The sequence below is a fragment of the Dromiciops gliroides genome, chromosome 2, assembly GCF_019393635.1.
Source record: "Dromiciops gliroides isolate mDroGli1 chromosome 2, mDroGli1.pri, whole genome shotgun sequence".
Taxonomy (NCBI): domain Eukaryota; kingdom Metazoa; phylum Chordata; class Mammalia; order Microbiotheria; family Microbiotheriidae; genus Dromiciops; species Dromiciops gliroides.
Window position 1 is genome coordinate 192,926,106 of NC_057862.1, and position 144,179 is coordinate 193,070,284.

The window sequence follows — 144,179 nt, forward strand, 5'->3', positions numbered from 1 at the left end:
GTGGGGCAATGAGGGTTAAGTGACTTGCCCAAGGTCACACAGCTAGTGTCAAGTGTCTGAGGTTGGATTTGAACTCAGGTCCTCCTGAATCCAGGGCTGGTGCTTTACCCATTCATTTCATCATTTCTTAGGACATAATTACATTGCATCATAATAATATAGCAGTTTGTTTAGCCTTCCCCCAATAGTAGGATTTGGGGCTACTATGAAAAAAGCTGCTATACTTTTCTACATATCGCTCCTTTTCTTCTTTCTTTGATTTCTTTGGTATATGCTTTGACCATTTATCTATTGGGGAATGACTATTGTGCATGTATGTGTGTACGTGTATGTATGTATAAAATCATGTCCTGTGCCTTGTACCTTCCCCACCCTGCCCCCAAATTTTTACCTCCCTTTTGTTTACTTTCTTTCTCCATTAGAGAGCAGAGTAGTGTGTGTGTGTATATATACAAAATATATACAATGTAATTTTTGGGGTGTGGTGAAAATACTATCACCTTTGAGGATCAGTAAAGACCTCACATGGAAAGCGGTGCTTTGGATTAATATTGAAGGAAACAAGGAATTCTAAGAGATGGGAAGAGTATGTTCCAGGCATGGGAAATTGTTATTGTTGGTCAGTCATATCCAACTCTTTGTCACCCCATGGATAAGTGCATGTTTTTTTGTTCTGTTTTTTTGCGGGGCAATGAGGGTTAAGTGACTTGCTCAGGGTCATACAGCTAGTAAGTGTCAAGTTTCTGAGGCTAGGTTTGAACTCAGGTCTTCCTGAATCCAGGGCCAGTGCTTTATCCAAGGTACCACATAGCTTCCCCAAGTACAGAGTTTTCTTGACAAAGATACTGAAGTGGTTTCCAATTCCTTCTCCACTGTGTCCCCATTTTACAAATGTAGTACTAAGGCAAAGAGAGGTTAAGTGACTTGCCCAGGGTCACACAGCTAGTAAGTATGTGAACTCAGGTCCTCCTAAAGGTGCTCTAGGCACTGTGCTACCTAGCCACCCCATGGGGATGGTCATTATAAATGCAGAGAAAGAGCAGGTGGAACATTATGTTTGAGGAATAACAAGAAAGTAAGTTTATGACTAGGCTGTAAAGGACTTTAAAAGTCAGGAGGAGTTAATATTTGATCTTAGAGGCCATAGAGAATCATTAGAATCTATTGAGCAGAGGAGTGACATGCTTATGCCTCTGCTTGAGGACAAATCTCTTTGTCAGCAATTTTGAGGAGAGGGGAGACTTAATGGAGACCAATAAGAGGCTATTGCAATAGTCTAGGCAAGATGTGATAAAAGCTTGAACTAGGGTGGTGGCCATGTGAGCAGAGAGAAAAGGACAGCTTCTAGGAGACAGGAATGACAAGATTTGATAACTGAGTGGATTCGAGGGTTGTTGTTCAGTTGTTTTCTGTCATGTCTGATCCTTTATTTGGGGTTTTCTTGGCAAAGATAGTGAAGTGGTTTGCCATTCCTTCTCCAGCTGATCCAGTGGATCCATTTTGTCAGGCAGAGAGAGATTAAGTGACTTGCCCAGGGTCACACAGAAAGGGAGCTTCTGAGGCTGGATTTGAACTCAGGTGTTCCTGACTCCAGGCTCAGTGCTCTAACCAATGAACCACCAGCTACCTCAAGGATACAAGGGTAAGAGAGTAGTAAAAACTCAAGGATGCCTCTGCAGCTGCAAACCTGAGTCACAGGAAGGATCCTGGTTCCCTTGACAGAAATAAAAAAGTTCAGACAAGTGATGAAGGGAAAAAATAAATTCAGTTTTGGGCATGTTGAGTTTAAGAAACATAGAGTACATCTGCTTTGAAATGTCTGATCTATAGATGGTGATTTGGTTCTAGGGCTCAGGAGAGAGACCAGGACTACAAGGCAATCGGGTGGCCAACAGATAGAATGCTAGACTTGGAATCAGGAAAACTCAAGTTCAAAGACTGCTTCAGATGCTATGTGACCCTGGGCAAGTCAATTAACCTTTGCCTGACTCAGTTGCCTCATCTGTAAAATGGTAATAATAATAGTTTCTTTTTCAAAAAGCTGGGACAATTGATTTTTGTCCTGCACAGTTTTCATATTTGATTTCCTGAAATATAGCTCTGAAAAACAGGCTTTCAAGAAATCTATTGTGTTTTCAGTTTTTTTTTTTTTGTGAGGCAATTGGGGTTAAGTGACTTGCCCAGGGTCACACAGCTAGTAAGTGTTAAGTGTCTGAGGCTGGATTCGAACTTAGGTACTTAGGTACTCCTGAATCCAGGGCCGGTGCTCTATCCACTGCGCCATCTAGCTGCCCCTATTGTGTTTTAAATGAAGCTACTTGACCATGCCTTTAAACCCAAATCATTCTGGCTTTCACTGAATGGTCATCCATAGCATCCTGGGCCATCATTAGTCATCTTGACCTTTGTCTTGCCACTAAACTCAGATGACTCTGGAGGAGAGAACAAGGCTGATGACTTTGCACAACTCTGCCTCGCTCAAATCCGATTCACCCATGAATCAAGATATAACCTTCATGATGCCATTGGTCCTCTTCAAGAATGAAGGATGAACAACAACAACAATAATAGCACCTAACTCCTAGGATTGTTGTGAGGATCAAATAAGATAAAATGTGTAAAAGAGCTTCCCAAACTTTAAAGCATTGTATAAATGCTAATTATGATTATTATATAGATCTGGGAGTCATGTACATAGAAATTACAATCCAACCCTTTACAATCCTACGGCCAGGATATGCAGGATACACTGCAACAGGGAAAGAGTTGGGGAGACCTGTTAGGAAGCTATTGTAGTAATCCAGGTATGAGGTATCGAGGATGTGACATTTATGTTTTCAGACAGTGAGAGTAGAATAACCAAATACACTTATTAGACCATCAGTTTAATTCAGTATTAAATCAACTAACGAACTGATACTCTCATATGATACAATATGTATATAAATCTCATTATATAAGCTTCAAGGTAATTGAGGATTCTGTTGTTTTCACCTTCAACAAATAAAGGCCCCATAATTTGGCTCATTCTTCAATAATTTAAGCAGATTATGTTTACATGATAAACAGTAGTAATCACGACCTGATGGTGAATGGGAAAGAGAGAGGTAGAATTGGAGGACAAGCCAAAGTCAAGTGTTCTAAGAATATACTTTCAGTTAACCTTAGCCTCTGGATCCCAAGAACACCCGTTCTGTGAAGTCAATGGCATTCCATGAACTTGGCTCAGAATTCTCTACTGCAAGGCTCTCACAGCTTACAGCCTTGTCCTAACTGTTCTTGGGGGAGGGAAGGGGTCTTTACCATAGTTTCTAAGCTATATCCCTGAGCAGTGCTATTCCCGAATAATCAGCAATCCAAACATGTCTTGAACTTTGACTAGCATTTGCTAAGACGTGAATTCCAGGAACCCTTGAGTACTTGATAAAACAACATTTCATGTAATCAAGAGTCCATTATAATTCTGAGTGGTCAGTAGTGAACTAAAATCTGGTCACCTGCTTGGCTACGTCATTGGAGATGCCAAGATGTCTTCATTGTACACACATCGTCATTATCCTGACCGATAAAAATGACCATAATAATACAAATTTAAATTTTTTTCTGGAGAAATTTAAAACTGCTTTATAGACCCCCCCACACTTTTGCCGTGGGACATCCATGCAGATGAGCGAAAGAGAAGAAGCTGAAGTCATTATCTGTACTTTATAGAGGAGGAATGACCTTTTAGTCCCGTTTTCATTTTACAGCTAGAGAGGTTAACCCATGGTGGCACAAATAAGTGATAAAACTAGGATTTGAGCCCAGATCTTCTGATTCTATTAATCTTTTGTTTTTCCTACATATCAAGTTTCCTCTCAGTTAAAGCAAGCTCTGGTTCTGGGTTTTCCCTCCTGTCACAGCCTTGGTCTTCTCAGATAATGGCATGCTTGAGCCTGTGGAAATGGTTCTTCATTTCAGCGAGTTATTCAGAAAGAGGGTTTAAAATATTTTTTTAAACTAAGGAAAACTCCAATAGTTTCATCCTGGGTATGAAAACCCAATGTCCCTCTCATTTATTATTTTCTGCCTCTCCTCTTCCTTCCCATCTTTCCCTCTCCCTAGTATACATAGCAGATACATATGCAAGTCAGGTTCACTGTGTCCTTTTCTCAGTGAGAAAGGGCATCATCTACCAACTAATCAGTTGGCATTGGACTCTGATGCAATGGTGGAAGAGACAGAAACAATGTCTGTGAGGGTCACCATGTTTATGATGAGCACATTTTCTTTAACCGCTTCTTCCTTTCCAGGGCTAGGCGTAAGCCCTGAAGGATCATGTCAGCATTATTCAGGATGTTGTACTCAGAGAGGTTCACCATCCGATCAAAAGCAGACTCTGTGTAAGTTATCTCTTTAGTGGCATAGGGAGTATTGTGGCTGTAGATATCAACATTTCCATCTTCCATCTCATCGGGGCTACGTTCCACACCTAAGGGAAGAACAAAGGGAGCCTCAAGTCACTCTCGAAATTCTGCTGACCTCTGACCTATGTCCCTCTTAAGGATTGGGAACATTCAAATGACGGCAGAGCATTTGGAATCAATCTTTCCAAATTAGGAGCAACCCAATCAAGGAAAGAGTTTGGTTTATAACATTTCTTGGACTGTAGTCTGACCCTTCCACACTGGTTCCTGCTCCCCTTGCAGGTTCTCTTTGGAATTCCCAGGATGATGATAAGAGTTAGTTAGCATTTAGAGTTTGCAAAAGACTATATGTTATCTCCTTTGGTCCTTGCAATAACTGTGGAAGGTGGGTTTAATTGTCAATTCCATTTTATAGATGAAATAACAGAGATATAGAAAGGTTAAGTGAATTATGTATAGTCACAGAGATAGTAAGTCTGAGGCAGGATTGAAATTCAGGACTTCTTGGCTCCCTGTCTAGCACTCTGTCATCTAACTGCCTTACACGTTCAGCAAAGCTGTAATAACCATTCTAGGACAAGGCAACAGAACAGCAACTCTGGGACACATGGACACTTTTGCTGGGAAGGACTTGCCTGTGGAGAGGGGTTGCTACTAGGCCAAAGAGGAGCTTACCTGGGGTGTGACTCTACTTGTCAGTAGGGGGTAGGAAGAAGTACCAAACTTCCTATTTTACTTTATTCTCAAAATTATATTCATTAAGAAAGTTAACCAGCAAACTTCCTGTTTTAGCTAATTATTCTTGCTAACCAGGTGCTAAGCTTAGTTGTTTCTGTGCTGTGGATCAAATACTATGAATGCCCCCTACATTCTAATACCTTGGATCAAAGCCCTGGTTGTACTGGTTAAAAACTCTGGTGTGTGGCTTTTATAGTCAGCATGGTGCGTCCATTTTCTAACCAAAGAACTATGTTATCTCAGAGGTTCCTGCAGCCCTGATAAGAAGACTTTATATTTCTAGGGCTCTCATTCAAAGGGTCATCAGTGTCCTTGGGACCAAGCCTGGGGTGATTCTGAAACAGAGTGACTTACCTGGGGCTTTATACTTTTTGAAAGAACCATTTATGAGTGGAAAGAAAAGCACCACTGGGGCATCTGGGTCATCATCATCAGGTGCCAACAGGTAACACTCCTTTAGGTCCTCCTCCTTTTCTTCTTTCACGTCATATTTGGGGAAGGGAATATTCTGCACTTGGCAATACTCACAAGTCTGTTTTAGGGGCTAAAGAAAAGATCACAGGAGAAAATATCTTAAAAAGGATTGGGCTCATCTGAATGGATGCTTGCTTCTCAGAATCCCTAGTTTCTTTCTTTTAGAGGCAATCAGGGTTAAATGACTTGCCCAGGATCACCCAGCTAGTATCTGAGACTGGATTTGAACTCAGGTCCTCCTGATTCCAGTGCTGGTGCTCTATCCACTGCACCACCTAACTGACCTGAGTCTCTAGTTTCTTACAAGGTTTGTTCAAGTACCACTCCTTCTCTAGGAAGCTTTTCCTGATCTTCCTCCATGCCTCCAATGCCTTCTTTCCCTTCCCCCTCCAATTATCTTGTATCTCTTTTATATATGCCTATATAATATACATTTTAGGCCACATGGAGTAGTACACAGAGAGCTGGTCTCAAAGCCAGGAAGACCTGGGTTCAGAGTCCTGCCTCTGACACAGAGTGGTTATATGACTTCAGGCAAATCACTTAACCTCTCAATGTTTTGGACAACACCGTAACACTATAAATTGTAGAGAAAATGCCAGCCGGCATTGGCAGAGGGTGTTTCCTTTCCAAGGAGGAATTCCTTCTACCAATAAAACCACCACTCCAATCCTTATTGCCTATCCTATGTACACGTTATCTCCCCTGGCAAGGCTATAAGCTCCTTGAGGGTGGAACAAGGGAAGGGAAGGGAAGAAGCATTTATTAAGCACTTAATATATGCCTGGAACAGTACCAAGTGCTTTACAAATATTATATCATTTGATCTTCACAAAAATTCTGTGAGGTCAGTGCTATTATTTACTCCATTTTACAGCTGAGGAAACTGAAGCAGATTGCAGCTGAGCAGCAGTTAGGTGGCATAGAAGATAGAGCACCGAAACTGGAATCAGGAAGACCTGAGTTCAAATCCATCTTCAGACACTTACTAGCTGGGTAACTCAGGGAAAATCACTTAATCTTTCTCAGTCTCAGTTTCCTCATACAAACCTTTAAAGTGCTAGGTGCTAGGAATACAAAGACAACAGTAAAAGGTTACATATCCCTATATACCCAGGGCTGCCTACAAATTTCTTGGGTGATAAGGGGTCATGAGTGGAAAAAGTTTAAGAAGCCCTGCCCTACACCACTACCCCTATCCTCTTAGAGCCTGAGTTTCCTTCTCTATAAAAATGAGAATCACAATATCTGTAGTAATGAACTCATGGGTTTATTATGAGGATTAAATTTGATAATGTACATAAAGTGCTTTAGAAACCTCAAAACACTACATTGATGTCAACTATAATTAGTTAATCGATTATCATTCTATAGGTTTCTTATTTTTCTTATTATTTCTTATTTAAAAAAAAATTTTTTGTGGGGCAATGAGGATTAAGTGACTTGCCCAGGGTCACACAGCTAGTAAGTGTCAAATGTCTGAGGCCAGATTTGAACCCAGGTCCTCCTGAATCCAGGGTTGGTGCTTTATCTACTGTGCCACCTAGCTTCCCCCTATAGATTTCTTAATAAGCATTTATTAAGCATTATTAGGAAAAGCATTGGTTAGAGATTCTGAGAAGCTGGATTCAAATCTCACTTCTGATGCTCACTTCCTGTGTGACCTCAAGTTACTTAAGTTCTCTGAACTTCACTTTCCTCATTGGTAAAATGTGGGTGTTTGACTGGATGACCTCTGAGATCCCTTCCAACTCTAGTTCTATGACCATGATTCTTTTTTTTTCCAGGGCTATGAGGGTTAAGTGACTTGCCCAAGGTCACAGAGCTAGTAAGTGTCAAGTGTCTGAGGCTAGATTTGAACTCAAGTCCTTCTGAATCCAGGGTTGGTGCTTTATCTACTGTGCCACCTAGCTGCCCCCTATAGATTGCATTTATTAAGCAATATTAGGAAAAGCATTGGTTAGAGATTCAGAGAAGCTGGATTCAAATCTCACTTCTGATGCTCACTTCCTGTGTGACCTCAAGTTACTTAAGTTCTCTGAACTTCACTTTCCTCATTGGTAAAATGTGGGGGTTTGACTGGATGACCGCTGAGATCCCTTCCAATTCTAGTTCTATGACCATATGATTCTTTTTTTTTGAGGGCTATGAGGGTTAAGTGACTTGCCCAAGGTCACACAGCTAGTAAGTGTCAGGTGTCTGAGGCTAGATTTGAACTCAAGTCCTTCTGAATCCAGGGCTGGTGCTTTATCCACTGAACCACCTAGCTGCCCCAACCATATGATTCTTGAGGGTAGGGTCTGTGCCTTATTCATCTTGGTATCTTCACTAGTACCTAACACTAGGAAATTCTCCCCTTTTTTTGTGGGGCAATGAGGGTTAAGTGACTTGCCCATGGTCACACAGCTGGTAAGTGTCAAGTGTTTGAGGCCACACTTGAACTCAGGTCCTCCTGAATCCAGGACTGGTGCTTTATCCACTGCACCACCTAGCTGCCCCGGGGGAAATCCTTAATAAATATTGGTATATAATAGATTTGTAGTTTTATGTGCAATCATATTTTTATTATACTATGTTATGGAAATGCTTATATTATTCTATAAATTAAAAATAAAATAAAAATGTGAAAAAATATTGGTTGAATAAATGAAAAGTAAAAATCAAAGTAAACCTGAAACCTATACCATACTTTGTATAAGCTTTTCTCCCTTTTCCTTTTAAAATGAAGACTCTGTGGTGCCCTTAAAGGGTATAAAATTTTACAATTAAGATCAGCTTTTTCCTAATTATTAATTCCCCTCCTTTTGCATAATGCAGCAGGCTCAAATCAGTGTCTAGGATAAGAGTCTAGTAATGGAGTTGATTAAAACCCTAGTCCAGATGTTTAGATGAATGGGATTGCCAGCTGGATGCCTCCTTAGTCATTGGGATGGCTGATCTCATGTTATTCGGGGAAAACAACAAAGCTGCCTCTCTTGGACCAGGATTCCAGAGATCATTATGTTCTCCCAGCTCAGAGCTCTGTGTTCTCCCCTCTCCCAGGTGGCAAAAGAAAGAAACAGATAGATAGATGAATTAAAAAGAAAGAAAGAAATGACATGGCCCAGTGAATCAATTTCAGAAGAGAATCCAAAACTCTTGGCTCAGACCAAGGATTGGGTGTGATTCCGTACAGGCAGAATTTGTTTTAGGCTGACCCGATTAGAGTACAAAAATAGAGCACCTTCTCTTCTGGTCTTGAGGAGTTGCTTGGGGGAATTTGATTTAAACTCTCTAGGCCTCATTTTCCTCATTTTAAAAGGAGGCATTGGAATGTATGGACAATCTCTGAGGTTCCCAATAGCTCTAAATCTGTGGGACCTATGGCTTGAGGTTCAAGTTAGACTCTGACACTTCCTACCTGTGAGATTGTTTGCAAGTCCTTCATCTCTTAGAGTCATAGTTCCCTCATCTATTTTGTTGTTCAGTGATTTTCTACTCTTTTTGATCCCATATGGGGTTTTCTTGGCAAAGCTACTGGTGTGGTTTACCATTTCCTTCTCCAGTGGATTAAAACAAACAGAGGTTAAGTGACTCGCCCAAGATCATACAGCTAGCAAGTGTCTGAGGTCAGATTTGAACTCAGGTTTTCTTGACTCGGGGTCCTGTGCTCTATCCTGACTACCTCCTCATCTATAAAATGGAGTCAAATGGATCATACATAGTCTTCTTTTACTATTTATTTATTTATTTTGGTGAGACAATTGGGGTTAAGTGGACTTGCCCAGGGTCACACAGCTAGTAAGTGTCAAGGTGTGTGAGGCCAGATTTGAACTTAGTTCCTCCCTGAGTCCAGGGCCTGTGCTTTATCCACTGCACCACCTAGCTGCCCCATATATAGTCTTCTAGCTGGAAAGGACCTTAAAGGTCACATGGCCCAATCCTTTCACTTGAATGACTGTTAGGTGATTTGTTCAAGGTACCACAGGTGCAGGCAAGTATCAGAGGAGAGATTTGAACCTAGGGGCCCTCCAACTCCAGAATCAGGATTCTTTCCATAGCACACATATAGTGCCTATCTCACAGGGTTGTGAGGAAAGCCCTTTGGAAACTTTAAACATGAGAGGAGAATGAGTTCTTGTTGATAGGGTCAAAGATTTACAGTTGAGAGGGACTTAAGTCATCTCCAGCCAGTTCGCCATTTTACAGATAGGAAACTGAGCACAAGGGACTTAAGTAACTTGCTGAGGGTCACACAACCATGACATTTCTTCCCCTCTAAGATACAGGATATTTCAGGTACCTGGGAAATTCTCAAAATAAAAAAAAGTCACATCTTAATAGAAAGTTTATTTTTGTTTCTGTTTTACTTGCTCAAGAAGAGTCAGAAAGACTCGGATGCCGTGACTCCAAATTAGCCCTCCTTCCACTTCATCACACTGTTGCTATTAATTATTTCCCACTCACTTGCCTTTATCTGGGAACCTGCACAATAATTGAGATGTATGATGATATCAGCTTTCCTCTCCGGTCTTAGAGGGGTGGGTAACTGGAGTGACGAAGAATGCCAGTATCCAGCAGGCAGATAGTTTCACAGACTGCGTCAGACGGGTTTGGGAAACAGTCCAAGGCACTGTGTCTGAAAGCCCAGCCCTTTCATTATTAATATCCCCTGCTAACTGTAATCACTCTGCGCCTTTAAGACAACAGGGAATAGCAAGAGGCACTAAGTGGGGGACTGGCGGCTGTCTGATCCTTTACAGCATGGTTTCTTTTGCCAAAGAGCCACTGAAACAGCAAGATAACCCAGGTAGTCCCTTAAATATTCTCTTGTCCTGCCATTCACTTCACCAATGTAGAATGTAGTCTCTTAGCAATGCTGAGCTCCCTTTCCGCCGGGGGGTCATTGAAAGATCACGTTCTCTTAGGGATTTTAGTTGATCTTGCATAGTATGGGCAGAGAAAAAATCAGTTATAGCGTCCCATCAGATCTCAGTGAAAGGGAAGGGCTCAACAAAGTCCTAACACATTTATGGAGCTGCTCTGGCTCAGGACCAAGCATGTGGCTGTACACCCTGCTTCAATAAGTACTTGATGATTGAAATTATTGCGACAGGCTCACAAACCTATTAGGATGCAGCAGAAGTAAGAAGATGGTGAAAATAGAAAGTTATACAAAAGGGTTTGGTTTCTTTTTTTTCTTTTTTTCCAATGAGATGGGGTGGGAGGGCAAGGTGGGGAAAACAGGGAATATGAAAGAAATTAAGAAAGAAAAGAAAAAAAGAAGGAAGGGAAGAGAAAGAGAGAGAGGGGGAGGGGGAGGGAGTGGAAGAAGGAAGGAAGGAGAGAATGAGTAGGAAAGAAAGAATGGAGAAAAGAAAGAGAGAAAGAGATGAAAGAAAGAGAAGGAAAGAAAGAAAAGTAGATCTTTGAGGATTTCTTTTTTCTTTTTCCCAATGGAGAGAAAAGAATCAAAAGACATCTAGAAAGAAGACTATACAGGCAGGATAGCTTAGGTTGGTCTTATATACTTTATTCTTTTTTTTTTTTTTTTGGCAGGGCAATAAGGGTAAAGTGACTTGCCCAGGGTCACACAGCTAGTAAGTGTTAAGTGTTTGAGGTCTGATTTGAACTCAGGTCCTCCTGAATCCAGGGCTGGTGCTTTATCTACTGCGCCACCTAGCTGCCCCCCTTGTCTTATATACTTTAAAAAGAAAATCAAGCTATCTATCATAGAGATGTACATTTTCACGGACAATATTTTTAAAATAATGTGTGTGTGTGTGTGAGAACAACAATGCCAATTCTGTTTGATATTCAGAATAAAAATAAAAAGTAATTAATTAAAAAAATAATCACACTCAGAGTCTTGGTCCTCCTCTCTATCATCAAGTATTTTCAAAATGGCTCTTATAGTGTCTACAAGGGCAATGCTAAAGCACCAGGATACAAAGAAGGCAAAAACATGATCCTTGTCTTCAGGGAGCTTAAACTCTAATGGAAGAGAGGACAATGTATAAACAGCTATGTGATACAAGTATAATACACTGTACATAGAGAGGACCTCTCAGAGGAAAGGCCTTGGGGCTGGGGAGGGGTGGGATGGGGAGAGGAAGGAGGCAGGAAAGGGGCGCTGTCAGAAGGTGAGATTTGATCTGAGTCTTGAAGGGAAGCCAAGGAAGCCAGGATGAGGAAATGAGGAGAGTACTCACAATTTAGGTTATTGCTGCTTTGTATTCATACCCTCAAAGATCATAATCTACAGTTGGAAAGGACCTCAGAATTCAATCTCTCTTTTACAGATGAGGAAACTGGAAGGGGCCAAGGAAATGAAGTGACTTAACCAAGATCACACAGGTATTAATTGTCAATAAAACACTGGCTTGGAATCAGTAAGACCTGAGTCAAATCTGGCCTCAGACATTGCTGGCTGTGTGACCCTGAGCAAGTCACTTAAACGCTATTTGCCTCAGTTTCCTTGGATGTGAAATGAGGATAATAGTAGTACCTGCATAGAAAGGGTAAGTATCAACTGAGATAATGTTTTGTGAAAAGTGTTTTAGTACCTGGCACATAGTAGGTGTTATATAATTTTGTTCCTTCACCTTTCTTTCTCACTTGACCTAGGTCACACAGGGTAGTAATTGGTCAGATCTGGATCAAAACTGTAAGGACTTAGAAAGCAGGGTCTTTTAATCTCTCTCTGGCCAGCACATAGTAGGGACTTTATAAATGCTTGTGATCGTTTGACTACTTGATTGATTGCTTTTGGAGCCCACCACTATTCTTGTTTGTTTGTTTGTTTTGCAGGGCAACGAGGGTTAAGTGACTTGCCCAGGGTCACACAGCTAGTAAGTGTCAAGTGCTGAACCTGGATTTGAACTCAGGTCCTCCTGAATCCAGGGCTGGTGCTTTATCCACTGTGCCACCTAGCTGCCCCCTATAGCCCACCACTATTCTTGATACTGCTGAACTGAGGAGCAAGGAGAGAAATTTTACAGTCCACACAAAACAAAATAAAATACTTGTAGGCCAAGCAAATTTGGGGACGTTTTGTCCCCTACAAAGCAAATTAAAAAGCCACTTGCACTTCTCCAAAATGGATACAGGCAAAAATGGGGATGTCTCAGAACCAGACTCACCTCTCCAGGTAGAGAACTGGCTATTTTTGCAGGTAGTCTGTGTGAAGCTGCAATCCCTGGAGGAAGTTGTGGAACTGAGATACAAAGGCTCGGTATGGTGAGGATATCCCGTAGGGTATTGGATAGCTTTGTCGCTGGTGTCACCACTGTTGTCTCCAAGACGTTTGCATCACACTTGGGGATTTCAGGCAATAAAGGCTCATCTTCTGGAAGAAAAAAGGGGAGATGGAGCAAGATGAGGAATTTCTCCACATAATGAGTTGGACTTGATGATGTCATTTGGCAACGATGCCACCCAGCACTGGGGAAGGTTGGAATTCCATGGTTGGATGGTACTTTTTCTTACAAATATTTAAGCCCTTCACTGTCTTGCTCCAGCCTACTTTGCCAGACTTATTACACGTGGCTCCTCTTCCCCATGCCTTCAGTCTAGTCCAAATGGTCTTGCTGTCCCTCACAACTAACATTCCACCTCTTGCCATCACACCTCTAGACTATGTTTCCCCTGTCCCAGAATGCATTATCTCCTCATCTCTGCCTCTTGGGGATTCCAAGGTTTTGGCAGTGCGAAACTTAAGCACCTGATCTCTCCCCCTACCCCAATCTCTCTCTCTCCCTCTTTCTCGCTCTCTTTCTCTCTCTGTCTCTCTCTGTCTCTGTATCTCCCTTTCTCTCTCTCTCTCCTCTTCTTTCTTCTTTCCCTCTTCCCCAATCTCCCTCCCTTTCTCCTTTCTTCCTTCTCCCTCTCTCCTGTCTCTATCTCTCTTTGTATTTACACACACAGACACACACACACACACACACACAGACACACACACACAATTTAAGTATTTTTGTATGTACCAGGGCATTGGAGATATAAAGACAAAAAAGGAAACAGGCCCTGCCCTTGGGAGCTTTCAGTCTATCAAGAAGAAAAATACATACCAAAAAAAAAAAAAGTAAATAAATATTGTATATTTTGGTAATTTTATACACCCCCCCCACATATATACATATACATATCATTTGTATCCCCAATATCTGACAATAGGTACATTGCAAAAATTCTTAAATAGTAGGTCAATAATTCAAATAAACATTTATTATTTGCCTACTAAGTGCCAGGCACTATGATAAGGTCTGGTACTTAATAAATCTTGATTGGTTTATTAATTAGGTGGCACAGTGGATAGAACACTACACATCAGGAAGATCTGAGTTCAATCTTGATCAGACACTTAGCTAGCTGTGTAACTTGGCCAAGTCACTTGACCTCAGTCTGCTTAGGTTTCCTCAACTGTAAAAATGGGGACAATAATAGCACCTACTTCCCAGGATTGCTGTTGGCTGGAGAAATATACTTAAGTTGTGTGTTTACCTATATATTGGGCAGCTAGGTGGTACAGTGGATAGAGTGTTGGGCTTCCTGAGTTCAAATCTGGCCTCAGACACCTAACTCTGTGCCCTGAATAAGGGCGCTTACCCTGTTTACCTCAGTTTCCTCATCAGTAAAGAATGAAGGAAATGGCAAAGCACTCCAGTATCTTTGGCAAGAAAACCCCAAATGGGGTCATGGAGAGCCAGACATGAATGAATGAATGATTGACCGAACAACATATTCTAATAAATACAAGGTAATTTGGGGGAAGACGATTTCATGGAAGTGCTTGAATTTAGCACTATGAATCCCAAAAGGGAGAGATGAGAAGATTTGATGTGAGATTACAGTTGCAAAGAGCTTCAGAGAGCCAGTAAGTGATTGTATGTGTGTGTGCATGTAAATGCTAGTTATTATTATTGATTGCCAAAAAAACCCCACCCCTATCTTTCACTCAAGTAACTTAGATTCTATACTTCAGGCTTCAGGTAGAAAAAACCCAAGGGTAACAGCATTAGGGACAGACATAGATAGTATAAAGAAGAGATCAAGGGACCACGAATGGACAGGAGAGATCAAAGGAAGATAGAGAGGCTCAAAGAAAAGAGATTCTAAAAGAGAGGTTCATGCATTCCTTTGGGTGCGTATAAGGCAGTGACAGTGAGTGCTCTGTAGCCACAGGCATTCAGAAGTTGAAGGTGGTGGAGGTCTGATACACAGCCAAGATGAATAGGACAGAGGAGAGGAGAATGGCAAGTGTAGAGAACTGGAATTTTCCTCAGTTAGTTTCAATGCCCTTAGCACAGTGCCTGGACTATAGTAGGCACTTAATAAAGACAATATAACTAACTACAGAATTTCAGGGACCTTGGATTGCACTCACAACTACCACCTCAGCCCCCACTAAATTGTGCTCCTGCTTTCTTCTCAGCCTCCTCTTTTGGATATTATTACTTTCTCAGACCATTCGGCTTTTCAATGAGCAAGCCTGGGCCACTGACTTTGGCTTTTCCTTAATGCATCACTAACTGTCTGACTTTTCCAGTTTACAAACCTGTGCTCGTGGCTGTTGACTTCTGCCTTGCCCCATGCCACAATCCTGCCCCACCCTTACCCTGTGGCAAAGGTTCCTTTGGAATGTCCCTGCTCCCTGCTCCTCCCTTCCCCCTCAGCTGAAAGACTAGCTGCACCCAATCAAAACCCTTGTAGTTCCAATCCAGGCCCTACCTAGGCCGGACTATGGTGGGACCAAGGTATAACAGAAAGAGTACCCAGGTACTTGCTCTTCTCCAGACGTGCCATTCCCATCTCAGAATCACAGAATTTTAGAGCAGAAGAGATCTCCATGGCCAGATTCCATAGCCAGACCTCCTGGCAGATCTCCATAGCCGTCTCCAAATAATTCCCACAGGTACCCAAACAAGGGGTCAACTTGTCTGCTTGAATAGCTCCAGTGTGGGAGAAGCCACTGCATCAAAGGCTTCCCCTTCCATTTTGGGATGGCTCCAATTATGGGGTAGGTTTTTACCTTACATCAAGCCTACATCTGCCTCTTTGTAGATTTCATCTTTGCTTCTGTTTATATAATCTGGGGGCCAGGAAGTACAAGGCTCATCTCCTCTACAAGACAACCTTTGAAATACTCAGGTCCTAGCTATACGTGTGCCCATTGGCTTTCATTTTTCTTGTTGTTTTTTTCTTTCAATCATTAACAAGTATTTATTCCATGCTGGATATGGTGCTAAGCCCTGGCTATACCAAGAAAGGCAAAGACAGTCCCGGCCCTCAAGGAGTTCACATCTAGTGGGAGAAACAACATGTAAAGAAATAGGTTCTTTTCATCTTTTAAAATTTCATGTTACAGGTGCAGAGGCTAGGTGGTGCAGTGGATAGAGCACCAGCCCTAGATTCAGGAGGACCAAATTCAGGAGTTCAATCTGGGCCTCAGACACATGACACTTACTAGCTATGTGACCCTAGGTAAGTCACTTAACCCTCATTGCCCCCACACAAAAAAATCATGTTACTGAGCTTTCACTTCACAAGTGAATATTAACATAGCCAGTTTCTTCAATTTGTCCTCAGAAGGCTATCACCTCAAGGCTCTTTTTTACCATTCTGGTTGCCTTCCTTTGTCCTTTCTAATTGTATTCCCATGGGTATACTGGTAGATGTTTAACAACCAGCTCTGAAAACTCAGGACACACTTTTAAGTTTAAATGCATATTAGCATTTTCTCAACACTTTCTTTTTTTTTCTTTCTCCAACACTTGCTTTTTTTTATAGGGCGATGAGGGTTAAGTGACTTGCCTAGGTCACACAGCTAGTAAGTGTCAAGTGTCTGAGGCTGGATTTGAACTCAGGTCCTCCTGAATCTAGGGCTGGTTACTCTATCCACTGCACCACCTAGCTGCCCCTCCAAACACTTTCTTAGTCTAGGGCAATCAACAACAATAAATTCAGTGATGCTTTTTGAGCTGTAAATGCTCACATTGATTTAATAATCAGCTGGCCAGAATGAGCTGGCTCCAGAACATCCTGTAAAACCCTTTAAGAAATGTAGTGCTCAGAACTGATTACAATACTACAGATGTAGTCTAACTAGGGCACAGTACAGCGGGGTGGTTACCTCTTATGGAAACTGTCTTTTATTTATTTATTTATTTTTGTTTTGCAGGACAATGGGGGTTAAGTGACTTGCCCAGGGTCACACAGCTAGTAAATGTTCAAGTGTCTGAGGTCGGATTTGAACTCAGGTACTCCTGAATCCAGGGCCGGTGCTTTATCCACTGCACCACCTAGCCGCCCCCGAGAACTGTCTTTCTTACACAGAAAACAGTTATTTGGCTGCCATCTTACACTGTTGACTCATATTGAGTTTGCGGGTCCACTAAATCACCCAGATCTTTCTGTGCAAACTATCTTGCCATGCCACTTCCTTCTCTCCTCTTCCAACTTTACTTGCAGAATATAATTTTTTTTTTTGGTTTTTGGTGGGGGCAATGGGGGTTAAGTGACTTGCTCAGGGTCACACAGCTAATAGTGTCAAGTGTCTGAGGACAAATTTGAACTCAGGTCCTTCTGAATCCAGGGCCAGTGCTTTATCCACTGTGCCACCTAGCTGCCCCCAGAATATAATTTTTTGAACTGAAATGTAAACTTGACATTTATTCTATTTCAATTCCATCTCTAGATTTAGCCCAGTGCCACAGAGATCTTGTCCTGGATCTTGATAGTCATCCAGTAAGTGATATAGCAACCTATCTTTCCTAGCTTTGTGTACCTGGAATTCAATAAGCATGTTATCTAGATCTTATTCACATCATTGATTAAAATGTTAAACCCAGAGATACATAGGCAAAATGGGAGAGGAAGGAAAAGTTTACCTGTCAGATCTATGGAAAAGGGAAGAATGTATGATCAAACAAAAGGTAGGAGAACATTATGAAATGCAAAATGGATAATTTGTGATTATTACAAAGTTATTTAATTTGGAATATTTTTTATTAGGGATTTTCCTGTTTTCCCAGATTTTAGCCATAAAGTACATTTTTTTGGCAGGGCAGATGAGGGTTAAGTGACTTGCCCAGGGTCACACAGCTAATATACAATTTCTTTTTAGTAAAATAACTTGAATCTGGATGCAATTTACAAAAGTATAACTCAAAATCAATGCAACCAAGATTAGAAGGAAAGCCAGAGTAGGCAGCTAGGTGGTACAGTGAATGGAGCACCAGCCCTCAATTCAGGAGAACCTGAGTTCAAATAAATCCAGGTCTTCAGACACTTGACACTTACTAGCTGTGTGACCCTGGGCAAGTCACTTAATCTCATTTGCCCTGCAAAACGAACAACAAACAAACAAAAAGAAGGAAAGAAGAAGCTGGGGAACAATTTTTACAGCTAGTGTTTCTGATAAAGGCTTGTTTCTCAAATATATAGAGAACTGAGTCAAATTTATGAAGAATGTAAGTAATTGGGGGTAGCTAGGTGGCACAGTGGATAAAGCATGGGCCCTGGATTCAGGAGGGACCTGAGTTCAAATCTAGGCTCAGACACTTAACACTTACTAGCTATGTGACCCTGGGCAAGTCACCTTAACTCCAATTGCCTCACTAAAAAAACCAAAACAAACAAAAAACAACCTAAGTTACCATGTTACACCTATCATATTGATCAATATGACAAAAAAAGGAAAATGATAAAGGTGGGAAATGATATTTGTGGAAAACTGAACACTAATGCACTGTTAGAGGAGTTGTGGAAGGATCCAACCATTCTGGAGAGTAATTGGAACTATGCCCAAAAGGGCTATAAAACTGTGCATACTCTTTGATCCAGCAATATCACTGGTAGGTTTATATCCCAAAGACATCCCCAAAAAGATAAAAAGACCCTATTTGTACAAAATATTTATAGCAGTTCTTTTTGTGTTCACTAAGATTGGGAAACTGAGGGGTATGCCCATCAATTGGAGAATGGTTAAACAAGCTGTGATATATAAGTTGTGATGGAATACTACTATTGTGCTATAAGAAATGTGGCAGCAGATTTCAGAAAAACATGGGGATACTTACAACGAATTGATGCTGAGTGAAGTAAGCAGAACCAGAGAAACATTATACACAATAACAGCAACATGATAGCATCATGACCAACTATGATATATGATAGACTTAGCTTTTCTCAGCAATACAATGACCTAAGTCCAAAAGACTAGTAATGGAAATGCTATTCACATGTAGAGAAAGAACTATGGGGTCTGAATGAAGAGTGAAGCACACTATTTTTACTTTTTGTTTTTTGTTTCTCTTAGTTTTCTTTCCCCTCTTGTTCTGATTCCTTTCACAACATGACTAATGTGGAAATTTGTTTAACCTGATTGTATGTCTAACCTTTTTCAGGTTGCTTGCTGGCTTGGGGAGGGGGGAAGGAAGGGAGAAAAATTTGGAATGCAAAAATCTTACCAGAGTGAATGTTGAAAACTATCTTTATATGTAATTGGGAAAAAATACTGTTAAGTGAAAAGAATGTGAAACCCAAGGCTAAGGATTGATGCCCAGAGTCTTCTAGTGGAGACATCTTTCCAAGCAGACACCAAACCTTTAATGATCATTGTTTGAATCTGGCCATTAAACCAATTCCAAATCTATCTAATTATGCTATTGTCTAACCCACATCTCTCCATCTTTTTCCTGCTCTGCTAAATCTAGGTAAATTTAATACTTAAAATACTTAAAAAATTAAAATAAAATAAAATCTAGGTAAGATGTATCTATAGCATTTCCCTCATCTAATATCCTGGCAACCAGTCCCTCATGCTCCCTCTTCATTTCTTCCTCTGAGAATCCCCAGCATTCTTAGGTGGCTTAGCACAAGTGCTACCTCCTCCATGAAGCCTCTCCTGATCTTTCTCGGTTGCTAGTGCCTTCCCCAAGAAATTACTTTGTATTTAATCTGTATCTATTTTGTTTTGATTTGCCTGCATATAGGTTATTGCCCTCTACCCCAGTAGAATGTAAGCTAGCTTATAATCAGTGATCAATAAATGCTTGTTGAATGAATGAATAAATGAAGCTAGAATTCAAACCCATGTCTTCCAACTTCAAATTCAGTGTTCTTTCTATCACCACAGTACAGCAAAGCTGCTTCATACCATACTTGCTGGCCTCATCCCCCTTTTCCCCCTTTCCCTCACTCCAAAGCAATCATCCCTCCCCCCCATTCCAGTCAAGTCATTCTCCTCACTATTCCTATATAAACTCCTCTTGTCCCAGTTCTGTTGCCCCAAACTGGCCCCTCAGAGAGCAGTCTTGCAGTTTAGGCATGTGGTTAGTACATAAATCCCCCCCCCATACCTCCCGCAAGGAGAAGCCAAGAGGTTACCCACCAATATCATGCATTTTTTCTCTTGTCCACCTGTGGAAAAATTCCTCTGAATTGTGGGATAGATTCCAGGCATCAAGCATGTTCAGGGAGAAGATGCTGCTCCACAGACCTGGGGGTAGAAGAGGCAATAGTGAGCTTCTAAGTAAACAAAGGGTCCTTCCAGTGGTTCAAATCTGGCCTCAGTTAATTACCAGCTATGTGCCTGGCCAAGTCACTTAAATCCTATCTGCCTCAGTTTCCTCAGTTGTAAAATGGGGATAATAACACCATCTACCTCACAAGGTTGTTGTGAAAATCAAATGAGATGATTTTTGTAAAGTACTTAGCACAACGACTTGCATATTGTCGCATTGTCAGTGCTTAATACATATTTGTATCTCCCTTCCCTCCTTCCTTCTTTCCTTCCCTCCCTCCCTCCTTCCTTCCTTCCTTCCTTCCTTCCTTCCTTCCTTCCTTCCTTCCTTCCTTCCTTCCTTCCTTCCTTCCTTCCTTCCTTCCTTCCTTCCTTCCCTCCCTCCTTCTTTCCCTCCTTCCTTCTTTCTTTCCTTCCTTCCTTCCTTCCCCCATTCCCTCCTTCCTTCCTTCCTCCTTCCCTCCCTCCCTTCTTTTCTTCCTTCCCCAATAGCTCCCAGAACTATTGTCTAAATCCATTAAATTCTCCAGAGGAGAGGGGAAGGCAGAGGCAGAGGAAAGAGGAAGGCCTGATCCCTGTTAAATAGGAAAGAGGAAAATAAAGCAAGATACTGACTCCCCCACCCCCCACACCTTCCACATAGCCTGGCTTCTACATAAGGAGAGAGATTGATGTTTCAAATTCAGTTCTGCCACTTGCTGAAAGTGTATCTTTGGATAAGAGTAACTTAATTTCCATAGGCCTCGGTTTCCTCACTTATATACAAACATTCTGGTCAGCATGAGACCGCTCTGATTTCCCTAAAAATTAAATGAGGGAATTAAACTAGATGATTTTGAAGGTCATTTTTTTTTGCTCTAAACTATAATACTATAATTATTTGATCCTTTCTGTTAAAATTCACCAGGCATTTATTATATACCTACAACATATGGAACCATTGAAGGAACAAAAATGTGAAGCAACTGACTATCATTCAAACACAAAATTTACTCAGATTTCTTTCACATAAACCCAAGACTAGAGAATCATAGATTCAGAGCGAGAAGATGGGACCTTATGGTCAATGAGCTCAAGCAGAAGTATGATGGTAAATGTTTAACAATTGGCTCTGTGAGGAAAAAATATTTGCAGAATACACTTTGAAGTTTAATCTGTATTATCAATATTATCTCCATTATGTTAAGTCTATAAAATCAACAAAACAGCAAATCAAGTCCTTATCTATAACATTCGCTGATTTCTGAGGTGCAAATGTTCACACTGAAAATTTAGCAATGGGTTGGTTAAAGCTGGCTCCAGCGCATCCCTGGGTTGAGTTGTTGTTCAGTCATGTCCAACTCTTGGGGTTTTTTGGGCAACATTTGGGGTTTTTTTGGCAAAGATACTGAAATGGTTTTCCATTTCCTTTTCCAGCTCATTTTACAGATGAGGAAACTAAGGCAAGAGGGTTAAGAGACTTGCTCAGGGTCATATACCTAGTGAAAGTCTGAGGTCACATTTGAACTCAGCTCTTTCTGACTCAAGGCCTGCTGCTCTATCCATTAGGCCACCCAGATGCCCTGAGCCAAACCCTATCATTTATCAACAAGAAAACTGCAACCCAAGTTGATGATGTGACCTAATGGAACTTCTAGGGTGGCTACAGGCATAGAATCACAGATTTAGAGCTATAAAGAACCTCATAGGTCATCCAGCTCAACCCTTTTATTTTACAGATGTGGAAAAGCCCAGAGAGGTTAACCAAGGTCACACAGATACTAAGTCGGAGGTTGGATTTGAACCCAAGTCTGCTAACTCCACAGCCAGCACATAATCTTTCCCCTGGCGCTAAAGCCTTCAGCCTTCTACCAGCAAATAGACTTCCCAGGATAAAAAGTCACCTAGCAAGTAGCATAGCCGAGACTCTGGGATCCTCTTCATCAATCGTCCCATGTAGAACTCAGAGCCAAAATATTCCGTGGGGACAAAGGCTCCGTATTTCTGGAATCCCACTTCATAGGGCGTGAACTCCACCCATTCTGTGTACAAAACAGCAAAAGAAAGAGTGAAGACCCATTTCCGTTCAGGGGGCCCAAAGGACAGTTTTAAATTAGGACTATTGAGAATGCAATGGTGTTAAGAAGAGGAACTAACTGTAGCACAGCCCTCTTCCCTCTCTCTGAGTCAGGGGTTCTTTTTGTTGTTGTTGTTTTTGTTTTGTTTTGTGGGGGTTTTTTGTTGGTTTTTTGTTTTTGTTTGTTTTTGTGAGTCAGGGGTTCTTAATCTTTCTTGTGGAACACTCTCCCTCCTCACCTCCACCTCTGGCCTTCCCTGGCTTCCTTCAAGTCCCATCTAAAAATCTCACCCTTTACAAGAATCCTTTCTCCATCTCCCTTAATTCTAATACCTTCCCTCAAATTGGTTATCACCAGTTTATCCCTTCTATATCTTGTTTCTTCATGCTTCTTTGCATGCCTTCTCTCCCATTAGACTGTGGGCTCCTTGAGAACCGTCTTTTTATTTTCTTTGCATCCCCAACACGTAGCACAGTGTCTGGCACATAGTAGGCACTTAATAAATGTTTATTCATTGCCTGACTACTGACTTTGTCAGTCTGCTGAAGCATATTGACTTCTTCTCAGAACTGTATTTTAAATGCATAAATTTTTATTTATATTTTCTATCCATTTTTCTTTCTGTCCTTCCTTCCTTCCTTCCTTCCTCCCTCCTTCCCTTCATCCCTTCTTTTTTGGAAGCAATCAGGGTTAAGTAAATTGCCTAGATTCACACAGTTAGTGTCTGAGGCTACATTTTATTTACATTTCCAAAGAAAATCAATTATATTAAAATACAGGTATCAAATATTAAGGAAAAATTTGCAATAAAATAATATGCCTATTTTAGGGTTCAATAAATAATTTCAGGGGCAGCTAGGTGGTGCAGTGAATAAAGCACTGGCCCTGGATTCAGGAGGACCTGAGTTCAAATCTGGCCTCAGACACTCAACACTTACTAGCTGTGTGACCCAGGGCAAGTCACTTAACCCTCATTGTCCCGCAACCCCCCCCCCAAAAAAAAAACCCTGCAAAAATACATAATTTCAAAGTAGCAATCAGCACAAATGCTATTTTGAGATATCTGTAACAGCTGTAATGCAATATGAAAATATCTATGATTTCTAATGGTGCCAAAGATGGGGATAATAATAGCACCAGCCTTACAGGGTTGTTATGAGGATCAAATGAGATAATACACAAACATTATCTAAAGTCCTGCCCCCTAGACAATAAAGAATGCACAGCCTCAGACACTTGCAAGCTGTGTGACACTCACTGGGCAAGTCACTTAACCCCGACTGTTTCCAAAAAAAGAATGTATAGAATACTTTCCCTTGGTGCTACATAAATGCTAGCTTTTGTTACCATTGAAGTCACAGGTACTGCTAATACCACTGTTACTCTGTTGCTTACATTGTTTATTAAAATATAAATTCCAGTTAGAGGTTAGTGAGAATAAAAATGTAATTCTTTTCTCATACAAGTTCAGATTCCCCCCCTTCCAGCCCCTGAAATTTATCCAGGGTCCCCCCCCCCCCCCCCAGGTTCAGAACCCCTGCCTTAAGGAGACACTCTCTAGAGTATGGGGAAGAATGAAGAAATTGCAATTCCAATATTAGACAGAAGGGGGCAGTATCTTCCCAAAAACAGAAGATGACACAGAACCTTGGCAGTCTGTTTTGGGCTCCATGTCAGTGACACCAAAGACAATAAGCAGAATATGTCAGAGAAAATTCCTCCCCGACTTCTAAGACGACTAAAAATGGAAAATCTGATTCTCTCTAGGAATCTGCAAAGGGAAGAGTTCAGCCCCTAGACAGTAAAGAATATATAGAATTCCTTCCTTTTGCCGAAGTTGCATTTTTCTTGTTCTGTGTCATTCAAAGCTGGGAAAGTGATAGATGATTCTGGTAAGTCAGAGGAGTCACGAGATGCATGGGGACAGCAAATTAACATGTTAAATCAATTAAGCATTGAGGATATAAAGGAAGATCATAGATCTAGAGCGGACAGAGGTCATTCAGGCCAACCTTCTCACCTCCTCTATTTTACAGATCAAGAAACTGAGGCCCAGGAAAGTTGTCTTTTACTCAATCCTTGTTATGGAGATAAGAAAGATGGTGGTGGGGTCTTGAGGGGATGTTGGGGCAGGGGCAGGGAAAGCATTGGCAATCTCAGATTGGCTCCACCAGATTGAAGTCTGTTAACTAACTGTCCAAAGGATGTCGGAATTACCTCTGAAATCCTGGTTGCTTACATCATCCTTCACATTGATGGTGAGGTAGATTGGGAGGGGATTCTGACCCCGACACACAGCCTCTTTCTGCCATGACAACTTCCCTTCGTATCTCTGTTTGGCAAAAAGAAGGAATTAAAGGAGAAGCGATTGGTGTGTTTGGAGCAAGGGTGAGGGGATCAGGGAGAAATCTTCTGTGGAATAAGGCTCCATGGAGGGAAAGACCACAGGACATAACCCCATGAGGGGAGAGACAGAAACCCTGGGATGTCCCAAGGCTGCTGGTGGTTCACAGGATTAGACTTAGAGGTGAAAATTACTTTCAAGGCTGTCAGATCTGATACCTTCATTTGACATATGAGGAAACTGAGGCATGGAGAGAGAGAGAGGCTAAAGGACTCACCCAGGATCACAGAGCCAGGAAGTTTCTAGAGAGTCTGATTTCAGGACAGGCAGTGCAGGCTATTATGATGGGGATGCAGGGTGGGAGTGAGTTATGGGAGGATCTCAAGGACAAGGAGCTCAGTTTTTAGATGTCCAGAAACTTGAGGCAAAGTCCTGATTGTTTCATGCTAGACTTGGGTTCTGCACACTCTCTAGGGGCTGGCACTGAATCAGTTCAGTTGCAAAAGCAGGACAGACTCCCAGCAGTTTTTCCTCCCATGGGCACAACAAAACTATTTGTGATATCATCCCTTATTCTCTGTGAGGAAAGCCTGCCTAGTAGTCAATTTTATTTGGGAATGTGCTAGAGGGACAGCTAGGTGGTATATTGCACCAGCTCTGGAATCAGGAAGACTCATTTCATGAGTTCAAATCTGGCCACAGACACTTACTAGCTGTGTGACCCTGGGCAAGTCACTTAACCCTGATTACCTCCAAAACAAATAAAATAAGTAGATTTAGAGATGTTCTTTAGATGGACAATGTGGGAACTAGTTTTATATAGACTATACAATGATGTGATGATATATTGAGGGATTAATTTTTCATTTTAAAATAAAATAAAAATTTTCATTCATTAAGAAAAAGAAATGTTCTTTCTTAACAACTAGGCATATAGGTGGTGCAGTGGATAGAACATTGGGCATGGAGTCAGGAAGATCTGAATTCAAATCTGGTCTCAGATACTTATGAGTTGAGTAACCCCGAACAAGTCTTACTCACTCTCACACACACACACACACACACACACACTGTTCACTTATATGCTTCTTTAATAGTTGTGTGACACTGAGTAGTTCACTTATCCTTTCTAAGCCTCAGTTTTCTTATCTGTACAACAGGGTACCTACTTCACAGGGTGGTTGTCAGGATCAAATCAGATAATATATATAAAGTATTTTGCAAACCATAACAACCATATCAATATTAGCTGTTACTATATAAGCATATATAGAATAACTATAAAGAGAACAAATACAAATATATACAAAGTAGTTAGATTTAAGGAACCCTGGGAGGCAGGGCACCAGCCATTGAGGAAATTGGGAAAGGCTTCATGCAGAAGAAGATGCTCATACAATCAAAGGTATTGAGTATCCCAAGAGAAACAAAGGACCTACCTCATCCCCCAAAAAGGACTCGATCAACAAACCCCACAGGTCTGTGAAGGTAACTTTGTAACCTTCTTGACTCCTTTGCTTCAGTTCCTGCTGGTAGTAACTGAGTTCTTCGGGATAAAGCGAAGGGATCTTGTTTTTGACAGCGTGTCTTCGAGCCTCCTGGATGGCCTTCTCCAGGTTTTTGGAGGACCAGTCAGCATCTTTGTATAAGTTGGACATGGTCCTAGGAAGAGGCATCCATGTGTTACGGGGCATCCAGAGCACAAGTGGGTTTGCCCTCTAAGCAGGGCAGAGAGTTAGCTCATAGGCTTACCAGGGACCATCTAATCCAATTTTGTTTTTACAGATGAGGAAAATGAGACCAAGGAAGGAGATGAGATTTGCCCAAGGTAGAAGGTCTGGCATCCTAATTCAAATCCCCTGAGTCCAAATGAATGAACCCAAATGCTTCCACTTCCTAAGTGGCACAGGAACAATTGTATCCCAGCCCAGCTCCACGAGAAGTAGGCTGGGTGAGGGCTGTCAGGGACAAGGGGATGAGGACTGCTAATTTTGTAGGCTGGTAAAAGTCTCTATAGCTGGAAGGTGTTTTAGTTTTAGTTTTAGATTTTTTCTGAGTGGATAGAGCACCAGCCCTGGAGTCAGGAGAACTTGAGTTCAAATTTGACCTCAGATACCTACTAGCTGTGTGACCCTGGGCAAGTCATTTAACCCCAATTGCCTCCCGCCCAAAAAAGATAGGGGGAAGTGGCAGTGACTTTAGTCACAGTGCTATAGGAGTCAGGATTTGGGGCCTCTGTATCAGTCACACCCACTCGTGGGAAAGAAGAGCAGCATGGTATTGTGGAAAGATCATTGGCTCTGAAGCAGGTCTGGGTTCAAATCCCACCTGTCATTTACTACATATGTGACCTTAGGCAAATTGCTTTATCTCTCTGGGGTTTCCTTATCTATAAATTGAGCTTCCCACTCTATATCTGTGGTTCTAAGGACCACAGTCACTACTGCAAGTCCTGTCTGTGTGTGGCAGCAGCAGATTGGGATTTCCAAGTGAACAGCAGGGAACAGTAGATGTCTGGAGCCCCTGCACTCCTGGCACCTGGGCAGAGGCACTGTGGAGACAAAGGAGTATGGGGGTGGAAGGGAGAGCAATGATCAGAGCATGAGTAGCTGGTCATGGCTTAGTTTTCTGGCCTCAGTCAACATGATACAATTAGGGGAGGGGGTGGTGGTGAATGCATTTCTCCAGCATGACATCTAAAAGTGATGTCATAACACTGATTCATACCACTTTGCAATCCCCTTATGCACTTGGAATATTCCATTTTGGATGATAATATATTGTGCATATGCATATACTGTCCACACACAACAGCTGTTTTGTTTTGTTTTGTTTTGGTGAGGCAATTGGGGTTAAGTGACTTGCCCAGGGTCACACAGCTTGTAAGTGTTAAGTGTCTGAGGTTGGACTTGAACTCAGGTCCTCCTGAATCCAGGGCCGGTGCTCTATCCACTGTGCCACCTAGCTGCCCCTGTTTTTGTTTTTTTAAACTTTGTATTTTCTTCAGGGCTTACATGCATGTAAGCAAATTACCCTTGTTGCTGCTGCTTTTGTTTTGCTCAGACCTATAGAGAGCTCCCTGGCAAGTAAACTCCTTCTTCCAATGTGAATCAATGACTGTTCTGTAACTTACAGAGCTGCCTGAAGCATTGAGAGGTTGCCCAGTATCCACAGATATGACTTAAACTTGGGTCAGTCTAACTCAGAAGGCAGCATCACTCTACCGTTCCACACCATCTCTGTATTGCCCATGAGATCATAGGGTCATAGAATTAAAACAGAAAAGGATCTTAGAGGTCATAGAGTCAACCCCCCTGATTTTATAGATGAGGAAACTGAGGCACAGGGAAGGTGAGTGACTTCCCCAGGGTGACACAGCAAGGAAGTATCTGAAGCAGGATTTGATGTTTGTTAAATGTTCCATGGCTTGGCATCAGTGATTTTAGAAATCAATTCAGTCACTGCCGTAGACCCAACAGAAGGAAGTGGAAACAGCCTTAACTTTCATTAACTTTAAGTTAATGTCTTAACTTTGGGGGCCAAGCCAAGGGGCTTCCTCCCTCTCCTTTCAAGGTCAAACACTCTAAGATTCTAAGCTAGTCAGGGATTCCTGGGACCTCACCAAGTAGCACCTGACAGTCCTGTGATGTAGCTGGTACAGTTCAGGATGTTCATCTTCTGAAGTCCCAACAGGTGTCCATACATGGAGGTCATAGATCTCAGGCCACCCCCTGTGGCCATGATTGCCACCTGTGGCACCTGATGAACACAGAGGCAGAGAGTTAGGGAGAAAGAGGCTGGGCAACAGGGCTCTAGAGGAAAGGCTAGAGCAGAGGATACTTGACCATGTAGAGAAAGTAGAATGGATAGAATAGAGATGGGCTGGACAGGAGAGTTGGAAGAAAAAGGCTAGATTATAGGAGGGAGTCTAGAAAGCTGAGAAACCAACAATTAGATTTAACAAAAAAACAAAAGAAAGATCTACATTTCTATCTCTCCACCTCTCTCTCTATATCCATCCAATTCTCTCTTCCTCTCTGTCTCCCTCCCTCCCTTTCCCTTCCCCCTCCCCCTCTCTCTGTCTCCTATCAGGATCACAGATGTCATAGCTAGGAGCTACTTTAGAGGTCATCAATCCATCCCTCTAATTTTTAGAGGAAGAAACTGAGGCACAGAGAGATTAAGTGACTTGCTCAGGGACATACAGTTATTAAGTTACATCCACCTGGATTTGGATTCCAGGTGCCTGCTTACCCAAACCAACTAGAATGTGGAGAAAGATGTCAGGTCAGTGGCTTAATCTGAACCTCAGAAGGTCTGGGCAAAACCAGAGTCCAGGGGAAAGACCACTCTGTACCCTGACCTTAGCACTTCTTGGAGAGGAAGGGCCCTGGTTAATGGAACCACAGAATTTGAGAGCTGAAAGGGGTTTTAGGGAGCAACTATCCCAATTTCTTTATTATCAAAATGAAAAACAACTGCCCCAACAAAATGAAACTGATGCCCAGAAGTGAAATCCCTCGCCCAAGGTCATAAGGGTGACCTGGGCTCTTAGAGTGGGAAGCTTGAAAAATATTCTATATGACAGATCTTTGATCTCTGAGGAAGGATTTGATTTCTGGAAATGGCCATAAGTCATGTGGAGCCAACACTAGTGAACAAGGTGAGTGATCAAGCTGGACTATGCAGCTTTGGAGCATGGGAAAGAAAGGTTCTTGGGTTGGCAAGTTTAAGTTAACAAATATTCCTTAAAGGTAGAAGGTGGGGGGGCAGCTAGGTGGTGCACCTTGGATTCAGGAGGACCTGAGTTCAAATCCGGCCTCAGACACTTGACACTAGCTGTGTGACCCTGGGAAAGTCACTTAACCTTCACTGCTCCACCAAAAAAACAAACAAACAGATAGAAAGGAGGGGAAGGGCTGTTCTTTCCAAAGCCTACCTCTTTCATAGAGCCTCCTCCAGGGGAGGGGCTTGTTGAACTTCCATCTACTATCAGTCTCCCTCCCAATTTCAGCATCCTTCAGGAAAGCAATCTATCTACTACAGAGATCATTTGGCAGCTGGGAGGCATAGTGGATAAAGTGCTGATTTTGGAATCAGAAAAACCTGAGTTCAAATCAATCCTGCCTTTACACCTAATAACTATGTGACCTTGGGCAAGTCACTTAACATTTCAACCTCCGTTTCCTCTTCTCTAAAGTGTGGATAATAGAATCTACCTCACAGGGTTGCTTTGCTGTAAGAATCAAATGAGATAACATATATAATATGCTTTGAAAACCTTAAATTATTAAGATAAGTGTTAACTTATTATCATTGGGGCAGCTAGGTGGAGCAGTGGACAGAGTGCTGGCCCTAGACTCAGGAAGAGAGTTAAAATCTGGCTTCAGACACTTACTAGCTGTGTGACCCTGGGCAAGTCACTTAACCCTGTTTGCCTCAGTTCCTCATCTATAAAATGAGCTGGAGAAGGAAACGGCAAACCACTCCAGTATCTTTGCCAAGAAACCCCCAAAGGGAATTACAAAGAGTTGCATGTGACTGAAAATGACAACAATAACAAAAATTATTATCATCATCATCACCATAATTATTGCTACCTCTTTTGGAGGTAGAGTCTCTAAGGATTGGCTCTAGCCCCTAGGAGGGGCAAACTTTAGACAATGCTAAGGCTAAATTACAAAAGGGGGGGAAGCCCTTCAAACTCATAGAAGAACCCTTATTTTCCACTTTCTCTGCAGCTGATTCTACCATATTTCTCAGGGGATTGGAAGAAAGGGACCCTGGGAAGGAGGGACAAAGAACCATCTCTTAAATTGTTGGGTTCTTGTTGTCATGATCCTAAGATACGTTGTTGTTCTTTGTCCTTCTTTCTCAAAGAGGACATGACAGGTGCCATGACCTGCATCGAATTGGATTTAAGTGAGGGAGGGCTGTGCAAAGTCATCAGCCCCACTTTCTCCTCTGGAGACCTCTGGGTCCAGTGGCAAGATATATATCAGGACAACTAGAGATGGCCCAGGATGTTTAAGGCAATTGGGTTTAAGTGACTTCCTCAGAGTCACCTTGCGAGTAAGTGTCTGAGGTGAGATTTGAATTCAGGTCCTCCCAACTTCAGGGCCAGTGCTCTATCCACTGTACCACCTAGCTGCCCTGCTAGGATTTATGAACAGTGCTTGATAGAGACCCTTAAAGAAGGAAGGTTCTACTGGTCAGTGGGTTGTGGGAAGGAACTCCTTTTGTATTACAGAACTGAAGGTGGGGAGATCTTATCTTTCGCACCTAGCTGGGGGGGGGGGGAAGGACACAGGACACTATCAAACACCTTAGAATGGATATCCTAGATATCCTCATCACCCTAGAGGGATAGCTGAGCTATAAAGGCAGCCCATAGGTGGACACAACAGATAGGAGACATAGTGGGCACAGGTAGAGACAATGAATGGGAGCTGGTGGTACAGTAACAAGAATTCCAACAGTGGAATTCTCCAAAGGGAAGGTGAAGGGCATGAAAGACAGAGAGAGCACCCAACCCAAGGTTTAGAACCTAGCCCCGAGCATATTTTAACCTCCTTAAGTCCCAAGCCAAATGACCTCATCGCCTTGTAGATCCTCTTCCAGTTGCAACACCTGCTTCAGGGCTTCTGCTACGATCACCTTCCGCTTCTGCAGGAACTCCTGTTCCTCTGAACAGAGACTGTAACCCAGCCTCACATTCAACTCATCAGGGCTGTGGTGGGAGAGAAGATGCTTGTCACCCACAATGCATCAGAGCCATTACCTCCATATGCTCAAGTGACAATTCCCATTCTTGCCATTCCTCAGCTTGAGTGAAAAAGTTGGTGCCTTAAGAAGGACACTGGATTTGGGAGCAGAGAACCTGGATTTGAATCCTGCCTTTGAAATTTACTACCTGTTTGGCTTTGAGTAAGTTGCTTCACCCCTCTGGGCTTCAGGGGGATAGACCAAATGACTCTTGGACTATTGTAATAGCTTCGTAATTGGTCTCCCTGACTTCAGTGTCTCCCTTTTCCAAACTATTCTCCAAACCATAGCTTGCAGAATATTTCTTTTTTTAAAAAATATTTTTGTGCAAACATTTATTTTTTTTAAATTTTGAGTTGCAAATTCTCTCCCTCCCTTCCTCCTCTCTCTCTTCCTTGAGAAGACAACCAATTCGATATAGGCTATATGTGTGCAGTCATGTAAAGTACATTTTCATATTAGACATTTGTGAAAGAAACCCCCCCCCCAAAAAAAAACCAAGAAAAATTTAAAAAGTAAAAAGAAAATGTATGCTTCAATCTGCATTCAGACTCTATTGGTTCTTTCTCTAGAGATGGAAAGTATTTTTTATCATGATTCTTTTAGAATTGTCTTAGATAACTGTATTTCTGAGAATAGTTAAGTCTTTCACAGTTGATCATTATACAATATTGTTACTGAGTACAATGTTCTCCTGGTTCTGCTCACTTCACTTTGCATCAGTTCATGTCTTTCCAGTTTTTCCAGTCTTTCCAGGTTTTTCCAGAATATTTATTTATTTATTTATTTATTTTTGCGGGGCAATGGGGGTTAAGTGACTTGCCCAGGGTCACACAGCTAGTAAGTATTAAGTGTCTGAGGCCGGATTTGAACTCAGGTACTCCTGACTCCAGGGTCGGTGCTCTATCCACTGCACCACCTAGCTGCCCCCAGAATATTTCTTAAAGCACAAATCTGACTACATGACTACCCTGATCAAAAACCATCTCCCATTTGGCCCCAAGATAAAATGCAGACTCTTGGTTGGCTTTTAAAGCCTTTCACTGTTGGCCTCCAGCCTGCCTTTCCAGGTTTAGCGTGTATTATTTTCCTTCATATACTTGAGGTGCCAGCAAACCTGTTATATCAGTTGATCTTCATACATGGCATTTTATCTCCTATCTTCATGCCATTGCTAGACTGTCTTCTATCTCTAAAATGTATGCCTTTTCCACCTCCACCTTATAAAAATCCCTATCTTCTTTCAAGGCTCAGTTCAAGTGCCAACCCCTATATGAATTCTATTCTTATCTTCCAAGTACTTTGTATTTGTATTTCATATGGTTTTCCCCCAATAGAATATATCTCCTTGACTATTTCATCTATGTCTTGTATACCTGGAGCCTAGCACAGGACCTGACACATAGCAGGCATTTAAGAAATTGTTATCAAATGAATGAATGAAAGGTCTCAGTCTGAATCCTGTGGTTTCTTTCCTACATGCCTTGAGCAAACAAGGTCCAGGATACTTCATATAAATATCCCAGGACAAAGGTCTCATCCTCTTATTTTCAACATAGCATCTCTAATGATTCTATTATTTTTACTCCAGTGTTTAATTTTAAAATTTATAATGATTCTCTATATCTATTGCATGAAACTCAGACTTCTCAACCTAGTACTCAAGATCCTCCAGAACTGGGCCCCATGAGTCATTTTTCTCCAACCTTATCTTCTACTGCTCTCAATGAAAACCTTGTGTTCCAGTTAGGCAAGTCCCTTTGTTGTCTATAGGACACATCAAACTCATTCTCACTGCTGTGATTATTCTTTTTTTTTTTTTGGTGGGGCAATGAGGGTTAAGTGACTTACCCAGGGTCACACAGCTAGTAAGTGTCAAGTGTCTGAGACCAGATTTAAACTCAGGTCCTCCTGAATCGAGTGCCGGTGCTTTATCCAATCCAGGACTGGTGCTTTATCCCAGTCTATTCTTTCCAATATGGAAGGCCCTTCCTCCATCTTTCCTAATCTTTTCCATCCTTTAAGGCCATAATTGAGTGCCTTGATTTCCCTTAGCTACTCCAGTGCACACTGATCTCTCCCTTGGCTGAACTACTTTAGCACAGGATCAGTACTATACAGTTCGATATTTTATTATTGACTACCATATATTGTTCCTTAATCATTTTGTAACTCTTGGTTATAGATGCTTATCATTTTGTAACTCTAAGTTATAAGATCTGTAAGATCCTGGAAAGCAGGAACAGTGACTTAGAATTTCACAGAAACATATAATATTAGAGCTTCTGTAAGGTACCTTAATTTATCTAGTCCTTTTTACCACCTTGGCACTGTCAAATGGCTCATCCAAAATGGTCATGATTTTTTCAGTAGAAATAACAGTAAAGACGCTGCAATACCATTTGCTTTGATGTTGTTCTCTAAAGATCATAAGGCCTTTCCATCTGACTTGTAGCTGAAACCTTCTACCTGTATTACAATGTGAGCTCTTTGAGGGACTTTCTTGTACCTCTATATGTATTCCTAGTCCTTTGCATCTAATAAGCCCTTAATACAAGCATTTTCATTTCCTTCCTTCACTCCTTCCCTCTTTACTCACCCAGCAATAATGTCTCCATAACTTAATTTGCTTTTTTTTTTTTTTTTTTGGTATGTGACAGGGGTATGATTGGAGGCAACTTGAGCATTTATATCTAGGAAATCAGAAAATGCTACAAATCAGGATTTGATTGATTGTTTTGTTGATTGCCTAGACTTAAGAAAGTGATGGAGAAAATGTTAATAATACAGATTAAACTTAAAAGTGTTTTGTGTGGATATTTTTTCTTGGAAAGCTAGTTGTTAAATATTTACCTGCGCATCCCCAAGTACATCACTGGTATTACTAATACTACTTCATTCCTTCATTCATCTTCTCATTTTGACCCTATAACAATATTCTCCATAACTTAACTTTTTTTGTCTTATTACTACCTTATTTGGTTTTGGTTTTGTTTTGTTTTGTTTTTTCAGGGCAAGGAAGGTTAAGTGACTTGCCCAGGGTCACACAGTTAGTGTCAAGTGTCTGAGGCTGTTATCACCACCTTATCCAAGAACCTACAATGGCTTCCTATGGCCAATCTAATCAAGTTCAAATTCCTCAGTGTGGTAGTCATTTTATAGATATGGAAACTGAGACCTGGAGAGAAGAGATAACCAAAATCGTAAGGCTAGCTAGTCATGGTTAAGAGTAGAACCTAGGTTTCTTGAATTCCAGTTCAATATTCTATCAACCATATTTCTATTTCCTATTTCTCTCTCATGGTGCCCACAACAGGGTTGGGTACACGGTAGGTGCTCAACAAGTATTTGCTGACTTCACTTGCTACATGCATATAAGATATGCTCTGTCACTGTCTGGGAAATTTCAGACATTGGAGAAAGCCCTGTCCTTAACTAGGAGCTCCTCTTGAACTTTACCCCTCAAAGTATGGAAAGGGCAGTGGGAGTGTGGTTGAATGTTTTCCATGGAAAGTTCCCACTTCCAATTCTCAGTTTTGTTTTGTTTTGTTTTGTTTTTTGCAGGCAATGGGGGTTAAGTGACTTGCCCAGGGTCACGCAACTAGTAAGTGTCAAGTGTCTGAGGCCAGATTTGAACTCAGGTACTCCTGAATCCAGGGCCGGTGCTTTAACCACTGCACCATCTAGCTGCCCCCCACTTCCAATTCTCAATGCCATTTCCCTTTCTTTTTCCTGTGTCTCTGCCATTCCCTTGGACTCCTCAACATATTCAATAGAGCCTAGATCCCCCAAGAAGCTGGAGAAGAAGGAATGGTGTAAATAGCAGTTCCAAGGTATGGAAAACAGTGGGGACATTAAAAGAATGGGAAGGGGGGCAGCTAGATGGTGCAGTGGATAAAGCACTGGCCCTGGATTCAAATCTGACCCCAGACACTTAACACTTACTAGCTGTGTGACCCTGGGCAAGTCACTTAACCCCAATTGCCTCACCAAAAAAAAAAAAAAGAATGGGAAGGGAAGACAGACAGAACTATAAGGATGTGGAAGGTACATTACCAGTCTTTGGCTGTCATATGTAAATCACAGTTTTCATTCTGAGAACCAAGAAAGGGGAGAATCTTGTCAATGTGATATTTCAGACCAAAATAGCCCCCACCAAAGGCTTACACTCTCACTCATCAATGCTCATTGATCTCCATCCCCATTAGCTCAAATCATCACCTGCATCCCCACATACCCTCACACTCAACTTTCCTTACATTCTATTCTCTGTGCATGGTTTTCCTATTCAGCCTTTCAGTACCTCTTTCCCCACTGTACTGTTGCCCTCATATATCACCAAACAACTCCTTAGATGCTATCTTGCCTCTCACATATACAACTTCTGTATTTTCCTGTTAGATAAATGCCCACTGCATCCTGAAACAATGTTGTCCAGACCTTTCAGCTGAGCATTGCACAGGCAGCTGCCACAATCTGGTCATTAGATAAACGCTAATTCCTTTACTCCCTTTCCACATCAGCTCTTGCCACCGGCTCTCCGACTCAAGTAAGCCTGGCTAGGGAGCCCAGGTAATTCTTCCCTGATTCTAAATACTCACCATAGGTACTGTCAACTCTTGTTCATCTGGGACGCAGTCCAGGGACACACAGACAGAATGGTTTCCTTTATGGGCACCACAGCAGCAGGAAAACTAAGAGAGAAGTTTCTTTAAAGGGGAGAGTGAGGCTTCTCCTATAGGCTAGGTACCCATTCTCCCACATTCCCCAATGGAACTATGCCTGGGAGCTGGTTACACCCTGAAGCTTCCCATGCCCACAGATGGATATAAACATTAAGTGCTTCCTACCCGGTTCCTGGGCACTTCCACATGCATTTGAGGCTGAAAGTTTTTGGTGTAGTGGAAGAAGGCAAGATCTGGACACTTGTTGCTGGAGTTGTAGCAGGGTGAGATGCACTGGGTGTTTTCATAGGATTCATTCACTGTCACAGTGAACTGTTTCTCTATGAATAGAATGCAAAAGGTCATAGAATTTGAGGGTTGGAAGGGACCTTATTGCTCTATACTGCAACCTCTATCTGAAAAGGAATCTCTACTACAACGAATTCAATAAGTGGTCATCCATATAATAATACTCATATAATATCTATCTATTCAACCATCTACCAATCCATCATTCATCTATCCATCTATCCATCTATCCATCCATCCATCCATCTAATTTCTGTTTGAAGACCACTAGTAAGGGGAACTGATTACATCTTAGGTACTCTATTCCATTTAGGGCTAGTTCTAAGGTCACTTGGTGGCACAGTGGCTTGGTTAGGATGACCTAACTTCAAATCTCACCTCAGATGCTCATTAATTGTGTTTCTTTTCTTTTCTTTTTTTTTTTGGGGGGGCAGGGCAATGAGGGTTAAGTGACTTGTCCAGGGTCACACAGCTAGTAAGTGTCAAGTGTCTGAGGTCAGATTTGAACTCAGGTCCTCCTGAATCCAGGGCCGGTGCTTTATCCACTGTGCCACCTAGCTGCCCCCAGTTGTGTTTCTTTAAACTCAGTATCATCATCTGTAAAATAAGGTCCCTTCCAACTCTAAATCTATGATCCAATAATTATTAGGAGATTTTTCCTGACATGAGGATAAATATTTCTTTGTGACTTCCTCCTATTGTTCTTGGTTCTGGCCTTTAGGATGGAACAGAACATGTTTAACCCTTCTTTAATAAGACAGCCCTTCAAATACTTAAGTGTTATAATTTCCTTCTTCCTCCCTCCTCTGCTCTCCTTATTTGTCTTCAGGTTAATCATCTCTAATTCTTTCAAGTAATCCATATATGATAGGGACTCCATGCCCTTTACCAATATAGCTTTCCTTCTTTGGATATGCTACAGTTTGTTGGAGGTCTTCCTTAACTGTGCTGCCCAGAATGAAACACAGTATTTTAGATGTGGTCTGACCAAGGCAGAGTACAGCCAAATGATCACTTCCTTATCCAGCCCAAGATTAGCATTTTTGATTGCCACATAACACAAATGACTCATATTATGCTTGTAGTCCATTAAAACCCCTAGATCTTTTTCAGACCATTTACTACCTAGCTATGTCTACCCAGTCTAATGCTTGTGGAATCAATTTTTTGAACCCATGTGGAAAAATTTTACATTTATCTCTGTTGAATTTCATCTTGTTAGATTCAGAAAAGGCTCGAGCTCAGGCATTGGCAAACTACAGCCCACATGCCAAAATGAGCTCATCATCTGTTTTTGTATGGCTTGCGGGCCAAGAATGTTTTTTCACATTTAGGATTTTAAAATATAAAAAGCATCCCTAGGTTGTGGGCCATACAAAAACAAATTTGGTGGTCAGTTGAATTTGGCCCACTGGCCTGTAATTTGCTGATACCTGCTTGACAGTTAAGGTCTTTTTGGATCCCAACTCTGTCATCCAATCCCTCCTAGCTTTGTGTCATTTTCAAATTTGATAGGCATGCCATTTCTACCTTTATTCAAATTCATTGATAAAAATGAAGAACAGATCCCTGGAGGATTCTACTGGCCATCTCCTGCCAAACTGACATAGTTAACACTTAATACAGTTATCCCTTCCACATCACAACTTTCCCCATCACAGCTTCAATATATTGAGAGTCAACATAAGAAATTAAATGGAAATTTGGGGGGAGTTTTGCGGATGCCTCATATGACACATGAAGACCAGTGGATGACATAGAGCCTATGACAAATACTTGACCCAAATTTTACAATAAGGTACTGTAAATATTCCGTAATAGAAAGAAAAAGAAAAAAATTCAGAATTCTTCTCTGGTAAGATGCTGAGTCCAGGTCCTCTGGGGAAAGGCTAGACAGAGAATACCTGTGAGCAGAGTGCAGGGGACAGGAGAAGAACTGAGAAGGGAAGGGGCTATCAGATTTGACCTGAAGCCAAAAGGGGGATGGGGCAGCTAGATGGTGCAATGGTAAAGCACCGGTCCTGGATTCAGGAGGACCTGAGTTCAAATCTGTCCTCAGACACTTGACACTTATTAGCTGTGTGACCCTGGGCAAGTCGCTTAACCCTCATTGCCCCACCAAACCAAACCAAACCAAACCCACCCCAACCCCCCCAAAAAACAAAAACAAAAGAGGGGATACCTGGGATCCATACAGAAACAGACTGCTCTTTTGAGGATCAAATTGGGAGGAGATTAGAGGGAAGGGAGAAGAAATAAAGGAAATATGATAGCCTTGTCACGAAGAAGGAAAGATGAGGATGCCTCCAGGGAGAGTTGAAAAAATGAACCTCCCTCCCTTCTTTGCAGAGGTGCAAGAAGATGGGTGTGGAATACTGCATGCACTCTCAGATGTGGTTAGTGCCTTGGTTTAATTTTGCTGAACTCTTCCTCCTCTCCCCTTTCTCTTTTTTTAAAATTCTTTGTCACGTGGGATGACTCACTGGGTAAGGGAGGAGTATATTCAGAAATGAAGTGATGTAAAAGCAAAAGATATAAATTTCTTTTAAAAAGAAAATTAAGGGTAAATTAGCAAGGAGAACATGGAATTAGAAGGCTGGGAATTTGAGAAGAGAACTTTGTCAGGGTCACAGGATTTTAGAATTGGAAAGCATATTACAGAACAGTTTGTCTAACCCCTTCATCTTACAAATGAGGAAATTAAGATCTTCAGAGGAGAAGCCACTTGCCCATGGTTATGCAGATAGTGATGGAGGAGGCCAATAGGGTTAACAAATAACCTATCAACTGTAGCTAAAGGGGGTTAACATAAACTGAGGCTTGAGTCCTTATCAATAGTACCTAAAAGGGTTAATAGAGAAACAAAGGTTTGTGTTCTTACAGTAACCAAGAGGGTTTGTCCCTATCAACCCTCACCATCAACAGAGATTGTAACTAGGGACCATTAACCATTAATATTGTTAACGGCTAAAATTCTAGCTAGACTGTCTAAAATCTAATGAGTGGTCGCCAATAAATTATAAGCTTTAGCAAGAGTTAGACTTTAAAGAATTTATTAAGGAGAATAAGAATTTGGTAAAGAGAGAGAGAAAGGCCTACATTCATCTATCTATTAAAGGGAGAGCACATTCTCACTCCCTTCTCCACCAGCGTCCTCAGGAAAGAGAGAGAAACAGAGCGCCCGGCTCCCCCTTCCTCCTCCCACCAGCAAACGTCACTTCCCGATGCCAAAGAAAAGACACATGGTCTTGCCCTCAAAGACCTTCCTTTCATGGCGGAACTTTTCTACAGTAAGTCTCCAGCAGGTGGCGTCATTCCAATCGTTACAATATCCATTAATATTACTAAATGTCAGGACACCTAGAAACCAGATCCTAAGTAAAGAGATATCAAAAACACAGAGATCCTCTGGGTCTGACGAGTTTAAGCATGTCTTTAGGAGCATGTGTAGAGAGGACCAAACGTGTCCTTAGGTTGACCTCATGATGTTTAAACCCCCAAAATACACCTCCAGGGAAAAAGGTACATACTTTGGAGGTTGTCTTAGGACCCCAAGAAGTCCAAATTAGGATAAGACCTCCCATGTACCTCCTTAAGGAGGAGATTAAGATAATGAGGGAAAAACCTACTTTTTCTCACTACAAAAATAACCATTTTCATCTCCCTATTCTAGACACCTCCCTGGTGCTCTCCCTGTGGTCACTCACAGTATTTCAATAAAACTTGGGAAACTGAATCACTGAGTCTTGTAATTCTTTGGGACACCTCATGATCAATCTGATTAATTAAATCCACTCCCCGCCCCATCAGCTCTAACTAAGACCCAAACTCTAAAAAGGGTTAACAGATAACCTAAGATTCATTCAATTAAATCCATCCCTACATCAATAGTAAATAGCAGAAGTAGAATTAGAATTTTATTAATGTTTTATAAATTGCTATTGATTTCTTTTGTTCTTTTACATCACGAAAATTTCTCTCAGTATTCCTCTCCTCCCAACTCCCAGAGAACCATCTCATATAACAATATGTATATATGTGTGTGTATATATATACACATATATACATATACACACATACATACACATACACATACATACATATACACACATACTCATATGTTATGGGCCTGGGCTACTTCAGAAGTTTTCTCAGGGAAATCCAGGAACTTTCTCCTTGAAACTAAACCAAAGGGGCAGCTAGGTGGTGCAGTGGATAGAGTACCAGCCCTGGATTCAGGAGGAACTGGGTTCAAATCCGGCCTCAGATCCTTGACACTTACTAGCTGTGTGACCCTGGGCTAGTCACTTAACCCCAATTGCCTCACCAAAAAAAAAAAGAAACTAACCCAAAGGACAGACATACCTAAAGAGATAAGCAGCATAGGTTCTGGACTGAGATAATTCTAAGACCACCACCCTTCGTTCCAATCTCTCCCACCCCTTGAGGAGATAATCCTATTAGGCATGGCAGCTATGCCAAGGAGACTGAGGTAACTCCAGAAATCAGAACAACATCCCCTCACCAGACTGCTTCCAACCCACCTCCCACTAAGGGACATTTCACCCTCACTCGGATGATCACCCCATATGCCCTATAAAAGAGTTTTCCCCTGTCTGGTGGGGGAGGAGAAACTTCTAAACTTTCCTCCCAGCCAGGTTCTCTTGTATTGAATAAAACTGTTCTTTTATCTCTAATGAGGATGTGTGTGAGCGTGTAATTCTTTTTTTTTTTTTTTTTGGCAGGGCAATGAGGGTTAAGTGATTTGCCCAGGGTCACACAGCTAGTAGGTGCCAAGTGTCTGAGGACAGATTTGAACTCAGGTCCTCCTGAATCCAGGGCCGGTGCTTTATCCACTGCACCACCTAGCTGCCCCAGAGAATATAATTCTTTACAGAGGAATTCCTAAGGACCCACCACCATTTCCTCTTAACACTAGACTTGACTGGACCTTTCAGATAAATGAATGCTTGAGATGGCTTTCCCACATCCCACCCTACCCCACTTTTGCCCATCAAAGGAAATAAAAGTCTCTTACTTTTTTGATTCTTCTTCTGTTTTTTATGCTCCACATGGACTTCCAAGCAGGAAAATTGTCTAGACTGTAACAGAGGAAGTCCCTGTAAAAATCTCTGTAGCACAGTCTATCCCCGACTGCCCCTGGCCCTAGGAGAGGGCCTTGACAGAAGGGAAAAGGGGTCAAAGTGACAGGGCGTGGGGGGTGGGGGTGGGGAAGGGGCCAAATGGGTCACAGAAAAGACTAAGGGGCAGGGTGAAAATGGATCCACAAGTCATGACTTTATCCCAATCTGGAGAACAAGGCCTGGTTCCCAGGCCTTTCCTTGGCTAGGGAGGAAATGGGTAGCTATTTATAGCTGGGCTCCTATGCAAACAAACAAGACTTGGAGGGGGGTGGGGGTGGGGGGTGGGGAGAGAGGAGAAGCATGAGAAGGTGGCCGAGGCAGATTGGATCACATTACAATGATCCTAGGGCCTCTTTGGAATCTTCCTGATGCCCTAGAATGCTGTTATTGAATACATTTGCTTGTAACACGTGGACCTGGAGCTTAAGCTTGTAAATCTCTGTCTGCTCCTGGAGATTTGGGCTGAAGAGAATTTAAGTTGCAGCATATGAGGGGTTGGTAAAAAGAGGTCATTACTAGGGAAACAAAAGATCTCCATGATTATTATTATTACCAAGGGAGCAAATAGGCTTGGTAGGCATACATCCCTAGGGAAGGGTGTTCCCTTTGTGGGAAACTAGTTGAGGGTAGGACTGGGCTTGGTTATGCTCCTCTGGAGTGGCTGAAGGACCCTAAAGGGGCTAAGTCTAAAACACTAATGAAATAACCAGCAAGTGGTATCATGTGTCTCCCCTAAGTGTGCATCCCCAACACCCCAACCATCTACCTCATTTCTTCACACTTCCAACCTGTCCCATAAAAATCCCACTGTGGAAGCTGCAGTGGGTGTGATTTTTCACTGGGGTCAGTGGGGTCCAACTTGTGCAGTTTCCTCTCTTGCAGCCCCATTCCCTTTCAGGGCTGTAGGAACTTGCCCAGCTAGAATTGTTCAGGGAGGAATAGTTACCACTAGTACGCCATTGGTGAGGAGGCTTTCAGGTGGAGTGGGACTGAAAAATAAGATTAAATCCCTCAGTTAGTTATCGTTTCTTGCAGAAGCACCCCCTTACCCAGTCAGGCCAGCGGTTTCTCTGAAGGAGCCCCAGGAGCCCAGATCTTGGCTAGGATTTCTGCAGTGACCACAATACCTTACCCACGCCCAGCCCCAGCTTTCTGGTGTGTCAGCCTAAGGACTACCATTGATGCACTGATTCAATGAGTCATTCATTTGTAAACCCAACTTCAGTAGTGCCTCCCACTGAGACTAAAGGATATTCTTATAGTATATTTCAGGGGGAAGAAAATCTTGGGAGCAGGGCAATTTAACTATCATTCTATGAAGTTTAACTGTCATTTCATGGTGGGAGAGAGACTGTGTGAAGTACCAAGAGAAACAAACTAAGAGGACTTAGGTCCTGAGAAACTGGGTGAATTAATGATCATGGAGAAAGACTGGAGCTACTTCCTGAGAGAATAGAGTTTGATTCTTATGTTATAGAGAAGGTATGCTAAAGAAAATCATTGAGAGACTTTGTTATACAGAGAGAGTTGAACAGTGGGACTATCTTTCTAGAGTTGAGAAGCCAGCAGTTACAGGTGATGACTAGAGGTGACTTGCTATAATCTTTCTCATTGTGATATATTGTTGAAATATTTAAATATATCTTTGTATTATTTGTCATAGCGTTAATAAATTAACAATTTATATAGATAACATTGACATGTCATATATATTATGTTACATATATAAATTAACTCTATAGCTTATAACACTGATATAATAATAAGAACTAACATTTATATAGTGCTTACTATGTGCTAAGCCCTTTACAATGATTTCATTTGATCCTCACAGCAACTCTTGAAGGAAGGCACCATTATTATCTTCATTTTACAGCTGAGGAAACTGAGGCAAACATTAAGTGTTTTCTGAGGCAAACATTAAGATTAAGTGACTAGCCCAGGCTCACAAAACTATTAAGTGTCTGAGGTCAGATCTGAACTCAAGTCTTCCTAACTCCAGACCTGGTGCTCTATCCGTTGTACCACCTGATGTTCATTTAAGCCTATGAGACAAGGGAATTTGATATTGAGAGAGAAATGAGTGAAAGCTTATGGGAAAAGTTTATTTAAAAATCTGGGGTGGGAGCTCAGAGCTAATTGATTACTGAGATTGTGTATTTATCTTAATTTATGAGGAAATATCAATATCTTGATTGCCCTAGAACTCAAGATAAGAATTCATAAGGAGATGAGTCAGTAGCAACTTAAGAGAGGTATGATCATCTCATCTTGGCTACCTATGAGGTGGCAGGATGGGGGATCATTCCTAAAACCCTGCTAGACATTAATTTATTTATTCAACATATCTATTGAACATACTTATGATGTCAAGACATTGTTTTTGGTATTTATATGTAGACTTGTAGGAGCCCAGACTTGGGAAGCAACCATTCTGGAGTGATATGGGAGCTCACTCACCTCTCCTCCAGTAAGAATTCCACTTCTAGTTCTTCCATGCCCTACCAAGAGAAAAGGAAAGAAGGAAATCAGCTCTGAGTTATGACCTTGTTCACTTGATATTTTCTTGCCCCAGAGAAGCCCTTGAAAGCACAGATACTGTTGACATTTTTCTTTTTTCTTTTTTTTTTCACGTGGGGCAATGGGGGTTAAGTGACTTGCCCAAGATCATACAGCTGGTACGTGTCAAGTGTCTGAGGCCTGATTTGAACTCAGGTCCTCCTGAATCCAGGGCTGGTTCCTTATCCACTGTACCACTTAGCATCTCCCAGATCCTATTGACTTTTTTTTTTGGTGAGGCAGTTGGAGTTAAGTGACTCGCCCAGGGTCACACAGCTAGTAAGTGTTAAGTGTCTGAGGCCAGATTTGAACTCAGGTCCTCCTGACTTCAGGGCTGGTGCTCTATCCACTGCATCATCTAGCTGCCCCACTCCTATTGACTTTTTTTTTTTTTTTGGTAAGGCAATGGGGGTTAAGTGACTTGCCCAGGGTCACATAGCTAGTAAGTGTCAAGTGTCTGAGGCCGGATTTGAACTCAGGTATTCCTGAATACAGGACCAGTGCTTTATCCACTGTGCCACCTAGCTGCCCTCTTCCTATTGGCTTTTTATTTTTTAATTAAAAACAAATTTTTTTTACAAGGCAATGAGGGTTAAGTGACTTTACCCAGGGTCACACAGCTAGTAAGTGTTAAGTGTCTGAGGCCAGATTTGAACTCAGGTCCTCCTGAATCCAGGGCCGGTGCTTTATCCACTGCACCACCTAGCTGCCCCTCCTATTGACTTTTAAGGAACCCACATGCCTCTACCCTCTTTACAAGGGGTATTATTGCTGTTGGTGAAATATAGAACACTGATTGTGAATATTGTAAGACCTTGGAGTCCATCCGTTTCATTTTATAGATGAAGAAGCTATCTCAGAAAGGTGAAGTTCTTTGCTTGAGGCCCCAAAGGAAGGCAGAGACCATAGATTTATAGCTGGAAGGGATTTTAGAAATTACTTAGTCTAGTCTCCTAATTTTACCAATGAGAAAATTGATTCCCAGAGAAGTTAAGGTCACATAGGTCACATATCATAGATTTAGAGGTAGAAAAAACATTAGGAAGCACCTTGTTTGGCCTCTCCATTTCAAAAACCTAGTGAAATGAAGTACTTGCCCACAGTGCTACAAGTAGTAAGTATCAGAGCCAGAATTCAAAACTAAGTTCTTTAACTTTAAATCAAGTGATTTTGAGGCCTCTTTTTCTTACACATAATCAACCCCAAGACTTTTCTTTACCTGTGATGTCCCCACCGGTTATTGACATATACCAGTCATTGATCCTGACAGGTACACCAATATTCATGTCTGACATCTGGTCTTAGAACACATGAAGCTGAGTAAGGTTATATCATTTCACCTTTGTAGGACAGTTTCTTCATCTATAAAATGAAGGGAATAATCTCTAAGATTCTTGGGATGAGGGTCCAAAACACACACTTGGGTCCAAAAAAAAAAATCACCTTCACAAGTACGAGATGTTTGGGGAAAGGCTAGACAGTTTGATGTATTTAGAGCTCAATATGAGTGCACAATGGCAGTTGAAAATGCTAATGAGATCATAGGTTGCATTAAGAGAGACATAGTTTCCAGGATGAGGGAGGTGATTGTCCTGATCTACTTTTTCTTGGTCAGACCACCTGAGCATGGAATCTATCTAGAGGCCAACTCAATAATTGGCAAGTCCCTGTATGGAGTTTCTATAATGAGAAGGCCCAACCCACACTTACTTTCTTACCCTTACTTTTCTTCATTCCTTATCTTACTCTCCACTTCAGGTTCATTTTGCTATGCTCAGCCTCCACAATGATTACTGGTTCATGGGGGTGTCCTCCTTCCTCCCCATCCCCTTTCGGCATCCCTTTCTGCTTTGTTTTCCCCTATTAATAGGTTAAAGTTCTCATGTGCATCAGTAGCCAGTACTGATGTGAACTGTGAGTGACCACTACACTTCCAGTCTGGGCAAGGTAGGGGATCCAGTCTCAAAATAAAAAATAGTAAGCCAAGAACATGGTAGATTAGCCAGGTCTCTCTCCTACCATGTCTCTCCCTGTTGATTTAGATATACTGTATAAGTCTGTTCTATTAGAGCTTTGATTTAGTGGCATTGTGTCTGCTCAACCTGTCTGAGGATCCGGCTGAGTGAGTTCAAGGTGGGATAGGCTGCTCACCTCCTGAAACAGGCACTATCTGGGTAAATTTGGGTAAGTTACTTAACCTCTCTGGGTCTCAGTTTCCTCATCTGTAAAAATGAAAGAGTTGGTCCAGATGACCTCTAAGGTCCCTTCCAACACTGTGTCTGTCATCCCATGAAGGACCTACTATGTGCCAATGTACTGAGCACCTTTACCCACCTCAGGGTTGAGTGGAAATTTCACATGGGTCCTCTTTCGGAAGCAGAGCTTGCTGAGATCATAGAGGATGGTCAAGAGGTGATCATCTGGGGTAAGTGAGTCCTCATCACAGACATTTAGTTCAAGCACATTCTGGGGAGAGAGAAGAGGAGGGATAACAGGAAAAGAGATCCTGGAATGACCAGAACTTCATTGCCACAATTCTTTTTTGTTGTTGTTGTTTTTTTTGTTTTGTTTTGTTTTTTTTTAGTGAGGCAATTGGGGTTAAGTGACTTGCCCAGGGTCACACAGCTAGTAAGTGTTAAGTGTCTGAGGCCAGATTTGAACTCAGGTACTCCTGACTCCAGGGCCAGTGCTCTATCCACTGCGCCATCTAGCTGCCCCTGCCACAATTCTTGGAAGAGAGAATGAGTATGACCAAAGAATGGCCCCAGGAAGGATAGAGAGCTGACAGGGACTTTAGAGACCATCAAATCTAACCTCTATCATGAGGGGTAGCAGAAAAGGTGTGAGAGGCAGGTGTGAGACACAGTGTGGCACAGTGGAAAGAGTGGAGAATCTGGAACCAGAAAACCTGGGTCTGAATCTCTATTCTACCACATACCCAAGAATCCTTGAAAAAACCATCCCTCCTCCATAAAATGAGGGGATTGAATTACAGAGTCTCCTTGAGTTCTTTCTAGCTCTCTAAATGACATTTTTGAGTCAGAGAACTCAGATTCATTTCCTGGCTCAGCTATTCCCTGTGTGACTTTGGGTGAGTGACTTAACTTCTCTGGGCCTTAGTTTCCGTATTTGTAAAATGAGGGGAGTTGAACTAGATAACCTCTAAGGTCCCTTACAGATGAGGAAACTGAGGCATAGAGAAGCTAACTGACCCAAGGTTACACAAGTAATAAATGGTAGAGTCAAGATTTTCTACTGTATTACATTACTGCTAGGAGAGGACACAAGGATTTATGGGTGAGAATGGGCGTGGGTGGTTGGCACAGAGGTCCCTCTTGAGATAGAAGAGCTAAAGTTATTAAATGGAGAAATACCTCCTCCATCTTCTTATCAGTCCCTTGGGGCCCAGTTACTCATCTCCTCCAGGACTTCCCACTCAGAGGCTGCCTGCACCTTGGATGTCAGGCATTGCCAGACCATTCAGAGGAGGTGGGGCTGAGAACACAGAGCTCCCATGATATTTGCTTATGATATCACCTTAAGCCTATCCTATTTCAAAGGACCACTTCCTCTGGAAGATAGTGGGATGTGGGAGGATTGGCATGGGAAGGACAGTCAGTCAAGATGTCCACCCAGGGAAGGAATGTAACAGGTTTCATGGCCCCAGGATCTAGGTACAACCCCTTCATGAGGAGGCCCAGAGTAGGCGAAAAGTGGTCTTGGTGCTGAGAGGGTAGGGGTGGGGGTGGGGGAGAGAGAGAGAGACAGAGAGAGACAGAGAGACAGAGACAGAGAGAGACAGAGACAGAGACAGAGAGAGAAGGGTTTCCAGGAAACTTTATACCCACTGAATTTGATGGGTTTTGAAACTCCCTTGACTTACTACCCCTTAGGACTGCGTTGATGAGATTATGGTGTACAATGTTACAAGTTGAACACCTGTCTTAAATAGTTCTATGTCTGAAGCCTGTCCTATTTCTTTTTATTTTGTCTTATTTTTATTATAAGTTCCAAATTTTCTCCATTTCTCCATTCCTCCCCCACCCATTGAGAAGAAAAGAAATAGGATATCTTTTATAAGAATCGTGGGAACTGAGTGAACCACACTGGCTCCATCTTGTGACTCAGTTCTGGAGCTAGCTCAGTTCCCTTTTCTATTCAATTATGGGTCTAGTCCAAGTCTTGTAAGAAAACTTAATCAGCTATGGAAATTGTGGGAAAACTACTGTGTTATTTGAACCTAGCCCCGCATAGTTGGGAAACTGGACCACCTCTACCTGTTTCTTAGAGACCCTTAACTAAGGACCTAGGTTATGCTGACCAGAAACCCAGTCAGATTCAAAAATTGATGCAAAGTGTTTTCTCACAATTATACATCTCAAGCAACCCATCTGTCCTATTTGAAAACTGGCCCGTACTGGTCGATCAGTTATTGTTTTTGGGGGACATCTCTTTTTTTTTCTGATTTCAAGGAACTTCACCTGTCCCCCTCCCAAGTCAGAAAGGCCCTAATCTTTCATCCAGTTAGAAATCAGATTACCTAATCTTATATCCTGTTTTATATCATATTTATTATTTTAATGCATAAAAATCTCTCTCGCTGTATTTGGGGACTGGTACAAAGCTGAGAGGAGTGCTGGTACTGATTTGATATGAAACTAGCATTTATTGCTTAATAAATTGATATGCTCAGAAGCCTGAACCTTTGTTTTCTCAGTTATTTCAGATTTCACCCATCCCAATATGAAGTTATGCAAAACATATTTCCACATTAGTTATGTCCCCTTGCTGCCCCAAAGCAAGAAAAATAAAGAGAAAAAAATTGCTTTAATCTGCACACTGAGTCCATCAGTTTTTTATCTGAGGGTGGATAGCATTGTTCTCCTACTTCTGCTCACTTTACTTTGCATCAGTTCATATCAGTCGTCCCAGGTCTTTCTGAAACCTCCCCTTTCACCATTTCTTTCTTTCCTCCTTTCTTTCTTTCTTTCCTTCTTTCTTCCTCCTTTCTTTCTTTCCATTTCTTTCTTTCTTTCTCTCTCTTTTTTTAAAGTGATAAACATTTTTATTTATAGTTTTGGGTTTCAATTTTTATCTCTCCTTCCCTCCCTTCCCTCCCCTTCCCTGACACAGTAAGCAATCAGATATAGGTTATACATGGACGATTATGTAAAACATTACCATATTAGTTATTTTATAAGAAACCTTGAATAAAAGAAAAAATGAAAGTAAAAAATAGCATGCTTCAGTCTGTGTTCCATCAATATCAGTTCTTTGGAGGTGGACAATATGCTTCATCATTAGTCCTCTGGGATTGTCTTGGATTATTGTGTTGCTAAGAATAGTTAAATCATTCAAAGTTCTTCATCAAACAATACTGCTGTCTCTGTGCACAATGTTCTCTTGGTTCTGTTCACTTAACTAATATATCATTTCATACAAGTCTTTCCAGGTCTTTCTGAAGTCCTGTTGCTTGTCATTTTTTATAGCACAATAATATTCCATCACCATCATATAGCACAGCTTGTTTAGCCATTCTCCAATTGATGGGCATTCCTTCGATTTCCAATTCTTAGTCACCACAAAAAGAGCTGCTAGAAATATTTTTACACAAATGGATCTTTTTCTCTTTTTGGGGATGTTTTTGGGCTATAAACCTAGCAGTGGTGTTACTGGAATCAAAGTGTATGCACAGTTCTATAGCCCTTTGGGCATAGTTCCAAATTGCTCTCCAGAATGGTTGGATTCTTTTCACAACTCCACCAACATTCCATCTTTCCCACATCCCCTCCAACATCCAATATTTTCTGTTTTTGTTGTATTTGCCATTCTGATAGGCCTTTCACCATTTCTTGCAGCACAATAGTATTCCATCATTTATATATGTATTTTTATATATCATAACTTGTTTAGCCATTCCACAACTGATGGGCATCCCCTCGGTTTCCAGTTCTTTGATACCGCAAAAAAGAGCTGCTATAAATATTTTTGCACATATAGATCCTTTTTTTCTCTTTGCTCTCTTTGGGGTATAGATCTAATAATGATATTGCTGGGTGAATGGACTGCATGGTTTTATAGTTCTTTGGGCATAGTTCCAAATTGTTCTCCAGAATGGTTGGATCAGTTCATAATTCCATCAATAGCACATTTTCTACACCTATTTTGCCACATCCCCTTTATCATTTGTCATTTTCCTTTTCTGCTATCTTAGCCAATCTGATGGATGTGAAGTGGTACTACAAAGTTGTTTTAATTTGCATTTCTATAATTATTAGTGATTTAGAGCATTTAAAAAAATGACTATTGATAGCTTTGATTTCTTCCTCTGAAAACTGCCTGTTCATATCCTTTGACATTTGTCAGTTTGGGGAATGGCTTTTTTTCTTATAAATTTGACTCAGTTTCCTATATATTTGAGAAATGAGATCTTCATCAGAGAGACTTGCTATAAATTTCCCTCTCAGTTTCCTGCTTTTCTTCTAGCTTTGGCTACATTAATTTTAATTGTGAAAAACTTTTTAAAACTTTATATAATCAAAATTATCCAATGTACCTATTGTGAACTTCTTTATCTCTTGTTTAGTCATGAATTTCCCCCATCCATAGATCTGACAGGTAATTTTTTCTATGCTCCCCTAATTTGCTTATGATGTCACCCTAAGACTGTCCTATTTCAAAAGAGACCAAGCAAACCTCAGGGACCTGGGCCAGCCTCTGGTTGTCATGAGTCCAAATGAACCCAGAAATATGTGATCACTTCATCAGTCTCCTCATTAGTTGATTTTTAGTGAATCTTTTAAAAGTTGAATTAAATTCCTCACTTAAAAATCTATTTTTCTTACCTTCCCTTTCTCCCCAAGAGGAGAAAAAACAAACAAAACAAACCCAACCACATAACAAATATGCACAGTCAGAACAAATTCCTGAATTGGCCATGTCTAAAAAATAAATGTCTCGATCTGCACTTTGAATCGATCACTTCTGTCTCAGGAAATGCATAGCATGCTTCATGGTGAATCCTTTGGAATTGCTTTGATGGGAGTTTTTAAGTCTTTCAAAGTCATGTGTGCAGTGCTCCTGTATCATACAAATTGTTCTCCTGATTCTGCTCATTCCATCAGTTTATATGAGTTTTCCCAGGTTCTCCTCTTTCATTTCTTACAACACAATAGTATTTTAGCACATTCATCCACCGTCATTTATTCAGTCATCCCACAGTCAATGTTTCCAGTTCTTTGCCACCACAAAAAAGAGCTGCCATATATGCTTTTGTACACAGAGGTGTCTTTCCTTTTTTCTTTGATCTCTTTGGGGATATAGGACATGTAGGGGTATCACTGGATCAAAGAGTATACAAATGTAAGGGGATGTAAATTTTGGGGGGATAATTCCAAACTGCTTTCAAGAATGTGTAGACCAATTCACAATTCCACCAAATGTGTATTAAGATGCCTGTCTTTCCACAGCAACATCAGTATTTATCATTTGCCTTATTTGTAAACTTTGCCAATATAATGGATGTAAGGTAAAACCTCAGAATTGCTTTAATTTGCATTTCTCTAATTATTAATGACTTGGAGAATTTTTTCACATAGCTATTGATAGTTTAGATTTCTTCCTTAGAAAATTTCCTGTTCCTATCCTTTGACCATTTATCATTTGGAGAAAGGCTCTTATTCTTATCAATTTGAATTAGTTCCTTTTGTTTCTTAGAAATGAGACCGCTATTAGATAAACTTGCTGAAAAAGATCCCCCTGCCCCAGTTTTCTGTTACCTTTCTAATTAACTCTATTGGTACAAAATTTTTTTTTAATCTTATGTAATCAAAATTGTCTACTTAATCTTCTGTGATCCTTTCTATCTCTTGTTTGTTACAGGAAAGCTCTTCCTTTTTTTGTTTATGACGTGACCTTTTAATGTAAGAAATATAGAGCTTATGTTGATATATTGTGTGAGATATTGTGACAACTAGGTGGCACACTGGATAGAGCATCAGTCCTGGAGTCAAGAAGACATGAATTCAAATCCTGCCTAAGATACTTACTAGCAATGTGACCCTGGGCAAGTCATTTACCCTTTGTTTTCTTATTCCACTAGAAAAGAAAATGGAAAATCACACCAGTATATTTGCCAGAAACACCCCTGGGATAGTATTGGTGTCATATGGTCCCTGGGGTCATGAAGAGTTGGACATGACTGAATGACTGAACAATAGCAAGGAGGTAATTGGTCTATAGCTAGTTTCTGCCAGGTTAGTTGGCAGTTTTCTCAGCAATGTTTGTCAGATTGTGTTTTTAGCCCCCATTCCTGGGGCCTTTGGGATTATGAGACACTACACTATTGTGTTTGTTTGTTTCTGTATTTTATACCTCATTAGTTTGTTGTTTGTCCATTTTGGAAGAGGACTGTGACATCAGGAAGGTGATGTCATGACTTGCACTGAATTGGATTTAAGTGAGAGAGGCTGTGCAAAGTCATGAGCCTCACTCTCTCCTCCAGAGCCATCTGGGTCCAGTGGCAAGATATACATCAGGACAACTAGACCTGGTCCAGGATGCAATGGGAGAACTTGGCCTTTTTAAGCTAAGGTCCTTTCTAGGTCTCAGTTTGACTGAGGCAACAACCATTCAGTGATTAAGGCTAGGTAAGAAATGAGGCAAAGGATGGTCTTTTTTACCTAGTCAAAACAATAAAAACAACAACTAAAAATCAAAATCAATCTGGGAGGGTTAATAACCTTAGTGTTTCTGACCCAAACAGAAACAATTGCTATTTGCATTCACTCTGAGCCATCAAAGCCCAAACAATAATCAAGTGAGGCAAGTGAAACAGACAAGTTCCACTCAACCAGCTCTTTATTTCTGAATAAATACCAAATAATTTCGATGATTATTGCTGTCATATAGTTGAGATATGGTACTACTTGACCCCCTTCCTTCCAACTTAAAAAAATTCTTTCCGGGGCAGCTAGGTGGCGCAGTGGATAAAGCACCGGTCCTGGATTCAGGAGGACATGAGTTCAAATTTGACCTCAGACACTTGACACTTACTAGCTGTGTGACCCTGGGCAAGTCACTTAACCCCAATTGCCTCACCGAGAGAAAGAGAGAGAGAGAATAGCTCTGATGTCACAGACCCCATAAAAGTTTCTCAGGGACTTTCAGGAGTCCTTGGACCACACTTTGAGAACCATTAGTCTATAGTTTTCTTTCTCTGTTTTGACTCTTGCTGGTTTTAATATCAAAGCCATTTTTGTTTCATAGAAGAAATTTTCTTTTGATATTTTCCAAACCATTTATGTAATATGGTAACTAATTTTTTTTAATGCTTGATAAAAGTCATAGGTAAATCCATCTAATTCTAGATGCTCATTTCCAGGAGCTCATTTATGGCTTGTTCAATTTCTTTTTTTATATATTGCTTATATGGGTCATATCTATCAATATTTACTGTATTAGAAACTAAAATGCATACTTTAAAAATGTTTATTTATTAGCTTACTTAAAATTAGTATCAATCTGAGCATTTAAGTTTTTGTAAATATTCATCCATTTCATTCAAGTTATCAGTTTTGTTGGCATGTAATTGGGCAAAATGTTTCTAACAATTTTCTTTACTTCATTTTTTTATTAATTCAGCTTTTTCATTTTTTATTCTGATGATTTATTTTTCCTCTTTCTTTTTAAAAATCAAATTAGGTGGCTCAGTGCACAAAGCACCAGCCCTGGATTCAGAAGGACCTAAGTTCAAATCTGACCTCAGACACTTGACACTTACTAGCTATGTGATCCTGGGTAAGTCACTTAACCCTCATGGCCCCCCACCCACCCATGTAAAAATCAAATTAAGAAATGGTTTTTCTATTTTTTTAAGAAAAGCTCCTACTTTTACTTATTAGTGAAATGGATTTTTTTTTTACTTCCAATTTTGTTCATTCCTTATATGATTTATTTGAATTTGTATTTTAACTTTTAATTAGGCTTTAAAAATTTTAATGTTTTTCTAGTGTTTTTAGTTGTGTGCTCAAATTATTGATATGTTTTTTCTCTTTTTGGTAGGAAAAGTGTATAGAGTTAATAATTTTCCCCTGAGGACTCCTTTGGCTGAAGACCAAAAATTGTAGCATGTTGTTTCATTGTCATTGTTATCTTTAATAAAATTATTGTTTCTATGACTTCTTCAATCCACCCATTCTTTAGAATTAAGTTATTCAGTCTCCAATTAATTTTTACTCAATAGAACTGCCAATTGGCACTTATTACTGCTTCCTGCACTGGGTGAAATGCCTCTTCATGTTGAATCCATAAACTTTTCTTGACCTGATGGACAGCTCCAGGCCCCATTTAGTTCCTGCAATGTAAGCTTCCACATTATTACTTTCCTGGGTAGAGCTGGTCCCATGAAGACCTCTAATCTCCCTATGCCAACATAGGCTGTAATTTTTCCTTGGATTTCCAAATCAGGATCTGGCCTGGTGCTTTTCTAGACCTTTGTTGGAGTAGTAGTGATGGGGAAAAGGGGAATGGTGGGGAGTTGGACTGTGTGGCTTCTTATTCCTCCTTTGAATGAAACCTGGATGGCTTTGATAGCTTCTTGATCTTCCTATTGTCCTTGAGATAAAACATAACCTTTGTTCACATCAATCTATAGCATGGGTTCTTAATCATTTTTGTGTCATGACTCATTTGACAATCCAGTGAAGCCTGTGAACCCCTTCTCATCATAATATTTAATTAAATAAAATTTAATAAAGTAAAATACATAGAATTACAAAGGCAGCCAAAGGTTAGTGAAAATGGAGATGAGATTTTTTCCTCCCATTCAAGTTCATGAACCCCTCTGTAATGTATCCTTGGGTTCCTTGAGGGTACATAGATCCAAGGTTAAAGAATCCTGATCTAGACTTCAGTCTATGTTAGAAATAGAATAGCTTTAGATTCATAGTACAAAAAAAAAAAGAAATTGTAACTTCCCTCATTCATCTCATTTTTACCTCAAGGAAACATCAAGTCTACCTTGGTCACTAGCTTCTCATCTATCACTGTCATGTCAAAGGATCATAGGTTTAGAGTTGGAAGGGAACCTATAGGTCACTCCCTCATTTTGCAGATGAAGAAACTGAGGACTAGAGAGTTTAAATCACTTGTCCAGGGTCACAAAGCTAATAAGTATCTAAGACAGGATTTGAACAGAGGTCTTCCTGAGTCCAACACTATTCATTACCTAAGATTACCTCACAAAACTTAAAGATTTAGAACGAACCTCAGGAACCATCTAACCCCTTTATCTTTTGGATAAGGAAATTGAGACCCAGAGAGATAAGTGGTTTTTTACACAAAATCACATAGGTAGTAAGCTAAGATTTAAATCCAAATCCTTTGACTAGGGAGATAAGTGACTGAGGGCCTGGAGTCAGGAAGACCTGAGTTCAAATCCAAACTCAAACACTTACTGGCTGTGTGACCTTGGGCAAGTCACTTAACTCTGTTTGCCTCAATTTCCTCATCTGTGAAATGAGCTGGAGAAGGAAATGGCAAACCACTCCAGTATCTTTGCCAAGAAAACCCCAAATGGGGTCACAGAAAGTTGGACATGACTTGAAAAATGACTAAAAATCAACTTCTGATTAAAAATTCATACGCTTTCTACCATACCAAATGGTGTATCTGTAAAGAATACTAGAGGCACATAGAAATGGCCAAGAATTGCTTAGGCAGGCAGAAGGACAAGGACAAATAAGGACAAGGACTGGGAGACCAAAAAAAGAGAAAGACGGGTTAGACAGCCGGGGGCTCCTGGCCCTTACCTTAACCTGGCTCTGGATCCGAAAGTTGAAGGTTTCATTCCACTCTGGGTTGCGACAGTTGGAGATAGTCCTTGTTCTCGGCTTCTCGTGGGAGGCAGTGGGGAGCCAGAGACTTACAAAACAGTCTGTCAGACTCACTGCCCGAGGAAGACATGGAGGGGAGGGAGAAAGAAAGAGGTAGAGAGATCAGGGTTGTGGGGTAGGGGTGGGGGGAATGGAATCCAAATTAGGCTGGTCCAAGACAAGTAGAACCCTCAGCCTGACCTCCCTTACACCCCCTAAACAGGTAAAATTGCACATGCAGAGAGACACACCCCAGCTCAGCCCCAAGTCTGCCTCACAAACTCCATGGTCCTCTTTGAGAATGAAGGACAAACAACAACAACAACAGGACTTATAGACTCTTCACACATAGTCTTTCCCATTAGAATGGAATCTCCTTGAGGGTAGGGGCTATTTTTGGCTTTCTTTGTATCCCTTGCACTTTGCATGAATAAGTACTTTTTGACTGACTGACTGACTTTCTTTTGAAGTGGCTAGGGAGTTTCATGGGCATTATTGCCCCATCATTACCTCTGAGACCTGAAGACTCATCTAGTGTTTTCAATCGACTCCCTGGTACTATGCCCTTGATTCTTTGGTGAAGCAAGTTTCCAAAATATGGAATAAATCTTTGCTTATTCTTTTTTTTTTAATGTATGAGGTATTTTATTTTTTCCGTTACATGTAAAGATAGTTCTCAACTTTTGTTTATACATGCTTTACAATTTCAGATTTTTCTCCCTCCCTCCCCTCCCTCCCCCCTCCCCTAGACAGCAGGTAATCTGATATAGGTTATATCTATATATCTCTATGCATATACATATAGATAGATAGATAGATATATACACACATATATATATACACATAATAACATTAATCCTATTTCTGCATTAATCCTGTTACAAGAGAAAGAATCAGAGCAGTGATGCAAAACCTCAAAATAGAAAAAAAAAACAACAGCACCCAAAACAAAAGAAATAATATGGTTCAATCAGCATCTATACTCCACAGTTCTTTCTTTCTTTTTTTTTTCTTGGATTTGGAGATCCTCTTCTATCATGAGTTCCCTGGAACTCTTCTGTACCATTGCATTGGTGAGAAGAATATAGTCTGTCACAGTAGGTCAACACTCAATGTTGATGATACTGTGTACAATGTTCTTCTGGTTCTGCTCATCTCACTCATCATCAGCTCATGTAAGACCCTCCAGGTTTCTCTGAACTCTTCCTGCTCATCATTTATCTTTGCTTATTCTTGAACAGCAATGTGCTATTTGGCCTGAATTTGAGGATAAGATCATTATGTCTATATCAATAAGATCTTATTTCCTTTAAAGGCCAGAGGAACTTAGAAAGAAAACCCTAGTCTAGTCATTCCCCAATTGAGAAATAGTCAGATGATGAAATTAAAACTATCTACAGCCATATGAAAAAATGTTCTCAATCACTATTGATTAGAGAAATGCAAATTAAAACTACTCTGAGGTACCACCTCACACCTATCCAATTGGTTACTATGACAAAAAAGGAGAATGATAAATGTTGAAGAAGATGTAGGAAAATTGGAACACTAATGCACTGTTGGTGGAGCTGTGGGAAATGGAAGCAAGGTAGAATTAGGAGGAGAAAATAGCCTTCCTGGTGGTGTAGACTGAGAAGTATAATAATAGCAGCTATCATTTATATGGCCCCTCAAGGTTTGTAAAGCACTTTATAAATATTATCATGTTAGATCCTCACAATAATCCTAGGAGGAAGGTATTATTATTATCCACATTTTATAAATGTGGCAACTGAAGCTTAGAGATTTAAAGTGCCTACCTCTAGGTTATACAGCTAATAAGTGTTGGCTGTTTCAGGAACAAAACACTCTTGGCTCCTGACACTTTTTTTTTCTGGCTATTCCCCAAACCTGGGATGCTCTTCCTCCTCTTCTCTGACTACGGATGTTCACATGGCTTCCTTTAAGCCCCAACTAAAATCCCATCATCTACAGGAAGCCTTCCACAACGTTTCTTAATCCTAGTGCTTTCCCTCTTTTAATTATCCCCTATTTATCCTACATATGGCTTGTTTTGTATTGTTGTGCCAAATCTCATAATCTAGATACAAGGGATATAGTTGATGAGTATTTAAACCACCTGGATTTGATGGAGCTGCCTTATTCTCCAAATGAGTTTTATGAAACTGTGGATTAATAAGAACAAATATGCCCTTCAAATGAACTCCAAACTGAACCTAGATGCCAGAAGATAGTCTCTATCTACTGACTTCTTCCCTAGGATAGTAGGTGGCTCCTACAACCATCCTTGTAAAAACACCCTGGGCATCCTAGTCCCTGCCAACCCCCTTTTGGAATCACATAATTTATCATAGTGGTTGCTTTAAGTGATGCTATAGACCAACATTTTATACCATACACCAAGTAAAGTCAAAATGGATACAAGATCTAGACATAAAAGGTGGAACCATAGGTAAATTAGAAAAGGAAGAATAGTTACTTATCAGAACTGTGGAGACGGGAAAAATTTTTGACCAAAGATGAGATTGAGAACATTATGAATGCAGAATGGATCATTTTGACTATATTAAATTAAAAAGTCTTTGCACAAACAAAGCCAATGCAAACAAGATTAGAAGGAAAGCAAAAAGCTGGGAAACAATTTTTACAGACAGTATTTCAGATAAAGGCTTCATATCCAAAAAATATAGAGAACTGAATCAGATATATAAGAATACAAGTCGGGACAGCTAGGTGGTACAGTGGATAGAGCACCAGCCCTGGAGTTAGGAGTACCTGAGTTCAAATCCAGCCTCAGACACTTAACACTTACTAGCTGTGTGACCCTGGGCAAGTTATTAAGCTGAAGTTATTAGATTTTTTGATCTCAGAAGTTTTGAGTTTTTATGGGCTAAATGATGAAATGTCTATACTAAGGCCAGTATCAATATGGTGAGCCCTAGAGACAGGGGAAACCACCAGCGTACCTAAGGAGGTGTGAACTGGCCTGGGTAGGAAACTACATAGGTCAAAGACTCCCATGCTGCAGCTAGGTGGTGCAGTGGATAGAGGTCAGGAAGCCCTGAATTAAATGTGGGCCTCAGATACTTACTAGTTGGTGTGGACTTGGACAAGTCACTTAACTTCTATATTCAGTTTCATCAACTGTAAAATGGAGATAATAATAATACTTACTTCACAGGGTTGTGTGGAGGATTAAATGAGATATTTCTAAAGTACTTAGCATGGTACTTGGCCCATAGTAGGTACTATAGATGTAATGTTTATTTCCTTCCCCTTCCAGCTCTTCCCTTTTCTGGTGCTGATCAGTAGTAAGACTGGCAGTGACTTATCCCTCTACTTCCAAGCTAGTCAATATAGGAAATCCTGGTCTTTAATAAAAAAAAAATTAAAAAAGAAGACTGTCTTTTTGGTAAGAGTAGAAGTGATAGAAATATGAGTAAACATTTCCTGCTGTATTTTAAAAATTGGATTAAGGCAGCCTGTTATTTGGGAAAGGTAGCACATTGGTTCCCAACAACTAATTGATGTAATTTATCCAATATTTATGAAGCAGAAAAGTGGTCCCTAAGAGAATGAGAAATATGGGTAAGTTTCTATGGAACTGGAAGATAGGAAGCATGAAGTCTTGGCCCCACTGGTGGGCCACCCTAGTAGGAGTGCATGATCATAGGAGCAATGATGATAATACTTACTACGTTAATAGTTTCTATAGCATTTTCAGGTAAAAAGGACTTTCATCACCCTGTGAGGTAGGTAATGCAAGTATTCTTCCCATTTTACAAATGAGGAAACTGAGGGTTAGAGAGCTTACATAATTTGCCCTTAGACTTTAGCAAGACCAAGAAATTTCAGGACTGGGACACAAACCTAGGTCTCCTGATTCTAAGCCCTGTGCTCTTTCTATTATGCCACACTGGAAGCACAGAAAATCAGTAGGTAACCAGATTCTAAGGACAGAGAGGTGTTGAAGACCAATTTCATGCATTTCAGAACTCTACCGGGCCCAGCCCTATCAAGTCTTCTCTGGAAGGGGGTGAGTAAGACTAAACCCCTCCTGGCATTAACTCCCTTGTCAGTGTTACTGGTGAGCTCTGGGAATATCCCCAGACCTGGGTAAGCTTGGGTTTGCTTTAATAGCTGTGATTTTTATTGGATCATGACCAAGCATTCAAAGGAAAAGTTATTCCTCCCAAAAGATAAAAAAAAATACTTGAATTAAAACTAGGATTGTATTCCCTCCAAAATTCCAGGCTAAATTACACCAATTTCAGAACCAGAGAGAGCATGCTCAGCCTCATTCAATCCACTGAAGAAAGGCCCTGTTCCACCTTCACCTGAGCTCCCTCCTTCTTTCCCTGAGTGGTGGTTGGTCAGCCCCCTCTAAGCTGGGCCCAACTGTAGAATTATTTATCTCCTTTAGACCAGAAGCCCCTTGGTATACATATCATATAATGCTTCTCTTGTATACAGTGTTTTGCACCGAGCCAAGGAGAGCACTCAGTCACTCTCTAGCCTGTGTGTAGCTCAAGGAAGGCAGCCTACAGAATAGCTCCTCTATCCATTGACTGATACCTGAAATGCCCCCAAGAACAGCTTACTTTCTTTGGCTTAAGGCTTTGATCCCAGGTAAAAACACGAATACTTTTGAAGGAATACTCACTAAATCATATCAATCAACACATGGTTCCACAGAATTTCAGAGACCTTAGAACATAGACTGTTAGAACACAACATTTTAGAGGTAGAAGGGGTCTTGGAACATAGATAGTTAAGACAACATCTTAGAGGTGGAAGGAGCCTTGGAACATAAACACTTAGGACACAGAATATTAGAAGTAGAAAAGGCCTTAGAACAATGAGCACATTCTCTCCTGTGTGCATTTTTAAAAATCAGATTCCTTTCTGAGAACTAATTTTCTTATGCTTTGGGGAATAGTGAGTGGGAAATGGAGAAGGATAGTGGGAGCGAGAGAAAAAGGGAGATTACTGAGGTGGAGAAAAGGAAAGGGAAGGGAAGATTGAGTCTTTCAAAAATAGATTTGTCCCAACTCACAGTGTTGAGAGTCTACTAGAATCAATCATCAGTTTTAAATCTGAATTACCAAGTGAAAAACATATTGTGACCCATGATACTTAGGCATATTATTCAGTTAACTCCAAAGAGCCTGATAGCCCCAGTGTCTATTAGAGTAATTCAAGATGCTTCAGTAACAGGTGCAGCAGCAGGGAAAATATCTAAGGAATCTGTCACTGATGAAATTCAGTGTGATAATTCCAACAGGGAAGTTGCTTTCCTAAAATAGGGATGACTGCTTGCACAACTAGATTAGTTGTGCTCCAACAAATGCAATCAATCTGACCCACATTCCTGGCCTCGTTTATCCCTAGATTATTCTATTCCATTAGAAACCAGCACTGGAATAGCAGAATTTCAACATGTGAATGGAAGAGGATGGATGAATATGGTACTTAAAAATGTTCATCGGTAGATGGACGTAGTCTAACGAAATCATTCCATACTAAAACATAAGGTTCTGGAAAACTCCCTGAAGCTGTTGTTGGCAGGGAAAAAGCAAACCTAGCCTCAGTATGAGCATCTCTGTGGCGAGCGAAAAGCTCTTAAACCATGATGTCTCAGAATTTTGGAAATCTCTCTATATAGGACTTAATGTCCTGTCCAAGATGGTCCTGGAAGGATGGATCTGTTTGTACCACAGGAGGGGTTTTCAGGGATGTTAACAGATTTCTGAATTGTAATAGAACAGAAAAAGTAGAATCTATAACTCATCGATAATACAATTTGGAGGAATTAAATACAGTGCAGGAACTAAAGCGTACCTTCCCTTAAAGCACAGCAGAGACATCATCTCCTACATGAGGCCTTTCCTCATCTCCCCACTTGGTAATGGTCTCTGCTTGAAATTACTTTGCACATACCTCATATTCATTTATTGGTAGACTTTTGGTGTCTGATCCACCCTCCTTAAAAAATGTTAGGCTTTCAAGTTTTTAGTTTTGTTTTGTATCTTCAGCAACCTAGTCTTTGCCTTGGACATAGGAAGCAATTAATAAATGTTTGTTGACTTGATCATGTATATATATAAATGCTAATTCCAAATCCTCAGGAACTCTAAAAGCTTTTTTTTTTTTTTTTTTTTTTTGCGGAGGGGAGGACCCAGTCATCACCATCTATAAGAGGTACAAGAGAGGCAATGTGGCCAGTTGGGTAGACAGCTGACCTCAGATTCGGGAAGACCTGTCAGATACCTGGTTATTGGAGTTTGGTCAAATCACTTGACCAATCAGTATCCTGGGGACTCTCTAAGACTGTAAGTTTCAAAACTGTTGCTAATGTACATTAGTATAGAGAACTTCATCTTTGGGATAACCCCACATTGATCAAATCATAGATCCAATCACCTAACACCCTTCCATCCTCAATAGTAGGCTCAAGCAAAGGCCCTCAGTAGAATTGAGAAGAATCAGAAATTGCAGCCCTATTGACAGAGACAGCAATACGGGTTGAAGAAATGTTTAGACTTTCTTTGGGTCTAAGAAGAAGAGAGATGCCAAGCGTCTGGAATCACTTCAGTGTAGAACCATGAACTTTGCCTGGAGAAGAGCCTATTGTAAATGCCTTGATCACAAGAAGAGAAACAGTTAAGTCAATTGTAAAAGTCCTGCGTAAGTTAATAAACATTAAGCCTCTGCTATATGCTAGGTGGTTGCTATCTGGCACAGTGGGAGCACAGGCTTGTAGTCAGGAAGACCTGAGTTCAAATCCAGCCTCAGACACTTATTAGAAGTGTGACCTTGGACAAATCAAGTGATTTTTTTTGCCTTGGTTTCTTCATTTGTAAAATGAGCTGGAGAGAAAATTGGCAATTCCAGCATCTTTGCCAAGAAAAAGCCAAATAGGGTCATGAAGAGTTGGACATGGGAGCAGCTAGGTGGCGCAGTGGATAAAAACACCCGCCCTGGATTCAGGAGTACCTGAGTTCAAATCCAGCCTCAGACACTTGACACTTACTAGCTGTGTGACCCTGGGCAAGTCACTTAGTCCCAATTGCCTTACCCCCCCCAAAAAAAAGAATTGGACACAACTGAAAGGATTGAACAACAACAACAACATCTGCTAGGCAGTGTGCTAAGTTCTGGGGACACGAAACACTATAATATAAGTGTATTATAATACACTATATAAGTATACAATATACTATAAGCTATAGTATACTCTTGTTTATGTACAGGTTGTACTGGATGACTTCCAAGGTCCCTTCCACCTCTGACTTTTTTTTTAATTAAAAAATTTATTTTTTTGCAGGGCAACGAGGGTTAAGTGACTTGCCCAGGGTCACACAGCTAGTAAGTGTCAAGTGTCTGAGGCCAGATTTGAACTCAGGTCCTCCTGAAACCAGGGCCAGTGCTTTATCCACTGCACCACCTAGCTGCCCCCATCTCTGACATTTTGTGGTTCAGTAGAAAGAGTATTGTATCTAGAGTCAGAAAACAAGGGTTCAAATCATGACTGATACTTGACCCCTCTGTGACTTTGGGTAAGATATTACTTGACCTCTCTTGGCTTAGGCTCCATCTTTAAAAATGTATGAATCAGGGGCAGCTAGGTGGCACAATGATAAAACACCTGCCTGGATTCAGGAGTATCTGAGTTCAAATCCGGCCTCAGACACTTGACACTTACTAGCTGTGTGACCCTGGGCAAGTCACTTAACCCTCATTACCCCGCAAAAAAAAAAATGTATGAATCAAACTATATGACCTCTGATGCCCCTCGCAAGTCTAAGTCCATGATCTGGAATTCTGTGAATAGACATTGTTGATAAAGATGAGGAAGATGATGGAAGATAACAATGAAGTGCCCAACAGGAATGACTTCAACTTGTAAGGGGGTAGTATTTTAAGGTGTACTCAATTTGTAAATCTTTTTTCTCCTAGGGTGACTATCTGAGGGCTAGGTCATCAAGATGAGCTGTCTTTCCTGGAAGTGGGTGGTGTAGTAATTGTATTTTACAGTGGGAGGCAGAGGCAACTCCTCCTTCCGCACTTGACTCAACGCTGGTTTTCCCCAGGAAGAAGTCAAACAAAATGGTAGGTGGCTGCTGGATCTGACCCAGCCCTGAATACAACGATTCCATTTAAACATGAGGAGTTGTCCTCAAGATCTTCCAGGATAAAGCGTAAATTCCTCTGTCATCATAAAGCCCATCACAACCCAGATCCAACCTACCTTTCCAGCACTATTACACATGACTCCCCTTCACACATACTGCAGCTCTGTCAACATGGCCTTCTTACTGTATCTCATACACAGCACTCCATCTCCCATCACTGTGCCTTTGCACTGGCCATCACCCATGCCTGAAATGCCTGCCTTCCTCACCTCCACATCTTAGAAACCCTCAGATCCTTCATGGCTCAAGCATCACCTTCTACATGAAGCCCTTCCTGTTTCTCCACCCTGCTCACCCTCACTTCCTGCCCTAGGTATTTGTACTTTCTCACCTCCCTGGAAGGAAGAAAGGAAGCAAGCATTTATTAAGCACCTATTAGGTACCAGGTACTATGCTAAGTACTTTACAAATATGATCTCATTTGATCCTCACAACAACCTTAGCATATAGGTGTTTTTATGGTCCTTATTGTTCAGTCAAAGACACTGATGCAGACAGAAGTTAAGTGACTTGACCAGGGTCATACTGCTAGTATGGGTCTGAGGCCAGATTTGAACTCAGGTCTTCCTGGCCACAGGCCCACTGCCAAGAAAACTCCAAATGAGGTCTTGAAGAGTCAGACATGACTAAAACAACTGTCAAATAACAACAGGTTTTATAAAAGACCTTCACAGGGAGCCACTTTGGCTGACACACTTGAAGTCAATTGTGTTTGTTCTTGGGATCGGGGCTTTTGCAGTCAGGTTCATTAGTTTTTTCTTTGGGTGAAACAGAAAGAAAGTTTAAGGAATAGCCTAGTATCTAGAAGACACTAATAGATTTCTAGACACTTGTGATCTACCTTTTTGGGCATCATTTTTCTTGTCTGTAAAACAAGGGAGTTAGACTAAGTGACCTTTAAGGTCATTCCCAACTATAAATCTATGATCCTAAAACTAAAAAAATAAATCTATGATCCTGCCACTCAGGGAGTAATGAAGCTGCAAAATCTGAGTGAGGGAAGGGTGAAGTCTCTGACCAGTGCTTGGCACATGGTACGCATTTAGTAAATGTTTATTGACCAAATGAATGAACTAGCAATGGACCTTCTTCCTGCTTTCCAACCCAGAAATGGATAACTCCAACATTACTCATATTAACTGTTGCCTCCCCACATGTTATTTATAGCACAGGGCAGGCCTATAAACTGGTGGCCAATTAATACTGCTAACCACAAGCCTCCCTGAAACGCTATTCCTTTCATCCCTCTCTCCCCTGACAGATGAATTACACCTGTAATTTGCCCATAATAGCTTTCATTGACACTTATTCCAGCAACCTCAACCCTAGGATGAGCTCAGAGACACCATGTGGTTTGGGGTTTTTTTTAACTACCTTCCTCCCATCTCGGTTCCTTCCTCCCTCATCATCTCACATCTGGATCACTGTACCAGCCTTCAAGATGTTTTCCCTACCTCTAGTTTCTCCCTCCAATTCATTCTGAACACTGTGGCCAAACTGCCTTCTAACACTCCTTTCATCGGCTCACCTCTTCTATTCATGAACCTGTAGTGGGTCCCTGTTGCCTACATCATCAAATTCTGACTCTCCATCTTGGCCTTCAAGGCTTTCCATCGCTACCTTACACCCCAAACAGTGTTCAGCCTTATCTCACAATACCCCAGCATATCCTCTCTTTTCTTTACTGACCTTTATACATGACAAGCTTATTCCTACCTATCTCAGTGGCTAATCACTCACCCTCTCCCAGAATGCCCTTTCCTGCTTTTTTCCCACTAATCCAAAATCTACCCACATTTGAAGCCTTGGCTTGAATCCCCCTTCTTCCCAGATGACTCTCACTGCTGTAATCTCCCCAGGGGTGTGCTGCTTAATATTTAACATCTGGCTCTTTAGGGGAAAAAATATACCCATGATACACTTTTAAAAAAATTTGTTTTCAGGGCAATGAGGGTTAAGTGACTTGCCCAGGGTCACATAGCTAGTGAGCATCAAGTGTCTGAGGCCAGATTTGAACTCAGGTCCTCCTGAATACAAGGTGGGTGCTTTATCCACTGAGCCACCTAATGGCTCCCCATGATACACTTTTAAGTTTAATCCAAAGTATTGCTATTTTCTCCATCACTTTCTTAAGTTGAGACAATCAGCAAAACAATGAGGAGTGAATGTTCACATTGAAAATTGAACAATGGATTCCTCCCTTGCTGAAATTCCTAGAGAGCTTAGAATTTGATGTATGAAGTTCGATATGAATTATCTCATCTCCCATTGTTCTATAATTGTTCTACTCTTCTCTAATTGTTTCTTGTCCTTAACTCAGTCAAATAAGTCAACTAGCATTTATTAAGCACCTACTACATACCAAGTGCACTGTTCTAAGGCCCGGGGATACAAAGAAAGGTGTAAGAGAGTTTCCATTCTCCAGGAGCTCCCAATCAGATGGAGAAAGCATGGAAAGAACTATGCACCAACAAATAAATGAATGAATGAATAAATAGACAAATGAATGAATGAATGAATGCATTTAAATACATTTAAATAAAATTTAAAAATGAAAGAAAAATACTATGCACAAAGACTCAAAGAACATGGGAAAATAAAATAGAGACAGGATGAATTGGAGATAAGCAATAAATAGAAGGCACTAGCCTTAAAGGAGATCTGGAAAGACTTCTTGCAGAAAGTGGGATTTTAGCTAGGACTTGAAGGAAGCCAGGGAATTTAGGAGGAAGAGATGAGGAGGGAGAGAATTCCAGGCAGTAAGTGAAAATGCCTGGAGTTAGGAGAGGAAATTCTAGTTCAAAGAACTGTAAGAGGGTCAATGTTACTGGATCACATAGTAATGTCTTTTGCCCTAGGATTCCAAAATCATAGGCCATTTAGTCCACCTCCTCATTTTACAGATGAGGAAATTGAGATTTTGAGAAGGTAAGTGACTTGCCCATACAGCTGGAAGTGTCAGAGGCTGGATTTGAATCTAGGTCTTCCTTATTTCAAGGCCATTGGTAGGCACAGCCATTCTTTGTTGTTGTTTTTTTGTTTTTTTGTTTTATGGGGCAATGAGGGTTAAGTGACTTGCCCAGGGTCACATAGCTAGTAAGTGTTAAGTGTCTGAGACTGGATTTGAACTCAAGTTCTCCTGAATCCAGGGCTGGTGCTCTATCCACTGTGCCACCTAGCTGCCCCAGCACAGCCATTCTTAATATTTGTTAACAGAAGAGTAGAGGACCTTATTTTTTCCTTAATAAGGACACTAAGATTAGAATGTCTGGGTGCTTCTGGGGAGCAGCTGCTGAGCCGGGGTCAAGCTTAGATGATCACTTGTGAATAGTGAGTCACATTCCCCAGAGGGCATTGACACAAGGGATTGCTTCTTCAGAACAAGAGGTGGTGAGGACAACATATGGAATTTAGAGGCAAGGCTTTGACATTAACCTCTTGAGATGTCTTAATGAAGCAGGAGGATGAGTTGAGGCAGGTGGTGAAGGGGGAAGATGGCCCTACTCCTCCTCTACCACAGATATCTACACATCATCCTTAAAGTCATCTTCTCTCCCCTCCCCTCCCCACAAAAAAGAGATCTATGGGAATGATGATCTATGAAGATGGCAGCCAGTGGCAGGGGGTTCCTTCTTTCCGAAGAGAATGCATATGAAGTCCCAAGAATGTAACAGCTATAAATTTATTTCATTAGGACAGAGACCCAAATCTCAGTGCACTCAACCCCAATATGTTTTACTCACAGTGGCAGAAGAATACTTAGTCAGGACTGAAAGTAGTGTGTGTTCCCATCCTGAATCCTTTTAGCCCCATATCCAATCGATGGTCATTCTGTCATTTCTACCTTTATTCCCTTTTCTCCTCTGATACCGTCACTGCCATGGTGCATACCTTCATCACCATTGCAATAGCCTGGTCGGGCTCCTTGCCTCAAGTCTCTCCCCACTCCAATCCATCTTCTACTCAGCTGTCAAATTAATCTTCCTTGATTGCAGGTCTGACTGTATCACCTCTCTGATCAATAAATTCCAGTGACTCCCTATAACCTTCGTGATCAAATAGAAAATCCTTTATTTGGGACTCAAAGCCTTTCATAACCTGACCTGCTCCTCCCCCACAAAACACACACCTTTCGAACCTTCTTACAGCTTTCACCCCTCCGCACACTCAGATCCAGTGCATTGTCCTCTTTGCTATTCCTTAGACTAGCTACTCCATCTCCCAAGCATTTGCAATGGCTCTGTCATCCCCTCTCCCCCTGCCCCGTGCCTGGAAGCTTCTCTCTCTTCATCTCTGCCTCGTAACTTCCCTGACTTCAAGTCCCAGTTAGAGTCATACCTTCTACAAGCAGCCCCTCCCAATCATATTTAATTTTCCTGCCTTCCCTTTGAGATTACTACTAATTTATTTATAAATTATACATAATTATATAGCTATGAATAGGTAGCCATCGATATCTGTATCTATATCTATATACTATGTGTGTATATATCTATATACTATGTGTGAATAGAATATATTATCATATTCATTATATTAATATTAATGTTATATCTATTATTTTTACATGGTTATTTTCATGTTATCTCCTCCATTAGGCTGTTAGCTCCTTAAAAACGGGACTGGGGTTGGGGTTTTTTGGCAGTACAAAGACGTACTGCCAGCATTTAATACAGAACATAGTATATAATAGGCTTTATAAATCCTAGTTGAGGGGCAGCTGGGTAGCACAGTGGATAGAGCACTGACCCTGGACCCAGGAGGATCTGAGTTAAAGTCTGACCTCAGACACTTAACTAGCTATTTGACCCTGGGCAAGTCACTTACCCCCAATTGCCTCCATGAATGAATAAATAAATAAATTCTAGTTGACCGACTAACCCTAAAGAGTTCCCAAGGATTGGTTCCTTGTGAGACCTGAGTTCTTGGGACCACACAAATTTTTTTTCCAAGTGCCACTGTCTAGAGGCCTCACTTTCCCTCCAGAAAGCCACAAAATGAGAATGCCTTAGCCTGGGCCTCAGTACTCTGAGTAACTCATGTTCTTGGAAATGTTTGTGAATGGGAGGGTGGGCAGCTAGGTGGCACAGTGGATAAAGCACTGGCCTTGGAGTCAGGAGGACCTGAGTTCAAATCTCACCTCAGACACTAGGTGTGTGACCCTAGGCAAGTCTCTTAATCCCAATTGCCTTAAATATCCAGGGCCATCTCCATTTGGCTCTGGAGGAGACAAGTTGGTGAACCTTGCACAGCGCTTCCTCACTTAAATCCAATTCACTACAAGTCATGACATCACCTCCAGATGTCATGGTCATCTTCGAGAACAAAGGACAAACAACAACAAGAATGGGAGGCTTCTGTAGGTACAGGTGCTAGTGACAGAAAACAGGAAATGGCAGGGTGGGGAATGGGGAGGCTGAAGGGGAAGTGAGGGAGCTCAGAGACAATGTGGGGCCCTAGACTTGTCCTCAAGAAAGCTGAGTTCAAATCCCAATGCTGCTCCTTGCTCACTCTGTCATTTGTAAGATGGAAGAGTTGGACTAAATCCTAGCTTCTTAAACTGTGGGTTGCAAGCTCAGATCGGGCTGTGGAACTGAATGTGGGAGTTGTAAAAATTTGGCAACAGTAAAAGGTTATGTATACCTATTTATATACCTATATACCCAGGGTCGCCAGTGGAAAAAGTTTAAGAAGCTCTGGACTAAATGACCTCTAAAATCCCCTTCAGCCCTAAAAATCTATGAATTAGAAACATGAGCTTTGGTGGGAGGCATTCCTTTTGGTTTTCTTTTTTGGGGGGTTGAGGTTTAGGAGAGGATGGGAAATTAACCATGACCTTCAATGTCACTGAAATCTAGACCAGGAGCAACACCTATGCAGGCGTCCCTGACCCTTTCTCTAGCCAGGACCTATCTGAGTCAGGTCTGAATGTCTGGACCTCTCAGAGAGACAGGAATGTATTGAGGTGATACTCACACACATCAGCCTGACGGACATTTTTCATCCGAATGATCCTCACTGAGAGCAGATGACAGGGAGATAACCACTTCTGTGGAAGGAGGAGAGATCAAACATAATATTAAAAGAGCTGTAACTAATTTGGGGCACAGACATAGAACAGGCATGCTTTCTCCTAATAATCTACCATCCTTGTAGCGCCTACTTCAAATGGCTATAGTGAAGATCAAATAAATTAACACATGCAAAATGCTTTGCAAACTTATAGAGCTCCATACATGTTAGCGATGATCATTATTTTTGTTATCATCATTATTATTACCTCTTCAATTCAAGTCAAGAAACATTTCTCAAGCACCTGCTGATGGGCAAGGCATTGCACTAAGGTCTGGGGAATATGAAGACAACCCCCTTCCCCACAGAAGTCCCTGCCCTCCAGATGCTTACATTCTATTGATTCAATTTCCTTATCTGTAAAGTAGGAATAATCCTACTCAGGTTATTTACTTCACAAGGCCCTGAAGAAAGTGTCTGCTAACCGTAGGGCATTTCCTTATTATTATATTAATTATATATAATTATTATTTCTGATCCTTTCCCCTATAAAATATCTACCTAGAACCCATCTCTGATGATCCCATTTCTCTTCCAAATAAACAGACTACATCTAATTGTTTTTAATCGATTTTTTTAAAAAATCATTTTCTGCTGGAGGCACTTGTACCTTTTTTTTTGGTGGGGCAATTGGGATTAAGTGACTTGCCCAGGGTCATATAGCTAGTAAGTGTCAAGTGTCTGAGGTTGGATTTGAACTCAGATCCTCCTGAATCTAAGTCCAGTGCTCTATCCACTGTGCCACCTAGCTGCCCCTGCACTTGTACCTTCTTTTTTTTTTTTTTTTTTTTTTTTTTTTAGTGAGGCAATTGGGGTTAAGTGACTTGCCCAGGGTCACACAGCTAGTAAGTGTCTGAGGTCAGATTTGAACCCAGGTACTCCTGATTTCAGGGCTGGTGCTCTGTCCACTGCGCCACCTAGCTGCCCCACACTTGTACCTTCTTAAGGAATCAGCAATGAGTATATCTCTCTTTCCTTGTCTCAAGGGTACTTATAGGGTAAACCATGTCCTGAACTGATTAATTTCTCTTTGTCCCCATCCCTCCCGTTTTTAGTACCTTAATTCCAGAGAACATTCTTACTAATAGTCTAGCCAGGGGGCAGCTAGATGGCGCAGTGGTTAAAGCACCGGCCCTGGATTCAGGAGTACCTGAGTTCAAATCCGGCCTCAGACACTTGACACTTACTAGCTGTGTGACCCTGGGTAAGTCACTTAACCCCCATTGTCTAAAAAAAAAAATAGTCTAGCCAGCACCTCCAACTCAGTTTGTCCAAAGCTGAACTCACTCTCCCATGTCTTACTCCCCACTCCCCAGTGAACCTGTCCCTTCTTTTGATGTAGTGGATTACAGTGTTCTGGACTTGAGTCAGAACTTAACAAGCATGGACATTTCGATATGCAAAGAAGGGCAGAAAGGAGGGTTGTGAAGGAAACTGGGAACTTCTGCTACGTACAGTTTGGGTGTTTTTAAGTATGTATTAAATTTAACACAGTAGTAATAGAATTGCCACTGCATGTCTGGGGCCCATTCTAAACTTCCTTCAGTTCTCTTCAGTATATTAAAAAAAAGTTTCATTGATTTTTCTTTTCTTTTTTTTTTCTTTTGAAGCAGCATCTTCCAAATGGTGGGAAACAACTCTTATTGTTGGGGAGGAGAATGGGGGATGGAGGACAGGAGATTTTTTCACGGGAGTGATGTGAAGCAATGATCAAAATTACTGGATATTTTCTTGTATGATTCCTGCATAAATAATTGTTTTTGAGCCATTTCAGTAGTGTCCAACTCTTTATGACCCCATTTAGGGTTTTCTTGTCAAAGATACTGGAGTGGTTTACCATTTCCTTCTCCAGCTCATTTTACAGATGTGGAAACTGAGACAACCAGATTAAAGTGACTTGCCCAGGGTCACACAGCTAGTAAGTGTCTGGATTTGAATTCAGGTTTTCCTGACTTCAGGCTGGGCACTCTATCCTCTGCTTGGTAAAGATACTGGAGTGGTTTGCCATTTCCTTCTCCAGCTCATTGTACAGATGAGAAAACTGAAGCAACCAGGGTTATGTGACTTGCTCAGGGTGACACAGCTAGTGTCTGTGGCCAGATTTGAACACAGATCTTTCTGACTCCAAGCCCAGTGCTCTATCCATTATACCACCAAACTGCTCTGTATAAATAATACATTATCTAACATACACACTCTATTGGGTATAGAAATTTATCTGTAGGAAAGTAGGAGGGGAAGGGGATAAGAGGGGGTGATAGAAGGGAGGGGAGATTGGGGGAGGGGGTAATCAGAAGCAAAACACTTTTGAGGAGAGACAGGGAGAAAAGAGATAGAGAATAGAATAAACAGCATGGGGAGGGAATAGGATGGAGGGAAATACAATTAGCAATAGTAATTGTGAAAAAAATTTGAAGCAAGTTTGTCTAACAAAGGCCTCATTTCTCAAACATATAATGAACTGAGTCAAGTTTATTAAAATAAGAGCCATTCCCCAATTGCTAAATTATTAAAAGATATGCACAGTTTTCAGATGAAGTAATTAAATCTATCCATAGCCATATGAAAAAAAAATGTTCTAACTTACTATTGATTGGAAAGATGCAAATCAAAACAACTCTGGGGGACTACCCATACCTATTGGATTGGCTAATAGGACGGCAGAGGAAAATTACAAATATTGTAGGGATATGGAAAAAAATAAGACATTAATTTACTGTTGGTGGAGTTGTATATTGATTTAACCATTTTGTAGCGCAATTTGGAACTGTGCCCAAAGGGCTATAAAAACCATGCATATTCTTTGACTTACCAATACCACTACTAGGTCTGTATTTAAAAAGAGATAAAAAACCAAAAAGGAAAACAACCTATAGGTACAAAAATATTTATAGCAGCTTTTTTCTGGTGGCAAATAATTGGAAATTAAGGGGATGCCCATCAATTGTGATATTATTGTGCTATAAGAAATGATGAGCAGGATGCTCTCAGAAAAACCTGAAAAGACTTACATGAGCTGATGCTGAATGAAATGTACTGTGTACACAGTAACAGCAATGTTGTGAGATAAATTTAGTGAATGATTTAGCTATTCTCAGCAATACAATGATCCAGGAGAACTCTGAAGGACTTATGATGAAAAAATGCTATCCATCCCCAGAGAAAGAACTGATGGTCTCTGAATATAGATTAAAGCATATTTTTTAACTTTATTTTTCTTGAGTTTTTTTCTGTTTTCTTTCACAACATGCCTAATATGAAAATTTTTTGCATGTCTACATGTGTCTAACTTACATCAAATTGCTTACCTTCTCAATATGGGGGGAGGGAGGGAGGAAGGGAGATAATTTGGAATTCAAAAGTTTTTAAAATGAATGTTTGAAATTGTTTTTACAAATAATTGCAGGGAAATAAAATACTAATTGAAAAAAATACATTATCTTTTTTCCTAATTAAAAAAAAAAGTTCAAATCAAAGTCAACAAAAGAGAGACTAACACAGCACATTTGTTTCAACAAAGGTAGGGGTGGGAGGTGTGGAAAGGTCCCTGTGTGTAGGTGTGGGCTACGAAGGATGGGTTGAGCCCCTCCTGCCATTCCTCCATCCCACCCCAGTTGTTCCTTTTCTCTGTGTTCTAGACAATGGGGAAGGGCCTAGGGCCATCTGTTGGAGGGAAGGACAAGGTGGATGTTATGGTGGGGTCAATGAACCTGGATGATAGTGAACTAAGCTCAATGTGACCAAGATGGAACCTTCATATCTGAAACATGTTTGCTCAAAATTCCACCCCTTCCCACAACTTCCCCTGCCCAGGACCTCCTCCCCTTTGCTCTTCTCCTCATATTTCATCATCCGTTCTCTATAGGATCCACCCATCCTCTTCCCTTTTGTCTCTGGCTCAGACCCCTGTCATCTGCCCCACCTAAATTTCCAGTTTCTCTCCTTTGATTTCTGCCAAAGTGGCTTCAAATTTTTTTGTGGGGGAGAGGGTCTTTGACCACATAATCTCTCTTCTTAGCTCCTAAGATACCTTCTTAGACTTCCAGTGTCATCTTCATATAAGGGAACAACCTCTTGTCTTCTAGGCCTCTGGCAGTCTATCCTTTCTTGGACTCATCTTCCACCTTTTCTGACTACTCTCTTTAGCTATGGAGGTTCTAGGGCCAGTGGACTTGGTCTAGAACAGCATTTCTCACTTAAATCTTTCCAAGTTTTTCTGAAATCTGCCTGCTCTTCATTTCTTATAGGATAATAGTATTCCATTACATTCATATAACACAACTTGTTCAGCCATTCCCCAACTGATGGGCATTCCCTTGATTTCTAATTCTTTGCTACCACAAAGACAGCAGCTATAAATATTTTTGTATATGTGGGTCCTTTTCTCTTTTTTTGGGATCTCTTTGGGATACAGACCTAGTAGTGGTATTACTGGGTCAAAGGGTATGCACAGCCCCATAGCCCTTTGGGCATAGGAGAACAGCATTTCTCAAAGTGTGGTCTGGAGAACCCCCTTCCTGGGGATCCATGAGGTCAAAACTTTTTTCATAATAATACTAAGAAGTTTTCATTTCTAAACTATGGTAAATATCAATAGATATAATTAATCTACATAAACCAAAGTTTTTGAGGGACTCCTCACTAACTTTTTTCTTTTTTTTTTTGGTGAGGCAATTGGGGTTAAGTGACTTGCCCAGGGTCACATAGCTAGTAAGTGTCAAGTGTCTGAGGCTGGGCTTGAACTCAGGTCCTCCTGAATCCAGGGCCAATACTTTATCCACTGCACCACCTAGCTGCCCCTCCTCACTAACTTTTAAGAACGTCAAGGGGTCCTGAGACCAGAAAGTTTGGAATGAGGGTTGGAAGGTCTGATGGAAGATGGTTCTGGATGGTTAGACAGGGCACCAGAATTTCTGAAATAAACAGAGGACAAGACCCTACTGCAATCACTGGGTGAGAGCACTATTGATAACAATCTCTAATTACCTTGCTCTCAATTAAACATTTAACAAAAGTTTGCTCAGCTGTTGAATTTATAGTTGGATTAGGGATTGTGCAACTTAGTGCAGAACTAGCTTCAGAGCCCAGTACCAGATCTTAAACTATATTATAAAGCAATGATTATCAAAACTATCTGATACTGGCTAAGAAATAGAAAGGTAGATCAATGGAATAGAATAGACATACAACTTAGAACAGCAGATAAATACAATAACCTTGTATTTGACAGTTAATTTAGTGAACGTGGTCAAATTACTTCCTCTCATACACTTTTCAGTCAGCACATGTTGGGGGGCAGACTGGTTCACCCCAAGGTGCTCTTCTGCCCTGTTCTGCATCTCCAGGGCCCTTCCCTTCTGCCCTCACTCACTTCCTTTATAACAAAGCTAAACAATTCAGCAGAACCAATGTACATATCAACCAGGTCTGAGGGCATATGCAATACTCCACAGCCATAATCCCAGTATATGCAATACTCCACATACATAATCCCCTGCCTCTGCAAGGAAGGAAGGGAGATATATTTTCTCAACAATTCCCTAGGACAAAGCAAAGCTTGGTCAATATGATTACACAATAACACAATAAATATTAAGTTTCTTGATGGGTGAGGGTGAGAATGTTCATTCCAAAAAAATTCTGGAAAAGGTAGATTACTTAATTCTGGTTTTTTTTGTTTTTTTGTTTTGTTTTGTTTTTGCGGGGCAATGGGGGTTAAGTGACTTGCCCAAGGTCACACAGCCAGTAAGTGTCAAGTGTCTGAGGCCGGACCTGAACTCAGGAACTCCTGAATCCAGGGCCGGTGCTTTATCCACTGCGCCACCTAGCCGCCCCCGATTACTTAATTCTGAAACAGAATTTCTCTCTCTCTCTCTCTCTCTCCCCCCCCCCCATCTCCTCTGTTTCTCTGTCTCTTTCTCTGCCTCTACCTCTGTCTCTGTCTCTGTCTGTCTCTTATTAGTTGCTTCAACAATCACCGCAAAAGTGATCTGAAATTCTGGAGTTAAAGCCACAAGCTGAACAATGCATCTGCTGGTCCTTTTTATAAAATGAATTCAGGGATGAATTTCTAGCTTTCACTTTTTGATGTACACGGGAGGACATGCTTTCTGCTTGCTCTTTTTTTGTGTGAGGCATTTGGGGTTAAGCGACTTGCCCAAGGTCACACAGCTGGTAAGTGTCAAGTGTCTGAGGTCAAATTTGAACTCAGGTCCTCCTGACTCCAGGGTCGGTGTTCTATCTACTGTGCCACCTAGCTGCCCCCTGCTTGCCCTTTTGAAAGTCATCTAGTGGCCTTTGGCAAAAAAGCAATAAAGCTCTGACTTGATCCTCCTTTTGAGGAGGCCTGGCCAGGTTACGGGAGACAGGATCAGACAATGCAGACCATGTCCTTGATTTTTAATGCTGAGTGACAGGGCTCCTGAGGCTAAAAGTGGATATGTTAGTGGCTCATTGGATATGTTAGAGAGGAAGAAAGGGAGGGTCAGGTTTTAGAAACAAGAAAACATAAACATTGACCAGGAAAGCTCAGGGTTGGCTATGTGGCACAGTGGATAGAGCGCCGGGCCTAGAGTCAAGAAGATTCATCTTCCTGAGTTCAAATCTGGCCTCAGACACTTATTAGGTACGTGTCCTTGGGAAAATCCCTTTAACCCTGTTTGCCTCAGTTTCCTTATATGTAATATAAGCCGGAGAAGGAAATGGCAAATCACTCCAGTATCTTTGCCAAGAAAACCCCAAATGGAGCCACAAAGAGTTGGACATGACTGAAAAATGACCGAACAATGAGGAGAGCTCAGGGAAGTTTGGGCAAAACCTTATACCACCCCCCCCCAAAAAAAAACCCAACCTTATACCCACAGCAAAAGGTTCTGCTTTCCCTTTTGCTTTTTAGAAACTGTAATTAGTGGTTCAACTGGGCAGATGCCAAACCAAGGCAGCAGCTGATTTCAGTCTTGAAAATGGGTCAAGTCCTCAGAGAATTTCCTAACAGTAGTTCTATCCTTTAGAAACATGGCTTGTTAGCATTCAAGCATCTACTTGTCACAACATCTTAGTTTCACAGATTGACTTCTTAGAGGCCACCAAATTCAATCCCCTGCTCTTCAGATGAGGACACTGAGGCACAGAGAGGTTAGGTGACTTTCTCAGGGTTATACAGCCCATATATGCCTGAAGCTGGATTTGAACCCAGGTCTTCCTGACCACTACCCTAGCCACTCCATTAGGTTGTTCTTATGTTCCAAGGAAGACTTTGCAACACCCAGACCTGACAGGTCTGTAGCTATCCTGAAAGTTCTCTGGGAAAGGAGCCCTCTCTTCAGCCTCCTCACAATGAAGTCTTTCCTACTATCTAACGCAGAAATCGCCAGCTTCTGAACCAGGTATGTTCTCTTCTTCTGTCCTTAGCAAAGATGGTTCACAACTAGCGTCCATCTTCTAGAAGAACCCATCAAAAAGTTGAAGACAATTATGATGGAACCTTTCTTTCCTTTTTTCCCTAAATGAAAAAAGAATCTGTCTCATTGATAGAGTAGGGAGAGCACTGAATATGTAGTTAAATGACCTTGGGTCAAATCCCTGTTTTGGTACTTAGAAGGTATGTGACCTTGGGTAAATCACTCCCCTCTCTGGGCCTCAAATTTGAATTTAGGTGCCTTGACTCTACATCCAGTGCTCTTTACACTTCCCTGATTCCTTAGCTTGGGATGCACTCTAAGCCTCAGATTACATCTTGTCATTCATAGTTGGAGACAGTGACTAAAGTTAATTAATAAGCTGTTATCAGTACACCTGGAAAGTTTGAGCCATACTTCCGGGGGAAACTGAGGCACCTTGCTTCATCCCAAAGGCCGCTGAGGTTCAGTGGATAGAGCCCTGGGCCTGAAATCAGGAAGACCTGAGTTCAAATCTGACCTTAGACACTCACTAACTGTATGACCTAGGGCAAGTCACGTAATTTCTGTTTGCCTCAGTTTCTTCAGCTGTGAAATGGGGATAGTAGTAGCACATGCCTCACAGGATTTTCTAGTTTACATCTTCCTGGTCTTTTCATTTTGTTCGTTTTTATTTTGCATTTATTACCTGCAGAGTCAAATAGTTATGATTGTTTCGGTCCAAGAAAGTGCTTTCTCTCTGCCTTTGACCTCTTTGCTTGTCCCCAGAGGAGCCCTATCTGAACCTGTCTACTTACTACGGCTGCCTTTGAAGAGACTGTTCCCCTCTTAGCTCTGGATCCCCAGCATCTATGATCTCCCATGAAGTAGGAAATTAATAAATCTTTGTGGGTTAACTACTTGAGCAATAGGTATCCATTTTGGTTTTCCCCTCAGAAGCTTGCTAGAGAAGTCTGCCTTATCAGGCTACACAAATATGGTTTCTTGGCATTAGCTCTCACTGTCAATGAACAAATGGAAGTCTTGGTTACAGATCAGCACAAATTGGGTGCCAAAGTTGGGTCATTTCTGGTAGGACTTTAAGGGAGTAAAGCAGAGGGACCAGACTCCTGAAGTGAAGACGGTCATTGTTGAGTCCCAGAATGCCCCTCGTCCCCAATTTGATGACCACCAAAGTTATGCCCCATCCCTGACTCTACACTGCCAGGATCCCCATCTCATGAAGGCAGACAACTCTCCTGAGAGGCTGGAGGAAACTCACATCCTCGGGCTTCTTGAAAAGATGTGGTTCAACCCAAGTCAAAGGTACCACCTCCTCCTCACACCCAACAGCATGCTGGGTGTAACGACCAGATCCTTACAACACTCATGTCAGCCCTTGGGACAGCCTTGTGATACCTGGTTAGGACATGCAGACTTCCCACCACCAGGATGTCATCAGACGGAACAAGATCCCTCAGAGGCCACGTAATTAAATTAAGTAGGAGAGGCTGAGTGGTGAAATGGAGGAAAGGCTCTGCTGTCAGAGGATCTGAGTTCAAGTCCTGACTCCACAGCCTTGCTACTTTCTACTTTGTGTGACTTTGGATAAGCCATGTTACCACTCTAGGCTGTTGCTTCCTCATTAATAAAATGTGAGTACTCAAGTTGGAGAGCTAACTTCTGAGTTGTCTTCCAGTTCTTCTTTCTTAGTTGCAGAGACCTCATTAGCAAGGTCTGAGGAGAAGATTCCCTGGTCTGAGTCAGTCTTAGTTTTATCGGTAATCAATCCCTGAACACGGACAGCAAGGCCAATGAGATAGCTAGGCTCTCTGGGTAAATCTCCAAACAGCCTCCTTTACCTTTTGCCCATCCTCTAAAGAGTCCTTCTTCTATTCTCTCCTCTTTGCAGAATTGGCCTGTTTCTAGAGACCAGTGATTTGTTTTGGCAGTGGCTGTCTCATCAATACTCCCGGCCCCACAGCCCACATAGGGAATATTTGGGATCTGAGGGGATTTCCTAGGTCCAGAGAGATTCACAGAGTGAAACTGGTACACGTAGCTTATATCAGACCAAGACTAAAATTCCCAAATTGAAGGCTTTTTGTTGTTGTTGTTGTTATTAGACCATGAGGTCTTTCTATAATCTACTACAGCTGTCCACAAGGCAATGAGGGCATATTTCCAAGATGGGCAGAGTTTGCAGTGGAGGGTAGGGGAAAGAAAGAAAGAAATAATCGATCCTCAACAGAAACACACACATGCACACCCAAAACTCGAGTGTCTCTCGAGGAGAAATACTTGATTGCTCTCTGGGCCAGTGATCCATGCTTAGCAATAGTGCTGACTCTTTAAGAAGTATTCTCCACCCAGAATGCCGGCTTGGTCTTGGCATGGACCCAATGTGTTTGACTGGTCTTGGAGTTGGGTACAAAGCTAACCTACTCCTGGGTTACAGTTAATCCTTTAAATTCTTAGTCACATAAACTTATATCACCTTTTAAATTTTAGTTACAAATCCACCAGCATCCCTCATAGCAATACTACCTTTCCCTCAGGTATCCCAGTCCTAAGACTGATACCAGATACTAATCTCAAGTCCTTTAAGGAAAATCCTCAGTTACCCAAGAAAAAGGCCAAATCAGAGATGCCCCCAATCCCTTATCGCCCTAGCTGCCCTCCTAGCTCTTACTTCTTCTCAATTTGAGCCCTGGCTGCTTTCAGGAACTGTTATACAAAGGACCTCCCCTTCCTCAATTCCATCTCCCGGCCCCATGTTGCCCATGGTTCCCTCACCTCTGAGGTACAGGTGTCTTGAGGGACTGCATCTGCTCCACCACCTGAGTCTGGTGGGTAATGCGGGACCCAGACGGGTAGCTGGTTCTGAAACATCTCTGCTGCTCTGGGGCTGTCCTAGCAGACTGAGCTGCTTTATACACTGACTCATAGCCCCACCCTCCAGGCTCCCTCCCAGGATGCTTAGGTGAGCAGGTCAGAATATGCAGGGACAGTCAGAGACCTAAGGGCCATACTGAGATCTCTGAAGAGTACCCCCTGTGGTGAGGAGAGCAGGTTTCCTAGGAACAGAATCCTCGACCTCGAAGATTCAGGGATGCGTGCTCCAGTTCCTAGCAACATCTGGAGCTGCAACGAGCAGGCTTGGAGCCTCAGGGATTCCTGGGGATACAAGAAAGTGGTGCATTGCAGGAGTATAATGATGAGATAGCACAAGAGAAAAATGAAGGGCTCAAGATCCAGTCGGGCTCTGATCTAAGTCACCTAACACACACCCTCGCGTGCACACACACACACACACACACACACACACACACACACACACACAAGGAGCAGTCTCCTAGAGGTGCTGTCCTCAATCCTGGGGATAGGTGGTACAGGGTTCATGGTGGATGCAAGGAATGGAGACCACCAGATTCCATCATGGGAAGAGGGAGATAACTACCTGGATCTTAAGCAGAAGGTGAAGGCAGCTTCATCATCTGTCACTGAGGTACCAGGAGAGAAGAGGATGAGCGACCCCACCCCCCAACCTAAGGGCTATCCCTTAGGAAAACATTGAAGTTCCCATGATACTTAGGGTCTCTAATACCAACCAAAATCCTGAACTTAGAAGATGATCCCTATCTCTCTATCTGCCTCTCCGAGGGGAGGCAGGACAAGGGTTCCACACCCAGCTGGGAACACTGGGAGTTTCCGGCCTGAGTTTTTGCCCAGGGCAACACAACCGGCTTTTCTCGCCCTTAGATGAAAATGATCTGATGAGTATGAGGCCAAGTTCTGATCTTTGAGCTGACTGAAAACCTTAATACCAAGATATAGGGATGGTGGGATTTGTCATACCTTTTGCGACTGTGTCTCCCTGTTGTTGCTCTTAGCTCTGTCTTCTAGAGATGGGCCAAGTCCTCTCTCTGTGTTGGAGAAATGGACGGCCTTGCCTTAGCTCCATTCTTTGCGCTATCTCTAAATCCTGCCATCCTTGCTGCCATGGTGATTAACTTACACACCTAAATTGACTCAATGAAGATAAGGAGGCCATAGATTACCTATGATTGCCATGGCAACTAGGATCCAAACTTTCAAGTTAGCCTAAACATCAGGAATTGCTCAGGAGCCCAGGAGGCTGGTTAAGACTTCCTTTCCCCTTCCCATAAGAATTAATTTTTTTTCCTTGGTGGGGCAATGAGGGTTAAGTGACTTGCCCAGGGTCACACAGCTAGTTAGTGTCAAGTGTCTGAGGGAGGATTTGAACTCAGGTCCTCCTGAATCCAGGGCCGGTGCTTTATCCACTATACCACCTAGCTGCCCCCCACTTCTACTTTTCTTAAAGCAAAATTTTCTCCGTATCTTTTGTTTTTACATCACCTGAATTTCCTGATGTGTCCCTTCCCTCTCTTCCCTTCCCCTCCCTTCCCCTTCCCTCCCAGAGAGTCATCCCTTAGAACAAAGAATAAAAAAGAGAGGAAAAAGTTAAGCAAAAAAACCTAATCAACATATCAAAAAGTCTGGCATTATATGTAGTGTTTTACCTAGGTGTAAGTGTCTCAGTAAGTCAAGCAGGCAATAAATATTTATTAGTGCTAGGCACTATGCTAAATGTTGGAGATACAAAGAGGAAAATGATAGTCCCTTCCCTCAAGGGCCTCACAAGCTAATTTAAGAGTCAACAAGCAAACAAATATGTACAAACAAGATAGAGATATATGAAAATAAACCAGAAATGATCAAGAAAGGAAAGGTACCAGAATTCAGAGGGGGTCGGGAAAGGCTTCCTATACCCATAGTCCCCCCAATTCTGTGAAGAAGTTAGGAGAGATATTTTCTTTTATCTCTTCTTAGGAGCCAAGCTTGATCATTATTACTTCATAGGATACATATCTACTCTTTTCCATTTCCTTCTAGACTCCAGACCTTTTGTACTTCCAAATGAATTTCACTACCATTCTGTCCAGTTTAATAAAGGAACTTATCTGCAAGTTGGTTGATATAGCTCCCAATCAGTAAACTAATTTAGGTAAGAAAATTTTGATTATAAGTGGCATAGCCCAATTCTGAGCAAAGAATATCTTTTTAAAAAAATTATTTAAGTCTAAGGAGCTTAATTGAAGTAACAAGAAACATGAAACTATTGGAAGATAACACAAGATTGTATATAATTAAAAGCTGAATTATGCAGTTTAAACTGTTTTAAAAAAAGGAATTGTTCAGAAAAGAGAGAGGCTATCATGGCCTGGGACCCTAAGAGGCTTCATAAAGAGGCTGATCATTGATCTAGGATTGAAGAATGGGTCTTCTCTGTTACCAAAGTAGGTAACAGTAGGTCTGTTAATCATGACTTCTCTGGGAAACTTTTGCCCTACTAGCTTCCTCAGTATCTGAGGCCAGAGATGGAAAGATAAATTCTACTAGGAAGGCACACCCAGTGACTTGCTGCCTTCTCTGAAAGCTCCTGAGATGGCCTGGGCTCTGTAGCTCAGGGACTCTCATTCAAGAGGGCCCCTATGGAGAGATTGTAAACATTTTAAACTAGTATCTACAAACTCCCAAGGGGTCCATGAATATAATTCAGGGGATCAATGTACTTGGATGGGTGAAAATTCCAATTTTATTTTCACTAACCGCTAATTGAAATTTAGCATTTCCTTCTGTTATAAATTTATTTTGCAAATGTCATTCTGAAAAGGGGGTCCGTTGGTTTCCTCAGATTACCAGAGGGGCCTATGACAGAACAAAAGTTAAGAACCCTTTGTAGTAAAGCTATTTACCAATGTCTCTCCCTCCCCCACACCCTTAAATCTGAGCCAAGTCCCATTCCCTCCATTTGTGTACAATGAACTAGGGTGATTTCCCAGAGAGTCCTTAGCTTTAGAGGTCCTTACACTTTGGGGCCATCCCCTCCCCACCAGGTGGGCAGGGAAGGATAGGTAGAAGAGCTTCTCTAGGTAGTGCCATAAACAAACAAATGAATGAATGAATGAACAAACAGATGAATAGATAGACAAATAAATAAATAATGCCTGAGATTTCCAGAGAGATTAACCTGGGAGCCCTTGGGTCTAATTCTAGTTTAGCCATTTGTTAGCTGTGTGACCTTGGATAAGTCATCCATCCTCTCCTGGCTTCGGCTTTTTTTCATATGTAAAAGGAGGATTTGGACTAGATGATCCCTGAGGTCCCTGCTGGCTTTAGTGTTCACTGTCCTTGTTAATTTTAACACTTTGAAAATATTTTTCTCCTCTCCTTTGTCCCTTTGTGGTCTTCTTGATGGTCATTTAATTAGGTTTTACTTGGGCAGCTAGGTGGAGCAGTGGATAAAGCACTGGCCCTGGATTCAGAAGGTCCTGAATTCGAATCCAGCCTCAGACACTTGACACTTACTAGCTGTGTGACCTTGGGCAAGTCACTTAACCTTCATTGCCCCGGAAGAAGAAGAAGAAGAAGAAGAAGAAGAAGAAGAAGAAGAAGAAGAAAAAGAAGAAGAAGAAGAAGAAGAAGAAGAAGAAGAAGAAGAAGAAATAATTAGGTTTTACTTGAAAAACTGTGGAGGGGGTGGTGGTGGTGGTATGGAGATCATATAGTTATCCCTTGTGGTCCTGTGCACAGATTTCAATTTCCAAATAAGCACGAGAGCTAGCAGGCTCTGGACCTCTTTGAAAGATTAATATGGTGGTCAGTGGGCATTTTCTGAGCCAAGTTCTATGACATCCTGTCTTATAGAGGCAGATGGTGGTACAGTGGAGAGAGGACGGGCCTAGAATTAGGAAGACCTCAGGTCAAATCTGATCTCAGACATTTATTAGCTGTCTGGCCCTGGGCATTTAATCTGTTTGCCTCAGTTTCCTCAATAGTAAAATGGGGATAATAATAGCGCCTACCTTGCAGGGTTGTTGAGAATCAAATGAGATAATATCTGTGGCAAAAAATGACTGATACATGGTAGGTGCTATACACATACTTATTTCACTTTCCTTCCTCTTCTTCTTAGCACAATGACTGGCACATAGTAGGTGCTATACAAATAATTATTCCCTCCCTTTTCCTTTCCTTTCCTCACCCCCCCCACCCCAATCCTGGCTCATGCCAAGGGCCTTCCTACTGATGTTTTTAAAAAAATGATTTGTTCATTGTTGAAAGATCAGTGTGGCCTACTGGATAAAGCTCTGGACTTGGAGTCAGGAAGGTCTGGGTTCAAATCTTACTTTAGACACTTAATAAGCTGAGTGACCCTGGACAAGTTACTTAATCACTCCCAGCCTCAATTTCCTCATCTAGAAAATGTGGATAATAATATCACCTACCTCATAGTGTTGTGAGAATCAAATAAGGTCATGGATACAAAAGGCTTTGCGTACTTTAAAGAATTATGTAGGGGCAGCTAGGTGGCTCAGTGGGTAGAGCACTGGCCCTGGATTCAGGAGGACCTAAGTTCAAATCCAGTCTCAGACACTTGACACTTACTAGTTGTGTGACTCTGGGCAAGTCATTTAACTCTCATTGCCCTGCCCCCCCCCAAAAACAAACAAAAAACTATGTAAATATCAATACCATCTCTTTGTATTTCAGGTCTGCATAAGCAATTAAATGAGTTTTGGGGGAATTTTGCAGAAGCCACAGATGACATGTGAAGGCCAGCAGATGACACAGAGCCTATGATCAAATACTTAACCCAAATTTTACCATTGGATACTCTAAAAACCCCATAAAAGAAAAAGAAAAAATTCAGACTTCTTCTCTGGTATGAAGGGAGTTCTAAAAAATTTAACCCAGATTTTCTAGATCATGTGGTGGCGGGGAGGGGAGGGTGGCATGCCCCTAACCCCCAGCATGTGGAAGAAATAATTGTAGATCACCTGTTGAGTCCCTTCCAGTTCTAAGGTTCAATGACTTGATGGGGATAGGGGTGGGGCATTCTCTGAGCACCATCTTGGACTTCCTGCTCTTCTCTCCCTGCTGTTATCTGTATGGAATCCACCTTCCCTGTTTGCCTTGTCTGGAATTCTCTCCATTTTCAATGAAAATTCTTCACAACCCATCTCCCTCCCTACTTTTGTGGTTCAGAAAACCACATTTTCTTCCTAGCAATACTGAGAGGGAGGTAAGCAATTCATGGTCACACCACTACTAAGTGCAAAACCCTTCCCAGTATGCCAAGGAGCCTCTCAATGATTGATTTAAAACACCAGTAATCTTTCCTTTCTCTAAATTCCTACAACTTAAAAGAGTCTACACCACATCACCACATACTTGCTTAGGCAACTTGTACTGCATTTGGGTTAAGGAAGCCCCGGCTTCAATTTTCAGCTCTGCCACTCACTACTTCTGTGACTATGGTCTGAAAAATAAACAACAACAACAACAATAACAACAACAACAACAAAACAACAAAACCCCTTATCTTTTTGAGTCCCAGTTCCCCTCATCTATAACATGAAGATGCTAATATTAGTACTGCCCTCCTCACAGGACTACTGTGTGAGATAACAGATGTGGTTAACACTGGTGGGGGTGGGATTTGGAAACCCCTCTTCACCCATCCCCCTAACAAAGAAAAAAAATGCTTACCTCAAGAGCCACCATTTTTTGTAAACCTTAAAGTGACCTTTTTAGTAATATTGTTAGAGCACTGGTGTTAGGAAGCCAAGGGTATTGAAAGGATTGTGGAGAGCCTTATGATCTTATCTCCAGCTGATTCTGCCTCCTGGCACCTTCTCAATTACAGAGAAGTTTGCAGCAGTCCTCCACCCCTGGTATACCATGATAGAGAAAAATACCCTTCGGACACTCTGAGAAATTACAGAGCTGCTGGCTGTGTAAACACAGAACAAGTGGATCCATTATTTATGTGTTCGTTTCATATCTTCCAATCTTCAAGTTTAACAGGGATGTTCCCTCTTTGTTCAGAAATATCTTCCTGTACATTTTGGAGGGCATAACCAGGGGCTGAACTGAAGTTATGTGGAGGAATGTCCCTCCTAGCCCTAGTCATCCAGCTTGGCGTTATTAAATAGAGGCAGCAAAACACATGGTGGGTGTGGGTGCAGATCTGTCTTAACATTCAACCCATTGAAGTTGCCCTATAGAGGTTAGGAAACGACCCATCCCCTTCCCTGATCTTGTGTCTCCCTTTTTCCTCTGCTCTTGTATCCCTTCCTTTCCCTATTGTCTCTGCTTTCACTTCATCTCCATTTCCTTCCCTTCTTTAACCTTAATTTCCCTGCTTCCTTCCTCTGCTTCTCTCTTCTCTTTTTTCCTCCAGACTTTTTAGTTCTCTACCAAAAACATAAGGCTTCATCTTGCCACATTTGAGGAAGCTGGTAGACAGGGCAGAAAAGGGGTTCCTTATCCACTGGGGAAGGGTTAAACAGTTTGTGGTACCTGAATGGAATGAAATGTTGCAGGGGTTTGTTTTTTGTTGTTGTTGTTGTTGTTTTAAGAAATGAGGCTCTACTTTCCTTAAAATAATAAGCAGTATCTACCTAAAACCATCAGCAAACATTATATGTAATGGGGATAAGTTAGAGGCATTCCCAATAAAATCAGGAGTGAAACAGGGATGTCCATGATCACCCCTATTATTTAATATTGTACTAGAAGTGTTAGCTATAGCAATAAGAGAAGAAAAAGGAATTAAAGGAATTAGAATAGGCAAGGAGGAAACAAAACTATCACTCTTTGCAGATGATATGATGCTATACTTAGAGAATCCTAGAGAATCAACTAAAAAAACTACTTGAAACAGTGAACAACTTTAGCAAAGTGGCAGGCTAGAAAAAAGAAATGCGACTAGCTCTCTCTTGGTGAGTGCTCTTGGCTCTCTGGCTTGTAAGTCTTCTGAACTCTCTTAGATCCCCTTGAGACCTTGTGCTGGAGACAGGATGGATCTTTTGAGGCTTTTCTCCTGCTCTTCCTAACTGCCAGGCTGAAGCTTCCTCTACCGTGGGGCCTGAGACCACAAGAAGTAAAATATGAGGCAATCTTCTCAGCTGAGAGAGTGGAAAGAGGAGCGGCCATGGGAGGCTTGAGGAGGGATGAAATAATTTGGAACGACTGTTTTGGTTTTCTTGAAAATTTACATTTTGCAACTTCTACTTGCAGAGAAAGATGTTGTCAGTCCATTGATACTGAAAACACACGGAGGAAGATGAATAAGGCAGTGGGTGGTACTGGTATAGGATGCAGCCAGGCAAAAACTCTTTTGGAACGTTTCTGCATTGCTAGTTTTAAAATAACTCTTTCCTCTCTCACCCCCTTCCCCATCATTTATCTCTGGATTTGGAAAGATTATCAATAAATAAATGCAACTTCTAAATCACGAATCTTTGCTTATCTTTATAAATGCACAAAAATTATCATATTAAAGAGAATCATTTTTCTAAACAGCTAGTTTTGTCTCAAAACTTTTTACTCCAAGCTCGACATAGAACATAAAAATAAAGAAGACAGTGTTTTCATGTAAAATAAAAATACAAAAATAAATACTAAAAAAATTTAAAAAAAGAAACGAGGCTCTAAATCTATGAGTCTGTGATGAATATAAGGACTGGAAAGTCTGGAAAGACTTATATGAACTAACGCAAAGTAAAAGAAGCAGCAACAGGAAAACAATATACACAACGGCTGCAACAATGTAAATGGAAAGAATAACCGAAGAATAATGGAAACTGGATGCTATGAGATTATCATGACTAAGCTTGGTCCCAAAGGGGAGAGACAGACAGACAGAGACAGAGAGATTCAGAGAGAGTGAGAGATACAGAGACAGACATAGAAACAGGCAAAGAGACAGAGCTAGACACAGAGAGGAGACATATAGATGGATGGATGGGTGGATGGATGGATGGATGGATGGATGGATGGATGGATGGATGGATGGATGGATGGATAGATGGATTGATAGGTAGCTGGGTGGATAGATGGACAAATGAATGGACATACAGAAGACAGATAGATGGATAGGTAGACAGATGGACAAATGAATGGACAGGCAGGCAGATAATATACATAATTTATTAAGCACTTATGTTTTCAGGAATTGGTCCAACAAATTCAAGCAAGAAAGTCTGTCCTTTGAGCAAGCACAATAGTTCCTCTTCTCAAGGAGTCTATCTAATGGGAAATAAAACACAAAAAAGCTGCTGGAAATAGGGATGGGAGTTGGGGGACAGGAGAGAGGGAGGGTTGGTGTAGATAAAGATGGATAGGAAATGGAAAGACATCTGATTCCTGGAAAAATAAGGTGAAAGCTCACTTATGAGAGCCAGGTATCGCAGAGGAAGAGAATAAGTTGGGGAGGGGGAGAGAGGGGAAAGTAGGAGGAGATAGGGATGTTGTCCAGAATGCCTCCATCTTGGTATGAAGACACTTCTCCCCTCATCTTCCTTGCAATGAGGGGACTTCAGGTAACATTGCATATGATGTCAGACTTTAAAAAACCCCAAAACTGTTGCTTAGTTTTACTGAAGTATTTTTTCTTTTATTTTTTCCTGGTTGTAAATTGCTTTTGGGGAGGGAAAGGAGGAATGACACTTGGAAAATGTAGGTGATATCAATAAAAGCATATTTTTAAGCCTCCCCATATACAATAAAAGTTGAAGACAGTTTCCATTAAATAAAAATGGTAAGAAGAGGAGGGTGGGGAAAAGAAGAAGGGAGAGGAGAGAAAGGAAGAGGAAAGGGGAGGAGAAAAGGGGTGCCACTCTCTGAACTTCTTATCTACTAGACCCATTGCCTCTATTCCTAGACTCATCACTACCAAAATTGTTCTCCCAAAAGTCTTCAATGACCTACTAATTATAATTAGTGAGGTGCTACTATCACCCCCATTTTCCAGAAGAGGAAACCAAGGCCCAGAGAGCTTATGTGACTTGTCCATAGTCACTCAGCTAACAGGCGGGATCCAGATCCACTTTTCTAAGCTGCCTCTATGACATCTCCAACTAATTGGCACCTCAAATTTCACATGTCCAAAATAATCTTATGACTTTTCTGTTAAAGGCTGCTCCTTGGGGCAGCTGGGTGGTGCAGTAGATAAAGCACTGGCCCTGGAGTCAGAAGTACCTGAGTTCAAATCCAGCCTCAGACACTTAACATTTGCTAGCTGTGTGACCCTGGGCAAGTCACTTAACCCCAATTGCCTCACCAAAAAAATACCAAAACAAAACAAAAAAATAAAATAAAAAAAGAATAAAGTCTGCTCCTCTTTCTGACCTCTGTTTTGGTCTATGGCACCATCATATATTCAAACTCCCATATTTGTAATCTTGGGATTACCTTTATTCTCTCTCCTCATTGCCTCTAACATGTTCCTATGTCTATTGATTCTGTCTCTATAGTATTTCTCATATCCATCTTCTTTTCTCTATTCCCATGGCTAATATCTATTACAGGTCCTTGGTGAGGTCTTCTAACAGGTTTTCCCACCTCCTCTCTATTCCTCAGTCAATCCATCTCTCACACTACTCCCAAACTAATTTTCTTATGTACAAATTTGGCCATGTCAATCATCTGCTTCAAAAAGTCTTCAGTAACTCTCTATTGCCTCCTGAGTAAAATTCAAATGCCTTTGCCTGGCATTAAATGTCCTCTCCAATCTGACATTGTGGGGCAGCTAGGTGACACAGTGGATAAAGCACCGGCCCTGGATTCAGGAGTACCTGAGTTCAAATCCAGCCTCAGACACTTGACACTTAATAGCTGTGTGACCGTGGGCAAGTCACTTAACCCCCATTGCCCTGCAAAAAAAAAAAAAAAGGGAATTTGACATCATCCTACCTTGTCATTTTTATTTTATACTACTCTATTCTCCAGTCATACAATGCTGTATGAATTACACGGGACAAAGAAAATAATTGTTTATTGATATACAATTAGTCTTACAACTTTGTCACATTAAAAATAACAACTTTTAATACTTACTATATCCTTTTGCTTCAGTCACTTGTTTTACATAATTTGGCATTAAGTTTACAAGATTTTAATATATATTCTTTGATTCTTTACCATGAAACCACACATCATATTGAATCAATCAACAAACATTTATTAAGTACCTACTACATATCAGGCATTGTGCTAAGTGCTGGGAATACAAAAAGAGGCCAAAGATAGTTCCTGCCCTCAACAAGCTTACAATCTAGTTAAGAAGACAACATACAAACATATATACAAAGGATAAATAGGAAATAATTAGAAGAGGTCAGGTACCGGGATTAAAAGGGGATGCAGAAGGCTTCCAGTAAAAGAAGGAATTTTAGTTGGGACATAAAGGAAGGTCAGGAAAGGAGGTTGGTAGTAGGAGAAGGAGAGGGAGAACATTCCAGGCATGGGGGCAGCCAGAGAAAATACCCAGCACCAAGAGATGGGGTTTCTTGTTTATGCACCAGTCAGGTAGTGTTACTGGATGGAAGAGTACTTGCCGGGGAGTTTAAGCTATAAGAAGTCTAGAAAGGGAAGAGAGTGCTAGGTTATAAAGGGCTTTGAATACCAAATAGAGCATTTTGTATTTGATTTTATAGGCAACAGGGAGCTACTAGAATTTATTGAGTAAGGGGCTGATGTGGTTGAACCTGTGCTTTTAGAAAATCACTTTAGTGGCTGAATGGAGGATGGATTAGAATGTGGGGAGACTTGAGGCAGACAGACCCATCAGCAGGCTATTGAAATGGTCCAGGTGTGAGGCAGTAAGAGCCTGTATAAGAGTGGTGGCAGTGTCAGAGGAGAGAAGGAGGCATATTTGAGGAGTTGCAAAGGTGAAATTGACAGGCTTTGGTGACAGTTTGGATTTGGTGGTTGAGAGATAGTGAGGAAACCAGGATGATTCCTAGGTTGTAAATCTGAGGGACTGGGAAGATGATGTTAAGAATCCCTTTGGTAAATGCCCCATTTTTGTAAATCTAACCTTGATTATAGCCCATAGATTTTCTTTTCTTTTTTTCACTTTCCTTTTTTTCTTTTAGTCAAGTTTTCTTGTACAAAATGACTAATATGGTAATGTTTTACATAACTGCACTGCATAACTCATATCTGATTGCTTACTACCTCAGGGAAAAGGGAGGGAAGGAGGGATAAAATTTGGAACTCAAAACTATAAATTAAAATGTTTGTTATTAAAAAAACCCAAGTGTTTAAATCTATCAGTGTCTCAATCTGAAGATCCCATGTTTAGATTTGATGCTGTTTTAGGATATGGAAAAAGGGGTGGGCATATAGAAACATCAATGAAGATGTGGGTGACAGAATGCATCTCAATGGTGTGGGATGAGGAGGGGATAAGAGGAAGCTCTTGGTGGATGGCATTGAAGAAGATAGATAAGTGAGCTATAATGATCATTTGTGGTGCTAACAAGTGTAAGAAAGAAAGCAATGGGGGGCAGCTAGGTCGGCACAGTGGATAAAGCACCAGCTCTGGATTCAGGAGGACCTAAGTTCAAATCTGGCCTCAGATACTTGGCTGTGTGACTCTGGGCAAAAGTCACTTAACCCTCATTGCCCCACAAAAAAAAAAAGAAAAGAAAGAAAGAAAGCAATGATTGTAAGGCCAGCTGGAGGAGGAGAGAGTGGTGTAAAACATCTGGCTGATATGAGAAGGGAAGAAGATAGGAGCTCTGTTTTTATGACTTCAATTTTCAGTGAAATAGAAGGCAAGGTCCTCAGCTGAGAGGGATGAGGGAGCATGGGAAATCTGAAGAAGGGTGAAAAATATTTAGAAAACCACTGTGATGAGTGGGGTAGTCTGTGTCCCACTCCTCTCTTCTGGGCATTTTTTCCACTCTTCTCTGGTGTTTCATTTCTATTTTTATAGCATCTCTCAGATAACCCCTTATCCGCTGACACTGCCACCATCCTGGTGGAAGCCTCTATCATCTCAACCCTGGACTATTGCAATAGCCTGCTCCTTTAGCTCCCTGACTCAAGTATCTCCCAGCTGCACAGTCCAGCTGCCACTCAGCTGTCAAACTGATCTTTCTTAGAAAGCACAGGTCTGATCACTTCACTCTCCACTCAGTAAACCCCAGTTAGCCCATAGACTTGCCCAGGGTCACACAGCTAGTAAGTGTCAAGTGTCTGAGGTCGGATTTGAACTCAGGTACTCCTGAATCCAGGGCCAGTGCTTTATCCACTGTGCCACCTAGCTGCCCCGCCTATAGATTTTCAATGAAGTTTAATTCAGGTGAGGTTCCAATGTTCTAAATGAAGCATGTTTATCTCTATCTCTTGGATAAATGTCTTAACCTTTTGATGACAGTTGGCATGGTACAAGATCATGTGGTAGCATTCCATATTCATTTGAGAATTTCTGTAATTATAGAACAATTCTGCCTCAGTATATTTATTAGAATTCATCATTTTCTCAACAGGGACAAGACTTTCAGGCTAATTGGAAGTAAAAAAAATCCCACAAACTTTTTTGGGGGTAGATGTTTTACAGCATGATGATAAAGACGCCCAGATTTATAGGGTCATCTGTACTTCTAACCATGCTTCTGGCATGTCCTTTGATGGAAAAAGTTAATTGAATCAATAAAAAATACCCTTCCCCCCAACGTTTAATATTCTAGTTTTTGCACTATCTTGCCCACAGTAAGCATTTTTTTCTCTATAGGAAACAGCGGGTTTTTTTTTTTAATGGGTCTTCTCATTTTTCTTCCAACTTCAAGAAATCTGTGTTATACTGTAAAGGAATAAATAATCACTCCTCTAGCTGTCAGGTCCCACTGAAGATCTTTATTTTCTGAGGTTTAATTATATTGTTTCAAAGCAATAGTTTGTCAGTTCTTGGCAGTGTTTTCCATTTTTGATCACTTTCCTTTGCACTTTAGTGTAACTGATCTTGTTTCATTATGAACTTGAATGATCCTTGACTTCCCCACACCAACAGCCACTGCAATATTTCTAAGAGTTATTGAAGTGTGCTCTTTAAAAGCTACACCTTTTTACATGTTTCCTTGAAGTAATAGCCATTCGTAAAAGCCACAACATGAAGACCCAACAAAAGAGAGCAATGAAATTTGTGTATGGCATAAAGTTTAACGCTCAACCAACAGCTAAATAAGTTGGAAAAACCAGCTGAACCTGGATTCATCTCACCAATGTTTGACATTTTGAGTAAGCTTAGTGTTGGTTAGTAGAAGCACAAATCCATGACTGTTGCTGTCACAGAATGAAACCATACCAAAATTGTTGTTTGTCCTAAGTAATTTCTGCACAACTCTAATCTCTCTCTTCCTGATAAGTCATATACTCTCCTACTTCTGTGGTTTTGCTCATGTCTTTCTCAATGGTCTGGAATGTCCTTCCTCCCTCTCGTGATCTAACTCCTATGTATCCCTTAAAACCCAATCCAAATGCTCCTTTTCTATGAAACCTTTCTTGGGGGGGGGCAATGAAGGTTAAGTGACTTGCCCAGGGTCATACAGGTACTAAGTGTCAAGTGTCTAAGGTCGGATTTGAACTCAGGTCCTCCTGAATCCAGGGCCGGTGCTCTATCCACTGCACCACCTAGCTGCCCCCTGAAACTTCTTTTGATACTTTCCCTTCAGGCTTCTTATTACACTTTGTTTTCTAATTCCCTAATATACTTATCAGAGTCAACAACACATTACCACCAACCCAAGACACTCCTACAATTTTAGGCAGATCAAGAAAGGCATAGTGCCCAAAATGAGGGGATGGCAGTCCCACCGTACTCTGCTCTGCTCAGGCCATATCTGGATTATTGCAAGAGCCCTGATAAGTTCAAGACGATCAAGAAGAAGCTAACCAGGGGCAGCTAGGTGGCACAGTGGATAAATCACCGACCCTGGATTCAGGAGGACCTGAGTTCAAATCCGGACTCAGACACTTGACACTAACTAGCTGTGTGACCCTGGGCAAGTCACTTAACCCTCGTTGCTCTGCAACCCCCCCAAAAAAAACCCCACCACCACCACCAAAAAAGAAATTATGTAAAGAAGAAGAAGAAGATCAGTTGAAAAAAATTAGTAATGTTTGGCTTGACCATACATATTGTAATGGGTTTTGTTTTTCTTGCTTTCTCAATGTGTATGGAGGTAGGAGTAGGGGGGGCTGGGGTGGGTAGTAGGATGTAGAAGGGAGAGAATTCAGAATTGAAAATAAAATTGAGTGAAGAAAAAATAAATAAAAATAAAAGATTACTTAGAGGGAACAAAATAATAGATTACGTTTATATAGTGTTTTATGTATATTATCCCAACAACCCTGTAAGGCAGGTATTATCATCTGCATTTTATGGATGAAGAAACCGAGGATGAAAGAGGGTGACTTGCCCAGTGTTGCCCTCTTAGACAGCTAGTGTCAGGGTCAAGATTCAAGCTCATCTTCCTGACTCCAAGTCTGACGCTCTCCTTCTTGATATCACTTAGTTGCATGATAGTTATTCTTTATCATGTAAAAGAAATATTATACCTGTTGCCCTTATACTCTGAAGGCAGAACCAGAAGCAATGGGGAGAAAGCAGTGGCAGAGTAACAGATTTCAGTTCACTAGGAGGAAAAGCTGCTAAAAGATGAGAGCTGTCCAAAAATGGAAGGTACTGACTCAGGTAGTAATGAGTTCTCCCTACTGGAAACCTTGAAGTAAAACTGGTGACCACTTTTTAGGAACATTGCAGAAGGGATTTTTTTAGTCAGGTACATTCTACAATAAGCCTTTCCTGATTTTCCCTAATGATAATGGCTTTCTTTCTTTCTTTCTTTTTTCCCCTCACATTTGCTCTCTCTCTCTCTCTCTCTCTCTCTCTCTCTCTCTCTCTCTCTCTCTCTCTCTCTCTCTCTCTCGGGACAATGAAGGTTAAGTGACTTGCCCAGGGTCACACAGCTAGTAAACGCCAAGTGTCTGCCTGAATCCAGGGCCAGTGCTTTATCCACTGCCCCACCTAGCTGCCTCAATAGTGCCTTTCTTTTTTTATCTCCAAGTTATTGCATCTGTATATTACTTGTATATACTTGTTTGCATGTTGTCTCTGCTATTAGATTGTAAACTTGTAAGAACAAGGACTGTCTTTTACCTTTCTTTGTATCCCCAGCACTAGGTGTGGTGCCTGGTATACAATAGGTGTTTAATAAATGCTTGTTGACTATTGACTGAGGTATAGACTAGACCAACCAGTTGGGTCTCTTCCAGTTCTGAGATCCTGTGATTCTGTACCTTATGTGAACTCTGGAACTCAGTGCTCTCTACTTAGGTTTATTTTTTTTTTTGGTCTGGAGTTGTGATTTCCTACACGTAGGGTTCTATACAGGCAGCAAGGTAGTGCAGTGGATAGGGCACAATGCCTGCAGTCAGGAAAACCTGAGTTCAACTTTAGCCTCAGACACTGACTAGCTGTGTGACTCTGGGCAAGTGCCTTAAACTCTTTTGCCTCATTTCCTCATCTGTAAAATGAACTAAAGAAGAAAATGACAAACCACTTCAATATCTTTGCCTAGAAAAAAAAAACTCAAATGGAATCACAAAGAGTCAGACATAACTGAAAAACAACTGAAGAACAAAATTCATCAAATGATATTTTGTTTTAAAACAATACCATCGGGGGCTGCTAGGTGGTGCAGTAGATAGAGCACCAGCCCTGGAGTTAGGAGGACCTGAGTTCAAATCCAGCATCAGACCCTTAACATTTACAAGCAGTGTGACCCTAGGCAAGTCACTTAACCCCAGTTGCCTCACCAAAACAAAACAAAACCCAATATATTATTTAAAAATGAACAAAGTTATCAGTCAAAACATTTTTTCAGTTTATCCTAGTGAAAGTTTATACCAATTATCACCAATATTTATTAACATCAAGTCTCCTTGTATTCTAGTAACCCATTCTCAATGTCCATTTAACAGCGCATTTTGAGTCCCAGATGTCTCATGTAGTTGTCTGGTCCCTATCTATCTTCTCTTGGACAATAGGCTTTATTCTCAGGATAGCTCTGAAGGGGGTTTTGCTCCTCTGCTTCCTAGATAATTCTGTTAGTACGATTCTTGACCGTATCCTTCCAATAATTTCTCCGCAGAGGATCTACTCGAATAATTTCTTCAGTAGTAATTCTGTCTCATCAGCTGGACTGTAAACTCCCTGAGAGCAAACACTAAACCTTCTTCTTTTCTTTTGTATCCTACTCATCACCATCAGAATACGGGACGCAGTTAGTCAATAAGCATTTATAATGTGCTTTATTAGGTGCTGGGCATTCCGAAGATGGAAAGAACTGCCCCAGAATACACAAGGTCCCTGCCCTCTAGGAACTCAAAGTCTACTGAATGATCCATTAATAATTGCTTAATTGAATATAAAGAGGGCTGAATTAAATGGCAGGTTGAGATTTACTGTGCACCTCTTCATTTTGGTTCTTTGTTACATAGACCAGTAGAGTTGAGTATCTACCATTTCCCTGTTAATTTTACTTTATTCAGCTGATATTTAAGTGAACAGGTAGTTTTGATCACATATGACATTTTACAAGGATAAATTAGTAAATGACTGGTAATATTAAGAGTACAGGAAGCAGCTAGGTGGCGCAGTGGATAAAGCACCAGCCCTGGATTCGGGAAGACCTGAGTTCAAATCCAGATTCAGACACTTGACGCTTACTAACTGTGTGACCCTGGGCAAGTCACTTAACCCTCATTGCCCCATAAAAAAAAAGGAAAAGAAAAGAAAAAAGACTACAATACAAATCCAAAGAAATAAACATTTGTTGTTGTTCAGTTGTGTCCAACCCTTCATGACCCCATTTGGGGTTTCTTGCCAAAGATACTGGAGTAATTTGCCATTTCCCTTCTCATTTTACAGATGAGGAAATTGAGGCAGGTGTCTGAGGCCAGATTTGAATGCATGAAGATGAGTCTTCCTGACTTCAGGCCCTGCGCTCTATCCACTATGCCACCTAGCTGCTCCCTAAATAAACTCCGTATATATAATTGAATCATAAAATAATTCACAAAGAAATGTTATAGTAGATTGTATATGACTTAAGAAAGAGACAAAATCACTTGTCACTATATTCTCAAGAGCTAAGTATTGCCTGATTCCTGCTATCCATTTGATGTATATGTCCCTGCTCCATCTGATGGAATCCCATTAACTACTGCATTACTGCTCTGCAACAAATGCTTTGGCACGGATGCCTTTTTGTTCTAAATTATTCTGACTGCAGAACTGAGTGGGCTTAGAGAACATGCGAGTCCCCACTGTTTCCCACACAGTTCTCCACTCCCCAGGCCTCTGACCCCTTGTCAATTCCAGGCCTCTTTCAGCAGTGATCTGTCCCAGGGACCAGCACCAGGCCAGGATATGCTAAAGCAAAGTTAGCATCTGACTAAAGGGGCACTTGTACCTTTTGCTATTCGGAAGAACATCTGTGCTCTGTTTTTAATAGCCAATAATAATAATTTATATAGTACTTTATATTGATATATTTTTACATTTATATTTCATATAGCATATTATATTTATAGTTTTTTATATTTATATTTTATATAGAGCTTTACATTTATATAGTTTATATATTTATACAGCACTTAATATAATTTATATATTCGTATATTTATATAGCACTTTATATTCATATAATTTTAATGCTTATACTTATATATTCATATAATTTTAATATTTACATGGCACTGCTATATTTACATATTTATATATTTACATAGCACTTTGTATGTTTATATTTATGTTTATATATTTACATAGCACTATTTAAATATAATTTTTCTATTTATACTTATATAGTACTTTCAAGGTTTTCAGTGAGCTTTTAATTTATTATTTCATTTGTTTTTGATGGACTAGTTCATAGAGGTTGTCTCTGGCTTTGTGTGTGTGTGTCTGTCTGTCTCTGTCTCTCTGTGTCTCTGCTTCTGTCTCTCTTTCAGCCCCCTCTCTCTCTATAGCTTGTATTCTCTTTGTGTGTGTCTCTGTATCTGTGTCTCTTCCAAATCCCTCTCTCTCTATAGCTTGGATTCTCTGTCTCTCTGTCTCTCTGTCTCTGTCTCTGTCTCCAACCCCCCCCTCTCTAAATAGCTTATATTCTCTCTCTCTCTCTCTCTCTCTCTCTCTCTCTCTCTCTCTCTCTCTCTCTCTCTCTCTCTCTCTCTCACACACACACACACACACACACACACACACACACACACACATGCAAATTGGAGATAATCTTAGAGAGGTGACACTGAGATCAAAGGAGGACCAGGAAAAGCTTCTAGTAGAAGGTAGTATTTGTGCTGACACTTGAAGGAAGGCAGGAGATGGAGATGAGGATGGGGAGAGTTCCAGGCATGGGACCAGCCAGTGAAAATGCCTGGAGTTTGGAGACAGATGATCTTGTGCAAGGAGCATCTTGGAGGTTAGTGTCCTGGATTGGCAGATACATGAAGGGGAGTGGTTGTAAGAAGGCCATAAAGGCAGGAATGGTCTTACAAGCCCAACAGAGGATTTTATATTTGATCTTGGAGGTAATAGGTAACCACTGGAATTTATTTAAATAGGGGGTGACGTGGTCAGACCTGTGTTTTAGGAAGATCAATTTGACAGCTAAGTAGAGGATGAAATAGAGTGGGAAGAGACTTGGGACTGGCAGACTGACTAGCAGGTTATTGCAATAATCCAGATATGAGGTGATGAGGGTGTGGTCCCGGATGGTATCAGTGTCAGGAGAGAGAAGGGGGCACATAAGAGGGACGTTCTACTTGAACTATGCTTATTCGTGACAAGGGAGGATCCTATTGGGGTTGAAGAAGTAACTGAGAAGTGATAGTGACATTAAAAGGGGTGGGGGAAGAGGACAAAAGCCAAACAGTCCAAATCATAGAGCATTGGGCCTGGAGTCAGGAAGACCTGAGTTCAAATCCAGCCTCAGACACTTGACACTTACTAGCTGTGTGACCCTGGGCAAGTCACTTGACCCCAATTGCTTTACCAAAAAAAAAAAAGGCTCTGATTTGGGCTGGAGACAAAAGACAAAAACAGAACAGTCCCTAAATCTCACAGGAGTTTACATTAGACTATGGGGAAACAAAATGCACACACATAAATTGATACAAAATAAATTACAATTATTTGGGGAGAGGCACTAACGATTGGAGGATTCAGGAAAGGTCTTTAGTAAGAGATGAGCTTCGAAGGGAGAATAGAGATTCCAATCAATCCATTTATCAATCAGCAAGCATTTATCAAGGTTTGGAGCAGTAGAGAGAGTGCTAGACTTGGAGTCAGGAAGAACTGAGTTCAAATCCTACCTTAGACACTCACTAGCTATGTGAGCCTGGGCAGGTTATTGAACTCCTCCGTGCCTCAGTTTCCTCATCTGTAAAATGTAGGGGCTGGGTTGGATGGCCCATAAGAACCCCTTTTAGAGGGGCAGCTAGGTGGTGCAGTGGATAAAGCACCGTCCCTGGATTCAGGAGTACCTGAGTTCAAATCCAGCCTCTTACTAGCTGTGTGATCCTTGGCAAGTCACTTAACCCCCATTGCCCCACAAAAAAGAATCCCTTTTAGATTTAAATCTATACATTGTTGTTCTTTTTGTTGTTCAGTCATTTTTTTACTCATGTTCAACTCTTCATGACCCCTTTTGGGGGTTTTCTTGGCAGAGATACTAGAGTAGTTTGCCATTTCCTTCTCCAACCCATTTCACAGATGAGGAAACTGAGGCAAACAGGGTGATGTGACTTACCCAGGGTCACACAGCTAGTAAGTGTCTGAGGTCAGGTTTGAATTCAAGAAAATGAGTTTTCCCAACTTCAGGCCTGGCACTCTGTCTACTGCATGACTTAGCTGCCCAGAACCCATTTAGTACAACCCTTCTACTTTGTAGATGAGAACATTGAAACCTACAGAGAATAAGCGATTTGCTCAAGGTTGCACAATAAGTGTCGGAGGTGGGATCTGATCACACAGTCAATTCTCTTATCTAGAGCACTCTCTCTCTCCCTAGACCCCACCTCACTTGACACCACCAACCATTCAAGTTATCTTCTAGTTTCTCTTCCTCTTCAGTCAAAAAGAGGTCAACCCCATCAGGCTCTATAGAATGGCCAAGAAGGATGAGCACTGAGAAAACGCTATCAAATTTGGCAATTAAGTGATTGCTGAGAACAGTCTCACTTGAGTGATAAAGTTGAAGCCTGATTGCAAAGGTTTTCAGAGTAAATGAGGAAATAGGAAGTGGAAGCAATGAGAGTAGAAAGCTCCTTCTGGAGTTGGACTATAAAAGGGAAAAGAGCGATAGCAGGACAATTTGAAGGTGTGGTACGGTAAAGTGAGAATTATTTTTAAAGTATGAGGGAGATGCAGGCATGTTTATAGGTAACAGGGAAGGAAAAAATAAATTATAGACAGAGAGAGGGAAGGATTGTGAGGGCCGTCTACTGAAGAAAACGGAAAATAATGGTACCAAGGGTATATTAAGCATTGGAAAAGGGCAATCTCTTCATCAGAGAGCAGAGTAAAGGAGGAAAGTCTGGGGGACATTGTCAAGAGTTTTGAAATGTAAAGAGGATAAGAAGGAGCTCTCAGTGAAAGGCCCTATTTTGCCAGTAAACATGAGACAAGTTCCTCTACTGAGAGGTTAGAGGAAAGGAGGTATGGGAGACTTGAGGGGACAAAACGTTTTGAAACAGCTGAAGAATTAGAATATCAAGTACTAGTGGGAATTGAATAAACCACACTGATTCCACCTTGTGATTCAATTGCAGAGCTCACACAGTTCCCTTTCTATTCAATTATGGATCTAGACCAACTTCTATCTTGTGAGAAAACTTTATGCAATTGTGGGAAATGAGAGAAAACCTTATTGCATTATTTGAACCTATTCCTGCATGGCTGGGAAGTTGGACCACCACTACCTGTTGCTTAAAGACCCTTAAATAAGGATCTACGTTATGCTCACCCAAAGTGCAGTCAGATCCAAAGACTGATGCAAGGAATTTTCTCAAAATTATACATCTCCAGCAGTCCATGTCTTGTCTGAAAACCAGCCCTGTACTTCCCTGTTCCTTTGATTGCATAAGACAGTTTGTGGGGAATGAGGCACCTCTTTTTCTGATTTCAAGAAATTATACCTGTTCACTCTCCTCTCATCTAACTTGGAAAGTCCCTAATCTTTTCTCTAAACAGAAATCAGATATTACCTAATTTTGCTATCCTGGTTAATTATTTTCTTTTAATTAACTGGTCTTATTTAATTAATTATTTTTAGTACATAGAAATCTTTTTCTCCCTGTATTTGGGGTCCTATGTCAGAGCTGAGGAAGGCCACTGGTCCCAATTTGTTATACAATTGGCATGCATTGCTTAATAAATTGACATGCTTGGAAGCTCAAACCTTTGTTTCTTCACTCATTTCATCTTTCACCCACCACACAGCCAACATGAGGTGTGGGATAGAGAATCATCTAGGGATAACTAAAAAGATTGTTTTGCTGCAGTGAAGGCTCAGCTGAGATTAAATAACGTAAATTAGTGGTGGATCTAATCGTCACAGTTTCATGACTTCCTTTCAGTACCAGGTAGCAGCTCATGAATATGGGCAAGAAGAGGCAGAAGATGGGAGCTCTCCAGGGTAGGGTTATTGTAAAACATGAGTGAGAATAGGAGAAGGAAGGAAGAGATTCAAGAGTAGAGAGTGGAGTAGTATTGAACTGGTCAATACCAAAAAGGTAAAGATTGTAAAGGAAGGAAAATAAAGTTAGAGTCGGGGGTGATGACTGAGTCATCCTATCTATAAAATGTGAGTAATTGTGCTTACATAACATACCGCATGGGATTGTTGGATTAAAAGAATTTGTATGGGTGGGGAATAATGCATATAGTCTCAGTCAGATTTAGGTGATGTGCTAGGTTTGATGAACTTATTTTTTTCTTCTTTAATCTTTCTTACAAGAAAAGGCTCTCTGGGTAGGGGTGGGGTGGGGAGGCAAGGGGAAATATATTCAGAAGGGAATGCCTTGTCAAAACCAAAGGTAAAAAAACTCAAAAAACCCAAGGTATTGATTTTTATTACTTTTTTTTTGGTGAGGCAATTAGGGTTAAGTAACTTGCCTAGGGTCACACAGCTAATAAGTGTCTGAGGCTGGATTTGAACTCAGGTCCTCCTGACTCCAGGGCCAGTGCTCTATCTACTGTGCCACCTAGCTGCCCCTAGGTATTGATTTTTTAGAAAAAGCTTTATAAACCATAAAGCTCTACATAAATAGATAAGTGGGAGCTGCTGCTATTCCTGGGTCCCTAAGGATGTCCAAGAGGTCTATTTATAGTGGTCTAATATATTTTCCTAAAGTACACAGATGACTATGTCACTCATGTGCTCAATAAACTCCAGTGACTCTATATTACCTTTCTAATAAAACACAAGTTCTTTTTGGCATAGAAAGCCCTTCACAACCTAATTCCAGTCTACCTTTCTAGCTGAATTACATACTACTCCCCTTCATATACATTAAAACCCATCCAAATAGGCTTTCTTGATGATGTTCAGTTGTTTCAGTCATGTCTGGCTCTTCGTGACCCCATTTGGAGTTTTCTTGGCAAAGATATTGGAGTGGTTTGCCATTTCCTTTTCCTGCTCATTTTACAGATGAGGAAACTGAGGCAAACAGGGTTAAATGACTTGTCCAGGGTCACAAAGCTAGGAAGTGTGAAGCCAGATTTGAACTCAGAAAGATGAGTCTTCCTGACTTTAGGTCCAGTACTCTATCCAATGTGCTACCTAGCTGCCCATGTGTTTTATATATACCTATATTGTTGTTTGCTTATCTCTCGTTTTTGAAGAGGACCAATGGCATCATGAGTGATGTCTTGATTTTCACGTCAATCAGATTTAAGTGTGGCAGAGTTGCACAAAGTCATCATCTTCACTCTCTCTTCCAGAGTCATTGAAGTCAAGCGGCAAGGCAAAAGTCAAGATGACAGCAGATGGCTTGAGAATCAGTAGGCGACTTTAGCATCTTCAATGTCAGACCAATGCTAAGCTATTCAATGCCTTCTTCATCCCTTTTCATTGCCGTTGGAACAAATTGTTCTCTTCTTCCCATTCTACTGGGGAAGCCTTCACATGCTTGGAGTAGACACCCCCCTAACCTGGTTTAGCCCGTCTGCTGAGGTGGTTTACTGGGGTGTGGCTGTTGTGCATGTTGTAGTTTCTTGGAGCTAAAGGTGAGAGTTGAGTGTCAGGTGGACACCAAAGGTGGATGAGCAGTCCTGAAAAGGACTTGGCAAGCCCTCATGCCAGAGGTGCTGGTCCTCCCTGAACACCCATATACCCCATACACCCTTCTCAGCCTTTTGCCTAAGGTCAACTGAGGTAGATGTTCTTCTCAGTTTAATATCTGAGGGGCAGCTAGGTGGCTCAGTGGATAGAGCAGTGGCCCTGGACTCAGGAGGACCTGAGTTCAAATTCGACCTCAGAAACTTAACCCTTACTAGCTGTGTGACCCTGAGCAAGTCACTTAACCCCAATTGCCTCACCAAAAAAAAAAAAGTAAAAAAAGTTTAATATCTGATACATCCTTTATCTAACTGTATATGTAGATCTTATCTCCCATAACTAGATTGTAAGGTCCTTGAGAGCAAGGGCTATTTCACTTTTGTCTTTGTATTACCAATGTCTAGCACAGTGTTGGGTACGTAGGCACTTAATGAATGTTTGTTGATTGCCTAATTCATTGATATTTCCACATTGCTGGCTTCCTTGGGCTGACACCCTCCCACTCAATCCCTCTAAATAGTTGGGATATCATTGAAGGCTTGGACAGTTGAGAATACTGCAGCATCATTTCCAAGATAAAAGACAGCTCCCATTTATATGCTGCTATCCATATATGATCTTATTTGATCCTCACAATAACTTTGGGAGGAAGGTGCTATTTTTATCCTACAATTTGCATGCTGAGAGAGGTGAGCAAAGAGGCAGCTAGATTTAAAATCAGAATATTTGGGATTGAAACTGTGACCTTGGGCAAGTCCCTTATGCTTCTCTGGGTCTCAGTTTCCTCTTCATTAGAATGAGAAATCTGGACAAGATGACCTCTAAGGTCCCTTTCTAATCTAAGTCTATGAATTTGGGCCTTGCCCAAGAAAGCTAATAAGAATCACAGGCAGGATTCAAACCCAGGCCTTCCTGTCTTTCATCCCCAGAGATCTCTCCCTTACACAACACTGACTCTTTAAGGTAAGGATAATATTTTAAAGACTCTGAAACTCTGAATGATTCCTGATTCAGGGGTGTGGTTAAGATGTGTAATATTTAGATGTAATAAAGATAACAGAAACTAAGGAGGATTTCTGATGTCCCAGATTTATTGCTGCATAACCAGGAAAGATAGAAACTACTCTGGCAGAGTTTAACAAAGGGCAGATTAAACAAAGGTTAATTAAGGGCAGATTATTTTCAGAGGGGAGGGTAATGGGATGTGTATGACGTGAGAGGGAATCAGATGGCTGGATTTTTTTTTTTTTAAAAAGGAGTTCATGAGCCACAAGAGATTCCTTTTGTCCTTTAAAGCAGAAACACCACATACTAGTAGAGTCCTGAATAGATGTTCCCTGTGTCCAGGGAACAAACCCCTAATTTACCCAGACCGAACTAATTTCTGTCGCAGGTTTGAATCATTCCTGGGATAAAAGGGCTACAGCTATACTTTCCCTTTCCCTCCTCCCCTTCTCCAGACCACTCCAGACCCCATTAAGGAGCCAGAGCTGGCTCTAAGCCTGGCTCTGCTCTGACCTTTTCCCCCTTCTCTATCCCAAAGCCCACTCCCAAATGCCTTCCTACCAATGTCCCCTGCCCCCTTTCTCTTCCTGGCAGGAACTCTACCCACCCCCATCCTTGTTGGAGGAAATCTCCTCTCCACTCTGACTCTTGGGTCTACCCAACCCACTTTTCGATGACAGGGGGATGTTCCTGTAAGGCAAACTCTCCATATATCCTAAGAACTCCTGGGTCTTCTCACTTGTACTAGAGTCATAGCATTCTGGACATTTCTATCTACCTACAACTGATCCCTCCTTGTCATCTTAAAGTGTGAGATCCTTGAAAACAGGGATTGTCTTCATTTTCAAGTATTTCTTTTTTGCGGGGGGGGGGGGGTGAGGCAATTGGGGTTAAGTGACTTTCCCAGGGTCACACAACTAGTGTTGTGTCTGAGGCTGGATTTGAACTCGGGTCCTCCTGACTCCAGAGCCAGTGCTCTATCCACTGTGCCACATAGCTGCCCCCTTCATTTTCTATTTATATTCCCAGCACTTAACACAGTGTTTGGCACACAGTAGGCACTTAATAAATGCTTTTTTCATTCATTCATTCATACATACATACATTCAATATATACTCACAGTTGCTGTTTACAGGACCTCTTCCCCTCAAGGGTGACCATCCTGCCTACCCTCCCATGGCCCAGATGTTAACAGCTGATTGAGCTTAACCTGCTATTTCCTAAGCACAGGACATAATTGTCAGATAAAACTAATAGTGGCAATGGTACTCGGATACTTTGCCAGGAGAAGGTTTGGGCCCCACAAGGCTGACGCCAGAGTGTTTCTGTAATCCAGGTTGACGTTGCAGTCTTGGCAAACAACTTGGAGATGCTGACCAAGGGTTAGGGACTCTGGCCCACAGGAAACAGAGAGGGCCTGCATATACCCCAATCGGGTTTTCCTCCTTTTCTTGTTTCCTATCAATGCCAATGTTGCTGGCCATTCCCTTAGGATCCTCCAAGGCAGCAGTTCTCTGCCAACTGAGCCCTTTGACTCTCAGTCCTTGCGCTATACTATCTCTGGAGAGAAGAGGCCAGAACAAAAGGGGGATGGGTACTCTAGAGATTTAAACCACCTGCCACAATCTAGGGTTCCTTTGTGTGGAACCTGTTGGCAGCACTTGAATTCTCTGCTACTGTGTCTAGGGAACAATATCTCCCAGTACTGTTTCTTCTGTGGTTAAGCATCAGGAGGAAAGCAAGCTGGTTAAGCTAATTCATGCTAAGGTGTGAGTGACTGATAGTCCTCTTAACTCTCTCAGAAGCACTTAAATTTTAATAGGGAACTCCAATCAAGAGCTGTAAGTGGGTCAGGGTAACTGGGTCTTTGCACCAGGGCACCAAAATTTAGAAGACACAAATATTTCACATAGGGATTTTCAATAATTTTGCTATTTAAAAGTATTTGACAGGCCTTGCCCTTCTTCTGCAATGTAGAAACAATTGAACTTAGCATCTAGTTAGCAAGGATAATTAGTTAAAATAGGAAGCTACCTATAAGATGGAGGACTTTCCTCCTTACAACTCTGGGAGGATCTTCTCAGCCTTGCTCCAAGCTCCCCAAGGATGTGACCTTCCCAGAGATCACCTCAAGGTGCATCTCTCCCCACCATGAGGTGGTACTGGGGGTCTCACAGTGGAGTTCAGTGTCCCAGAGTCTCCTCTCCTATCAATTGAATTTTTCCTTAATCACCTATTAGAAGGGCATGTTTTGTGGTGCTTCCCTTGGACCCCAAGATTAATTGCTATGGTTTTGTTTGTAATAATCCAAAAACAAACAATTTCAAATGGTGAAATAGGGGGAGGTCTGGTCTTCACCTTCAATCACACCACGTATGCAATCTCTTATTCTGTTTTGTCCCTTTCTGGGGATCTAGGCTTTTTTCCCCTTTTCCTTTTGTCTTAGTTGGTCAATAAGCATATTAAGCATTTCACCGTGTTCCAGTCACTTTGAGGCCCTGCACACAGAGTGTGCTCAGATACTAGATGACCTATGATGTTTCTTCCATCTCCAGCACTATTTGTCCCCTCTCTTGGCTTCAGTTTTCTTCATCTATGAAATGAGGAAGTCATAGTAGGTGATGTCTGAAGTCTCTTCCTGTTCTGACACTCTATGACCACGGTTGATAGCTCTTACTTTGGAACATAATCTCATTGGGTGATGAATCAGGACTCATGTGTGATAATAGTCACCAACAATGCCCTGGCTATCCCATATTTCCCTCCCACTGCCACCTCCCTAGTTAGGTGTCCTCATTAATCTCACTTGGACTAGTACACTAGACTCTTTTTTTTCTTTTTTCTTGCAGGGCAATGTGGGTTAAGTGACTTGCCTAGGGTCACACAGCTAGTAAGTGTCAAGTGTTTGAGGCCGGATTTGAACTCAGGTCCTCCTGAATCCAGGACTGGTGCTTTATCCACTGTGCCACCTAGCTGCTTCCCAATAGCTTCTTTTTTTAACTTTTTTTGTGGGGCAATGGGGGTTAAGTGACTTGCCCAGGGTCACACAGCTAGTAAGTGTTAAGTGTCTGAGGCCAGATTTGAACTCAGGTACTCCTGAATCCAGGGCCAGTGCTTTATCCACTGTACCACCTAGCTGCCCCCTCCCCAGTAGCTTCTTATTTAGGCACTTAGGTTTAAACCCATTAAACAAACATTTATTAAACCCCTGCTCCACATATAGCACTGGGTCTAGACTCTGGAAGAAATGCAAAATTTAAATGACAGGCCCTCTGCCCTCATGGAACTTTTAATCCAAGAGAGAATTTGTCATATGCATGGATACCTCTGATTCAAAAAAATCACTGATAGGTGCTACAGAACCAAGTAATTTTTGAAATCAAGGTGAGGAAGCATGGAAGTCAGGGAAGGCAACTTGGAGGGGGAATTGGGGTATTAAAGGTTAGGTATGGGTTCAGATCAAGAAGGTGAAGGACAGGCAGTAACCCAGCCAAACTATCAACATTCCCTTCCAAACAACTTTAAAATAACTCCTCCAATATAATTTTGGAGCAGCAGAGCCAACAAAAGCTCACATTTTTCCAGCCTAAGACAACTTAGGGTGTAGGCAGGGGAGGTCTGTGACACTGGGGTGGGAGCCAGCCTAGAGCAAAGCAGGGACACCAGTGGTGGGGTTAAGAGGTAGCACAGCAGCAGCAGCAGCAACCTTGGGAGCTCTAAACCCAGAGACTCTAAGGGCGGTGGAAAACTAGTCAGAAAGAGACCACATGGAATCTTTTGCTGGTACTGGGTGCAACTGGCACTGATGGTAACTCTATTGCCCATAAGCAGTTCTGGGTCACAGTTCCTGGTCCAAGAATAATGCCAGTGTTTGCAGCTGCTGGGGAGCAGGGGCCCTTCCAGGGTAAAGACCAGAACACAGACCAGAAGAGCAATGACCATACCTTGGAAGCACCAAAAATTTGCCCAAAGGGATATAAAACTGTGCATACCTTTTGTCCCAGCAATAACTCTACTAAGTCTGTACTCAAAGAGAGCAAAGAAAAAGGAAAAGGTCCTACACACACACACCATTTTATAGCAGCCCTTTTTATAGTGACAAAGAGGAAATGCTTATCAATTGGGGAATGGCTGAATAAGTTGAGGTATATGAATGTAATGGAATACAACTGTGCTATAAGAAATAATGAGCAGGGTGGTTTCAGGAAAAAACATGGCAAAACCTAAATAAACTGATGCAAAATTGTTATGGGGTTGTGCACCAAAGATGATATGAGATTTATGAATTATGGAAACATCATTTCAGAGACTAATTGCTCTTACAATGAGCTAGATGGAGATGGTTCAACTCCATGATGCAGGCCCTGGAGAGAATATATGTACAACAGGAGGAGAGACAGGTACACATAAGATTCCCTGATGGAGGCTGAGAAAAGAGCCAAATACATTCAGGTAGTCCATAGTTTGCTTATGATGGCAACTATGTAGACCACAATTGCTAGATATAGTCCAGTTTCTTCCTCTTTCTCTCCTAAAATAGCCTGGTGTCATGGAAGCTCCAACACATGTACCTGGTTTAATTTAACTTGTTTTCTTTTTCTTTCACTCAGTCTGATGGCATGGTCAGAATCCATCCACCTGTGGCCTAGCACAATTACTGGATGTCTCAGAACCATGAGATGTGGTATGGTAACCTTTCCATAACATTTTCAGGTATCATTATGGACACATTACTAAATTTGGCCTTGATCCAGACACATGGTGGTAAGAAGTGTTATAGATCGCATAACTGCCTCAACTCTGTATTATATAAAGGGGGGGGATGTAATATTTTATATATATATATATATATAAAGTTTGAGTATGAGTTATATTTTGAAGAAGTCTCACTGTTTAATTTGATCGTTGACAATGCTAAAGATTAGTGAAAATCCAGCAATTCAACAGCTAAAGAAGTAAAAGAGTCCAGAGACAACCAGAGTCCAGACCAGAGTCCAGTTTTCCTGATGGCATCTCACCACTCCAAGAAGACAAGATCTCAAAGACTTTAAATGAACAGTTTTGTTGTTGTTTTTCCTTCTGTTATTATTTACACCATTTGTAATATGTATTCTCTGCAGAGGCCCACCCTCTGCAGACAGTGTCAGAGCCCGGGTTCATGATGGACCACCCCTCTGGACAAAATTTCCCCTTTCTCCCTTTTCTATATTGTTATTAACATATTGTTTGTTAGCATAGGGTATCATATTCTGTTATTTTTTACTGTTTCATCAAGGAAACACCCTGAGTTCCTCAAAAAAACAAAGGGGAGGAATGTGGTAAGATTATTGGAATTTGGCTGACTGGGATGAGCCAATTCTGGCCTGCCCTGAGTGACCTGTGCTGCTGATGTCAGCAGGAGAAACCACTCTCCACAGGCAGTTTCAAAGGACATCCCATTTTGGGGGAAGAAGAGTAAATGCTCGCTGAGGGGAGCTCAGTCTCTTCTGGAGTGACTTTCTTTCCGGTGGCATGAGCTGCAGCAGGGGATGAGAAAGAGGTTCTTTCTTAGCAGTTTGTGTCCTGCGGGCCCTGGCCATTTTCCATTGAAGCTACGGACCCCATTTGCTGAGTTAACATACAAGCCTTGCTCTTTTGAATTAGCTGAACTGTAAGCAAGGTTGGGGATTGTATAGACTTAGGTTAGAGTTAGGAGGATTATCTGTATTTCTTTTCCCCTATTCCCTTGTCTTTGATTTTATTAATTTCACTGTTGCTATTTATTTTATTTCCATTAATAAAGCCTGATTAGTTTGTGGAAAAGAGGCTATTAGGCTCCTTATTGGCCTGGGAGAAATATCTAAAAAGGCAGTTTGGAGGGGAAGGGGCTTTGGACCTAGAGGTCCCTCATTATTTCTGGGACCCCAATATTATGGTGAGCCACTCAATTAACTCTCCATATATTAAATTTGGCCCTCACAGTTGGGAAACTGGCCCACTAGATAAAGGATGAATACACCTTGAGAAGTAAGAGAGATTAAGCCCATTAGGCATAGCTACTGGCTGATTGGTGCCAGGGGACAGAGATAACTTCAGAAGTCCTCTCATTCAAGCCTTCACTCAAGCTTTCCCCACCCCCAAAGAGAACTTTCTACAGTCAGGTGGTCATCCCATCTGTCCACCCTATCTACCATCTATAATGTTAAAGTTGGGCTTTGCTTGCCAGATGGTGAGGAGGCACTGTCTCAACCCTCAGACTTTTTTGTGCTGCTGTTTTCAGAGCTATAAAGCTTTGGCTTTTCTTCTGTTCAAGGAGAAATGCGTTTCAGAGAATCATATGATCTCTTAGCCATCATCTCCCCTTTAGAGAAGTTTGACTTCTCACTCTTGATTCCTTTCTCTACTGCTCAAATAAAAGATTATTTTATTCTAATTGGTTTTGTGTACAAGAAAGTGTAATTTTTTAAAAAATGGAATACCTAAGAACCCCCACTTCACTAATTTCCCCTGTGAAATAATTAAACTGATGCAAAGTGAAATGAGAAGAACCAGGAGATAATTGTGCACAGTAACAGCAATGTTGTAATGATGATCAACTCTGAAAGATTTGGCTGCTCTGATCAATACAATAATCCAAGACAATTCCAAAAGACTCATGATGAAAAACTACTATCCATCTTTGGAAAGAGAACTGGTGAATTCTGAATGCAAATCGAAATATAATTTTCTTGCTCTCTCTCTCTCTCTCTCTGTTTTCTAGCAATATGGCTAATATGAAAATATATTTTGCATGATTCCATTTGTATAATTAATTGTAATCATTCTACTTGCCTTCTCAGTAGGTATAGGAGAGGTCAGTGGCAGGGAGAGAATTTGGAACTCAAAATTTAAAAGGAAATTAATGTTATAGGAGGATATTTCTGGCACTGGGCGCTGTGTAAGCTAAAGTGGGAAAGCACAAGGCATGTTAGGTGAGCAGAGAATAATCCAGTTTGCTTGGAATATAGAGATTAAGGAGATTAGAATGAGAAAAATCTGGAAAAATCATGGAGGGCTTTGAATTCCACAAAAGAGTATGAACACTATAGGGAGTCACTGAAGATTTTTGGACAAGGGAATGACAGGTTCAAGTCTATGCAAAAGGAAGCTGAGTTTTTCTTAACTGGTCTTCCTGCTTCTCATCTCTTTGCCTTCCAATTCCTCCCACCTGTATCACTGATACAATGACTCCACTGTAGTTTACAATCTCAGAATGCTTCCTTGGGCACTGACATGTTTTTTGTTTTTGTTTTGTGGGACAATGAGGGTTAAGTGACTTGTCCAGGGCAGCTAGTAAGTGTCAAGTGTATGAAGCTGGATTTGAACTCAGGTCCTCCTGAATCCAGGGCCAGTGCTTTATCCACTGTGCCACCTAGCTTCTCCCAAGGGCACTGACATGTTAAGTGACTTGCTTATGGTTACCCATCTGGGATGTGTCCCAGGCAGGATTTGAACCCAGGTCTTTCTGACACCAAGATTGCCTCTCTATCCATTTATCTGTGGTACCTTTCTGCTGTGCTGCCAGATTAAGTTTCCTGAAATGCAGCATTGTTCATAATATTCCCTGGCTCAAAATCCTTTAATTGCACAGTGAATGAAGCCTAAAACCTGTATCTGATCTTCATGGTCTTAATGCTGACCTACTCTTTTTTTTTTTAATTAATAGAGTATTTTATTTTTTTTCCGTTACATGTAAAGATAGTTCTCAACTTTTGTTTATACAAGCTTTACAATTTCAGATTTTTCTCCCTTCCTCCCCTCCCTCCCTCCTCCCCTAGACAGCAGGTAATCTGATATAGGATATACATATATATATATACATAATAACATTAAACATATTTCTGCATTAGTCATGTTATAAAAGAAAAAATCAGAGCAATGATGAAAAACCTCAAAATAGAAAAAAACAACAGCATCAAAAACAAAAGAAATAGTATGGTTCATTCAGCATCTATACTCCGCAGTTCTTTTTTTTTTCTTCTTGGATTTGGAGATCCTCTTCCATCACAAGTTCCCTGGAACTCTTCTGTGCCATTGCATTGGTGAGAAGAATATAGTCCATCACAGTAGATCAGCACTCAATGTTGATGATACTGTGTACAACGTTCTTCTGGTTCTGCTCATCTCACTCATCATCAGCTGCTGAGCTACTCTTAACAGCTTTATCTGAAATTTTTTCCTATTTAGGTAATACTGTAGCCAAAGTGACCACTGACATCCCATCTCCATATCTTTTCTCATATTTTATCTTTTGTCTGGACTGTTCTACTTACCCCCTTAGTCTCTGTAGTTTAAATCATACCCATGCATTTTTTAAAAATTAACAAATACTTTTTTCTCTTTTCCTCTTCTGGAAAAAAAAAGAAAAAGAAAATTGTAGTAACAAATATGCATAGTCAAGCAAAACAGATTCCTGTTTTGGGCATGTTCAAAAATATATGTGCCAATATGTATCTCCTCTCTTTCTGATGGTGCTGTCAGATCTTTCTTTAAATTTTAAGTTTTATCAGTCACTTTTGATTAACACACTGTAGTCTGTGACGATTAAAACTAAATATGTGGTCACCTTATTCCTGTCCCCACTGTAGGGAAAACTAGCTAGGGTTTACTTATAAATTTAGCACCAAGTCTTTGGGCATTTAGCATTTATTAAAAACTAAAGAAAAAACACGTGGAGTTCAGGAAGTTAAGAAACCTATCTACCCGGGGCAGCTAGGTGGCACAGTGGATAGAGCATCAGCCCTGGAGTCAGGAGGACCTGAGTTCAAATCCAACCTCAGACACTTAACACTTACTAGCTGTGTGACCCTAGGCAAGTCACTTAACCCCAATTGCCTCAGCAAAAAAAAGAAAGAAAGAAAGAAAGAAAGAAAGAAAGAAAGAAAGAAAGAAAGAAAGAAAGAAAGAAAGAAAGAAAGAAAGAAAGAAACCTCTCTATCCTAGAGGAGAGATAAGAGTTCAACCTGGCCTGGCTCTTCTCCCAAATCTCCTGCCAGCACCTCAGAGTTCCAGCCACCAAGAAGAAGATCCTGTGCCTGTCAGAGCAGAAGCTCCCTGTGGGTCCAGAAGAGGCAGTCCCCACAGCTGCTCCAAACTAATTAACTGGTAGCATTCAAGTCCATTGATTGACATGACTTGAAGGAGGTCTTAAATTAGTTAACTTCCTTTAGTAGGATAGTTCCTGCATATGTGTGTGTGTGTGTGTGTGTGTGTGCTCACACACACAACCCCCCCCCCAGGTGTGGCTTTAATCAGGTTAATCAGCCAAATCAATCACTCTCACTTAATTCAATCAATCCAAATCAATCTCCTCCAGGTGGGGCCTTTGGGTGTTGGCAAATCCCATTATTTTCTCATAAGTCATTTCACAATATAAGATCCTCCTGTTAATATGAATATATGGATCACCTGGATTTGATAGAGGTGCCTTATTATCCAAAAGTATTTTTATGAAACCCTGGATTAATAGGAGCAAAATGTCCTTCAACTGAACTCCAAACTGAACCCAGATAGCTAGCAGATAAAAAACTCTACTTAGTGACTTGTTTTCCCTCAGGATTAGTAAATCCCTATGTTATGGTAACATCTGGGCATCCTCATCCTAGCCAAACCCTTTTTTTGGAGGGGGGAATCCTGTAATCTTATCGTGATGCTTCTGTATTTCCTCCATACTTTTTATAACCGAAAGTGTTAAACTACTTTTTTGCTTCTGGGTTAATTTCTGTATCATACTATTGAAACTGACAATGCCCTGTAGTCAGTGGACTAAAACCATATATACCCTCAGAAATGGGGAGTCCCCTGAGCCTCTCTCTTAGGAGGGGAGTCTCCACATGATCATGTGTTATATTTCTTCTTGGGACAAAATGTTAAATCAATATTATGTTTTTCTGTCTGTCTCTGATCTGTTTTGTACAAGGACCGGTATCATGTTCTCTGATCTGGTTTTGTAGGAGATATTATAAAATATTATAACTTCTCTGATCTGTTTTATTAATTCTGAAGGAGAGATTAAAAATTATTTCTCTGATCTGTTTGTAGGAGACAGGCAGATACAAAAACTATATTTTAATATTCAACACTCCCTGCCAAAGAACCTTTCCTTAAAATGAAGGAAAACAAACAAATCAAACTCATCTGATATCACAACCTTCAACACCCAGAATCCTCTCCCACACCTCTCTATTCAAAGGAGTTGTATATCTCCTTCTTTAGGGGCAAGAATGATACAAATGAATGGATGGAAAAATATTTTTAATCACACGCTACTTGCCAAGTATTGTGCTAAGACCTGGGAAGATAACACATATCTAGATAATCTTGAAATGAGCTGGAGAAGGAAATGACAAACCACTCCAGTATCTTCGCCAAAGAAAACCCCAAATGGAGTCACAAAGAGTTGGACGTGACTGGAAAATGACTAAACAGCAATTTAACACGATGGTTTACATATAGTAAGCACTTAAGAAATGCTCCCTGTCACGGGGGTAATTGGTGGTGGTAGGGTCCTTGGGTATTCCTCTTTAAAGAATTATACCCTCATGGTCACAAATCCAATTAGAATAAAATAATCTTTTATTTAGGCACTACAGAAAGGAACCATGAGAGGAGTCAAGGAATTCTCTTGAGGGTTCAGAGACATGATTCTCTGAGATTCCTATCTCCTCAAGCAGAAGAAAGGCAAAAGCATTTATAGACCTGTTGGGTGATCACCACCTGACAATGGAAAGTTCTCTTTGGGGGTGGGAAAGTTTGAGTGAGGTGGCGGTCCTGACTTCTGGAGCAATCTCTGTCCCCTGGTACTGATCAGGCAGCAGCTGTGGGCTTATCCCTCTTACTTCTCAAGGTGTGTTCCTCCTTTTGTTGGGGGGGGGGGCAATGAGGGTTAAGTGACTTGCCCAGGGTCACATAGCTAGTAAGTTTCAAGTGTCTGAGACTGGATTTGACCTCAGGTCCTCCTGAATCCAGGGCCAGTGCTTTATCCACTGCTCCACCTAGCTGCCCCCAAGGTGTGTTCCTCCTTTAGCTAGTTGGCCAGTTTAAACTTTAATAGTCCCAACCCCATATCACTCCCTAATTCATTCTATCCTTTATCTCAACATCCCCCTCACTTATTCAGACAGTAGCTAGTCACCTGCCTTGTACATACTATTCGAATATATTTTTTAACCAAACTTGTGATTTCATCAGTATAAGGAGTAACAGTAACAGTATAAGTGAGGGACTTTCTTTACCTATTCAACTTAGTGCCTTCTTTGCAATTTATAATCTCAGGAGGGTTGCCCAGAGTATTGAGAGGTAAAATGATTTACTGAGGATCCCATGGCCATTATGGGCTAGAGGAAGAATTTGAATCCAGATCTCCCTGGCTCCGAGGTCTGCTCTCTAACGACTATGCCACAACATCATATAAGAAACATTAATCATACATGATCATAGGTGTAGAACTAGAAGGGAGCACAGAGGCCAGCTAGTTTAAGCTCTTTATTTTTATTTTATTTTATTTTTATTTTTTGTGAGGCAATTGGGGTTAAGTGACTTGTCCAGGGTCACACAACTAGTAAGTGTTAAGTGTCTGAGGCCAGATTTGAACTCAGGTACTCCTGACTCCAGGACCAGTGCTCTATCCACTGTGCCACCTAGCTGCCCCCAGACCCTGGGATTTTTATGATTCTTTGTTATCTAACTTTAGGAAACCTCTCTTGACTCAGCAGAGAAAAGAAGGAAAATATTGAGGAGTGGGGATAAGCCTTTAGGACTTGAATTATGTAGTTTGTTCTTATCTGAGGTGGCACAATGGATAGAGCACTGCACTTGGAGTCAGGAAGACCTGAGTTCAAATCCAGCCTGAGACACTTACTAACTTTATGATCTTAGACCGGTTACTTTACCTCCGTTTGCCTCAGTTTCTTCCACTGTAAAATGGGGATAATAACAGCACCAATATACAGGGTTGAAGGCTGGGTTGGCTTGTGGCAATTTCTTAAAATAAGACAATGAAGTTTGGTTCATCGATTGACTCTTTCTTTCATTGTAACATTTGCCATTGTAGCATTATTAAATGGCCTGATTTCAATATTGTTGTCTCTTAGGGAATAGGTAGGCCAACAAGAGAAAGAGAAACAAGAAGGGCTGGTTGTTGGAACAGTCAGAACATGCACAACATTTAACGATTAAATTCACAGTCTCATGGGTGCAGTTTGTGACACCCCAAAAGAATTACAAAAGTAACATCAAAGATCACTGATCATAGCTCACCATAACAGATACAATAAGAATTTAAAAGTTAAAATATTGTGAGAATTACCCAAAAATGTGACACAGGCATGATGGGAGTACATACTGTTGGAAAAATGGTACCGATAGACTTGCTCAACGCAGGGTTGCCATAAACCTTTGATTTGTAAAAACAACAACAATGCATTACTACAAAGTGCAATAAAGCAAAGCACTATAAAATGAGGGTATGCCTGTATATTCCCAGGTTGTGGATACAGAGGGAGACAACAGTCTCCCCTGGAGAGGGAAAACTCTCAAGTGAGGAAGACTTCAAGGTGCTACAAAGAGCAGAGAAAGATAAAGAAGGAAAAGGAGCAGAGGGTGGAGTTCATGAGATGGTACATGATGACTCCTGGAAGAGCTAAGAATGAGGAAATAGAAAAATCATTTCCTATGTCAATCAGGATAAAGGCAAATTCTGCACACCTGGTGCCGGGTAATCTTTACTCACAGATAGTAAGCATGACATAATCAACCCTTCCCAGCCAGGAGTCAGGCAGTCAGGAATTCATCAAACATTTACTGTGCTAAGCGCTGGAAATACAAAGAGAGGCAAAAACATAGTCCCTGCCCTCAAGGAGTTCACATTCTAATAGGAGAGACAACATGTAAAATAATAGGCACATACAAGACATGCTCAGGATAGATAAAGGTAATTTGAAAAGGAGAATGCTAATGCAGGGAGGAGGGAGAAGAAAGGCATTCTGCAGAGGGTCGGGTTTGAGTTGTCTTTTTCTTCTTTTTTCTTTTGCAGGGCAATGAAGGTTAAGTGACTTGCCCAAGGTCACACAGCTAGTAAGTGTCAAGTGTCTGAGGCTGGATCAGAACTCAGGTCCTCCTGAATCCAGGGCTGGATAAACCACTGTGCCACCTAGCTACACCTTGAGTTGAGTCTTGAAGAAAGCTAGGGAAGCTAAGAGGCCCATGTGAAGGGCCAAGTGAAGTCCAGAGAACCAGAGGGATGAGGGGGGCCATTTTGAAAAGGCATGGAGGGGGCAGCTAGGTGGTGCAGTGGATAAAGCACCGGCCCTGGATTCAGGAGGACCTGAGTTCAAATCCGGCCTCAGACACTTGATACTAGCTGTGTAACCCTGGGCAAGTCACTTAACCCCCACTGCCCCACCAAAAAACAAAAAAAAAGAAAAGGTATGGAGAAGATATATGGACAGTTGTGCTCTGGGTGCTGTGAAATCAGCCCAGCATATCTTGATTGTAGAGGCCCCAGAGAGCAGTTTGGGGCCCAATCAATTCACCAAGGTCACACATTTCTAGGAAACTCATTGGCCAGTATTAACAACACCCACAGCCTGCAGGTCAAAGTCCTCAACCCCATGAAGAGAAAGCAAGAGACCTCTGGGTAATCTCCAGGATTATTTCTGGGAGATGCTGAGTTCCCCATCTGTCATTGGGGTTTCCTTAAAGAAAGATGTAGGAAGGGAGAGGAGGGAGGAAGTAATATCTCCACACACACAAGAATGTACAGATTCCCTTGAATAAATTCAAGCCTAGGTAAAAAGATGATGTCACCTGTGTCACCTCCACCTTACCCTGACTCAATGCCCCATCCATCTCTGTCTTCCTATAGTGCCTCCCCTGCCAAGCATGGCTTCATCCTGTAACCCAGGCATCTGATGATCTTTTCATCTGGCATACCCCACCCCTCAGCTAAAAATTCCTGCTTCTATCTCTCATCTTGTCAAGTTCATGACCACAACAAGCTACTCTAATAAACTCAAGGAGAGGAGACTTGTACAGAGTACACAGGCTGTTTCTCTGACTGCTCCCCCCCACCCCAGACCCAGAATTCTCTTTCTCCGCTCCTTTGACTCCTGGTTTTCCTGGCTTCTTCCTTCAAATTTCAGTTAAAATGTTCATTTCCGCAAGAAGCCTTTCTTCCTCTCTCTAAATGTGTGTGATCTCCCTGAGACATTATCTCTAATTTGTCTATATCCTGTTTGGATATAGCTGTTTACGTGTTTTTCCCCCATTCCTCCATTGAAGGAGGTGAGCTCCTTCAAATCAGGAACTGGTTTTGCCATATTTTTTTGGTACCCTCTAGTGCTTTAATAAATGCTTGTTGATGACTTGACAAACAGTAGCCTTCTAGAGACAATACCCCCCTCCCCCCCAACCTCAACTACTTAGCTATCAGTGGTCATTTTACCAGAAAGGAGAGAAGGGCTGGGCCAGAAATGACAGTTATTTTTGGACAGGCAGGCCTTCAGGTCCCCTCAAGTCATGTTTCATAGGCACCTACTCTACCTATCTACCAGCCCTAGAGTCCAAGATCAAAGCTTCCTTCCTGATATGACCATGTTGTCTCAGTCCATGAACTGAGGGGAAGTTTCTTTAGTCCATGACTGGTTGCCTTGACCACTATTTTAGTCATCCTGCACCACCCCCTAAACTCACATACATACCAGCAGCAGCACCAACAAGTGGCTTTGAATCCTAGATGCCTTTCTTGGGAAGTAGCTTAGCAGAAAACTGCAAAGTGGATAAAGGCCATTTCCAGTAGCTCCTTCCATCCCTCATTCATTCAGCAGATATTTCTTAATCACAACCTTTGTACCCAACACCATACTAGGTAATAGGGAAGATACAAAAGGAGTATAAGCCCTTGTCCTCAGGGAACTTCTGATCGGGTAGATGAAATAAGGCTAAAATAACTAGAATTGTTGTTGTTGCTGCTGCTGATGTTGTTGAGTCATTTCAGGTGTGTCCAACTCTTCATGACTCCATTTGGGGTTTTCTTGACAAATGATACTGTACTCTGGTCCTCATCCAAGAAGGGCCCCTGATCTGCTGGTGATAGAAGTGTTACTGCCCCCTCAGGATTTCCATTCCATCTTAATTGAAAGTACTTCTTTCTGCCCTTGAACTATGTCAGAAGTGGTTTTAGGTAATGGAGTTGACAGACAGTATCTGATCCTCCATCCAGTGCTAGCACAGGGGTGCCCTGCAATCTCTTTCTAACCAGCTACCAGGTCCCCTTACCATCTCTGGCTTGAGAGCTCTCAAAGCTGCTGCTACTTTGGTTACCATCTCCTAGTCCCATCACTGATGTTTCATCCATGTGAGCTCCAGGTCGGCCTTCTCCCCCATGTCACAGATCTTTCTTTCCAACCTCCCATGTTGTTTTTGGCTGGAAGGATATCTGACTCTGACCTTATGTTGGCTCAGCCACTCCAAAATTCAAGTTGAGGCATTATTTTGAAGTTGTTTGGAGGAGAATGCTGGAGAGCTTGGCCAAGCACCATCTTGGCCCACAACATACTTTTACACATAATCTGTCTTATTAGGATTTTCTCCATTATTTTCTTAAGTCTAGACAATAGACTTAACAATAAAGTCAAAACAATAAATAAAGCCCTGATTTGTAGCATTTGCCAATTTCTGAGGTGTGATTCTCATACTGAAAATGTAATAATTTTGGAAGCTCATATGCACATCCCTGCCTGTGAGATACCTTATTTAGCCTTAAGGAATTTACATCTAGTCCAGAAGCCCATAGGAACACATGAGAGAAGACCGATAATAATCCAAGGCAGTAAACTCTAACTTTTTTTCTAGACAGTCACTACTTCCTCTGGTAACCTGAAGCTAATGTGTTAACATGTTACTTACCCAGTTGACTTGCATTTAACAGTAGCCTTTCCAGGGATGATGTAGTAACATAAAGGAGGGCCCCTTCTGGTGGGAATTTCAGGGGTCTAACTGGTGGTGAAAAGGAAGTTGTTGGGGATAGGCAGGTATTTGTGACTCCCTCAAGATATAACAGGCAGGGGGCAGCTAGGTGGCACTGAAGTACCAGCCCTGGATTCAGGAGGACCTGAGTTCAAATCTGGTCTCAGACACTTGACACTAGCTGTGTGACCCTGGGCAAGTCACTTAACCCTCATTGCCCCACCAAAAAAAAAAAGAAAAAGATATAACAGCTAGGCAGCCTCTAACTATGTGACCCTGTACAGGTCTGTTGATACACAAATACCATCACAAAATCTCATACCACGCCAACATAGTGAACACTATGTGTGTATATGTGTGTATGTGTGCATGTCAACAAGCATAAATTGCAATTATGTCAAGCTCTGAGCATACAAAGACAAAGGTAAAAGTCATTGTCCTCAAGTACATATGCAGGTATATAATGGAGACTTGTCTATGACCAAGATGCCTCCGATGGTATTTCCTCTCATGAGAGAGACTAGAGAGCCTACTTCCAGAAGAATGAGGATGCTATGTAATAAAAATGCCTGGGGGCAGCTAGGTGGTGCACTGGCCCTGGATTCAGGAGAACCTGAGTTCAAACCCAACCTCAGATACTTAACAATTACTAGCTGTGTGACCCTGGGCAAATCACTTAACCCCAATTGCCCACCAAAAAAAAAAAAAAGCCTTAGAAATTCTTGAGCATGTATAGTCATTCTACAATTGGTTCAAATCTAATTTGTACTGTGGTTAGGAGAAGCTTTTTTCAGTTAGCTGCAGAACTGGAACTGGGAATATCTACAAAAGGCAGCTAGGTGGAGAAATGCTGGACCTGGAGTCAGAAAGACCTGAGTTCAAGTCTAGCCTCAGATATTTATGAGCTGTGTGACCCTGGGCCAGTCACTTAACATCTCTGTGCTTCAGTTTCCTCAAGTGTAAAATGAGGACAATAATGGCATCTACCTTCTAGGGTTGTTATGCAAATGAAATGAGATTAGATTTACAAAGTGCTTTGCAAACCTTCCAATCCTATATAAATGCAAGCTATTATTAATATCATCATTATTATTGCGGGGGGGGTAGGGGGCTGGGCAATGAAGGTTAAGTGACTTGCCCAGGGTCATACAGTTAGTAAGTGTTAAGTGTCTGAGGCTGGATTTGAATTCAGGTCCTCCTGAATCCAGGGCCAGTGCTCTATCCACTGTGCCACCTAGCTGCCCCAATATTATCATTATTTAAAAGGCACTAGTAACCACACTTCTGACCTCATTCTCTTCAGCAACTCCTTTGCTGGCCATATCCAGGGAGAGACAATATTGTCTCTCAATGCGTGGCTTACTAGCATTTGTTCCTTTTCCATTTTAGCTAAAAGGAATGAGGGCCCCAACCTTTTGAGTGTTGAAAGTTCAAATGAGTGAGCATCTTGATGTCTCAACATCCCAGTGTCCTGGAGTCTGAATTTTTTAGTTAGCTCAGCATCAGTAACCTAAGAAGCAAAGAATGACCTTGAGGAGTGACCCTCAGATGCCACCCCAGCATTAGCTGAGACAAGGACTCATCTGACATGATGCAGCTGGACATGGGCGGGATAAATATTACATAGAAACATAGCTAAATGTGAACCCATCCCCCCAAACCCCTCCCCAGAGATGGAGGTAGGGTAAGGGAGACGATACAACTGAGGTTTTGGGGATGGAATGGGAAATGTTTGAACTTTTTTTTTCTTTCTTAAAAATGTATTTAGTAATTTATTTTTCCCCAATTAAATGTAAGAACAATTTTTAACATTCCTTTTTTTTTTTTTTTTTTGGTGAAGCAATTGGGGTTAAGTGACTTGCCCAGGGTCACACAGCTAGTAAGTGTTAAGTGTCTGAGGCCGGATTTGAACTCAGGTACTCCTGAATCCAGGGCTGGTGCTTTATCCACTGTGCCACCTAGCTGCCCCAACATTCCTTTTTAAAACTTTGAGTTGCAAATTATCTCCCCTCCTCTCTCCCCACCACCTTGAGAAAACAAACAATTCAATATAGCTTATACATGTGTAGTCATGCAAAACATTTCCATATTAGATATGTTGTAAAAGAAAACATAGACCAAAAAAACCTCAAGAAAAATAAAGAAAGTAAAAAATAATCCTTCAATCTGTATTCAGACACCATTAGTTCTTTCTCTGGGCATGGATGGCATTTTTCATCATAAATCCTTCAGTTATCTTGGATCATTGTATTGCTTAGACTAGCTGATCATCCACAACATTGCTGTTACTTTGTATACAGTATATTTAACTTTGTATTAGCTCATGTAAGTCTTTCCAGGTTTTTCTGAGAGTATCCTGCTCATCATTTCTTTTAGCACAATAGTATTCCATCATAATTACATACCACGATTTGTGCAGCCATTCTCCAGTTGATGGGCATCCTCTCAATTTCCAATTCTTTGTCACCAGAAAAGAACTGCTGTAAATATTTTTGTGCATATAGGTACTTTTCCCTTTTTAAAAAATCTCTTTTTGGAGGCAGACCTAGTAGTGGTATATTGCTAGGTCAAAGAGTATGCATACTTTTATGGTTCTTTGGGTACAATTCCAAATTTGTCTACAGAATAGTTGAAGCAGTTTACAATTCCACCAACAATGCATTAATGTCTCATTTTCTCTATATTCCATCTAATATTTGTCATTTTCCTCTTCTGTCCTATTAGCCAATCTAATAGGTATGAGGGAGTGCCTCAGAATTGTTTTGATTTGCATCTCCCCAATCAATAGTAAATTAGAACATTTTTTTCATATGTCTATAGATAGCTTTGATTACTTCATCTGAAAACTGCTCATATCTTTCAAACATTTATCAATTGGGGAATTATCCTTTTGTTTTTGTTATAGCTTCAAAGCATATATCCTTTGTAAAAATTAATTGATGTTACATGGCTAATGTGGAAATATGTTTAACATGAATGTACAAGTATACCCTATATCAGATTGGCTGATATCTTGGGGAGGGAGGAAGAGAGGGAGGGAGGGAGAAAAATTTAGCTCAAAATCTTACAAAAAATGAATGTTGAAAACTCTCTTTACATATAATTGAAAAAAAATAAAATACTATTTACTAAAAAATAATTGATATTAAATGAGATGTGGAGGTGCTAACAGTGGTGGCTGAGTGAAAATACAACCAGTGGTAGCAAGAGCTAATAGTATTAGAGAAAAGATACCCCAAATCCCTCAAGAGTACTCCTAGAACTCTGAGGGGGAAATGGAGGGGGCAGCTAGGTGGCACAGTGGATAAAGCATTGGCCCTGGATTCAGGAGGACCTGAGTTCAAATCCGAACTCAGACACTTGACACTTACTAGCTATGTGACCCTGGGCAAGTCACTTAACCCTCATTGCCCTGCAAAAGAAAAAGAAAAAGAAAGATGGAGCAGCTTGACTTTTGGAGAGTGGGCCAGAGCATAGGAATATACAAAATAGATACAAAATGGTTGTCAGGGAGGTGGATTTCAGGCAGGAGGACAGGGACGGTGAGCCACTAGTAGCTGTGAGAATCAGAAAAGGTTTCACATAAAAGGTAGCCTTTGAGCTAAGGCCTAAAGTAAACTAGAATTTCTAAGAGGTGGAGGTGAGGAGGTAGTAGATTCCAGGGATGGGAAATAGACAATGTAAAAGCATGGAGATGGGAAATAAAGCCAGTTTGGTCAGACTGTAATGTACATGAAGGTGACCAATATATAATATGGCTGGAAAGGTAGGTGGGTGTGTGTGTTTGTGCGTGTGTAGATATTATGAAGGGCTTTGAATTCCAAACAGAGGAGTTTACTTTTGATCTTAGAGATCATAGAGAACCACTGTAATTTATAGAGCTGGAGAGTGACATGGTTAGATCTGTGCTTTAGGAAAATTATTTTGACAACTATATGGAGCATGGATTGAAGTAAGGAGAGACTTGAGGCAGGGAAACCTATTAGAAAGCTATTACTATAGTCCAGGTGACACTATTGTTGGATCCAACTAACCATCCTGAAAAGTAATTTGGAATTATGGGAAGAAAGTGACCAAACTGTCCATATGCATTTTTCCAGAGATGCCCCTGCTAGGCATATGACACAAGAAGGTCAGTGATAATAAGAAGTATGTCATATACACCAGAACATTTATAGCAGTGCTTTATTCAGCAGTAAAGAACCACAAACAACTCAGATGCCCATAAAATGCGATATGGCTAAATAAGTTGTGAGATAAGTAAATGTGATGAAATATTACTGTACTAGAAGAAATGATTTATATGATCAAGAGAAGCGTGGGAAGAATTTTATAAACTGATGTGAAGCAAAGTAGCCATTATCAGGAGTAAATGGGAAAAAACAACAAAAGAATTAAAAATGAATACTGTGAAAATAGAATGGTCCCAAAGAAAAGATTTGAGAAGGCACCTCCTTCTCTTCTTTGAAAAAATGATGAAGAATTGTAGGTATGGAATACTATAGACAAAGTTAGAATTTTCTAATGAGGTGGTTAGTTTTGCTGAAGTATTTTTTCTAAAAATATTTTTTGTTATAAAGAATGGATCTTGGGGAGAGATATATTGGGAAATATAATTGATTTTTTTAAAAAGCAAAATGTATCAGTACAATTTTCATTTTAAATTTTTTTTTCATTTTATTCTTGGTTTTGTATTTTGGGGGGGGGGGTGAGGCAATTGGAGTTATGTGACTTGCCTAGGGTCACACAGCTAGTAATTGTTAAGTGTCTGAGTCTGGATTTGAACTCAGGTCCTCCTGAATCCAGGGCCAGTGTTCTATCCACTGTGCCACCTCGCTGCCCCAGATTTGTATTTTTAAATACAGAAAAATAGCAAAAGCAATAATCCAGGTGTAACGATTGGAATAACGCCACCTGCTGGATACTTACTGTAGAAGAGTTCTGCCCATGAAGCGAAGGTCTTTGAGGGCAAGACCAGGAGTCTTTTCTTTGGCATCAGGAAGTGACGCGGACTAGTGGGAGGAGGAAGGAAGAGACAGGCGCTCACTCTCGGGCTCTCTTTCCTTTGGACTCTGGTGGAGAGCGGAGCTAGAAATGTGCTCTCCCTTTAATAGATAGGAATCTAGGCCTTTCTCTCTCTCTCTTTACCAAATTCTTATTCTCCTTAATAAATGCTTAAAAGTCTAACTCTTGCTAAAGCTTATAATTTATTGGCGACCACTCATTAGATATTTTAGACAGACTAGCTAGAATTTTAACCCTTAACACAGGAAAGTGGTGATAAAATCATTTTTCAATTATTCAACAAATATATATTAAGCACCTACTGTATATAGCACACTATGGGAGGGGAGGGGAAAGCAGAACATTTAGAAAACAGTCTCTGCTCTCATGTAGCTTACTGAAGGATAGGTATAGGGGTATGCTGGAAAATATTTAACAACAGCCCCCTCCCCAAATGTACCCAGAATACACTTCAAAGTTTAATCTGCATTGTTAACATTTTCTCCATCATTTTCTTAAATCTAGACAATTAACAAAATAGTAAATTGAACCCTGATTTGTAGCATTTGCTGATTTCTGAGGTATAAATGTTCACACTGAAAATGTAACAACCCTCTCGTGAGCCACTTCAAGCTGGTTCTAGCACATCCCTGGATGGGTACCAACCTAGATAGTTATAATACACAATATTTCATGATAAATGGCTTGGGAGAGAGTGGGCTACAAGGAAAATGTGCTGGATTAGATGTTATGGCATCTAGTTCTGAATCCTGGGTCTTCCACTTACTATCTGTGTGATGTTGAACAAGTCACTTCACCCATGTGGGCCTCTGTTTCTTCTTCAGTATAAAGGGAATAGGGTGTGGAGGTGGGTAGGCCTCTTAGATCCCTCCCGTCTCTCAATGAATAATCCTTATAAAGACACAACCCAAAATACTGCATAAAGCCAGGAGACGAGAGTTCTTATAGAAGGTTTCCTGTTCTCCTCACTTTGCCTTGGGAAAAAAGAATTGCATTTTCTGAGTATAAGACTGAAGTGACCTACCTGAGAAGTCTGGGGGATGGTAGGAAGTGAAGGTGGGCAGACAGACGGCTCTAGTTCCTGTATGTCCTCAGAGTCACTCAACTCCCTTCCCATCCAACTGTCCTCTTCAGCCCCCTGGAGATTCTGGGGGGCAGACGTATTATTTCCGAGCTCTGGACTGCCTCCCGGGACCTGGTGGCTCATTTTCAGGTTGGTCCACCTCCACTCTGCTTAGCTATGCCCCTCCAGAAGTGGGACTAAGCAAAACCTGGGGAATGTCCTGGGCACACGGGACCAAATCTCTGGCACACTTCCTTTCCTCAACAATCAAACAACCAAATTACCTTCATGGTAGAGCATTTGGGAAGAATACAAGGACAGCTTCAAGGGGAACTTTGCTAGAATAAGAAAGCAACACCACCAAGATTCTTCCTGAAGATAAGTTTGATTAATTATTAAGAAGAGAGAAAGAAACCAAAGTCAGACAGAAGGAAAAGAGCTAAGCTACAATTTGTATTTAAAATTCCTTCTGCTACTTATTACCTGAGTGACCTTGAGCAAATCACAAGCCTTCTGGGCCTCAGTTTCCTCATCAATAAAAGAATCTGAGCTTTTTATTCTGGAGAGAAAGCTCTTTTAGTACCTTAAGGGAGGTTAGAGGAAGTGAGACTGAGCCTCCCACCACCCCCACTCTAGGGCATTCCTTGGTCACACAGTCCCATGGGCTAGAGCTCCATTTCCAGACTCAAATAATTCAGGACAACTGAAGGCCAGGAGCGCTGACAGAAGCCATTAGATCATGTTTCCGTCCTGATGCCCACAGAGTTCAGCAGCAGCCGTTCTTCAGTCATAAGCTATTTTTAAAAAGTATGAAACCCCAGACTCAGGAAACATCCTGGGATGTGTGAGGGATGGGAGCCCACAATACATTAGCAATGTTTGGGCACACTGCAAGGAAATAAGATGTTTGGGCACAACCCTTGCCTTTTAAAATCTAAAAGTACATGAATAGCTGGCTGTATCTGCCTAATGGGACACTCACTAACCTTCCCCAACGCTCCTTTTTGGGGCTCTAAATAGGTCTTGAGAATTGATAACCAGACGAAAGGAAATGTGTCCTAGTAGATGGATCCAGGCCTCTGAGATAGTAAGACCAGGATTCAAATCCTGCCTCTGATATATACTGGCTGTATGACTTTGGATAAATCATCTCGGATGGGTCAACAAGTATTTATTAAGCACCTACTAAATGCCAGGCACTGTGATAGGTGTACAGCAAAAGATAAGTACATAAAAAGTATATAAAAGATACATACATGTGATAAGTATAGCAAAAGAAACAATCCCTCCTGGCTAGGTGCTTACACTCTCTGCCCCAGGGAGCACACTAAGACTATAATTTGCAGAGAAGGGATTGATCTGCAGTGGTAGAGAAAGTTTTCTCACAGAGATACCCTGATAACTTATGAAATCAGAGGTTTAGTACAAGAAAAGGTAGGGGAGAAGAGAAATAAAATAGCACCTCGTGTTCAGGGCAAAAAAGAAACCAGGCTGGTCCTGGTGGCAAGAGGCCCAAAAGTAAGATAATCAATCAACACCAGTGGTATCCTGTTGCCTCCAGGATCAAATATAAAATTCTTTGTTTGGCTGTTAAAGCCCTTCATAACCTCCTGGTCTCTACCTACCTTTCCAGTCTTCTTTTTTTATTTTTTGTTTTGGTTTGTTTTGGGTTTGTGAGGCAATGATGGTTAAGTGACTTTCCCACAGTCACACAGCTAGTGTCAAGAGTCTGAGGTCAGATTTGAACTCAGGTCCTCCTCAATCCAGGGCCATTGTTTATCCACTGCACCACCTCGCTGCCCCCCTTTCCAGTCTTCTTACACTTTCCTCCCTCTCCCCCATATTCTCAGAGATTCAGTGACCCGAAGCACATACTATGTTCAAAACATTCTCTGTCACTAATCCACTATTGGTGGAGTTGTGCAAAGATCCAACCATTCTGGAGAGCAATTTGTAATTATGCCCAAAGGGTTATAAAACTGTGCATACCCTTTGATTCCAGCAATACCACTACTAGGTTTATATCCCAAAGATGTCCCCCAAAAAGAAAAAGAACTATTTAGAAGAACCAATTTTACAAAAAATATTTATAGCAGCTCTTTTTGTGGTGGCTAAGAATTGGAAATCAAAGGAATGTCCATCAAATGGGGAATGGCTAAACAAACTGTGGTATACGATGGTGATAGAATATTATTGTGCTATAAGAAATGACAAACAGGACAATTTCAGAAAGGCCTGGAAAGACTTATATGAACTGATGCTGAGTGAAGTGAGCCAAACCAGGAGAACGTTGTACAGTGACAGCAATATTATTCAATGAACTTAACTATTGTCAGCAATGCAATGATCCAAGACAATCCCAAAGGACCAATGATGAATCATACTATCCACCTCCAAAGAAATAACTGACATTGATTGAACACAGACTGAAGCATCCTATTTTTTTACTTACTTTTTTCCTTTTATTCAAGTTTTCTTATACAAAATGACTAATGTGGTAATGGTTTACGTAATTGCACATTTATAATGTTAATAGGAATATATGGATCACCTGGATTTGATGGAGGTACCTTATTATCCAAATGGATTTTATGAGACCTAGGAAATGCCCTTGGCTAAAACTACAGGCTGAACCCAGATAGCTAGCAGATAAGTCCCTATTTACTAATCTCTCTCCCCAAGAGAGTAAACAAATCAAAATGCCCCTTTTGACTAAACTTCAACTTATGAGTCTTCATTCACTATCTTCTTTCCCCCAAAGAGTAAATAGAGCAAATATCTAGACATCCTCGTCCTTGGTAAACCCATTCCTGTGTCTTTAAGCTGCCTGTTATAGTATTTGCTTTAGGTTAATTTGTATCATGCTAATAAAACTGACATCTCCCTGTAACTAGTGAGCAGAGAAAACCTTATATACCCTCAGAAAGAGGGAGTTCTCATGTGTTATTTCTTTCTTCTTGGGACAAACAAAATATTAAATTGATATTATGTTTTTTCTGTCTGTCTTTGATCTGTTTTTTTTTCTCATAGGAGATATTAAATTCTATGATCTGGTTCTTAACCATGTTCTCTGATCTGTTATTATATTTTGTAGGAGGACAGGTATGGGAAAAATTGCAGGAGTTAGTGTAAGATATTATAATTTCTCTGATCTATTTATTAATTTGTAGGAGAAATTGAACATTATTTCTCTGATTTGTTTGTAAGAGACAGATCGATATAAAAACTATATTTTTATATTCGACAATAACCTATTGCTCACTGCCTCGGGGAGGGGGAAGAGAAGAAAGGGAGGGATAGAATTTGGAACTCAAAACTTTAAATAAAAATGTATTGTTATTATTATTATTAAATAAATGAAATAAGAAAATATTGGTTAAAAACATTCTTTGTATAAGTATAATCTGTTATGTTGTGAAAGGGGCAAAACCTTAAAGGATTTAGAGATGAATTGGACAGAATCACAGAATCCCAAAGTAGAAGATAACTCAGAGGTCATCCAGTCTAATCCATACCTGATTAAGAATTTGGTATATCTGACAAGTCACCAGCCAACTTTTGTTTTGAAGACTTTAAGAGAGAAGAAGCCATGTCCTTCCGAGGCAGCTGGACTGCAAGCCTAAGTCTGGCTCTTTGCTTTGTTAACCCATTGTTCCTATTTCTCAACTCCTAAGTCATGCAGGACAAATCTTTTTTATCTATTTATTTTCTCCCAATTACATGTGAAAACAATTTTTAACATATGTATTTTTTCAAAATTTTGAGTTCCAAATTCTATCCCTTCCTGAGACTGTAAGCAATCAGACATAGATTATACATATACAATCATGTAAAACATTTCCATATTAGTCAATTTGTACAAGAAGAATGAAAGACAGTGAAATATAGCTTTCTTCATTCAGTCTGTATTCAAACAACTTGAATTCTCTCTCTGGAGGTGGATAGTATGTTTCATCATGGACCCTTTGGGATTGTCTTGGATCATTGTGTTGTTGAGAATAGCTGTCATTCACAATTCTTCATCAAACAATATTGCTGCTGCTGTGTATGATGTTCTCCTGGTTCTGTTCACTTCACTCAGAATCAGTTTATGTAAATCTTTCTAGGTTTTCCTGAAATCGTCCTTCTCGTAATTTTTTATAGCACAATAACATTCCATTACAATCATATACCACAGCTTGTTTAGTCATTCCCCAGTTGATGGGCATCCCTTTGATTTCCAATTCTTAGCCACTACAAAAAGAGCTGCTACAAATATTTTTGTACAAATAGGTCTTTTTCTCTTTTTGGAGAAGTCTTTGGGATATAAACTTAGCAGTGGTATTGCTGGATCAAAGGGTATGAACAGTTCTATAGCCCTTTGGGCACAGTTCCAAATTGCTCTTCAGAATCTTTGGATCAGTTCACAACTCCACCAATAGTGCCTTAGTGTCCCAGTCACATAGGATAAATCCAATTCCTCTTTCAGGTAGAGATTGTTTCATTCTGTATCCTTTTATTCCCCAGCACCTAGCACAGTACCTAGAATATAGTAGGTGTATAATAAATACTTGCTGACTGATTGACATTATGTGCAAATTTAGCTACTTGTGCAATCAGTCTGAGTGACCTGATTTAAACCTTATTTAGAACTTGGGTACAAATGCAGCCAGCCTACAGGAGACCTTAGTCTAGAAAAGCCTTGCACATGTGCACTAATCCCATCTTCCTATAATACTGTAATAAGGACCTGAGGCAGCAGTAATCCCATCTTCTCATGATTACATGCACCAATCAACATATTTTTGCCTTTATTGGAAGCTGTTTACTCCTATCTATAAAAAGCAGTCATTGGGGTAGCTAGATGGTGCAGTGGATAAAGCACCAGCACTGGATTCAGGAGGACCTGAGTTCAAATCCAGCCTCAGACACTTGACACTTACTAGCTGTGCGACTCTGGGCAAGTCACTTAACCCCTCACACACACACACACACCCCCCCCCCCCGGCCAAAAAGCAGTCATGCAATTTGAATCCTGACCAGCCACACCTACTGCAAGCTGGCTCTGTGGTGGCAAAGAACTGGAAATTGCAGGGATCCCCATCATTTTGGGGAAAGGCTGGAATACTACTGTGCTATAAGAATTGATGAGCTCAGGGATCTTAGAAAGTCATGGAAAGACTTGTATAAAATGGTGAAGAGAGAAGTGAGCAGAACCAAGCAGAACATTGTATACAGTAACAGAAATATTGTTTTAACAATGACTTCAAGGGGCAGCTAGGTGGTGCTGCAGTGGATAAAGCACCAGCCCTGGATTCAGGAGGACCTGAGTTCAAATACAGCCTCAGACACTTGACACTCACTAGCTGTGTGACCCTGGGCAAGTCACTTAACCCTCATTGCCCCACCAAAAAAAAAAAAGAATGACTTTGAGCATCTAAGTAATTTTGACTATTATAAATACACAAATTAAAAATAAAGGACATATGAAAAGTAATGCTATCTGCATCCAGAGAAAGAACTGATAAATAGAAGTATATATAGAATCATTATACATGTATGTATGAGTATATGTGTGTAAATATACATATATGTATATATGCATGTAAATGTGTATACACATATATACACACACACCTATTTGTCTCTAATGGTAGATATCTTGAGGGTGATGGGGAGAAGAAAAAAGGGAAAAAAGAAATTTAGGTGATAATTTTGTTGTAGATTTTGGGGGAATGGTAAGTTGTACTTGGTAGATCTGCAGTTTCATGTGCAATCATCTTTTTTATTGTATTGTGTTATGAAAATGCTTGTTCCATGAATTAAAAATAAAACAAGCCTGTGAACCTCAGTACTAAGGTCCTCCACAATGCCTGTGGTCTCACTGACAAAGACTTGTAACAACCTGTTCTTTCTGTTCAGGAGAGCTAGGACGGGGACGGCCCTATACATGGGCACCAAGGTGCTTAAACCATCAAAGCCACATTCAGGTTCTCCTACTAAAGGGGATAAGAAGGAGATACCTAGATAGCTGAGCACTTGTGTAAACTGTGCTTGTAGCTAGGGTGGGTGTGGCCCAGAGGTTAAAAAGATCCTCGTCTATACCTCAGGGTCCCTGCCAATTTTTGAGGATTCAATAGTATACTTTATTATTACCCCAAAATAAAATGACAAGAGGGGCTATACTAAACGCCCATCAATGAATGCCTGGTCCTCTAGAATAAAAACATTCCCTACATATCCCGGATTCTCATGGATAGTCACATTTAAGGTACAGAGAGAGAAATAGATAAGGATATATGCATATAGATGTCAATATAGATCTATAATTTTCCCACTCAGGAGCAAGTTCTCAGCTTTATGTTCAAACCACATGTCACAATGACATTTAAAAGTAAAGAGTTTGCCTTGCGTTGCATTGAAATGAGAGCTAATTTTGGAGTTGAGGCACTAGAGGTGAGGCAACAAGAGAATGTGTAAGACCAACAGACATTCTTTTTTTTTAAAAAAAAGTAATAAACATTTTTATTTATACTTTGGGGTTCCAATTTTTATTCCTCCTTCCCTCCCTCCCTTCCCCCCTTCCCTGAGGCGGCAAAGCAATCAGATAGATATAGGTTATACATGTATGATTATGTAAAACATTATCTTATTAATCATTTTGTATATGAAAACTTGAATAAAAGAAAAAAGTAAAAGAAAGCGAAACATAGCATGCTTCAGTCTGTGTTCCATCAATATCAGTTCTTTCTCTGGAGGTGGATAGTATGTTTCATCAATAGCCTTTTGGGGTTGTCTTGGATCATTGTACTATGTTTTTTTCAGTTTTTTGTTACTCTTTTTTTTTGTTTTTTGTTTTCTTTTTCCACAGGCGCCCGGGGCCCCCAGCACGGCGGCATGGCGGAGCGACGGAGGGCTGGGGGGTGGGGGTGGGGGTGGGGAAGGGACGGCTCCCGCCGGGACCACGACCACGACGGTGGCGCCCCGCGGAGGAGGCCGCGACGACACCGGACCTCGGCTGCCCGGGGCGGGGAGAGCGGTCCAGGACGAGCGCTAGCCCGGCCGACGAGCGGCCCGGCCCCCCCACCCCACCCCAAACGGCGCGAGGCGGAGAGAGCCCCGCCTGACACGGGACGAGGCAGAAACGAGAGATTCGGAGAGCCGGGACGTGGCGGGGACGGGCGCCTCCCCCACCCAACCCCAACCCGGGAGGACTGAGGCGGGTGCGCCGAACAAGGAGCGAGCGTTCCACCAACGGATCATTGTACTGTTGAGAACAGTTAAGTCTTTCACAGTTCTTCATCAAACAATATTGTTGTCTCTGTGTACAATGTTCTCCTGGTTCTGTTCACTTCACTGTACATCACGTCATACAAGTCTTTCCAGGCCTTTTTGAAATCATCCTGCTTGTCATTTCTTCTAGCACAACAATATTCCATCACCATCATATACCACAGCTTGTTTAGCCATTCCCCCATGATGGGCATCCCTTTGATTTCCAATTCTTAGCCACCACCAAAAGAGCTGCTATAAATATTTTTTGTATAAATAGGTCTTTTCCTCTTTTGGGGGATGTAGACCAAGAGACATTCTACAGCAGAGAAGTCAAAGGACATAAGCTGTTTTTAAGAGAAGAATAGCAAACTTGGAACGACCTTATGAAAAAATTGCTCCAATGCACATTGAAAGAACTTTGAGGTTCATCTACACAGCAAATTGGCAAAGAGGACAGAAGTCAGAAAAAATCAATGCTGTGCAAAGGTGCTGCAGAAAGACAGAAGCAATAATGTACTTTTTTTTTTCAGGGCAATGAGGGTTAAGTGACTTGCCCAGGGTCACACAGTGTCAAGTGTCTGAGGCTGGATTTGAACTCAGGTCCTCCTGAATCCAGGGCCAGTGCTTTATCCACTGCACCACCTAGCTGCCCCTCCACCTAGCAATAATGTACTTTTGAAGGATCTGTGACTTGATTCAGGCATGATAGATAACAATCTGGAATGACACAAAGCAAATCACTGAGCTCTTCATACTTTTTGACTTAGATGTCCTACTAGGACCCAAGGAGATCAAACACAGAAAGGTCCCATATATACCAAAATATTCATAGCATCAGGGCCAGCTAGGTGGTACAGTGGATAGAGCTCTGGGCGTGGAATCAGGAAAACTCCTCTTCCTGAATTCAAATCTGGCCTCAGATACTTAACTAGCTGTGTGATCCTGAGCAAGTCACTTAACCCCGTTTGTTTCAGTTTCCTCATCTGTAAAATGAGGTGGAGAAGGAAATGGTCAACCACTCCAGGATCTTTGCCAAGAAAATTCCAGATTGGATCACGACATCAGATACAACTGAACATTCATAGCATCACTTTTTGTGGTGCCAAAAAAAAAAAAAATGGAAACAAAAATGGTGCCCAGTCATTGTTACAAGAAAGGGTTTTGATTTATGGTAGGAAGTTATTGGGAAGTGACCATGATATTTTAAAAAAGAAAGGAGAAGAAATTTAGAGAAAAAAGTCCTCATATTTTTCCATACCCCACCCCCCTCAAACTTCAGCTCATTTTGGGTTTTAGCCTTCCTGATATTACTCACATAGGACGACTGTGTTATTTTTTCATATTCATCCATGACTATGTGCTTGCTCCTGCTTCCAACTTTATACATAGCCTTCCAAAATCCAAACCAAATACAAAAAAATTAATTTAGCTATCTCCTTTCTTTCTTTTTGATTTTTAAATAAATATTTTATTGATGCTTTAAAAATATCATTATAACTTTACTTAAATTCAATTCATGTGCAAGACAAGACATCAACCTTGTGATGTCACTGGTCCTCCTTGAGAACAAAGTATAAACAATAACAATAATTTTTACATCATTTCTCTCCACCCTAACCCCCACTTGATAGCCTGTTCTAACCTACTCCTTCCCCCATCTTCCAGTGGTCCAGACTCTCCTCCTCTCCCTCTCCTGGGTCCCGCCTTTCCATCTAATTCCAGAATGTGAGGGGTGGAGAGTAGACTGGCAGAGAATCTTAAAAGTTCTGTAGTTTCTGGACCACTATGGGGAAGAACTCACCATCCCCACCCCAGCTGTCAGCACCTGGGACAAAGTCCCTGCTACCTGACCTTAGTTGTGACTCTTTCTGGGTCCAGAAATTCCCCATTCCCTGGGTAGTAGAAACAGTGATAGAATTGGTTGGAGAGACTTCAAGAAGAGCTTCTTCTCAAAAACTACCAGCATATAGAACTAGAAGGGGCCTTAGAGACCAGTTTCCAAAATCTCTTAGTTTCTCTAAGCAGTTTCTCTGCTTCCCTCTCCCCTTATTTTGCAGATAAGGAAACTGAAGCTTAAGGGGAGCAAATTACATTCCCAAGGTATTATAGGTCACAGGTGGGATTTGAACCTAGGTTCTTTAGCTACAAATCCAGTACCCTTTCCACTAAGCCCCATGAATTCTGATTAGGAGTCAATTATGAGTATGAGAAAATGGGAACAAATGGAAAGTCCACCAATTTTCCCTAAAAATTATCAAAAGCATCAATTTATGCAAAAAATGTGCTTGGTCCTTCCAGGTATTCTTAAATTCCAATCCTTCTGTTAAAGAACTACTGTGTCATTGTATATGACTGGTGTGTGGAAGGAGCTGAGATTTTAGCTTCTTGCAGGAAGTTGGTTATAGAAGCCATCCTTAGAACACGGTTTGAAAAAGTAAAAAAAGAGAAAAACCCCAAGATGGGTATAGGCCTAATGGCAAAGGGACACTTAGGAGACAAAGTGCAGTCTGCCAATGTTACTAGGAACCTTGGCTCCTCCTTTTTTCCTTATTTGCCTTCTTGGCATTGTCTACCTTTGTTTAGTAAAGAGTATTTTAGTCTCTTTTCCTGTACACTGCCTCTGAGGAGATGCCCTATTCACTTTGTCTTCCCCCAAGACTTCTAGTATCTAGAGTATCCTTGAAGGAGCAGAATTATTCCATCCCTCAATGGATTCTCATGAAAACTGGCAATGAGACCAGATATAATGCAAAGGGAAGATACTAGAGAAGAACCAAACCAGGGTTTTTAAAGGACGTGTCAACACAATGATGTCCATATTTATTCTGGACCAAATATAAAGACCTAATCATGCCAACACCCCTAAAAAGAAAGAAACACCAATACCCTCCCATTTAGGAAGCTGTTTGCTAAAGGTAAAGACATTAAAAAACAAAACAAACAAAAAGAGTATTGTTGAAGAGACTTCTACTTTTTTGTTTTTTTAGATGAGTTGATTGGTTCAGTAATAAATCTGGATGCTACGTTTTTAAACAGTTGTCTTTTGTAGTTAGGGTTAATAATGTTTTATTTGAGGTCTTACTAAAAAAAGGCAGTGTCCATAACAAATGAGCCAAGAAGATCTAAATTCAAATTATGCCTCAGACACTAGCTGTGGGACCTTGAGCAAGTCACTTCATCTTGTTTGTTCACAGCATCTGATGAGACACATAATGGGATAAGTAGGGTGCCTGTGTGATCTTTTTTTTTTTTTTTTTGCAGGGCAATGAGGGTTAAGTGACTCGCCCAGGGTCAAGTGTCTGAGGCTGGATTTGAACTCAGGTCCTCCTGAATACAGGGCCAGTGCTTTATCCACTGTGCCACCTAGCTGCCCCCAGCAAGTCACTTCATCTTGCTGAGTATGTTTCTGTAAAAACAAAATTCAATTCAAAAAACATTTATTAAATGCCTACCATGTGCCAAGTACTGTGCTAAGCACCAGGGATACAAAGAGGCAAGGGAGAGCCCCTGCCCTCAAAGAGCTCACAATTTAATAGGGGAGACAACATGCAAAACAAGCTATATATTGGATAAATAAGAAATAATTAACTGAGGGAAAGCACTGGAATTAAGAGGGGTTGGGGAAGGCTTCCTGTAGCAGGTGGAATTTTAGTTGCGACTTAAAGGAAGCCAGGGAGGTCATTGGTCAGAGCAGAGGAGGGAGAGCATCCCAGGCCTGGGGACAGATGGACAAAGAGAATTCTCAGAGATGAAAGACAATGTGTCTTGTTCATGGAAGAGGCAGGAGGCCAGTGTCACTGGATGAAAGAGTACATGTACGGGGGAGCAAGATGTAAGAAGACCGGAGAGTTAGGAGAGGACTAGGTTATGAAGGACTTTGATAAATGATAGGACCTACATATCAGGGCTCTTGAGGTGATCAAATGAGCTACTAAATAGAGGACTTGGTGGACAGAGCACCGGCCCTGGAGTCAGGAGTACCTGAGTTCAAATCCGACCTCAGACACTTAACACTTACTAACTGTGTGACCCTGGGAAAGACACTTAACTCCAATTGCCCTGAAAAAAAAAAAAATAGAGCACTTTGCAAGCGACAGAGCTACACACCAGGACCTGAATCTGGTTTTTGTTGTAAAAGTTTTTCCCACTCTCCATGACCCCATTTGGGGTTTTCTTGGCAGAGATTCTGGAGCAGTTTGCCATTTCCTTCTCCAACTCATTTTACGGATGAAGAAACTGAGGCAAATGGGGTTAACAGGGTCACAAGACTAGTAAATATTTGAGGCTGGATTTGAACTCATGAAGACAAATCTGGTTCCAAGCCCAGTGCTTTTATCCACTGTACCACCTAGCAGCCCCTAAATCTGGTTGATTATGTGCTAATCAAAGGCACAGACAAAAGTTACTTTTTTTTTTTAAGTGAGGCAATTGGGGTTAAGTGACTTGCCCAGGGTCACACAGCTAGTAAGTGTTAAGTGTCTGAGGCCGGATTTGAACTCAGGTACTCCTGACTCCAGGGCTGGTGCTCTATCCACTGTGCCACCTAGCTGCCCCAAAAGTTACCTGTTGACCCACAGTTTATTTTGCTGAAGAGATCAGACATCTTATTTCATTTTGTTGGGTTGGGAGCTTAGGGTTCTTGAAGTTAACAGTTTCAGGCTGGGCACCTTCACTGGCTGTCCCCCATGCCTCCTGATCTCTGTATTCTGGCTTGCTTGGCTTCTTTCAAGTCTCAGCTAAAATCCTATTTTCTGCAAGTAGCCTTTCCTGCCCCACCTCACTCCCCTTAATGCTAATGCCTTCCCTCTGCTTTATCTCCAATTTATCCTGTGTCTATCTTATTTGTATATCATTATTCGAGTGTTGTCTCTGTCATTAGACTGGGATCTCCTTGAGAGTAGAAACTGGTTTTTGTCTTTTTTTTTTTTATCTCCAGTGTCTAACAAAGTGCCTGGCACACAGTGGGCACTTAACAAATACTTGTTGACTGAATGGGTTCCATTTTTTTATTCATTTATTCATTCATTGATTTGTTTATCTATTTATTTATTATTTTATTCATTTGTTCATTCATTCACTTATTCATTCATTCATTTATTTATTTATTTATTTATTTAGCCTTTCTTTGTATTCTCGACCTTACCACAATACCTGGCACAAAATATGTCCTTAACAAATGCTTGTTAACTGAGTGTGCCTATTTGGGGAACCCAGTTATTGTGCGAACTGGACTGAGTCCAGGTGAATGGTTTAACACATTGTTTGCAGAAGATACAATTGCGCTAATAAAGGACCAAGGAGGCAGGGGTATTTTTGGCCTTGTCTCTAGTGATTTGTCGAAGGAGGACAAAAAAAGAATGTTCCTAATGGTTATCAGTTAGGTTAAGTTTGTATTAGAGCCTGCAATTTGTGGGACCCTCTAGTACCTAAGGAGTTTATGAAGTCCCTCAGTAGGATGAGCCAGCCTGGAAATTTAGCCACTAGGAACATTTTTCTTGCTCTCGTTTGAGGGCTGATTCCATTGCCCAGTCAGTCATGAGCCACAGATGTCTGTTGTTTATGGCCTACCCTCTGTTTCTTGAGACATCGAAGAGATGGGAAATGTGGGGCTGAGTAATCACCCGAGTAACTTTGGAGGGTAAATGTAGCAACACAGTTTACACAAGACATTGTATGATTGAGGAAGTTTTCAAGGGACAGCCCAGCCAACACTTTGAAAAGATAAGCAGTAAAGCCGGGCTGTCTGTCAGACATGGAGCCAAAAGAAAAATGATATTGTGCTGGCACCGTTTCAGGAAAGAAAACAAGCAATTAGCCGATGTATATCTGGGTATATTTGGAAATAGGCAATGACCCTCTCCCTTGCTCTGAGCCATTAACCTCTAAAAGGGAGGCTAGCTGAGGCCAAGGCTAATGAGCTGACTCAGGTACTTTTAACTGCTCTCTCAGAGAAAGTTTTTAAATTAAATTTATTTTTTTCAAAGAACAAAAACCTATTTCTCTCTCTTATACCTCTCCCCATCACCCCAGCATTAAAAAAAAAGAAAAACAAAAGCCTTGCAACAAATATGCATAGCCAAGCAAAATAAACGTCTGCCTTGTCCACGTCCAAAAAATGAGACATACATTGGCCAATGCAAAAATTTGTTCTACTTGGCTCTGCGTGTTTGTTACAAGACTTTCAGGGTGGGGGACAGAGAGAAAATCAATTTTTGCTCATTGGAAAAAAAGAGGAATTTCATTAAAAATATGTCTCTTGGGGAGGCTAGGTGGCGCAGTGGATAAAGCACAGGCCCTGGAGTCAGGAGTACCTGAGTTCAAATCCGGCCTCCGACACTTAACACTTACTAGCTGTGTGACCCTGGGCAAGTCACTTAACCCCAATTGACTCACTAAAAAAAACAAAACAAAACAAAACAAAACAAAACAAAAATATGTCTCTTGGGGCAGCTAGTTGGCACGGTGGATAAAGCACTGGCTTTGGATTCAGGAAGACCTGAGTACAATATATGGCATTACCCTGACATAATTCATTTGTATCTGGGTTTGTGATCAGAGTAGGGAGCTCCTGGTGAGGACACTCCACCACCACCACCACCACTAGTAAGGATCTCCAATTTCTAGTTCTAGGAAATTACCTGGGGCAGAGTGATGCTTAGGGATTTGCCCAAAGTCATGGAGCCAATATATGTCTAAGGCAGGACTGGAACTCAGGTCTTCTTGACTCAAGGGCTGACTCTCCAGTTATTATTCCATGATGCCTCTTGTCACAAACTATGGCTATAGGTAATAGGGCAACTGGCTATTAGTGAATAAGGCATGAGCAAAGAAGTCCTTTCCAGTTCCAGGAGAACACATTCATTCTTTGGCACTTGGGTATGTGGGGAATGACCAATGCCTCTCGTATCACTCAGCACTGAAAGGATTAAGCTTTGAAATGAAGAAGAAACCAAAAGGGATGAGTGCATAAGTCCCTTGGACTTATCAGTGTTTATTAGTGTTAGATGTAGGGAGCTTCTTTGGTATTTGCTTGAGGGGCTGATTCTCATCAATCCTGGATCTGTTAGTCTCCTTTTGGGAGCCCCACAGGTGTTCAGGATACAACTCAATTTTTTTCCCTTCTTTTTGAACTAAACCTGCTTATATTATCATCAGGTAACTTCAGAACTTCTGTTCAGTTTATCCTATGCATTGGCCGGGAACCCTATGATTGCGAAAGATTTGGGTACCCTATGTTGTGCAGCGACCCCTGGAGAAACATCTGGATGTCCATCTGGATAGCACTTTGTATCAGCAGAGAATCCACTAGGGAACTGTATGGTTTGTCCTTTGTGAAAGGACCCAGAGGAATTTGCACACAAGCTCATTCAGTTTCTCATCTGAGCACGAAAGGGTGACCTAAGGTCAACTCCAGGGCCCTATTTCTTTAGGGGAGACCCCAAGTGTTCTGGGGGCTCATTTGGGACTAGAGTTTCCTTTTGAGAGGGAAAGCTCAGTTTTTCCCTTTTCTTCTGTCTCGTTTTTCACTTTTGTTAAGTTTATTTTATTCTAATTTAATTTAATTTTTATTTTTCTCCATTTGCTTGGCTTAGAACAGTCAGGCCCTCTATAAATACTAAACAGGCAATCATTTCTGATGAGCTTTGAAAAATATTGTTTGTGGAATTTGCATAACTTTGTATTTGGGGATGATTGGAATCTCCAAGCCCTCCTTAAAGACTGTCAAGGTTGGGATTGTTTAAGGACAGAGGGCAGAGACTCTACCTGACACTTGGGAGGTAATTAAGGATTGTGCCAAAGGTTATCATTGAAACTCTTTAGCTCAAAGAACCTGGGAGGAAGCATTTGGAAGGACAATGCTCAAGTCTCTGTGATCCCAGAGAACTTTCCAGAATTGGGGATATGAACAACTATGCCAATTCACCCCAACTGATGGAGTAAGGACAGCACCTATTTAACAGAGTTTGCACACGGGGAGTGTGCAAAGTTACTGTGCCTGATTCTGGCTAACCACTTATGTGTTGCTTTAGCACCTGAGAGCCTTGGAGATTATTCCAAACCACATATGATTCAGTACTGAAAGGCTTGCGCTTTGAAGTGACTACCCCCTTATTGGCTGCTGAGGACAAAGAGCCAAAGATTCAGTAGGGAGTGACTGAAAATGAACTGATCTAGAAAGGGAATAACTCTGTCCTCTTTCTTCAAGTCCTTCATGCACTAAGGAGCTCTATTTTTCACTAGACTTTCCTTGGGGGTGGGAATGGGAAAAGCACTACCCTCCCTCCTGTCTGATCCTGGGCATCATGCTGATTGTTCCCATGTGGCAGCTAGAACAGGAGTACTCAAGTAGATGAGCTTGCACCTGGGCCCTTAGCTGCACAGTGTTACTGAGAAACCTGGGGCAATGTCCCCCCTCCAGGGGCCTTTCTGCCCTCATTTCACCTTAATGCACCACAGACCCTATGGCCTGGCCACTTTCACCTTCACATTTAACCAGACACTAAGGCTACTTTGACTTTTGCTGTAAAAAAAAAAGTTTTGAGAATATAAAACCATTTTTTGAGTTTCTTTTTCTGAAAAAAAAAATGCACATTGAGCTCGAGGTGGTTGTATCCAGGCTTGCAGGTGACCTTATGAGTTCAAGAGGTCCAGAGGTACTGAATCTATCTGGTGGAGCTGACTGGCATTAAAGAAGCTTCTGAATCAGAGAAGATGACCACTGATAAGAGAAAGAGCCCAAGCCCCAGCCTGGTTGGTCAGTAGAAATAAACTTTGAGAAGAGAGTGTAGAACTGAGGAGAAATTTTAACAGTGCCAATTCAGCCATCTCACAAACTATTTTATGTTCCAATATTTGTAACATAACACTAGTTATAGATTATAAGTTACTGATTAAGTCTTGTCAATGTATACTGTGAGTCTTTTAGTAATTCTTTTGTATGTAGGAAATAAATACCTATCCCATAATTGATTTATATTGTACATTGAGTGATTGTCCATTTCCTCTCTTTGGGAGGAAGCTAGAAACCCAAGCTTTAAGCAATTCCCCCACCTCTTTCAGGAGTGCCAGGACTCAGTAAGGGACTCAGTGAGCCAAAGAGTCTGATGAAAAGAGTCTGTTCTCCTTGCTAAGCACTTAGCCTCTCACAAAACCCAGCTTGGATGGTATGGGGGAGAGAGGCATCCACAGAAGAGGGGCCCTTTAGTGGAGAAAGGAGAGGGAGTGAATGCCCTAGCTAGCCCCCCTGAGCTTCAAGAATAGTTCTTATTGTTAGAATAGTCCAGTGTGCCTAAAAAAGGAAATGAGGTAAGTTTGAAATGACTTATTCTAGTGAACCCATGCTGGGTTTTAGTGATCATTGTCTGCTTTACTAACTGTTCAAAAAGCATACATTTAATAATCTGTTCTAGAACTTTACAAGGAAACAATCCTAATATTTTCATAACATCCCTTTTTCCTTTTTTTAAGAAGAGAAAGGCATTTGTTTACTCTCTGTTACTGGTAACCCTTCTAGTCTCCAAGTTTACTGTTATAAATTATTATAAATAGTAGTTCTGAGGTCACACCTGCAAGTTTGCAAAATACTGCAAGTATCTTTCATTTAGGGCAAAACTATTCATTAGGGGCCATTTAGTGTGTAAGTACAGCACTGAAATTCAATATGTCCAAAAATAAACTTGTTAATTTATCCCACTCCCCAATATTGGTTTTCTTTCCCAACTGCTCCATTCTGTTTCATCAAGGAAGCACTACATGTTTCTTGACGAAACAAAGTGGGGAGTGTGACAAAATAATGGAATTTGGCAGATGCCCAGGGGTCCCACTTGATTGATATAGTATTATTCGAGAAACCTACTAAGTACCTACTTGGGATGATTAGACATGGGCCACACTTGGCTTTCCCTGAGTGACATATACTACTGACATCACCAGGGGGACCAATCTCAGCCATCCAGCTTGAAGGACCTCCCTTTTGGGGGAGGGAGAGAAAAGGTGGAAAAGAGAACACTGAGGTGGGAATTTCCTGCTGGTGAGCTTCCGAGAGTGGTCTGGAGAGGGGCTGCACAGCTGACTCCTATAGAAACTACGGACCCCAGGTGGTGAGTTAATAGAAATGAAGCCAGCTCTTCTAATTAGCTG

General features: G+C 41.2%; 1 protein-coding gene across 1 annotated transcript; it reads right to left on the reverse strand.

Moving 5' to 3' along the window:
* Positions 1-2,919: 2,919 nt before the first annotated feature.
* On the reverse strand, positions 2,920-120,086 carry PLA2G4E (phospholipase A2 group IVE). Its single transcript, XM_043980562.1, is given in 22 exon segments — positions 2,920-4,471; positions 5,499-5,688; positions 10,069-10,136; positions 10,139-10,230; positions 12,736-12,764; positions 12,766-12,834; positions 12,836-12,945; positions 19,990-20,097; positions 22,005-22,142; positions 24,396-24,510; positions 25,962-26,184; positions 28,145-28,281; positions 31,117-31,252; positions 35,344-35,381; positions 35,889-35,981; positions 36,138-36,292; positions 41,299-41,362; positions 42,351-42,393; positions 43,865-43,905; positions 46,298-46,429; positions 55,774-55,910; positions 120,008-120,086. Coding segments are annotated over 22 exon segments (2,418 nt in total). The 3' UTR covers positions 2,920-4,250.
* Positions 120,087-144,179: the final 24,093 nt, after the last annotated feature.